This window comes from Diplotaxodon limnothrissa, linkage group LG3, assembly GCF_057381915.1.
Source record: "Diplotaxodon limnothrissa isolate DT_005_m linkage group LG3, D_limnothrissa_male_GT1.1, whole genome shotgun sequence".
NCBI classification, from domain to species: Eukaryota; Metazoa; Chordata; class Actinopteri; order Cichliformes; family Cichlidae; genus Diplotaxodon; species Diplotaxodon limnothrissa.
In genome coordinates, this window is record NC_140598.1 from 60,329,193 (window position 1) to 60,473,371 (window position 144,179).

General features: G+C 40.8%; 2 protein-coding genes, 1 non-coding gene and 3 pseudogenes across 3 annotated transcripts; 3 read left to right on the forward strand and 3 right to left on the reverse strand.

Annotated features, from left to right (window-relative positions):
- Positions 1-1,911: 1,911 nt before the first annotated feature.
- Positions 1,912-1,983, reverse strand: trnaa-cgc (transfer RNA alanine (anticodon CGC)). Its single transcript has one exon. It is a non-coding gene; the product is annotated as a tRNA-Ala (tRNA).
- A 9,691-nt stretch (positions 1,984-11,674) lies between these two features.
- Positions 11,675-66,486, forward strand: sema4f (sema domain, immunoglobulin domain (Ig), transmembrane domain (TM) and short cytoplasmic domain, (semaphorin) 4F). The gene is made up of 15 exons (XM_085351030.1): positions 11,675-12,403; positions 57,284-57,432; positions 57,802-57,861; positions 61,540-61,638; positions 62,019-62,127; positions 62,263-62,382; positions 62,479-62,630; positions 62,708-62,889; positions 63,210-63,351; positions 64,234-64,447; positions 64,695-64,804; positions 64,900-65,051; positions 65,292-65,347; positions 65,469-65,659; positions 65,779-66,486. Exons 1-15 carry the CDS (start codon positions 12,313-12,315, stop codon positions 66,484-66,486), a joined length of 2,535 nt encoding a protein of 844 aa, XP_085207156.1. The 5' UTR covers positions 11,675-12,312.
- Positions 66,487-72,304: 5,818 nt separating this feature from the next.
- On the reverse strand, positions 72,305-72,968 carry LOC146636747 (uncharacterized). The gene is made up of 3 exons (XM_085351031.1): positions 72,864-72,968; positions 72,709-72,762; positions 72,305-72,592 (listed from the first exon to the last, which is right to left on the reverse strand). The coding sequence occupies exons 1-3, from the start codon at positions 72,966-72,968 to the stop codon at positions 72,305-72,307; spliced, it is 447 nt and encodes a 148-aa protein (XP_085207157.1).
- Positions 72,969-92,571: 19,603 nt separating this feature from the next.
- LOC146636748 (single-stranded DNA-binding protein 3 pseudogene) lies at positions 92,572-93,520 on the forward strand (annotated as a pseudogene).
- A 33,238-nt stretch (positions 93,521-126,758) lies between these two features.
- Positions 126,759-141,458, reverse strand: LOC146636749 (uncharacterized; annotated as a pseudogene).
- Positions 141,459-142,571: 1,113 nt separating this feature from the next.
- LOC146636750 (uncharacterized) lies at positions 142,572-143,703 on the forward strand (annotated as a pseudogene).
- Positions 143,704-144,179: the final 476 nt, after the last annotated feature.

Here is a 144,179-nt window from a genome sequence, read left to right on the forward strand (position 1 = left end):
CGTAACGGAATACGTTACAGAATACATTTTGGGGCATGTATTCTGTATTCTGTAATGGAATACATTTTAAAAGTAACCTTCCCAACACTGCAGGGAACCGCAGTAGATGTGCACGGTGTGAGGTCTCGCAGCAACCTATCAAATACGGCGCATTTCTCGGCTTTTAACAAAATGCTATACGTCGCCAGGTGTTTCATCAGATTCGAGGAGTTACCTCCTTTGCACAGTATCACCTTAAAGCACTTGTTGCAGGCTGCTGAGTTTGCATCTTTTGCTGTGAAGTACAGCCGGACTTTGACTGCTTTGCTTTCGGCATTTTTAATCTGTAGCTTTGCTCTAAAAGAAAGCACGTACCTGGGCCCGCCTACTACGCTTGCAAAGGTAAAATGATTGGCTGGAATCCAAAGTGTATGACATCTCAGGAAAATAAAGCACTGAAATGTGCACTGCTTTTCGGTCTGGTTACTACCGTTTATGTCAGAACCGGTGCGATAATGGCACCAGATACCGGTACCCATCCCTACACTTCAGTGCACTTTATGGAGTCTTCACAATTCAATTAAGTGCAGCTCTTGGGGGGGGGGGAACTGTTATTTATCAGTGTGACAGCAGGTAAGTGGAGCTAAATTTGTGGATACAGCCAGTTTTTAAAGGAGAAATCTAATATTAGACCATTAAAGCAGCATGTCAACGTGTCCCAAGATGCCGTTTGTTAGAAAGGTCAAAATCCAGCCCGCTGTAATGCACTAAGATTAATTTTATCACAGCACCGATATTTTATTTTGGTTCCACTGCAATGATAGCTTCTCTGTGCTGAAGAGTAGCCAAGAGGACTCATTTTTAAAAGATACTTCATAACAATTCAGAGACAATGAATAGATTTTGGTCCACACGTACGCACACATCAGGCTGCTTTCCCTTTAGTGTACACGTACAGTAGGAGGAAAGACATTAGCCATGGATGAGACGCTGCACTCTGTATTTTACTCACCATGAGAGACGAGCACTTTTTTCATAAAATGGACTCACATTTCAATAATATATTTTCTAATCTCATGCAGTATTTAAAGAACGTGTGATTTATTTCCTGTGCTCCACTCCACCATGGCTATTTTAAGCGCTCAAACCAACTTTAAACCCTCTTCTCCTCTCCTGTCCTCCTCTGCTCCCCTCTCCTCTCCTGCTAATCAACGAGCAGATGTTTGGGAGGGACAGATGCCACTCTCTTTCTCCTCCCTCCTGTCCTCCTGTCACTCCTCCTCTCCCCCTTTTTAATCCCCTCTGAATTTCTTTCAGTCTTGGCTTGCAAAATCTTTAAAATGAAGGAGCTGTTGTCATGTGAGCAGACACCCAGCTGGATTCATCCCTCCCGCCTTCCCTGCACAAACCTGTTCATCCTTCCTGATGAAATTAATAAAACTTGCTCGTGTGCTGATTATTGAACCGTGTCCTTTGTTTAATAGACATGATGGCATCGTGTTCGCACGCTAAGACGGCATTCTTCATCGAAGCGTTTTCAATTTCCATCAGCCAAGGATCAATTTACTCCTTCTCTTTGTTCCTGCTCCTTGTTCCACCCTCACTCTCTTTGCGCTCTTATTCTCATTTTGCAAATTTGGCATGGACAATAGAGATCAGCAGATAGAGACAGATAACATAATCAGAGAATATGATGAGAGGACTTTGCATGTGACCCATGTTTCACACTCATTTATCACAAATTTCAGATGAAAGGACAGGTAAGTCAATTAAATGCTCATATATTTCAAACAAAAGAGGTTTTATTTAGTTGAGGAGAGCCGCTGCTACTGCTGCTTTGTCATTCACCCCTTCATCAGGAATTATTGCCTATTCTGGTAAACACTTTGTGCCATTTGTTGTTATATAGGCTGACATAGATAAGATAAGAAATGGAGATGCTGGGGATTGAACCCAGGACCTCATACATGCGAAGCACGTGCTCTACCACTGAGCTACATCCCCCTCTGCATGCTATGGTATTGATGTCAGAGTGTGTGAGAGAGAGGCTGGTTTAAACTAAGCAAGCTTCACTAAAACACATTGTGTTTTAAGTCTTTCAGTATTTCAAACTGACATTTCTTGTATTTACAGTCTTCTTGATGGCTCATTACCATGCACACAGTGCACATTACAGCCACCAACAGTAAATCAGAAGAAAAGCCTTAAAACAAGCATGCAAATTCGTGTGGATCTGCAGAGTGCAGATAAGATGTTGACGCACTTGATCACAGCTCTGCCAGTGGTCAAAAATATCACTGGACACGTTTAAGTGTTTGACAGAAGATAGCATTCTGCTTTAAAGTGATATGTTTGGTTCTGTATTTGAGTGTGGAGTCACTGAAAAGGTAATATCTGCAACAATTTTGTAAGTCTTTCCATGTTTTAAAAGTTAAATGAGCACAAAATGCAGTTAGAGTCAATTTTACGGCATCGTGATCAAATATACTATTTGAGTGCAGCGCATGTGCTTCATTTTCCAGCTCACATTTGAAGGCTGTTACAGTTAAATGAATTTGAATGTTACAGTAAATGGAGACTCACTCATCACTCATTCATTCAGCATGAAAAAGCCTATTTAAAGCGAGTAATGACACTTCATTTAAAAATCAGTCATTTGGCCCCAAAAGAATCGCAGATATGAGTGATATGCGACATAAACCTTTAACATGATGTTCAACATATCACACTGAGGATTTATATAACTGCAGACACATAAAGCCAAAGAATTATTTCATCAGCGATCCACACTGCACTATAAACTGTGTAATCAGCCACTGAATCAGCTGAATGAAATAATCTGCTTCCACTACATAATCACCATCTCTCATCCTTTCAGTCCTGGCTGCGGTGTAATTATTTGAATGTGATCTTACACAGTCTGACAGAAATGTAATTTTTCCTGTAAATGAGGTTGAAAAGCTTATAATGCAGTCATCTTACTTTTCAGCATACTTGCAGACGATGGATTTAAGTGAATTGAGCCAAAGAAGAGGTTCTTTTTATTTCCCAGGCAGTTTTTAAGCAAATCTAATTTGGCACAAGAAAGTTGTATAAACTGAAAGTCAGACTCTTTTATCTTTTAAGTTGCCATATTTAGAATAAGTGCATTAACATCGTCATTGGATTCCCCCGCTCAGCCCCTCTTCCCTATTACCTGCAGTATGTAAATTTGCACCAACGGTCAACATTTTTCTACCTCTAACCAAACTTCCTTATATTTCATCAGCTTTCCAAGTGATTGTTCCACCTTGATGTGAAATTTCAGGAACTAATTTCTTACGATGACTCCAACACCATGTGAATGCACTTAAGATTAAGGTGGAAACAGAAATTTTCCACCTATTCCCGAATGTAAACAAGCAGCCATGTGGCAGCTCTGTGTAGCTGTGCATAAGGAGGACGGTAATTAAGTCAAATGCTGCAGCCAGCTACTGCTCATTTTAGCTGCTTTAATGATTTTGTTACCTTACTTAACATTTTACACTGTACCTAGAGCTGAATGCATTAGGAATGTTGTACAGAGTGTGTAATGCGCTGAGTTCTGGGTACAGTATAAAAATAGGCTCAGTACTAAAGCTGGACTCTGTACAGTTTTATAGATCTGACTCCAGCACAGCCAGAGCTTTCCTCAAACAATGAATGCTTTGACACAGAAAGGACTTGAGCAATGCAACTCTGAAATGGGAATATTCCACATCTGCTATGGCCCACATTGCAGCGCAGTTATAAAGCCGACAGAGGCAACCAGAGCCAGTCAAAAGCTGCGGCAATGTTTACTGTAAAGGATTTAAAATCTCTGCGCTATCAGCCACCCACAGCAGTTTATCTTCCGGCACTGGGGACTCCACTTACAAGGGTGCTTCTGCAATAAAAAAAAATCTACTGTGAAATCTACCATAGTGACATAACTTGAATGTCATTCCTCTTTAAAATGCACATTTATTCATACTGTAAAATGTGTAGACATTATAACTGCAGCTAACAATGCCCAGTGCACCCACACCCTCACTCTTTTGGGTTAAGACTACTTTATCGGGCTGGGTGAGAATCAAAACATGTTGTTGAGAACAGCTTAGCGCACAAAGGCTCTGTCTTACCGTTCTAGAGGTCACTTTTTTACCACTAACAAACAATGACCCCAGTACATTCTACAAGTAAACAAATGACAAAAACACAAACTTCACACTCATTTTGTGATGAAATTCTGAAGCAAGGGGTGGTGGTAAGGTTAGCGTTTGATTTTTAAAAAGCTTTGGATACAATTCAAAGCAGTCATGTGGAAGTTGACTACGAACATTAGCAAAAGTAGTTTGTAGAGTACTACAAGAAGTGCAACAGTGGTGCTTGTTATGAAAGTAGCAGAAAATGTAACAACATCAATGGAAAATGGCTGTTTTGTAGCTCATAGTGAATAAGAAGTTATTGTAGTTAATGCTGTTAATAGATTCTTACAACTTGCAAGTAATTCTAGAGACAGATACAGGCATTGCTAAATAATAAAATTATTTATAAAGACATCTGTTGGCTGCTTCACCTGTAGATTAGATGTTTCACAACATGAGCAGCTATAAACACCTACACAAACGTTTGGTTCCTCCTCTGCACCCCCGGATTCAAAATCTTGTATTTCACATTTATACGCTATGGATCACAGAGACTTCTTTCCCCCCCCCCTTTTTTTTACACTAGTCATGTATTAATGTCCCAGCGAGCCAAGGAGCTTCACTTTGTACCAAGCACTTGTTTCTTCAATTGGATCTCAGCGGGGTGGAGGGGTACAATGTCGTCTTCGCCCCGGGCTCTCTTCTAGTCTCTCCTCTCTCCACACAGTTGGAGTGGGTTAACAGGATTAAGGGGACGTGCATCGTGTTGGGTGGAGCGCTGAATATACTGGAAGTGCCTCCATCATGGTATGCAGTGGGACAATGCTCAGAGAAATCATCATGTAGCATATTTAGGTCAGATTCAAAAGAATGTATACATTAAACATACACAATACTCCCTGGGGACAATAAAGTCTTAAGACCGAGTGATAGCAGGCTAGGTAGGTAGCTAGGTAGCTAGCTAGCTAGCTAGATAGATAGATAGATAGACTGAGGCGGTTCTGTCAGGGGCTATTCATCTTTAGATCAGCATAATGCTGTGTACATAAGGGAGTTGATGTTGGGGTAATCTACTTAATCCGACTGGGGGTTGAGTCATCTTCACAGGCTCAATAATTGATAGCACCATCTGCTGTTGAATCAATCTACCACAATATCATATGTATGGAATTAGGTTAGTGCAGTGCAGGGTAATTATACTTTATCTTTCCCATCAGGGAAATGATACTGTATAATTATATTTCAAAATGTTCTTTCATCATACTCTCAGTAAAATGAATGCGCAAAAACAGTTCTTTGGGTTGATTGATGTACCTGTTCCCGAGCAGATCACATGAACTCATAAAGTAGTATAACATGTTACAAATTTTTAATTTCATTTAATTTAATCATTGTTATTTTTTCCCCACAGAACTAAATTTAATGGAGAACGTTATATTTTACAAATAATTAATCTGTTTTTACATAACATTAAGCTAACCATTTATTCATTTTTTTAGCTACTAGTCAGGTATTGCTTGATTGGAAAATAAAAGCTCCAGTTCAGAGCAGAAAGCAATCCCATCCTGCGAATGTTTCAGGTGCTAACGCTTCAAATGCTAAGAAATGGAGGGTTTGAGTTAACTGAAATGATGTGTTTGGATGTTCTATGTTTGTGCAATTTTCTTTTCTGGTCAATTGATCAGGTTTTGTCTATATTTATCTTTATATTAGACTGGCTAAGCTGTGACACCATGAGTGCAGTGGGTAGCTGTTTTAGCACTGTGAACAATTTTCCTGCCAGAGCTCTGTTCTGGAATGACCAGTGATCAGTTTCACAGTGAAGTAATCACTGATCTAAATACTGGTGTTTGATGAATATACATATATCAAAGTTATATTTTTAACTCCATTGCACGAATAAAAACCACAGATTGCTGTAATGCTCTGTCAGTGGTGGAGACAGTGCTAATCAGCATTTAGAATTCTATGCTGTGTTTAATGCACATATCAGTGTACACAGAGGGTTTAATGCTACCTTGCTTAAGTAATGACATATAATGCCTAAACTGTGTCATTAATCAGACAGTAATAACAGCCTCAGTAACGGGACATCGGAACAAGATCATCTCTAAGATGATCTCATATACTGAGCCAGCTGAATTTATTATAGAAAAAAAGTCTGCTTCAAATACAGGCCTGTTACACTCACTTTGGGGAAATAAAGACTCAGGTCACTATTTGAGGAAACATGTCCGTGGGTCACAGTTGACTCAGTGGCTAATGCAGTAGGCATACTGGGCCATCGCTGCCTGATTAGCAACCATTGCGTTCACTGGTTAGACATCTTGGCATTAAATCTAAGACATCAGATGAACAGCTGCATGTTTCATTTACAGAGAGCTTATGGTTATTTCAAGGACGAGGTAAATGATTTTATTTCAGCTCAATGGTTATGCTACCTACATACTGGACACTCACTGAATAGCTGACATTATCCCTTTAATCCTAAGATTTAGGATGGTGTGTGTGTGTGTGTGTATGCGTACTCATTCATGTGTTTGCTGTTGCTAGATTGCGCTTCTGTATTGTCTATAAATAATGAAGAAGTTAGCATTGTTTGAACATCTTCGACCCACAACACAGCGAAGGTTAGCGCACAGTTCTCCCAGCACACACACACACACACACACACACACACACACACACACACACACACACACACACACACACACACACACACACACACAAAACCCCCAAACCTGCTAACATGTGCTAATGCTTCACTGATTAAGACGCTTTTATTAATGCTGAAAACAAGCACATCCACCATGTTTGTGATGGTGCAAGGCAGCTTTGATTTCTCTGCCAAGCATTGTGTTGCAACACCTCAGCTGCAGCCACAGGAGAACCATCTCGACATGTGTTTATGTTTCTCGGAAGCATCATGCATGTTGTGTTTATGACACCCTGGAAAGAAATAAAGGAACGGGGTGAAAGATTGACGCTATAATACGTGAACGCTGAGAGCATTTCACGCAGAAATTTAAGGACACCAGACAGCTGAGAGTTACACCTAATTACATTATATCCAATGTGACATGCATTGATTAATAACAGTTGAAAGCAAGATGAGGTGCGTAATCACTGCATTCTGAGATAAGTCTTCTCTGTATGGAAGCAAATCTCTTCTCGCTCTTCCTGTTGACAAAAATGCACGCAAAACCAATTCCATTGGAAATCTGCTTTGGAAAATGTGTTTTCTGACTCGCAACTGCATATTTTTGATGAGCTCTTATCACTTAATCACTGCAACCAGTTAAGTCGTGTTTGATTTCCTTGTATTATCTCAACCTGACTATTTGCTCAAAGATTGTGAGACGCTGACATTGCTCAAAGTTCGTCAGGTTCGTGCAACCCCTCTGGCTGCTGTGTGCATGACAGAGAAGTTAAGTTTGAGGAGGAAAGTTGGATAAAGGATGGTGAAATCTTTCACCTTGGATTAAGTACAAGGTTTTTCAAGTAGCCACAACAGTTGATGTCGTATCATAGCAAGATTCTGTAAGGCTACGGGTGGACGCACTGGCAATAAAACCTCAGTGAAGATCTGACTACTGTGTTACATCCTCTCAACAGGAAGCATCCGATTGTTTTATGTCTGACCTTTATTTGGAGAGTGATAGTGGTTGATAGCTTGTCACTTTTCTGAGAAATTGTTGCTTAATGCAGAGTTTTAATGAGTTCCAGCTGAATACTACACAATTGTGAGATTCTTCAAGCAAGTGCACTCAGTACTTTACTTTCCTGTGCTTGTAACATAGCTGCAATCTCATCTTCAGATGATTTAGACTCAGAGTGAACAAATCTGCTCTCACATGTGCGCAGCAGCCCTGAACTGTTCTCGCTATTATCCGGTTGAGCACGAAAGAACCAAATGGAGTGTTTCCAGAAGTAGGACCAAAAGCGTGAGAGAGGATAACTTCAGACAATACCCAGGCTTAATTATTCCAACCTTGCCCACAGGTCAGGTGCTAAACTCGCTTCAAGGAAGCACTTCAAGCAAGAGGTAATTTTTGACTACCTTCCAACATTTGGATGGCAGGATCTTTTGCAGAGGACAATTCTGTGCAAAGAAACAAAGTCGGCTTCAGACATTGCTTCAAATGATTTCCAGTTGCAAAAGAGCAGCTGGAAACCTTCCCCTTATTATTTGTAGGTTAAGATTTCACACTTGGCTTCTACGTAACCTGGACAAAAATCCACCCGGTCATGGAGCAGTGTGGTGGAATGAAGCTAATCAAATGCTTTAACTGGACCATTGAACCAAATCTCCAGGCTTACCTGGGCTCAGAACTGCGGTTCAGCCCCACTGCCTAAAATCTTTTCCATCTCCGCCCTCGATAAAAACAGCAGATTCCATTGTTGGGGGATTAGTAGAAAAGGTTTTAAGCTGTTTGTTCCATTTCCTCCTCAGCAGAGGTGAGGCATGGGGGGGTAAATCGGTTGGCAACCAGCCAGCTGCGACACAAACACCAAGTAGTGGATATCACAGAGGGTAAGGATTGACCCCTCGCTCTTCTTGTAATCTTGTTTAGCCAGACATTCTGGGTGAAATACACGCATTCAGCACATTTCTGCAATGATTTTCAATGGTTCAGTTAGACTGATAGCGTGAATGATATATTTATATGGAAGAGACGTGTGTCGGGGCGAATGTGTGCAGATGCAGCGCAAGAAGCGGAAAACGTAATGGGGAGCAGGGATGCTGGGGTGAGGGAGGTATGAGGGGAAAGAAAAAGAGATGGAAAACCAGGATTCACTAAATCTTAATTAGGAAAATGAAAGCTGTTAACTAAACGACTGTTTCTGTGCATGTGGGCCCACTGTTCCTCGGGGCAGAAGCCCCTCGCCTTACTGTGACCCCTCCCTCCCCCTCACACACACACACACACACACACACACACACACACACACACACACACACACACACACACACACACACACACACACACACATGCTGTTAGTGAATTTTAACTGGAACAGAATTAATATCCTTGAGTGCACGCATTACTTACACAGCAATTAGATTGGCCACAGTTTTGCTAGATTTAGTGCATGGATTTCAGACAAAGATATTTTTTTCTTTGTTGTTTTAACCAAGTCACTGCTTCTCTGTCTGCCATGATGTAAAGGGACGAGGACAAGGTCAACATCATATGTGTGTACGCCCAGCCTAAAGCTGACCAAGAATCAGCTCCCTGATTCCCAGCCATATAATTACATTTGCTGGAGGAGATGGCTTGTGTGTCTCTCTCTATCTTTCCTCTGTCTGATTTTCTTTTCTGTCATCCTCTTCCCCATAACAGTCCCTCCAGCTTCCACTATTAGTCACACACACACACACACACACTCCTGCAGACCAGTGACAACCTTTGGCCTGCATAAGCCAGTGTCTAGTTTTGGCTGGCACACATGCAGGAGAAGCGTGCACACTGGGAATGCACATTAACAGACAAGTGACAATGCATAAACAGTCATGCACAGCGACACACACATTAGCCAAAGGAGTGCAGGGTCACGGATTGCAGTGTCCTTACATCAGGACCTGACTATTAATGCGTGGTGACAGATAAGCAGCCATGGCAATCCCTTTAAGGGTCATACTCCTCTCTGGTTGGTGCCTGTGCTTAATTTATGCCAATCTGTACGCCCGGTTTATGCAAATGTTGTGGTTCTGTTTGAACCAGTGCGTGCTGAGTGATATGAAGGACTCAATCAAGCTCACAGTGTCTGTGCAATCTTGCTCTGTCTTTGTGTCTCACCCCATTCTGTTAGCTGATTCTCAGTAAAACGTTATTTTTTCTTAAATCTCTGCTCTATTTCGTTCAGTCCAATCCATATACAAGGCTCTGGGTAATCAGTACTGTATTTTGTTTTTGCATTTGCCTCACCTGTCCAGAAGGGGGCAGCAGCTAATCTCTGGGACATTTGAGTAAGGACAAAGGCAACAATCTCACCACCAGCTGGACTGAATTCAGTCTAAACAGTGACTGACACTAGACGTGGATCTGAACCCCCAAAATGACATTGATAAATATGCCGACCACCCCAAAAGTCAAGGGTGGGCCTTTGTAAAAAAAATAATGCCTTCACCTCCAATGGTCACTGCAACAGTCTCCGATGAAGACATCCATTGTGATGCTGTCCAATGTTTAGTCATTCGAAATTCATTGGCCGCTTAAAGATGGGACACGCACAGTGTGGGCTTAATCAAGCTCGATTAGAGACGGCGCCGCTCACTCCTTAGTTCCATTTGACTTTTTTGAACATCAGCTGCCTCACCTCTGACCCCAGTCCTCCCCCTCCTTCCCCCTCTTCGTCTATCAAATCCTTTAATCCGGGTTCCTGCATGACCCCCTCCCTTTATCCTAAAACCGGGGTACATGTCTGCACTCTGGCCCCGTGAAATCGGTCAGCCAGCATCCCTTGCTAGCCGTGCTGGGAGAAGAAACCCCGAAGAGGAAGCGGGAAAGCGAGCGCACATGGCTGCTGCACACAAAGGAAAAAATGAATGTATATTGAAATGTCAGCACTGAGTGAGCTGACGGGCTGCAGATTAACTATCAGTTAACTATCACGCCTGGCGTAAAAACAACCTATTATTAGGGTGTTTAAAAAGCTTGCAGACCATTAACCTCACATCTGCTATTTAATCATCTTTACTCCAAGCCCCGCCCCTCCCAACATGATGTCAGGATGACTGACAGGCGGATTAAGGAGTCCAGAGCTAAAAAAAAAAAAAAAAAAAAAGCAGAAGACGGAGGAAACCGGTGGAATGCTAAGTGTTTAAAATGTTAAAATATTGTATTAAATAATATAAATATAAAACTTATGCATTCGTAACATTAGCCTGTACTGTTCAAAAACCACTAAAAATGGTTTCCAAGACCACAGCCCACGCTTTTATTACGCATAGTTGGGTAATTCCAGGTAATTCAGTGTAGTGAAATCTTAGGTGACACATTAGTTTACACAAACTACCGCAGTAGTATTGTTTGCTCAGCCTACGTGTTCCTCCAGCCTCGTAAAAGGCTTGAATAACCCGGCCACTAACCCAGGCTCTACAGCCTGTTTTCAGATGATACAGGTTGATCTCATTTCACTTTTGTGTTGCAGGAATCCTCCTGGGATTCTGTGACTATTGTAATGACACGTTTCAAGGTCTTAAAAAACACATCTCACCGAGTGACAAAGCAGCATCTCTATAATAGGATAATAATGTGGCGAAAACACCGTAATTACTCCCTGACCCAACGATGGGTCCATTCCCACGCGCGAAATGACTCCTTATAAAACACACAAAACATGTTCGGTCAGTAGATAAAGTTGACACGCTCGAGCTGTGACTCTTCTGCGAAAAGCAGGGCTACGTACGCGCACCTGTGTGCTGTGACATCACCACCTTTACCTGTAAGGCACTCGCTCTGAGCCTGCTCGGAGGGCGGGGCCGTGCGCGCTCAGCGCTTCAGAGCAGTGCATCCTCAGCCCGTCACAATTCTCCGTATCCCGGTGATCCTCTTTCCTGCGCTCGAGCTCCACCAGTACGGCGCGCTTTTCATTTATTTTAAATATACAGATCGAATATGTTTTTCTCCTCCTCTGATGAATTTACTGAGATAATGTTAAACAGAAAACGGGCGGATTTTTGTTTGTAGCCGCGGGACAGGATCGGCGACACCAGGGCACACGGAGCGGAGAGGAGAGCGATTCTACGGCTTATTATAACCATTGGACGTTATTCGACGGTACTTTGGATTACTTTGGTGCGCACTTTGTGACTGGGGTACACCACAGATAGTACTACAACAGTTTATCCGCTGTTTCCCTTCATGTCGCTTTCATTTAGTGCGTAATAAAAAGCCCTCTTTATTTTCGGTGAGCGGGCGAACACTTTGCGCTTTGTGGACGACGGGAAACCAGAAACCTGTAGCAGAATAAAAGAACAGGACGCCTTTATTTCATTTCCAAACAATCACCTGAACTTATTTTTTATCTCTAGTTTTTCCCCCCCACTGAACTGGACTCAGACAAATCCAGGATCAAGATCAAGATGCACCGCAGCTGAACCCACGAGTCCGGGAGTCCTGGTGGTGAAATCGGACTGGACAGACCTCCAACCTCCTTGGTGCTGGACAGGAACTGAATCAAGATGACTCTCAGCGGTGCGATATTAAGCCTTCTCGCGTTGCTCGTCTTTCTCTCCGCCGGATCATCGGCTGCGACTCTGAGCGCTCGTAGAGGTGAGTTCAACTGCAAGGTGGAGGAAAGCAAAAAAGTCTGGGCACCAAGGTTGGAGCTCACTACTGACAGTCAAAGCTAAAGCGGGCATCAAGGCACGGCTTTTTTCACACTATAAATGTGTCAGTGTGCGAGTAAAAACGGTGCACAGCATCTTTACTGACGATCATGATAACAGATATCAAAACAAGCACACCTGAGGCTCTGGCAGCACATGCAACTTTAGAGGAGTTTGCGTGCCCGTATAGAGCTGAAACAGTGCTCCACAAACGATTAGCGATTTGGCATTTTAAAAGCAAATCAGCCTTTACCACAAGTTCAGGTGTCTTTTGTGTTAACTTCTTCTCTGCGCTGTTGTTGTTTTTTTTCTTTTGTTTTACGCACACAGAGCGATGCCAAAGCTCTGCCTTCTGCCTTTATTGTTGCTTGATAAATGGTGATACTGGGGAAGCAGGCAGGTGCCAGACTTGTTCTGCTCGCAGCCAACAACAAGTGCACGGACTGGGCAGAAACGCCAGGCTGTGTGCTGGTTGATCCAGACACGTATCGGCTTTGAAATTTAAAGGGACAGTTCAGTCAAATGAGCTTTCTGCTGGAGGGATTGCTGCTTGTAGGGAATTTGTCTTTTTCGTTCGCCCTCCTCTGGAGAAGCCAGAGGTCAGAATCAGCGGCTCTGTGAGCTGGTAGTGATTCAGCATCTTCGCTGGGGGGGCCGCTTCAGCAGAGAGGATGAAGACGGGCAAACTCAGTTGGATGATCTGGGATATTACCCTGCTGCACAAGTGTAGTTTAAAAAAATGACTGTAAAGTAGTGGCATTTTTTTCCTTTCTTTTCAACTCTGTATAGTTGGAAATATTTGAATTGCGAGAGCAATAATGCGAGGATAAAAGAGCCAGACAGATTTTGTATAGCTATAAGTCAGAGTGAACACAAGACAAGCCCGGGCTCTCTAACAAGCTCCCTCTTTGTGCTGTGACCGTCAGGGTCAGGAGCACAGACTTGCCAGCCTTTCTGTTCTCTAAAAAGCAACTGACAGTTTAAATGAAAAAAAAAAAAAAAAAAAAAATGAGAGGAGACATCCATCACAACAAAATAAGAAGTCACAAAGAGCCATACTGTGTCCCTCCGGAGGCCGGATTGGTGCATGTGTGTGTGTGCTTATATCTTTTATATCTTTGTCCCTGTTGAATGTTTTCTCTTTGTTTACAGGTAATAAGTGCCTTTGCTATCTTCCTCCACTCCCCTTTTCAATATTTTATGCTTGCTTAAGCTCCTTTCGTACTCTATGTAGCACATGATGGTGTTTACGCGCAGATGCAGTGAGGAGGAAAAGATTTAGAGGTTGCGTCACTCTGCCCATTGACCATTAGCTGCCTGCACTTCAGTCACCTGACTGTGTTAATGGGCTTTAGCCCTGTGCTGCACTGTGCTGCAGCGCTTATTGTGCTTTAACCCTTTGTTTTTCCAGGTGTGATCAGCCCGCATCTAAATCCGTCCTCTTGACACGTCTTTGCTGTCGATCCGGGTTCCTTTGGCGGAATGAATGGAGTGCCTGTAACTTAGCTCCCTGGCTCTGTATTATTATGCAACTGTGGCCTGTGGCCTCACAACAAATCCAGTTGCATAGCTCTGATAGAGAGTGGGGAAGAGTGGGAAACAAGCCGATATGTTGCCCCACAGAGCAATGCGTCTGGTTTTCACAATAAAGCAGTTGTAGTTTAAGAAGTGCATCAATAACTCCAGTGTCTCTTCTGTTTTTTGGGCAGATCAGAAGCTTTGGAGACGAGATGCCAAGTGCAAACACGCAGGGCTTATGTCTTCATTAAAAACAACAACATTGTTTTCGTTCAGAGAGCTGAAGTAGTTCCTGCCCTCTGGGTGTGTGTCTCTGTGCATGCTTCACTGTTTGGATGTGTGTTATGATGACAATGGGGGACTCTTATGTAAGACAGTGCTGTTGTTAAGGAGCAACTTTTCAGGTGATGTGTGTTTGTCTTGAGCTAGATTTGCACGTACAGTAACATTTTAGCATGGCATCCTCATGTCAGATGCTATTCTGCTAATAGACTGCAGATACTGACTATCATTCGAAGCCAGCAGAGAATGAATCTCAGTGATTTTGGAGTCGTGGTGACTTTTCATATGGCGCCATCAGAAGGTCAGACGTTCCAGTATTTCAAGACTGCACTTTATGCGAACAGACAGGCAGACAGTCATGCCTCACATTATCCAACTGTCTTGTGAAAAATGTTCTTTTCTGCCTTCCTCGTTGCAGTTATGATGAATCTGTTTTTATGGCGCTTGTTGGATGTGTTTATCAGCTGGTGCTGTGGTTAATTAGACTGATGTGGGACTGTAGCAGTTCTCTGGGTAGCTGTTGAGGGAAAAGTCATAAAACTGCTCGGCTGAAATTACACGCTAAATAATGAAGTCACTGGGAGAATGTCGGATTTTAATTGAAAGAAATCACAAACAAGGCCGTGTAGGTGGTCATCATTTTCACTTTCACGAACAGATTTCGATTTTTTTTCTCTACACCCACCTTTCCATTGTGTTTATGTGCATATCCGTTGTGTGCGCTCCCCCTCTGCCAGCTCCAGTTGCACTGGTCTAGCGGCACTTTTAATGCTCCTCACATGAATCTCATTAGGGTGTCGGCACACATGGGAAGGTCTCTCTCCCAGTGGTTTGGTGACTGTGTGGATCAGGGTCCGTTTACAGAGTGGGCTAGAAGAGTTTGGTCTAATTTGATGAGCTCGGTTAGTCGGATACTATGCAGGTATATAAGCGTTATGTTGCTAACAAGGCCACCCGGCGTCCACCTACTGTACCACCTGCTTGCCTCCCAAAAACTATACTTTTTCTTTGTTTATTGTAAACAGCAGCTTAACACAATCTCTTTTCAAACACTTTTCACTTCACTTGCCTTTAGTGAGCAAAGATTTACTACTCGATTGTAGTTTTTTTGTTGTTGTTCCTTGGCTGGCGCTGACTTGTATGTGGTAAACATGGTTGGTACCATCATTTAATATTAAGTGTGTTTTTGGTTGGGAGATGGATGAGTGTGTGGTCATTGAAAACTGGTGTGGTCTGTGGACCTGTTGGCAGAAGGTCAGCTTTTCGATGGATCTTGTTGATTAAAGGCTCTCCTTTCATTGTCTTTGCTCCAGTTGAACTAAACCGTGAAAGAGTTTGGATTTGAGAAAGGGGAAAAATGCAGTGCTGTGAAGGAAAGCAAAGGAAAGCAGTGCACTTTGTACCAAAATTCAAAAGGTATAATATTTATATCCTGAATAACTTGTTTTGATTATAGTTGTAAGCCAGAATTTTAAAAATGCAGTTAATTGCCAAGCTCCATGTTGTATTTTACCTTCTGTGTATGTTAATAATTTAAAACAGAACATGTGTTGAAACTCATTTCATCTGACTTGATGTGGCCATTGTGCATTCGTATGACTCACACTGTTACCAGGAAAATGATTCTAAAATTTCTCACTTGGAGGGCTTGGTAGGCTCAAAATTCTTGTTACTGCGGTATATCCATGTTAGAAACATGCCTGGGGATTAGGCCAGGAAGAGAGGAACTACTAAACTAACTGAAGCAGGCTTTGCCTGTGAGGGTACATGTGGACTACAGTAGATTATGTGTTTGTGTTGAGGATGCATTGTTAGTCTCCCACTGGGGAATGTGACGTGGTTTTGCAAAGACAAATCCCATTGTCTGTTTCTCCCTCATTCATTGTCTGCCCTTCATCCCTCTCCTTCGTGGTAGTGAAGCTGATGGGGCCTGATGCAGTTGAGTGGTACCATGGGAGTGGAGAATGGCATCAGAAATGCTTTTAGCGCTTCTCTCAGTTTGGTCTGATAAGCTCTCGCCTCGGCTATAGCTTGAGTGCAGAGGAGGGGAAAGCTGTTGCATTTTAAAGTCTGCCTTCCAGTCTCTCGTTGGCTTCATCAGAAACACCTCCTCCTGACGCAAAGCTGATTTCTTTTTTCGTTTTATGTAGCAATTTGATATTCAAATCTTAAGATCTTCTCTTTTTTCAACACGTTCGCACTCCCAAAGCGTAGCATTTTATGCCAGGTGACAAATCGTCGATATATTACGCTTCCGGGCACCCAACACGTCCCTAGGTTACGAGTAACGTAACGTTTTACTTAGTGTTTTCCAAAGCGATTTAGCATCATTAAAGTGCTGCTTAAGGTTAGGGATAAGGTTAGGGTTAGGGCTGGAATACACGGCTAGAATGTGTATTACCGCAGGAGCGTCATTCTACTGGATTTCATCTATAACCCGGCGCGTAGCATAAGAGCACGGACGGTCACCTTTCGCGTTCCTCAGGAATGCCACGGGACTTGACAAATCTTCATTATATCAAGCTTCAGGAGTCAGAACGGACTGCTTTTTCTCCCCATTTCTCCATAATTTGTTTCTTCCAGTTACTTTTCTTTTTCCTGTTATCTTCTAAATTCTCAAAAGACCTTAAGCTAACGCTAAAGCTAAGACTTAAGCTAACGCTAAAGCTAAGCCTTAAGCTAAGCTAAAGCTAGCTGACTCGCACACCTACATGGATTTTTCTATAAAGTTAGTGTAAAATATTCGTCCAAAAAATGGCAAATCAGTTGAAATGAAACCAAAATTTGCTACACATGAAGGGAAGAAAGGGAGTCAAAGAAGGGAGGAGAAGATGGATAAATTCTCATTGACTGTTAGCCACCTACAGCAAATACTCTCTCACTCCTTCTTGCTGTCGTCACTAAAGTTCATTAGCTTCTCATACGCTCTGACTTATAAAGCGTCCTCTATAAAGCCCAGACATTTCAATTCTGAGAATTACGTTAGCTGCGCTCACGCACTTGTTTGTCAATGGTCAGCCCACACAGTCGCGCCTTGACTGGACTCTGTCAGAGCAAAGGTCAAACCAAGTCAGATGTCAGAAGCCACGCACACACCCACTGTCTCTCTTTCACACACACATGCATAGTTGACACAAGCAGATTTGTAGGATTACCAAGAGGATTTAATGATTGGAATTCTTTTCACTGCCCTAATTCTGCACCCCCTTTTTTCAGTATAGCTGTCCCCGCTCAGTTTGATCGCCATTACCAGGTTAAACTACACGTCACCTGTAGGTTACTGCATAGGCGGATCGGTGGAGTTCTCCATCTTTCATTCCTTCATTCCTACCTTCTGCATTCTTCTCACTCCCTCGCTAATGGAAATCCTGCGAAAAGTGCTGTGTCATAATGTAAAAGCCTGCTTTCTTTTCTTTCTGTCTTTTTTTTTAAGCTGTTGAATATTCTGGAGTTAAAGTCGTGGCGGGTTTAGCAGAGAGAGCATTAGCGTGTATTACCTTCGCAGGGCTTTAGAAGAAGTGACGGCCGCATACAGCTCAAGCATATATCATCAACTCATTGGGATTCACACCCGCTTTCCTTCCTCATCTCCTGCCTCTCTAGCCCTCTGTTGCGTGAAAATCCCATCTGATAGAAAGCAATCCGAAACCAATTATAATGCACTGTGAACAGTTTTCAGCGTTTAAACTGAGAGGGTACAGTTAAGCCGTAGATTAAAAAATTTCTATCGCTTGTTCTTTTGTAAAATCTAGTTAAAAGAAGCCTTTAAAACATTTTCATCAAATCTAGGTGACCCTGTCATGCTTTGTGTTTCCTGTCTGTGAATATTGCTGACTATCATCAGTGGTACAAATCAGAAGGGATTGTTTTGGCCACCGACTCAAGGTGAAGTAAAAGGGAGCGAGAAAGGACAGTTGGATTTTCGTGTAATGAACCGAGGAAAAAATAAGGGCTGAAGAGCATGAAAAACAAAGAGGAGGTGAAGGTGGAAAGAGGTCAGAACATTTAAAGTGGGTCTGAGTAGCTCGTGGAAAAGAGACAGAAACTAATAGATATTGATGAAATGAAGCAAAGACAGAGTAATTGATCTGTCTGATTCGGGACAAACCAACCAGACAGCGAGGACATAACGGGTGTCACAGGATTTGAGGCAAGGTCAGAGGTCGTGCAGGGTGACCTTGCTCAGGTTCAGACACTGCATCCACTTAACCTGTTAGCATCTCTGCGACCACACGCGCTCTGCTGCAGTCGTAATGAGAGGATCCTCAGAGATTTGGCGGCTGTTTACTCAAACTGATTGGAAGTCCTGAACCAACAAAAGTCATTGGTCAACTGATCCATCAGTCCGCCGGCTCGTCTTTCTCTGTTTCGGGGTGTTTCAGGTCAGTGCGTGCTTCCATTAGTGGATGGAATGTGAAGGCACGCTCCATTTATTTGCCTCTCACACACTTTTTGGTAATTGATTCATGATTGGATGAGTGATTGGATAAGCTTCTTATGTGCTGAAGTCAAATGGCCTTATTGTGTGTGTGTGTGTGTGTGTGTGTCTGTGTGTTTGCTGTGTTGTTCTGTGTCAGCACTAAGGCAAAAGGTGGGAGTTTATTAGGATGAGGAAGGAAAGGCACACAGACACATCTCTCTCTTTCTTTCCTCTCATGAGCACAATACTTCACTTCCTTGAGCCTTTTCCTGCTTCCCATACTCACACACGCACGCTCGCGTCATCTCGCCAGGTTTGTTTCGGGGCTTTCGATGCCCGCATGCCACCTGCGACTTTGTTTGCGAAGCCAAAATCAAATAAAACGCCACCATGTTCTTCTCATAGTGTTTGTCAGAAGTTGGGCTAAAAGGTGGACATGTTAAACTCCCCACATCAGCGCTGCAGTGAACAGTCAGCTTTTTCCACTTTTGTGCCTGTTGGCATTTTTTACTCTCGGTGACAGCTGGAAGCTGGAAAAAGCCATCGTGTGCGGACTGCTGAGTTTGAGCACAGAAGAAATGTTTAGTAAATACTGCTTTCTCCTGGCACCGATGCTTCTGCTTGTATTCTGTCAGATTTAAAAAACAATTAAGTAGTTATGGCACAAAGTGACATCCCTCAGATTATTAAGTAGAATATTAATTTGTTAATGGGGCTTTATGTCTGTGTGGGCAGACAAGCTTTTATCATTAATAAGTTACTCCTCTGAAAAATTAATAAATTAGCGAGTGAGTCTCTCACCCTGTGGATGAACTCCAACTCCAACAATCTGGGACAGACTCTGGTGATGTTAGTGCTTGTTCTGCTCTGGTGAAAAACGACACCAATGAACCAGCTCTCCACCTGCTGCAGGTTCTGGTTAGATCAACCCTCCAGTTTGCAGTGGATCTCCAGAGCAGAAAGTCTAACATCGCCAGCTGCTGTCCAAGACGGAAAAGATGGGATCGGATCCCGGCTAAACATGAGCTGGGAAGGGCTGTCAAAATAAGAGTGAGAGGATTGTGCATGTGTAATTCGATCGCAGGATGACTTTGTTCTCTCAGACTAACACAAAAAATAAAATGCTGAACGTGAATTTCTCTCTGTTCTTAACACAGTTAGTACACACTGGTGGCCCACCCATGCAATGTCTATGTGTGGGAGACACTGCAGAGGGAAATATACAGGCCTATATGGGTAGACCCTTTCAGACTTTCCCTTACCTTTTTCACACCTATTGATTTACTATTGTTATAAATGAGATGATAAACATGAACAGGGAACAGAGTTCACAGTTACAGTCCAGTTGCGATTGGTCAGTCCAGGCTGCTTGTGTGGGCTTCTTTCTCATACCACTTTGCAAATGCAAACGCAGGTTGTTGATAGTGAATACAACATTAAGGAAGTGGAACACCTCAGCTCAGTAATCTTTTGCTTTTCAGTAACAGACATCTCCCAAATCCATCTCCCATGCAAACACGGTGATGCAGCAGCATGATATTAGTCTCGCAGCAGAAGTTATGTGATTGTGCGAGCCTCGTGCAGTAGTGTGAACCCAGTTTAAGTCGGATCTGCAGGTACCAGAAATTGGTCTGTAAATTCATGTCTTAAAGGGCAGTTTAGGTCTACTGGGAAGCCAAGCTACATACTCAGTGATAAAGGTCTGACAGTGCGTACTAGTTTAGTATCTAACCTGCTGCTCCTGTTTTCCAGAGGATTGCTTTACAAATATTTACAATGTTCATCATGTGCTTAATTGTTTTATATTCCTTTTATATTCCAAACAGCACAGCGCAGAGCTTAACAGCAGAGCAGGCTTCCATTCCCCTGCTAAGTAATGTCATAAATGTGACTCAAATATTCTCTAAAGTTCCAAATTATAATCACAATCTGTGTGAACAAGCTTTATAGTTGCCACGTGAGAAGAGTAAACAAATACACACAGTCTATTGGGCTCAGGAAGAAGAACCGGAGCAACAGGTTGAACTCGAGACACTTCATTGCAACCAGTTCTCAGATCCTAAGCATGGATGGTATTTTACACGTAATTTACAGTTCAGTGAAGATTAGGAAAAACACTCTTTGGTCTCTCTCTCTCTCTCACACACACCACGGGGCGTTTGGCGGGTCATGCGGAGAAGGTTACTGCTCCTGCTATGATCAAGGTAACACACCAAGTCATAAAGTCAGAGCAGCGACTCCCGTCTGGCACACACACACTCGTAGCCTTCAAAGAGAAGCTGAGTAACAGGCGTTCTAAATAAAAAGTGATAAGGCTGTCTCAGGCTGCTGTGTGTATCTGTGTGTGTGTGTGTGTGTGTGTGTGTGTGTGTAATAAACCGAGATATCTATTTCCTTTCTGTGAGTTAGGCTTGGGCTCCCTTTGGCAGACTAGCAAATTAAAGCACCTCTCTGCACTTCTTCTCTCTCATTCCTTTTGTGCATGTGTTTATATGCATGCGAGTGTGTGTGTGTGTCTTTTGGCAGCCTTGGTTGGCACACAACCATGAGGTCCATTTCATCTGCACACACACTCACTTACTCGCACAAAGATTGCTTGACAGTAAGGGCTACCCTGCTGTGCTACTTTGTGTTCATTGATTGATAGTGCCTTCCGCTGTGGGGAGTTTCTTTGGTATTATTTTATGTATGTGCGTGTGTGTTTGTGTGTGTGTTGGTCAGTTTCGAACAGACGTATCGACGTAGTCTTGCTTCCTCTCTCTGATTTGTTGAGCTCCAGTTTGATTTTCATTCTTTTTATCAGCCCTTCTTCCTCTTTGGTATATTGACCTTCTGTCTCATTTGTTTTTTTTTTATTTTGGTGTGTGTGTGTGAAAGGGAACTCCTGGCAGTTTTCCTTTCTGTTTGCTTCAGCCTGTTTCCTGCCATTTATGTTTCCCAGTGTTGCACTGCTTTCCTTAACAGCACACACACACACACACACACACACACACACACACACACACACACACACACACACACACACACACATCTAAGTTTTTAGCACACACTGATATGAGTGTTATGTAAACATGTATGTCTGATGTCCCTTAAAAAGCCTTAAAAGTCACCAGGATTTGCTAGCAGTTTCAGTGTGTGTGTGTACAAACTGCTCATTAAATCCCCCCTCCCTCCCCAAACCACAGCCTCTCCTCTTTTCCTCCTGCGTCCCATATACCTCCCCCTGCTCTCCCTCCTCTGTTCTCTTTTTTGTGGTTTGTTTTAATTGGAATCTGAGGTGGTAATTACAAGGAAGGCGGTAGAGGAGGAGGAAGAAGGAAGCAGGGTCGGGGAGGGGCGGTTAAGAAAGAGGGACAATGAGGAGTAGGAGGTAAGGAAAGGCTCTGTATGAAAGAGGTGAGACTGGAGACAACGTTCAAGAGAAGTAGTTGTTGAGAATGGAGTGCTCGGTGTACTCTCAGATGACCGGGGGATTGTAAGGAGCTGCTTGTGCTTTAGTTGTCTCGCAGACTCAGGTAGTGTGGGGCCCAGTGCTTACACAGTTACTGCCTTCATATTCACAAGTATCCACCAGAAGGGGCCCTGCTACTCCCCAACACTAAAGATCATAGCACTCAGCTCATTAGACATCCTTAAACACTGATCCACATGTGTACTCATAATGTTTGCACTAAGATTTAACATTAGCTAACTCAGCTAAAGACCTATGTGAACTGAACACAAGCTTGTGAGGTAGGAATGTTCTTAAAAGACCCTACAAAACTCATTGTCACTGGTTTGCCTTTTTGAGCAACTCTCAGTCGTAATATAACAACAAAACTAATTTCTGCTCAATTCAATTTCAATTCAGTGTTATTTATAAAGCGCCAAATCACAACAACAGTCACCTCAAGGAGGTATGTATTATAAGGTAAAGGCGCTATGATATTACAGAGAAAACTCCAACAATCAGACGACCCCCTACGAACAAGCATTTGGCAACAGTGGGAACGAAAAACTCCCTTTTAACATGAAGAAACCTCCAGCAGAGCCAGGGAGGGGCCACCATCTGCCGTGAGTGGTTGGGGTGTGGGGGTAGGGACAGAGGACAAACTAATGATTAATTGTAGAGTGACGTGTAAACACATAGAGCGTGAAAAGAGGTGAATGAAGATAAACACTCAGTGCATGATGGGAAGTCCCCAGCAGCCTAGGTCTATTGCAGTGTAACTAATGGAGAGTGTTGCTGCAGTATTTTGGATCAACTGAAGGTTTTTCTGGGAATTTTTTTGGACATCCTGATAATAATAAGTTATAATAGTTGAACCTAGAAGTAGCAAATGTATTAACTTATTTTTCAGCTTCACTCTGAGACAGGATGTTTTTAATTTTAGAGATACTGTGAAAATGCGGGTAACAACTCCAAGATTCCTCACAGTTTCACTGGAGGCCTAGATTAGGCCATCCAGAGTAAGCATCTGGTTCAACACCGTGTTTCTAAGAGTTTTAGGGCCGCGCACAATAACCTCAGTTTTATCAGTCTTCAGTGATGCACAAGGCTCGAGGCGCTTCTAAACAGTAAACTTTTGAGCATGTAATTCACTACCAACGTCTGACGCACATCCCCAATCAGGATGGCACCAAACACAGTAAACCTAAGCAACAAAGCTGCGCTTCAGTAGAAGGTTAGCAGTTTCCAGCTAAAGCACGCTGATTAAAAAGGGTGTGCTCAGCGTTTGTAGAAGCATTGGTTTTATTTCAAATTACTTAATAACCGTCAGCCAAGAGAACATGATGAGGTCTGGCAGGAAGTGGTGTGCGCCCTCTAAGCTGAGCTCAGGCATCAGGTGTAGCCAATCAGCGATCAAGCCCAGGCCACACTGGAGAGAAAGGGTTGTCGAGGAGCATAACAGTGATGCAGATAAATGAGTGAGGATAGTTTGGTCTTTTTCCAAGACTGTTATGTTATGCATATTCTTGGTATCTCATTGAATCAGCTGATCGTTGAATCAGCTGGGTTACAATCTTCACATCTCATCCAGTCTTACTCAGTTTAGATTTGGTCCACTTTAGGATGCGCTCCTATATTATATTACGGTCAAATATTTTTTTTCGAAAAAACATTTTTAGTGTAAATATTCAAAAGAGAATTCATGCGATTTTTATTTCATGTCGAACGGAGCGTCTGACCATGCGCCTCGTGGAGAAGAGCTGACAGCTAAAAGAGCTCCTTCGCATCTGGGTGCAGATCTATTTCGGGGAACAATCCAACCACTCGTGGCTAAAGCTCTGCATCCACATCTCTGTGGAGAAGCAGGAGCCATTGCTCCACAAAAAGCCCTAATGAAGATGTAAAGTCCTCTTTGTCATATGTTCACATGTCAGGGCAGCTACTGCAGCCAGTTCACAGTGAAACAAGATATTGGCAACATTTACAGACTAGTGTAAACAGGCAAGCCAAAAAAATCCCATTGGAGCACTAAGGTTTTTCTGTGTGACTGTAGCAGTATGTGTACACACACATGTAACCACTATAACACACATCTCTCTGAGGCCCTCGTGCTATTAAAATCAAGTTCTCACAACTGTTTTGTCCTGTTTCTTTGTCTTTCCATTTTCTCAAAGCACACTCTGGCTTCTTTATTTCTTGGAGCTTTAAGCGTGTCGCCCATGTTTCCCTTTGCTGGATTCATGAAAAACTTTTGTTTAACCACGTGTGTGAGCCCCTCCCTCCCTCTCTCTCTTTGTATGTGTTTTTCTTGGTGCAAGGTAGAAATGCTGAAGGCCTCAGCATTTTGCTTTCCTGCAGGGAGTAACCTGCGTTAAATGACATACAGTAGCTGCCCCTCCTCTCCTGCTGTCTGGGACACACACACACACACTCACATTGCACACAACATTGTTGAAAGCCAGCCGTGCTATAAGGATACATTAATGCTGATCCACATTATCATAATTGAGGTGTCTGCTGAGCCTGTTTGTGTAGTTTGTGTGTGTGGTGGGGTCCGGGGGGAATATAGAAAGAGAGAGGGTCTTTAGTGCCAGACAGACACCATACTTTCATCTTTTAGCTTAACATTACAATAGACGACAGGCTCTTCCAAAAAATGAATGTGTGTGTGAGTAATATCACTCATGCTGGAAAAGCCTCATATAAGCCATATCACACTGATCTAGAAAGCATGCTGGCATTGTTGAGCACTGCATAGGGGCATATAAACATAGGTGATGGCATCACAGTAAGCGCACTTTATCCGGGCCTTTGTTTTGATGAAGTGAGCACAGATTAAAACTCAGATAGTCCCCACACAAAGACAGTAACGCCATTGTTTGCTCAAAATGTTCAATATTTAACCTGCTTTAAGTTTTAATGTAGTGAATCTGTTGAGACAGCACCACACAACCTCCATTATGAAACAGCGGACTACCGACCTGATCATGATTTAAAGTTTTAATTAAAAGTTTTCGATGACATCACACCTCGGCGTGTGCAGTCAGATGGCGGCACGACATCGCAGCGGCCTCCGTCTCGGCAGATCTCATCAGCTTAAGTGCTTTTATGTAACGGCTTCCTTGCCCACGTGGAACAGAATAGAAATGAGAGCGAGAGAACTGATTAGATTAATGACATTGCTGCTCGATGTGGCGCAGAGACCTAACAAATGCATGCACGTGAAAGCTGCTAGCACAATTACAAAAAAATGGCCAAAATAAAGAAAATTGAATTTGATAATCTGTTAGATGGACTTGCCAACCTTGATGTCATCTGCAGGTTTGTTGAGTCGTTATTTGAAGCAAGACCTTTTGGCCGTTACCTCCATCCATCCATCCATCCATCCATCCATCCATCCGTCCGTCCATCCATCCATCCGTCCGTCCATCCATCCAGCCGTCCGTCCGTCCGTCCGTCCGTCCGTCCGTCCGATTGAAACCATCGACTGTTTCCGTGGTCATAAATTAAGGGAAAAATATAGAGAAGCAGAGAATTTTTCCATTGTTTTCCATACAAGCAGACTTGTTATTGCAGTTGGAGGAGTTGCCCCCTGCTGGCTTCTAGTGCATGAAGTCCACAATGTTTCTAACTTTGGTTTTGACTTTGGTGTGTCTGCCTGGATTATTAGGTGGCCAAACTAAACATTTTAAGACCTCACATTGAACTTTGGAAGGGATAATGCTCTGCTCTTTTATATAACTCGATTATGTCATTGACAAGGAGGGCAATCAAGAAATTAAAAGTATAACCTGCTTTTTCTGCACCAGTTTAAATATTTTCTTATGCCTCTGTAATTACCTTTTAGTAGATGAACGAGTAGAGGACAGCTTTATCTTCTTGTTCACTGTTTACTGACCTCACATACTGAGACCTTTGTCGTCTTTACGCAAGCACAACGTAAAGGTAAACGAATGCAGGGGAAATCTGTTAATGAGACTGTCTGTGTGCTAATGTGTGAGGACTGGTTAGTGCACTAATAGGGAATTTAAAGCAAACACTGTAACCATAGACTCAGAGGTGAAGTGGACTTATCCCACCAAACATATGGGTCAGGTCAAAGCCTTTATGTGTATGTGTGTGTGTTTGTGCTTAAGAGGGAATTTAGGGCTAATAAGCTTGTGGTTTGGTATCTAAGGTGAATCACTTTGATAATTAATTGCAAGGCTTAAGTGTTTTCGTGCTTATGTTGATTACATTATGCAGCTCCTAGTTGCTTTGTGCAAGATTGGCAGGATGTTAAGGCACTACTTACGATTATCTCATCACACCCATGTGTGTCCTGTTGTCATGGAAGAACACAGAAGGCTTTGTTTTGGCAGGACCGGCAGTGCTTATACGCTGAGTCTATGGTAGAACAGGTGACCTATTTACACATATGTGGCCGGAGCTGCTAAAATCAGACGTTATAAGAGTATTTGTGTTATTTGCCTCATGATTTCAGTGTCCAGTGAGTGATTAACGCCATTAATGGCTTATTCACAAACCCAGGAAACCATTACGTACCTACCTGTGTCAACAGTCTTCTCGGTACTAAATAATGACTGCGCCATGCACTGTACTGTGCTGCGTAACAGGATTTTGCAAGCTCCATAACATCCCATTACTTTGCACAGATACCAGCAGTGCAGCAGTGTTGCACATGCTACGCTTCGACAGATAGAAAGGATTTGTGAATGTAGAAGCCAAGTTAGCAGAGATCAGTCTTTGCCTGTGAAGAAAATCATGTGGATATAATAATAAAACTAGAGGAATATTATGGAGAAACTATGATTTTTGTAATGAGCTCATGAGTTGTTTTATGGGCTTACTGCTCTTAAATAGTTACAGTTCATTACAAAGTAAAGAATTACATGCAAATTACACGCACTCAGACTCGGATAAATCTTTGTGGGGGACTTTGTCAGTGTGAGACACAGAAAAACTCTAGTTCAAATTCCAAGTAACACTCTGGGAAACTCGTACATTCATGCACAACACGCTTTCCCATCATTTGGATGTAGTAATTCAATTTTTCCCAAGTTTGCATTTTTTTTTGTCCATATGGGTGCATGTTTGTTGTGTCAAGTAAATGCATCGTCAGCTGACTTCACGCCAGCTCATGAGTCACCTGTATTGCACAAACACCCTTACAAAATACACACATACTTTCAGCTTTGGTTTTAACAGCTGAACATGAAGAGCAGGGCATGAAAAGAGTAGGAGGAGTCCCATTTAATAAGCATAATAAATGTCACTTACAGTTCTATTTATAGTGAGAAGAGTTAAAGATGTGAACTAACATGGCAAGTGAAGGTTGACCGAGGACGTGTCAGGCCAGTTAGTAGCTTAGCAGGCATGTTTTGTACGTGGACATGGATATAATTGTTTTCAGCATAAGAATTGGAGCAAGACAAAACTACTCTTTTAAAGTAGATCACTTTAAAGCGTTAGGAAAATGAGTCCAGCTCCTTTCCCTTTAAGTGCTGGTTCTGTTTGTGTAGTATACACGTTCTAAGTCACGTTGAACACCATGGGCGTGTTTAGCTTTGTCAGCTGGACTGGTTTGCATTATGAACGAGTTGGGAATTTGCATGTCATCATTGTTGTGTTTCAAACAGAGCTGCCCTCTGAGATGCCGGGAAAGACGGCATATTCTTTTAACTATAAGATATTTATAGCTTCAGATGTTAAAGTTAGGTTGCTTTTTAAAGCTAAACTCTGTGCCTTTGCAGCAATAATAGGTAACAGAAAATGCTGCTTACTGTCAGGTTTTGTGCATCTAAACTGTACTTGTAATGTAAAAATGACCCAGTGGCATAAAGTGTCTGTTATACAAAGGACTGGAATCATGATGCAAAGAAACAATTATTTCTTTCTATTGTTACTGTTCACTTTAGTACGACAAATTTGCAACAAGAGCAGAAAATGTGTATTTTTCTCTGCAGCAAGTTGTTTTTTTTTAACAGGCTTATTTGCATTGTCAGCCAGAAAGACAGAATCTGCCTGACAAGTGAATTGACACCACAGTTCAACCACAACAGCCAGAAACATTCAGACAATGTAATGTTGCTATATTTTATCAAGAAACAAGTCAGAGGTTTCAGCTGTGTGAGCTCACTTTCGACATGCCTGAATTGGTTGGTGAAGTGGGTATTTGTGTATATGCCTGCATAAGAATCATACTTGCTCTATATTAAATATAGAGAATTTGTTGCATGCTACTGTGCAATGAGCTAAGAGCCCTAAGAATGGACACCTGAATGCATTTAACCCTGACCTTTTTCTGTATATGTGGTATGCATCATGCATTTTCCCCCTCTGAATCGACACAATAATCAATGCTCATGTGTTTTTTGTATATATCTTTTGTCTTTCTGCTTCTTCTTATCGGTGCATACGTGTGTATGGATGTGGGCTAGCTCATTGCTTGTACCTAAGCCAGCTGACTCATTGCAGACCGTTCAGTGCTCCATTGCTGGACTTTAAGCCATCAAACACTGATAAACATGTCAAAAATTTGCACAGCTAATGTTATGAAAATAAATAAGAGAGGAACACAGCCACACACATGCTTCATGTCAGACGCATGCAACTAACACACATCCTTATTAGAGCATAAGGCCCAGAATATTTATAGGTGTCAAAACAATGTCATCAATTTCCACTTTTTAAAAATACAGTTTGGTATCCTCCTTTTTTTTTATTTGCACACATGCACATGCTGATTAGCAGGTTCCAGGGCAGCTAAAAGCCATTACACAGACAAAGATTTCCTTGTTAGGTCAAACACACAAACACACACTCACACACATACAGAGCGATCGTAGCATTTGCCAGGAATGAGCTAAGGTTCATTAATCTTGCTTGTCCTGGAGCAAACTGACCAAATGTAACCTCTCTCTCTCTTTCACACACACACATGGAGAATATTCATGTATTTACACTTGCAAACATGCTGCTTATGCAGTTTATGTAGACTTGCATGTGCACAAACACACACGTGCACACAAGCTGACAGACAGTCGCACCACTTTGAAGACCTTTTTTAAATTTTTTTTTTCACATTGTTTCCTTCTTCCCTTTGTGTAAAGCTCCTCCCTCCAGGTGTGCACATACAGGTGCAACCACACGAATGCATGCCTGCATGTGCGGTAAATGAATTGACCGAGACTGGGTGGTGCAGCTCCATTGTTTGTTTGTTTTTTGTTCTTTTAGGTCACACACAATCTGTGAATGTTGTTGTCTTATGTAGTGTTTGCACTGCTCAAACAGAAGTCCCCAAAAAACTCCAAATCAAACCTTACAAGTGATTGTTTTGGCGGTAAACAAGGATTTGACAGTGTGAAGCCGCTGCAGTGAAAAAAGCGGATTTGAGGCCTTTTGGTGATTATGAAAGCAGGGGGTGTATACGGTTAAAATAGATCCATCTTGTTGTCACTGCTGTTCAAAAATCTTTTCTTTGAACTGCAAACCAATATTCTGCTGTACTTTTAAAATCGGTTGGTGTTACATTACTACTGAGGTTTTAATATTTCAGTGATGCTTAAAACAACATTATGCAACTGTTTTCTTTTTCAAATAACAGCATCAAAATAATTTAAACGTCCAAGAATATCTTTCTGAATGTCTTTTCTGGGAAAAACGTGTACATGTTACAGCTCTGTTATATATATAAAATTAGGTAATAATGCATCTCAGTATAAGGCTATTATCATGAAATAGAAATAATAACATTAGCATATGAAATCGAAGAGGACCAAGTGACCAAGCAATAGGCTAGACTGAGTAAATCTTACTAGCTTTTAGCTGTTGGTTAGAGCTTTGCAAAACAGATGCTTGGTTAACCCTCATAGCGTTGGACAACCTAATGATATGATCTGACTTGTTTTGTCTGCTAATATTAAACTTGCTTGATTTTGGTCTATAGCAGCAAAGCTGGCAGCCTGCTATTTGTTATCACAAACCAACTGAATCTATTTTGACAGAAGATTAGAAGCTAACCTTCTAGCTTGCGGCCTAGCTAGACGAGGTCATTCAGCTATGAAGATGGCTAGCTTTACTTAGCCAAATCTGCTTTGCTTAACTGCTATTAATGCTTACAACAATACATACAGTACAAAAATGTCTTCTACCATACGTAGCATTAGATTTGTATTGTAAAAATGTGTATTTCATTACATTTTCTGACCTTGAATCAATATCTTACATTTTCATTATATAGGCCTAAATACAGTGTAAATTAGTTGGACACAACATGCTCGTTGTTAAAATTGCTCGTTTTGTTTGAGATGTTGATATTCAAATGCGATATTGCACTTGTTGCATGGGGAATTGCACTGGTGCCGTAATCCAGGCAGTATGTAATGTCTCATTATCCTATCCTTACAATTTATGGCTTCAGAGGACCATAAGTTCACCACATGTTGCAGTTCCTTTGAATTTTGTTTTTGGCAGAGGAATTACCTGTGGGTTAGTTTAATCTGTAATAATGAACAATTCAATAACTAGATTTTGATATGGGCTCAAAATAAGCAGCAGTATTGTATTCTGTGCATTGGAATACACAACAAGGATTAAAGGAATCCTTATGGAAGAATTAGAACTATATCATCCAGGAGTGTGGGCATGGTGTAAAAAGGATGAAGTGAGGTGTTTCTAGGATTAGTGTCCTGTATGAGAGAGGATAAAAAGGGAGAAAAAACTGGAGAGAGGACAGACGGGCAGGAAATGAAAGTAAGAACGAGAGAAAGGGAGGATAGTATTTTTTAAGTAAAATTTGGATCAAGTCAGTGGAATAGATGATCCCTCTATCTCTGGGCACAACCAGAGATAGAGGGATCAGAGTGAGAGAAAAAATAGGAGGAGAGATAGCGAAGCTACAAGGAAATTTTCTCATCACTGGGAGAAAATGAAAGTGGATGGAAGGAGAGGAGAAAGATGAGAAAGAAGGGCAGGAAGTCAAGACGAGCTGTCATGTCCTGTAGACTGATGGCAGCCTGAGAGGAGGAGAGATAAAAGGAGGAGTTTTTTCCTTTCCCTGTCTGTCTCTCTATATCACACTGTGTAACCCGCTCTGTCTCTCCCTTTGGGTTTAATCAGGCGGACAGTTGGTCCGAGCCGATCCGGGGGGGAGATTTATCATCACCGGGCATTAATCTGTGTGACAGGGGCTTATTAGATGAGAGCGACCACCCCTGCTGGCTTACACAGTGGATGGAGCCGGCCCTGACAGAGTGAGGTGGCCGAGGGGAAAGTCACACTGTGGGGAAGCCAAAAAAACCCCCTCCCCCCAAAGAGACGGTGATTTAACCTTAAGAAAGCGGGGAGGGATTTATTTTGGTTTGCTCTGATGAGAGGAACTGCTGTCTCTGTTTGGAAGGTCAGCATCAGTTATATGTGCACTGGAAGCTGGTGCTGTCCAATTCCATTTTTACTGCCGTGTGTGTGCGTGCATGAATGACACAGAAACACACACGTAGTGCATGCTCTGTATGTGGATTGTACCAAACACATATTGTTGTGTGTGTGTTTGTTTGCACACACTGTCCTTGTACACGAATGACTGATCTTTAGTGCTGATTACATAATGACACAGCAGCTCTCCAGAGTGTGTGTTTTCTGAGCAGCACAGGGTCTCCTCAGGCAAAAGCAAAAGTTATGAGACTTATCCTTTCAATACTTTATACAGTCCTGGCAGCTTCTTCATCTTTTTTACCGACCTGCAATTTAGTGAGTCTCTTTAACTCATCTGGAGTTTTAGTGGTAGGGTTTTTGTCATTTGGGCAAAAAGCAGCTGAAAAGAACATGTGTGGTGATACTACACTGTGCTGACTCACAGTCCTTTGAGCTAACAAAGAGGTGCAGACTCATCAGACCAAAGACAAGATTAGCAGATCATTAATATACTTTAATAGATTTTGAAGGAGCTTATTTAATATTTTGAGGATTTAACTGTGTCTGCTTCAAGTACACAACATTGTTTCCAAAAGAAATGCCACTAAATAAAAAAAAAAAGATTGCACACGGTTTGTACTTGAACCGTTTGAGAGTGTCAAAGCTATTTTGATAAATAATAGTTGCTTTGCACCAATAACACTGAGCCTCATGAGCATTAGGTACTGTTTTATTTAAAAAAGTCACATCAATTGCAAGCGGGCAGAATTAGAGTATAAGCAGAGCCTTTTTACCCTCTGAGGTCAAAGTCATCATATGTGCTAAGCCTAACCTTAATCCTACCCAGCACTTTGGGACAGCAGCACCAACCATTGCTTGCAAATAAAGTAAAACAAGTACCTGAATCCCAAATATCTATTCACACTGAAGCCAACATTTTTAAATTTTGTGTTGTTGTGTTGTAAATGTAAATGTCCAAAGTTATAACAAATCTTAAATGTCCAAATCCGAGCATCTGAGTAGAGGTCATTGAGGTGAATGGCTTAAAAAAATAGGTCCTGCAATATGTTTTATGGTGGGCTGTTAGGAGGAAGCACAGTGAGGATGTTGGCACTGTAAAAGCAGCATTCCAGGAAAAGGCTCAAGCGAATGCACCTACCGTCTCCAGCTGCCTGTACATTGCGACTGTATCCAGAAAATATCTGTCTCCTTCTTTCTCTTCCTTCCTCATCTTGTTTCTTGGCACTACGAAAAGCTGGCATGTTGTGGCTGATGATTGACCCCCCCCCCCCAACCTGACCCAATTTTAGTCTTTCACAGCATACGTGCACGCGGATACACGCGCATGCTTTAGTGGAGTTGTAGAACAGGTCCTGCATATTTGTGTGACTGGCAGGAAAGAGTGTGGGGGCGGATAGTACCTGGGGATATGGGTTCTCCATAATAGCCTGAAGCCAAGTGTACAGTGCAGCATATATGTACGTGTTCTCTTTGTGATCATGCTTGTGTCTATGTTTCTTTTGTGTTTGTTTTGACTATAAAATGGTCTAAAAATGGTTTAAAAAAGTGTGATTTTAAAAATACATATTTTCATTGTAAACTCTCGCATTCGTAGCTTGTTTATACTACATTTTTTCTTTTACACACTCACGCTCTCTTTGCCCGGTAGATTTTGACTGTATATTTGTGTAACCTGCTAGCGGTTCGCATCTTCTTACAACACAAAACACTTCCTGCTTCCTGTTTCCAGTCGGTGAAATGTACTTTGGATCCAGTTAATTTCAAGAGAAGCTAAGAGAGTAATCAGACCTGTTTTCTAGTCATTGTCCATGGTCCATTGTCGTCTTCCTCTAAAGTAATTACCAAAGATTTAAAAAATACCAGCCTGAATTTAGTTTCACCTTTTTTTTGCATTATTTCCATCATATGCTACTCCTCCTTTAACAAATTGTCAGTCACACAGTGTGGTAGCTGCAGTCATCACCTCACTTTGGTTTTGGTTTGGTTATTTTTGTTGAGCAGACTTTCACAGGATTCATGGTACAGTGAACCATTATCTTAAACTTCTGCTTTCTGGCTCATTTCTGTAGCACGAGCATACCTGGTCTTTAGCTGTAGTTCCACTTCCTGTTGCACATGGAACTGACTACCTCCCGCAGACCTTGTTGTGTTCCTTTGTTTGCATTTGTGACTCCTCCTTGAAGCATGACCAGAAGAGTGGAGTTCATAAAACACAGCCATTTACATAGACACGGTTTGCATAAACCAATCCAAGAGCTTTTCCTGCACTACCCGACACAGTGTGCGTCTCTATTGTATTGGAGATGGTGTCAGGAAGGAAAGCCCCGCCTCTTTATTTCCCCTTGTCGCCCAGAGTGACGATGACATCACAGAGAACGCTGAAGCTGCATACAGGGCATCGTGGGAAATGACTTTTAGACCCCTGGTCAACAAGACTCACGCAGGCGCACACGCAAACACGTCCTCGTGTTGTATGGATGCATGAAGAGGAAGAAAGAGAATGAGATACATGGAATCAGGTTAAGGGGCTGGACTCATGGGACTCCCATCTCCAGAGTTGGTGATATCGTACCCATGTCAGCAATTTGTCACTGCATGCATGTGTGTGTGTATGAGAGGGGGTGAGGGGATAGATAAATGGATGAAGGCAACCCTACTGACATGATTAATGTCTACACACAGTTTTCAAGTGTCTATTGTTGTTAGTTAGTGTGTGTGATGCAGCCAATCAGTATGTGTCAGGATTACAGTAACATTTATTGAAGTCCATTAAAGTAAAACCCATCTTTGTAGCATCAGCAGTGTATGTAATAGAAGCAAACTACTGCTTGTACGGCTCCATGATAAATGTACAATGAGAAAATTGTGCATGAAAAAAGCTCATATTGTCTGCAGCAGCAGAGCATTGTCCGCAGGACCTCCTGGCCTTCTTCCTCCCCGAAGAAACCACAGCAAATAAGAAAATAAGAAGAAATACAGAAATGAAATAGCTTACGTATTTGATTTATGTAATTCAGCTAACTGTGTACGTGTTCTATATCAGTAAGTCTCTGCAGCATGTTGCTGTCACTTAGGGCTGTGCTTGTTTTACATGTCCAGTTATCATTTTACCATTTTACTCAAAACACTGTGTGTGTGTCTGTCTGGAAATAGGCGAAGTACAGGTAACATCAGAGTGATGTGACACCAACGTTACTGTGAGGATGATCAGTCTGAAACCACAGACTGGCGACATTATGGCTTTCTGTATCTCAGACGGTAGATCAGGCCATCTACTAATTGGAAGGTCGGTGGTTCAATCCCTTGCTGCTCCAATCTGCATCTCAAATATCCTCGGGCAAGATACTAAACCCAAGTTGCTCTCCGATCCATCCATTGGAGTATGAACGTACGTGAATGTTAGATAAAAAGGACTTAGGCAGAAAAATTGGAAATTGTATAAATCGCTTTTAGTGCTCAAATAGAGTAGAAAAGTGCTGTATAAGAACCAGTCCGTTTACCAAATTGACCCCAAACCCAACAGCGCTCTTAAAGTCGGCATTGTTCGTGAATGAATCCAACCTGAATCTGGCAGCGATGCAGTAGCAGTTCTGTCGCTGCAGGAAGCTTAGAAATAGACCAGCACATAAGACCTGCTAAAACAAAACCCATTTTTCCACTGGCTGGCTTTTGTAAGGCCTTCAGACCTTACAAAAGCCAGCTGTTCGTAAGTGGGTTTTATGACCTTTGGACTGCTTTCCGCTGGTCTTCCGGCTAAGTGTCTCCTAAGTATGTACGTTCATATTTAATGTGCAGTGTGCTGCAATCTTCTGATTTATACCTACAGCGCGAAAACAAACTCAAGCGCAGATAAATTGTCATAATTTATTTCATAATGTAATATGCTTTAAATTGGATTCTGTTTGCTTCTTCCTTACAAAATGAAATGCTAAAGGCAATTTTGTGAAGATGTGGCATAAAAATGCCAAATAATACACAGCCCTAAATTGAGCAAATATTTTATTTGCTGAAACTATTTAACAACGTAAAAATACATAAAGATACACAAGTAGGAATTTTGATTTAATCAGAGAGAGCGCAGCGGGTTAGTGTTTAGTTCAAACAGCTCGTAAGCTGGAGACAGAAGAGAAACTTTTCTAAAGTACGTGTTCACTTACAAACTTCATAAAACATTCACAGACCTTAAAACATGCATCCAGTGCTGCTGGGAATTCTCTGTTTGTTAATAAATTGTGCGAAATGTGTGCAGTTCTTTCGTTTTTATCAGTGTGATAAGCACAAGTATTTTGGGGAAGTGCATTTTTAGATGCTTTATATATAATTGAAAAAGCCAAGTGTGCGAAAGAAGATATGAGCTCATACGCAGGGTCTGAGTGTGGGGGAGGGAAATAGCCAAGAGGTAAATCGCTCTTTATGGATAAAGCTTCAGAGGTAAAACCCGCCATCCATATAATGATCGCTGTGTGTGTGTTTGTGTGTGTGCATGTGTGTGTGTGAACACACTATATAAATGCAACCTTTTTGCATCTTTCTCAGATCCTCTTAACAGCTGATGGTTTCTAAATGTCACGCCATCATTTTCTTGACCCTGCAGGCAACTATATCGTCTCTTTAGCTTCGCCATCAGTATCAGGTGGGGGGATAAAACAGACGCAGCCCTGAGAGTGTATCTGTGCCATTCCCCAGTGCTCAAAGTCACATTTTTAGCGTGAACTTATAAACATTTATCCAAGCGCTTCGGCAAAGGAAGTGGCAGTAAATGAAGAACCCCTGGCTCTCTCTGTGCACCCATAGGTGGGAGTGGAAGATATTGATTTCTGGTCAAGCATTAATCATGTGAGTGGCAGAAAGAGAGAGACAGTATCTTCCTGTTTATTCACAGAATCACCGGCCTCTACAGTTTTTACTAATACCCTTATTTTCATTCAGAATCAATACAAATGAGATATCGTGTGTTCATTTGGTGGTGAAGCAAAGTTTCACACCGCAATATGCAAGTGCACGCAGCTGCGTGAATTTGGTGAATTTCACATCCTATGACTGCATTAACTACAAAGCACAGCTCACAGCTATTTGTAGTTAATAGTAACACTGTTTCTAAAAAGTCTTCCAAATTTCTTTTCTGCATCTCCTCTGTAAGAAACACGTAGCATAAAAATAGATAGAGGTTGAGATGTTCTAGCAGCGCAGCTCGGTAGAATTGTTCAGGTAGACCCTACGTGTCTGGTAAATGTCCACATCTTGAGTTTTACTACAGGAAGAAACTTAATGCAAAGGAAAAGAAACTTGTTCACACGAACGGTTTGTTTTCTCCTTCTGCCTCACAGCCTGAAGTGCCTGTGAGATCCTGCCTTCCTTATTTCAGGCTGGAGGCTATTTCAAGTTGACATCTAATAAAAATGAGTGAAAAGGTTTGGAAGGAGGACACTGACAGTTACAACTCACACTGCACTGCATCTTTTTGCAAAGAGGAAGAGAGTATACGTGAACTGCACCTCTGTGTTAGTGGCTTTTCGCCTGCAGGGAAATATAAATCCCGACCTAAACTTGATGTTCACTGCACGGAAACGGCACATGTAACTCAGTCCATCGCTCGCTTCCTGTAAGTGTCAGAAGCCGTCGTAGCAGCATTTTGTAAATGTTGCCTTTTTGTTAATTAAAATAAATGTGGAGGCTAAAAGCATTCATCCGCACACAGGAATCAGACCCTGAACGCCCCGCAGCCACGCTTGAGCCGGCTGAACTGCATCTCACCCCTCGTCCTGCTTCATTTCAAAAGTTTTAAATAAACAATCTTCCATGATTTCTGCCCCGCTCCACCGCCCCTTTGTTTAAATACTCTAACTGCCACTAACACGGAGACCTGAACTCAGAAAAACACAAAACTTTGTGTTTAATGCTTCGTTGGAAGTCAGCGATGGGTGCACGCAGAATGTGTGCGTTTTAACCCGTGTTACACAGCCTGCTTGTGTTTATATATGTGTAGTCATAGACACTGCAGTGAATCAGCACAGGAGCTTCAGTCATGCGGATGTAATAGGTATCATTTATTTAGCACAGCTTCTGTGTGTGAGTTTGTGCATGTGTGTGTTATATACGGTATAAGGGTAAGCTGGTTTCTCATTCGTCTAAGATTACTGGCACGATAATGAGTCCCATTTTCATTACTGTGTCAAACCATCTTCTTGAACCAGAAAACACACACACACACTCACACACAGACAAGGTACTGAACGTGTGAACAAGTGCTGATTGCACATGTCAAATCACTGTGCTTTGGACTTTGGAGTCCTATGTCGGGCTATTATTTGAAGTTTTTATTTAGGCCTTGTGTTAGACTTCCTATTTTTATTCACTGTGCAGTTAGATTCATGCAAAAAAACTGAGACAAGCTGAGAAAATGGGTGAACACTGGCAGCATGTGAGAAGCTGCCCAATTCCTTGCTGGCTGATGAGTCCTCTCCCCATCAAAAGTATGATTTGTTGCTCTTAAAAGCATAAAAAAGCATGAAAATTATGTGTTTATTGAAAAAAAGCAATTGCGATGTCAGCCACAAACAGTTAAATATTTGTTTTTGAGAAGGTTGTTTAGTTTTCCGCCAATGTGACAGGCCTGCACGTCAGCCTGCTCACGGAGAGAGCGGTGACTGTGTGGTTTGTGTGACACGATATCTAGAAATAGAGGTTTATCTGATGCACGTACATACAACAAACAAACTACCGATATGTATAAAGTTTTTCTCTCGCACACACACGCACTCACTCGTGCCCTTATAGATCCAATATTTTTGTCTGTAGCTTTTTATTGATGTGACCTAATTTCATTAAAGTGCCCCCAGAAGCCAGGAAGCTGATAGGTTAGGTGTCGCCGAGTGTTTTTGTCATATCAAATTCAGGTGTGGTCAGTTACGCTCCAACTACAGCACAAGAACTCCAGCTGCTCTCGTTTTCATATCGATGCCGTAAACAGGAAATGTCTTAATATACTCGACTTTCTAGAAATATCGAAACATTATCGGCATTTATGTGATCGGCATGCTTGAAATGAACTTAGCAATTCCTTCGTGGTGCAACAGGAGCAGCGTGTATCTGAAGAAAATCTGCTTAAAATTTATTGCACTTTGTGACGGACGAATTTATCAGTGAATATAACCTGACAGTTATCAGACAGCATCAGATGCAGATAGATGATCTGAAGCACGGCAGGCCTCTTCATGTTGCTATGCCGATGCAGATCGTGGCAGACAGTCACTGAATATTGTAAAGTCTGCTGCATAGATAGATATTTGAGGTTGTACTGATCTTTTGTTCACTTAAAAATAATAAAAAATCACATGCCTTGATCTCTTTAAACTCATGCTTTATTTATGCATGATTGTGTGTCTATGAGGAGTGGCTCTTAAGTTATTCAAGTCAATAACAGATCCGGGGTAGACAATGATTTGGGGGCAGGGAATTCACAGTGCAGCCTTCATTCCCATGCAATATTTGATTCCCTCACACACTTAAAGCCGTGTTTGTCTTGCCTTTGTCTCTGACCCATGCGGGATGAGTTTTTAATTTATGTTTGTACTTTAGCCGAGGGATTATATCACAGGCATCTAAGTTTTAATAACCTCGGCGATCATAAAACTACATTGAAAATTAAACACGCTGATTAAATTCCTGGAAACGATGACAATTTTATCTAGCAACACATTTTTCACCCGAGCTACACGACACAACTTACAATGGTTCGTTTACAGTTCGTCACCAGGCATATTATAGCTGTCACCTGTGACATCCATCATCTGGGTGGTAGCTGTGGTAATTATTTCCCCAGATAACTAAAGGCAGTTTAGATTGTTTGTTGTTGGTGTCGTTTTTGTCTTTCCCAGATAGATAAATCTTCCAGAAAATCCCGATAGCAGCAGCAGAGATGCAATGTTTGCCGCATCATCTGCTCTTTCAGAGAGTTTCCTACAGCAGAGCGAGCGATATCTGCTCTGCAGACACGCAGAGGACCTCAACATCCAGTTCACAAGAACACTTAACCCAGTGACCTTTACTGCTATATATTACCTTAGACAGCAGCACTGGCGGTACAAGTAGTACTCAGGAAATACATCTGCTTTAGTTTCCTCACACCATGTGTTGTGTCTTTCCTCCTGCAGCTTCCATCTCTCTCTATATGCGCTTTCTTATTTCTCTCAACTTCACAAGATAATATGACAAACAAAGAAAGAAAAAAAAGATGTGTCTGCAAAGCAACACAACACAAATACACAAAATCCAAGTTTTTATTGATATTCAAATCATGTTATCATCCAGAACTAAGTGGGAAAGAGTAAAGTGTTTAGTGGGTGCACAGTAACATCAGCAGAAAACGCAGTGATCAAAATGCGATCAGCTATACTCATCAAGCAGTGGAAATGAAAAACAAAATCATGCCTTTAGTTCAGGTCTTTGATCACTGTTTGAGGAAGTATGATATTCAACTTTAAATGTAGACGTTTTCTTTGTCAGTTTAAGTGATGGTTTCTGTGGATCGCAGTAATTAGGACGGAAACATGCTGAACTTCACTGAATAGTGACTTTTCCTGGATAACTGTGATCAGCGACAGTTGTGGCACTCAAAGCTTTACAGACATTACATGCAGCATTTTCTAATGATTGTTTACCGTAAAGCCTGCAACGCTTTTTAAATGAACATTGATCATTTTCAATTTCCCACATGTAACGGGAGCACACACGGGAAAGAAACGCTTAAGGAGTCGTTTACGTTCGGGGTCGTTCTCCTGCCTGGAGTTGGTGATGAGAAGGTGGACTATTCTAATCTCCGTGAGGGTAAACGCGTAGCTGAAGCCAGCCAGTAGCTTTGTGTACTGTAAATAATGTCACGTCATGTGTAGGCGGTTTGATCAAAAATGTAAAAACAGCAATTTGCTGTTTGTGGTGGGTTATGTGCCAAACTACTGGGGCTATATCTTGATGCAGTGGGATTGTTGAGACTATCCATCATTGGGAACTTGCCAAGAAACCAGTGGAGATGGCAGGAAACTCGTGACGTTCTCTGTTTTAGTATAAAGTAACAAGGTGAGTATCACAAATGGAAGGATTTGGGTGTTTTTCCTCCGTGTCTCATTTATTGTCTTCTTAAAGTGCAATGTGCTATATACCTAAACATTGTTGCTGAATAAGCACATAACCCGTGGGGTCGAGCAGTGGCCTCAGCACGGTAATCTGCACCCCAGAAACTTTTTCAGGAATACTTTTCAGAGAGTCATGAGCCTGTGGGGTGAAGCTCCACCCCACAACCACACTCTGATGCGTCAGAACCACATTTGTGATTGACTGCCTGTTTATTGTATGACTTTTATTGGGTTGCTACCAAAATTTATATAGGAGCAATCGAAGGTATTTACAGGTGGCTTGTTTGTATTTGCTCATCATGCCCACTTTATCTCCCAATTGCTTACATTTTCTCCCTCTCTTCCACTCTCTTCTCTCGCTGCCCCCTTTCTAGTTCCCTCTACTTAGTACCTTTATTTATTCACATTCCCCTGTGTCTCTTCCCCTCGTTTCCCTCTCGCTTTCTGTTTTTCTCCCCCTTGTGGAGTACCTGCTGTGATTCGGTGGTATGCTAAATAGCTTCTAAAACTGCTCACACACAAGCTGCGATGGAGCGAGGCAGTGAACTGCTAGCAAATGCAATTTTGAAGGAGCATCAAAACAAACTGGGATCCAGCTGACCTTGACAATGCAGCCAAGTACGGAGGGAAGGATGGGTTGAAGGGAAATAGGGAGCGAAAGAAGAAGGCAGGGAAGCAGGAATCTGTATTTCCAGCAGGAAACATTTAATTCTCCCTCTCTGTTTTGGGAATCTCTGTATGTTTTTGTTGTGTGAGACTGGTTTCTGTGCAGTTCCAAGGCTGTTAACCCCCCTATCACTGCACACACACTCACATACTACCGATACTGAATCTCAAGTGTTATCAGTTGTGCTGCTAAAAATATGTGAGAGAATCAGACAGTAAAGAGCAAGGGGTCATAGGTCACAAAGGGTGTCATGTTTATGTCACTGTCTGGTGAGAACTGCCAGAGTGGAACCTTGAATACAAATACACTGACAGCCACATGGTGAGGTGTGTGTGCTTGTATGTTTTAACGCGTGTGGTTTATTCAGTGAGTGAAGTTAAAGCTCGGGCTTTATAGTTGAGAAAGAGACAATTTGGGTAATGAGAGACAGAGAGGCATAGAGAGTCACTTGTGTCTTGGCAACAATGTGTCCATTGTTCTTTAAACTGAAAAGGAGAGGAGTGGAGAAGCGAGGTGAGGGAGCTGCTGAGAGCATCCTCCTCATGATGAGCTGCTCTGGGAGCGCCAGCAAAGTCTCAGATCTATGAAGAGCACTAACTACTGTACCTGGAGAAAGGCCAAGGTCGGACAAAGAGAGGAAATGAGAGAAAGATTGATGGCGGCGGTTAGAAAATATTTCACGATAGACCTTTGAGGGTTATTGAGTTTGCATTTTATTCAAGCTAAAACACAGATCATGAACCTTTAATGCACTGAGTGCTTTATGCATTTTGGCATTGACACAATGTCCCTAACAAACACTCTCGTAGCCTCAGGGTTAGTCACTTCTTAGTGGTTAAATGTCGGTCGCTTTGATCCGTGGTCTGTGTCAGGGGCCAAACTCAGTTCGACACACTGTCCACTTTGTTCTGTGCCAAGAATAGACCGAACCCAGACATCATGAACAAAATGGATGCTTTGGAGGCACCGTCGGGTCAATGTATGTCATTTTCAATCTTTTAGGTTTTAAAGAAAGGGTTACTTTAATTATATATCGCAGTAGCTTAACAAAGTAGGTTTTTGGGCAGACAGTGAAGGAACAGCTGCAGAAGTGACACGTGGTTCATCTTTGTCAGGGAGAAACAGATGCAGGTGATGTGTCTTTCAGTCACATGATTCCTATAATACTGTACATGCACGTTTGCTGTTGCTTTTGCAATGACCCGTCACGTTATTGTCCCCCCAAAAACACTTCCGTTGTGTTTTGCGAGGTCGTTTTTTGTGAACCTTTGCTACATTTTTAGTTTTCATTGTGTTTTATTCAACTTCTGCTGTGTTTTGTGTGCTTTTGCAACATTTTGCTGGTGTTTTCTTAAATTGACCTCTCAGGGCCACCGTAATAATCCACTTCATTCAACCCTCAAACTGATCCTCAAACTAGAGGGTGCAGGCTCCTTGCTGGTGCATATAATATATGGATTTGACTTAAAAGAATAAAACAAACAAAAAAACTGAAAGATTTAAAAAAACATTTAGTTTACATTAAAAGAAAATTGGACTTTGCTTCATTTTATTTGGCTTCTCACATTAGAGAGAAGAAGAAGTATCAGCACTCTAATCTTTTCATATTTCTCATAACCGCAAAGCTGCCACCTAAAAAAATATTTGTCTGGAAAAGATGGTTCATGCTGGGTTTATAAAGTTGGTTTCATGTGATGCAAATGTTCATGGAAACAGATGTTGGTGTGATTAAAGGGTTAGGCTGTGGTATCTAGGATGTGGGGTCACCTGTGGGTGTGTATGTGTTGCAGTGGCTTTCGCAAATGGCTCAGTGGAAGTTTTTTTTTTTTTTTTTTTTACCTTTTCTGGTTTCCACTAATGTTAATGAGGACGACTGGTGTGTTTGTCTGTGTTTTTACTGCCATTTAATCACTCCATGCCTGCTTTTCATGGCTCTCCCTGTGTGTTAAACTGCTAGGCTCAGCAGTCACAAGTCTCTTTATAATTAGCCTTTGTCATTATCATTGCTGTTATGGTAGAAACCGCTCTTCCCGGTCGCTCCTGATAACTCCTAACCCCCAGTGTTTTGCCTGACTTTAATTTTTTTTTAACTCTTTCTGAGACAAAATGTGATAGAGGAGCAGCATGTAGAATTTTGTGACTCCTACCAGATATGTTGCAGACTGCAATCAGTTTGATGCAATCAGACCTTTCTCTTTCCTCAATGAGAACCTAAGCTAGCGGCGAAAAACACAAAATCCCCTTCATAGAACCAGTGTTTGATTCGTCCGTTGTGGATTACTGTTGAAATATGACAATGCAACATAGTTAACATAGTGGATAAGTGCCTGCTGCCTCTGTACATATGAATGTCTGACACTAGATTTTCCTAAATTTGATCACTGGACTGTCCTTGAACAATGATGACGTCATTATTGAAGATATGGAAGAAAAAGAAGCTGGGAGAGTGGCTGCAGTGCGAATAATGATGGATATTAGTTGTGATGAGAGACTGAAAAGCTGAGTCCTAAACTTCTGTCCTCTCAGCCAACCAGGCCAACAAGCAACTAACTGATCTATCTATTATTGATTACCTCTGTCTCCCTTCCCTCTTAGTCTCTATTACTATCTGGTCCACTAATGGACATGCTGCTGGCTTGCTGCTAAAAGCTGTTTTCAGACCATAAAAATGAAAGGCCATACTGCCCTTTCCCCTCTTTTTTTCATGCTATTGTCCATTTTTGATCAATCTGTCATCTTTTTACAAACCAGGAAGTGAAAATGGGAGAATCACATGTCACCCGAGCATATGGGAGAGGAAATTTGCTATAAAACACACAGAGAGTGTATGTAGCTGACGTTAACATTGCCATTATCAGCAGTGGACAGGAAACTGCCTGTTAATTATTTACTACAGTCTCCACAGTTAGCACTCATACTCTTACTCACTGCTCATTATTGTTCAGCAGTCTTTGAAGAAAAACCCCTGTCCTATATTTTACAATAAGCAGTCATTTTCACCTACTCTTTGTGGTGAGGTTCACATTTACCCATAAGCCTTAGTTTTTCTATTTTAAACAAGGTGTTCTTTTAGTGGTTTGGGTTTTTCAGAGTATTAGTATCAGTTTCCAGACGTCAGATCACCACGTGGAAAGCAGTTGCTTTCATCATTAAATGGGTCATCTTTAAACATGTCAGCCAGCGGCAAGCAGCAGATTAGAAGCATTTCAGTAGATACGGTCAGTGTGTGCATGTGTGGGCTTGTGGTTTTACTTTCTATAGGCCTGCCAGTTGAGCCTCACTCAAAGTATGACATGTGGCTTGAGGCTGCAAAGGTGACCCGCGTGTGTCACTGACCAGCTGCTGCCTCAGAAACTTGGGAGTGTGTATGTGAGTGTGCCATCGTATGCTGATGTTCGCTGCAGCTGTGTGGTTTGTGCAGCTTTAATGAGAAATGTGTGGGGTCTCTGTGGGGTTGTGGTGGTGTGCAGGGCGGGTAAAGCTAGCTAAGATTTAAAGCAGAAAGAACTACAAGAGAAATGCAAGCAGGTCACAGATTTTCCAGTAGCACAGACACACACATGCGCAGAAAACTTGCACGATGAAGCGTACAAATCAGCCTGTATCAACTGGTGTCTGTGTGTGTGTGTGCATAAATGTGTGTATATCTTTGTCTGCCACAATATATACTAGAATCCAGCAAAATGCATCAGGTGGTTTCTGTTTGTGTGCATGGACACGTAAAGATCTGATTGTTTAATCTCACAGTATTTGGCTTGTGTCCACGTAATTCTCAGGAGAAGAGGAGTTTGATGCAGCAGCGGCATTTACCGTTTAACGCATCTTTGAAGGTTTGAGCAAATGAGACACTAAATACATAATTGATGTCTGTATATAAATGTTGCTTTTGTTCTAAGTCATTACACAAGAGGTTAAGCTGATAGCGATACAGCGTCTTGCATTTGAGCGCAGCAAGTAACGCATTCGAAGTCAGAAGGAGGAAAAACAGCATGACACGAGCACTGTCGCGCAGACCTTTACAAATTCTTTAGATGAAGCAGTTTGTGAAGGAAACTCTGAACTGCTCCTGATTTGCATGTAATTATGTGACTTCACAAGTACATGTTGTCTCAGTTTAAGGGGTTGACGAGCCAAAAAGGATCCAGAGCAACTGTTCTAGTGTGACAGATATTTTGGCTGCTCCTGCTCTGTTTTGGCTTTGGAGAGTCTCTAACTGTTTAGTCTGAGTTCGCCGGCCAGAGATAAACACAGTGAGGCAGGTGAGCTTGTCTTTGTGTGAAGGATGTTACTGCGTCATGCGGTAACACAAGTTTCCAGCCACGTTTCTTTCTGAATTTAATGATTGTGGGGGTTGATATTAAATACAAGACCAGACTTTTTTGTTACCCCTCAGCTGTAAAAGGCTGACGGGGTATTAGTGTCTCCCCCCTGGATGGGCGGCATAGATGCTTAAGTTTACAAATGCGATAACTCGAAAACCAGTCGAGAAAGGATTTTGAAATTCATACTAATTCATACAAATAGGTCTATCTATTAAAAAGTCTCGGATGAGTTTGAATCTTAGTTATGTTGACCTCAAAGTCAAGGTCAGTGGTCAAGTTTTCGAAAAATCTTGTGAATGCAAGAAGAGTAGGAAGAAGAATGAGGATTTTCAAACTGATACCACAGGTGTGTCAGGAGGCTGAGAGGTCGTGGATTTCTTTTATTTTCACGAGCCCTATCAGGGTCATTCTTTCACCTTTCCATAGGCAGGCAGTTTATTTTAGGCCTTTTATTTTTATGTAATAAATGATCAGTGATATTAAGAGATTCTTAAGTTATGTAATGAGGCAGTACAGTCTTACTGTAAGATAAAAATAGCAGGGTTGTGTTGACTCAGTGACTCATTCATACAGGCTCTCACTCTTTCTTGCACATACACATACATATACACATATACACTGGGCTGTATGTACACACATCTCGTGTGAGAGCTGATGAATGCTGCCGGCATGCAACTTCTAAACCAACACACGCACGCACACACACATGCTAATCCTACAGGGCATGGGTGAATTTAGGGCAAGCCTGATTAGTAGTGCTACTGCTTATCACCCAGAGCCAGAGAGAGAGAGACAGGGGGAGAGAAGCGAGAGAGAGAGAGGGTGGGGGTGGGAGAGAAAGTGGGAAAACTGGGGAAAAGGTAGTGGGAGGCTGGAAACAGGGAGAAGGAGGGGAGAGAATCATCAAAGTATAAACACACAAATGCGCACAGCATCCCACCCCAAGAGGAACAGTGGAACAATAAAAAAAAATCCCCAAAGAAGCAGAAGAGGAGCAGAGCATGAAGTGATGAAGTGGATGATCAGTCACTGTCACCTTGGACCTCCTCTGCTTCACCTTCACCCGTACTCCTCCTTCTCCCCGTGTCTCTCACTAATTTTCTGCTCTTGTCATTCCTTCATACTGCATGTTCTCATTTCTCGTTTCCCAGCCTTTCCTTTGCTTGACATGGACCTTGGGAGTTTTAGTGAGAACCCGAAAGGTGAGGCCGATGCTGTGCGTCAGGGTCATTTCACATTTTTTGATGTCTTCACTTATGAGCTTAGGCCAGATAACGGAACTACATGACCTAAATGAACTAAAAGGTAGGCACATTGATAAAAGAATAAAGTTTTCACATTAGCGAGGGAAATATTATCTGTGTTTATCCCAAGTCTGAGTTTAAAGGTGCAATATATAAGATCTAACACTGTGGTTTTATCAGAAGCTTTTAATTCTTGTCTGTATCCCATAAAAGACTCATTTATTTGAAAGTCAAAAGTTTGGAACAAACTGAAATTGTTTTTCTAAGCTCAATTTTTTGACTGGATTGTTAAATCATGTCTGGACGGAATCGTTAGCGAATCGTTTATTAATCCTTAGTAGACAAGTCCTGACACTATAACAAGGAAGAGCTTGAATCCTGTGAGTCTCCCTGCTATTTATTAACATTTATAGCTTCAGGTTAGATTATTGCAATAAACCTTAACTGTTTAATTACAATTATATTTCTAATTTTCTCATTTGTAACTAAAGAGGATAAGCCTAAACAGCTTCGGTTGATATTCACCAGAATGAGTTACCTACATCGTTGCGGTAGGGGAGTGCAGGCTCGTTTTCTGTAGCACGCAGGTCGATAAACTCACACACAATTTAAAAAAAGAACACATCAGCGTGACCTCAAGTAGGAGTAAAATGTTTGCAGCCGCTCCTAAAACGGTTACACACGCCGTGTCACCGTTAAAGGCCCCAAGATTTTGTGGGTTTCTCAGTATGCGCTTTATTAATTCAGCTCAGTCACGCAAACCTCGACACTTCGCTCTGATCGGAACTGCGTTTTTCATTTAGTTGTTTCATTTCGGGGGCAAAATTGGTCTTTTTATTTTAATATAGCAGCTGTTAAATGTCTTACGAGCTGTTACATTTGACTTGATGAAATTCACAGACGCGCAGGCAGCCCACTGCTGCGTCTCTATCATGTCTAACTCAAAGGAAAACAGGCGGCTAGAAAAAGACCTCTGCAGCTTGTTTGAGCTATTGTCACTCTTTATATTAGTTTATCTGTTAAATAATCGGTGTATTTTACTATATAGACTCAAACTTGTATGTATATGAAATAGATTGGCGTTTCTCATTGTTACTCTTACAGGTGGTAAAGACTTGATCTAATGTGCGCGGTAAGCGTGTCTCTTTGGATTTTGTCTGATCACGTGTAAAAGTACCAAACCGCAGCTGCAAGCACTTCAGTGAAATTAACTTTTCAGTGAAATCAACAATTGCGTCCATACATAAAACATGCCGCACACTTGTTAGGTTTTAGCCTTTTTAGCTTTGGGCTGAATCGGTAGTGACTGCTGCTTATAAGAGCTGAATGATGAGCTCTTTCTCTGGATATTTTGGGCACGCTGACTTCGTGCCCTTGTGCGACCATTTAACATCTGAAACAAGGCAGAAATTCACAGCGAATACAGAGGAGTACAAGAGGAGGATTGTCTGTCTGCCTTTGACTCGAAGCCTTTTGATCTCTGTCACACATTTCCAACAAATTCGACTGTGATGTTTCATCATCAGAGACGAACGTGGGGTCTCGAAGATGCGGGCCGGCCTTTTCCTCTTTACACGTTTACGTTTTCATTTTAAATTCCGAAGCACTCCGCGTTGAGCTGTCCGCCTCCATCACTTTAACGTGCGCCTCTTTGAAACAGGATACGGCTGAATAGCCGACTGCTGTCATCAGTCAAAACAAGGACAATGAGCTGCTGAGGAACAATAACAAGGGGTTAACCAAACATCACACACACATGCACAATCGAAGTAGATGCTTCTTATTGTGAAATATATTTGAAATGCTTCAAAGTGGAATTATTTAGCCTTTATTTTATATCAGCAAAGTGAATTCATGCTACAGTAACAACTAGAAGAATAACAGATTCATAACTACATTTTCAGTGGTTACCCAAAAACAGGAACTGCTCAACAGCCGAATCTGATAGAAGCTGCTTGAGAACCCATTGTGCCACAAATGAAGCTTTTAAAAGCTTTTCGCCCCACAGGTTTTAGTTCTGCTAGGATTGGGCGATTTGCTTCATAGTCCAATTGTTCCATCATCCCTGCTGTGGCATCACTGATCCCCTGGCGCAGGCGGGTCAGCAGAGGAGGCTAGTGGAGAGCGCTACCCGCTAACCTCTATAATGCACAACGTGTGGCCTAAACACAGGAAAAAAGTTAATTAATGACAGTAAAACACAGCAACAAGCAATTTATTTTTCATTTTCAGCATTAAAAAACATTTGCATTCAATAGTGAAGCCTTCGATCTTTGGTAATTAGTTGATTAATTAGTTGTGTTAATTCATAACACTTGCACTCTTCGCTGATTCACCTTGTACCTCTAGTCAGAAATAGATTCCTGTTTTCTCTACATCTAACAATGATGCCAGTTCCCCGCACACGTATGCACATTAATTTAAAGTGCAGAGAAGCCCGGTCATGAATGCAGTGTTGGTTATACATGGACATCAGATGCATAATATAAGCTTAATAATATTTCTATTAATAAAAAGCATCAATGGAGAACTGAGCTAAAATTGCCGCAACTGGGGAACTGTCACTTATCACTTTGACTGGGGTTAATCCCCAACAAGGGAATTCTATTGTCTCAATCCTAACATCTACTATCCAGATTGTATTTACAAAATCTGCACGTTTGCATCAGGGAGATGCAAAACAGTGCTTTAGTCCAACAACATGACTGGGTTGATGTTTATGGATTTAGCTCTTACAGCGTAGACGATGACCTTGTATGGGGGTCGGGTCTTCGGAGTTACAATTCAGGATTCCTCTCTCGTGATTTCTTTGACAGAAGCAAGCAGAGAGATTTGTAAAACAGTTGTTTAGGTGTGCGCTGGTGAAAAGCTCATCAGCTCGACCTGCTTGACCTGCTTGTACTGCATCAAACCTGGCAACACTGAGCTTAACCATATTATTTCTGTCACTCAAACAGTTAGGATTTATGGCTGCGTGTAACAGACATGATGGTTGTCTGCTTTTGGATGACACTGGCTGCCTGCTATCATTCAACATAATGCACACTGAAGTGCTAGCATGGAGCAGGGGAGCTGGCTGATGCGCGCGCTGCCCAATGGGACAATCTGCCAAAATCTGGTCTGTCCTTTTTAACCTTTGAAGTGCGTCTGCCCCTGACTGCTGCAGAACAATTCAGAGGAAACAGCAGCTGGAAAATTGGAAAATGGCATTGAGTGGATGATAGTGCTATAAATGTGTGTTTCTGCAGAGTGTGGGATTGTGTTGTTCGTGCAGCTGTGTCCTGTCTCACCGCAGGGGCCGACTCCACGTGAGTGTGTGTGTTGAGAGACTGTGGGGGCAGGAGCCTGTGTGTGTACGCCTCTCTGCATCTCTTCTCTCCATCCCGTCAGTTTTGATTGACAGTTGAACAAGGGAGGTGTATAATTTATCACTTCCTGGTTGGTCCAGTCCCACAATGCCCTGCAGTCAAGGTTGGTCCCCCAGAGCAAAAGCCAGTTTATTAAACTCTTAATGGATACCCCCATCTCACACACACACACACACACACACACACACACACACACACACACACACACACACACACACACACACACACACACACACACACACACTCTCTGTGTCGGCCTCCCTCCCTGGCTGTCTCTCTGTCATGTTTAATGTATAATGAATGAATGATTCATGGCAGGGGACAGAATTTTGTATTTTAGGGTGTGATTTTTTTGCCAGCATGTTTAAGGTCACCAGGTTTTCTAGATGCATCATATGAATCTTTTTTTTTAACGTGCATTTCCCGATTCCTCGACGAAACCTGCATCTTCTGTGTGGTTTCAGTAACATTCGACTTATCTCAGCATTTAAAAATGAGCCTTAGTGGTTGCGACTTTTATATTTGTATACATGTATTTATCCACACAGGAGAATAAAGGCCTTTATTCTAAGAAATAATCAGATCTCTGTGTGTGACTGCGCTTGTGGCGGGGAAAGAAAAATGATTATCACGATATAATCAGCAGGTCCCTGTGCACTGTTAAGACATAAATTACCTTAGTGAGCCTCACTCAGTCCTGCCTTTGTGCCCTTGACAGAGGGTACTTATTTGCACTTTTGTGGTTTGGAACCTTAATTAAACCATTCTTGAACAGTTTTGTATATAATGTAACGGTGCAGACATGGATCTTTTTTTCTTTTAAAAAAAAGGTGGAAAATTAGTTGCAACACACCGAGTAAGTGATTATTCACCAGCGCACTTGGAAAACAAATCAACTTTGTGTAGCTCTTTTCTAGTCTTAGACGACTCAAAGCTTTATCTGTCTGACAGCTCCACCTGCGGCCACCAGGTACACGGAGAGTAAGGACAGCTTTGAACTGGAAACCGTCTTGCTGTGAGGCAACGATGCTGACCTCTGCACCGCTGTGCTGCTGCAGATGTACAGGGCGGACACAAATCAAACAGAATGTCAGAACGCTTTAGCTGCTTTTCACTTAACTAAAAGAAAACAATCTAACAGGAAAATCTATATTTTTACCAAATTTGCTCGACAGAAGCTGTTAATCTTTTACTGCTGCTGGCAAATTCATCTAAGTTTACAGAAATTTATTAATTTTTTTACTGTAGCTCTATTACTGAGAATACAGGATTATTCTACACTCTTTTGGTCCTTTTTGTGCTTTACAACCAACCTGTAACTTTGCCATTTATTTCAGTCTCACAGAAGGTTCATGCTATTTGAAGCCCGGGCAGTTCTGACAGAGTATCTGCTCAGCACCAGACACGAGTTAAAGTGCCAGATGTGTTCCTCAGGAGGTCATGACGGGCAAAACAGAGCTAAAAAAAAAGAAATTGCTTGAAAATGCATTAATGTAGCAATGTGCCCACGCTGTGAAGAAGCTGTACAGTGGTTAAACACAGGCCTCATTCTAATAACCCTCTAGTGTGCTAATCTACTTTATTCTACAGCACAACACATGGATTTGAAAGATTAAACACACAAAATCCTGACCTCCTGTTGTTTGTTGCAACATGTGTCCTTTTCCAATGACACACAGGAAGTGGGATGCGGTAGGTTGTGCGCTGCAGTCTCCTGCCGTCAAAGAGGAGGCATTTACCCTAACCTGCGCAGCATCCTCTTTCCCCTCTGTGACACACGTCAAACCAAATGTATTCATAAAACCCTTGAAAAAAAATGTCGATGCCATCGTAAAGATAAAAGACGAATATGGGATGAAAAAGAAGAAACTGCACAGTATTTCGTTGCGCCTCTTCTGCTGTGTGTTTCTGGATGGATTGGTTTGAAGGTGTGTGTGTGAGAAGGGCAGATGGCGTAGCTCTAGGAATCATCTCCCTACATTAGGGTGCACAGCAGGTGGTGGACCCACGTGCATGAGTCTCCCAGTTCACAAGGACATTTCTCCAGACTTTGCCTTCGGCCTCTGTCACAAACACTCATGTCTGCTTCGCTCTGTGTGTGGGTCTCTCTGTGTGTATGTATCAGTCGAGCAGGAGGAAGTAGGCAGCGCAGGGAGTTTAAAGAATTGGGGTCTTTTGGTGCTATGAAGCTGCAGGGTGACAAAAACGTGGATGATGACAGAGCAGATAAAGAGAAGTGACAAATATAAAAAAGGAGACAAAGTGAGAACGAGAGGGAGAGGTCTCTAATGCTTTATTGCCTCCTGTCTCGTCTTTCATTTGAAGCCAGCTTTGACTGACAGATTGAGGAGCGGAGCTGTTTATTTCAGTAGCTCGGGGTGTAAAAGCAAAAAGAAGGACGCCACACTCCAAAAGAAAAAACTTTTAATCAAGGGCAACACTTCACACATAAACACACATGTGTGCTTGTGCGTGTGCGTGTCTCCTTTTATTATATTGATCTCACTCTCCTTCTTAATATTGGCTGCTTTTCAGGAAGTGCTAACCCTCCACTAGCAAATCAGTGCCGCTCTCGCTTGTTGACTGCCTGGAGGCTTTTTTAGCCGAACAGATGGCTTCTTAGTGAATGAGAAATGACATTCATGTGAAATGTTACAGGAAACAGACACAGACTGACTGGATGAGGGAGTCTGGATTCAAGGCGGGGGGACGTGAAAATGTCTGTGATTCAGTTACAAGCAGATGTCAGCATGTTGGGGTCTTTTTTTTTCCATGCCACACAGACGGACACCCAGATGAGCTCTAAGTGGAAAACCGTGTCAGCGCCGAGCGCCATTTATAAAAGTGACTTGACGTAGTCCCACCCACTATAACAAGAAAGAAAATGATTGTTCTCGTTTTAATCATTTAGTCGACAGCTGCCAAATTGGCCGTCGTGTTCCTTCAAACTCCATTTGTGGTCCTCGCAGGATTTTCCTCCAGGAATGCTTTCTTCTACGTAATTTGTGGAGTATATCACCAATTTGAAATTACCTCTAAATAGAAAAGAAACAAATCTTTGTGTACTTTAGATTGTTTGCATTGCCTGTTCTGTATTTTTCTAACATCTGCCAGTGTCACCTGCCCTCCCTGCATAATAGTAGAGGCTGTGCGCTATTATTCTCTCCTCTCTATCGTTCTAATTTCTAAGTAAGAAATGCACAAAGGAATGCTGCTTGTTCTCTTATGGTGGCGTTCGTAGATTTGAAGCACGTTCGTGACCATTTTGATGGTGAGGTGGCTTTTCACTGAAGGGGAAGTAATGCAGTATTTCTGAGAAGCATGCATGCAGACGCAGTTATCTCTTGTTTGGTTTCATTATCAGAAGTGATGCTGCTTTCAGTCTTATCTGGTCTGCGGTGTACACATTTATTTATAGACCAGGTAAAGTTAGTTAACTTTAGATGTTGACATACATACACAGGAAGGGATCACTTCCTGTATTGCAGCCACAGAAGTTGTTCTGAAGAAAGCTTTTTAAATTAGAATTCAGATGCTACTGTGAACCATCGTAATTCGCTGGAACTTTAATATAATACAGTTGCAATATTCACTATCTATACTATACGTTCCATAAATGCTGCTCTCTTTACTTCCATTGTGGGAGCTTTTGAGGGTTTGTATAGTGCATGAATTGTATAAAATTGCAGGCAATGAACAGGCAGTGTAAACATAAATGGCAAACAATGTAAACATAGTAAACTGTGAGGGATTTCAGAGAGATTGTAGCAGGCTGTTCTGTGTCAGTTAGCTGACTTTTCTGTGCTTGAGCTGCTGCTACTCTATGTTTTAGTGCCATCTTATCTTGCAGTCAGGGCTCAAACATCAGGTATTGTATTATTGTATTGTCACACCACATTTAACTCACTGATTCAGCATATTTACAGAAAGGCTACAGGTGTTGTGTTCAGTGCCGTTCACAAGGAAACTTCAAGATGTGGACTGGGCAGTCCAGAGGCTTTCCAATCATTTTTCTGAGCCTAAGACCACTGAATATTCAAGTTATTCACATGATTTTTTAAAGAAATAGATGTGTGCTTAGCTGGAGATTCGACATTTGAAAACAAACTTTTCATTTAAACCAGACATAAATGATGGTCATTTAAGTTTAACTCTTAATATAAGAAAAAGAAGTGCAAATTCAACAAAACATCTAATTTTTTACATGATAAATGTGTAAGATGACAGAAGAAGTTCTGGTAACTCATGTCCGATACCGATACCGATATCATGAATTTGGATATCTGCCGATACCGATATGAATCCGATATAGTGTGTTTTTTAATCAATAAAACTGTTTTTTAATATCTTGCTGCATTTTGTATAAGTTCATACTCAAGTTTAAATAAACAACAGCACTAAAGCTATTCTGTTATACCTGTGTGTAAAAAGTACACTGCGCCCAAAATATTTCATAGTTCAGCAACACTGATCAATCTAATAAACTTAAACCTGCTCCATCCTTCCTATTCTGGTATTTTAAAGAGTACTTAGCAGAAATATTAAGCAACCTAACTAATAGGGTTGCAAACTACCAGCAAAAAAAAATAAAAAATAGGGAACCACCCTCCACCCTCCACTTTGTGATGCTTAATCGATGCAATCAACTTTAATTTGATGCAGTGTGAAAAAAAAATGCACAGAAATTAATTATTTTTTCAAGAATAATTAAATAGATTCAACATCTTTCTTCAACAGAATTGCAGAATTCACAGATGGTACTTTCCCAAAGGAAAAAGTACTATAGCTTACTAGGGTATATTAGACTTAACAGTTACTATATACAGTAATGGACTTCTATATATTTTACATCAAATTAAAACTTTGGCTGTCAGATAATTATTTATTAAAAGCTAGACATTTTAAATGAGAATAAGAAAGAAAAGTATGTCTTTGTGCCCCCTTTTCCCTGTTAATGCCCTATCGGCCCCCGTGGCTAAACTTTGCTAGATCCGCCCCTGCACAGTTACCAGCGTCAGCTACGTAGAAAAAGATCCTGGAGTAGAAAGTAATATTAAATAAATTCTAACAACAGCTGATCAAGCTTAAACATGCTGCTGTTGTTCAGCCGCTGGTTTCCTCTTTCTGGTGCAAAGTGTGCCAAAAACAAACAAGAGACACGGACTCGCGACAGAAAAGCCGATCAGCTGATCATTAAGCAGTTTCATGAAGTAGCAGCAGGAGAGAGAGAGAGAGAGGCACTTGCTCCATATATCGGTTGTTAAGCTTAAGGCGGGAATGCTTTACAAACATTCAGAGAGGAACTTACACACTTGCTTTACTTCTCTCTGGGATAACTTCCTCGGAGATGAAATGCTGGTTTGGTAGCGAGACTACAAATACACACAGCCGCTGTATCACGTGACCACACTGCTCCGACGTGCTACGGTTATGAGACGAGTTTGTGAGGTGCTTTTTTGATATTTAATGGATCGGATTACATTTTTTATTTCTCGCCGATATCCGATCCAGTAATTTAGGTCAGTATCGGACCGATACGTAATATCGGATCGGTCCATCTCTAGTAACAACTATGAAAATACAGTTAACAGTTCAAAAACTCCTTGCACTCCTTCATGTTTTCCAAAGCATTCTAACGGGCTGAATTGCAGTCTTTGCAGGGCCGATTATGGCCCCCAGGCTTTATGTTGGACACCTTTTCTTTAGATTTTAGGTGCTAGGTGTTGAGTTTGACAGTAAATGTGTGTATATAGGTGATAAATACAGTTTCTCATATTATAAAGCCACGTCTGCCCTGTGAACAAACATGGGAGTTGGTTCTGTTGTTAGTCATTAGTCATGATTCATTAATTGTTTAATTGTGCAAGTGCAGTGAGTAATGCACATTATCTGGTTTGCTCTTGTTAGTTTGTTTGAGGTTAAATTAACACCACATGCTGCACTCATTAGCATTTATCTGTCATCTGATTTGTCATCTGTGGTGCAATGGCGCTTCTTTATTTTGTGTTCCTGTGTCTTTGATAGGGACGTCGAAACCAATCGCCGGCCCCGCCTTCTTTGGAGGCGAAGCCGTGTCTGGCTTTCTTCGTGAGGCTAAAAAAGGGTGACATTGGAGGACTTTAAAAAAACTGCTAAATCACACAAACACACACAATCGCTCACCAGTACTCAAAAGAAGTTCAGCACACAGCTGTGCTCTTTCCTCTCAGCAGCTGGGACATCAGTACGCACACACGCACAAACACACGCACAAACACACACACACACACACACACACACACACGCTTTGTCCTAGAGCTGAAAGAGTGGGAGGGAGAGTGACTGAGTGAGAGAGCAAACAAGAGCTGGAACACAATTTAAAAGCTTCGGGGATTTGATTCATTTGATAGTTTTTAGATTAAGGAGAGAATTATGGCTGATATTACACACCATGTATTATGTAGAAGATGAATCAGTTATGTATTATACATTATGATTATGCATAATTTAGTTTGTTGTATTTCCTCCTCTGCAGTGGATTTGCGTTTGAACGAGGACGGCGTTTAAAAAGGAGGCAAACAGAAGGTTGTTTCCAGAGAGCTGCAAGGAAGGACGGAAGAGTTGGAAGATGCCTTTGTTGTAAACAGTATATCACTGCAGAGAGAGAAGGGCAGAAAAATGGCGGTAAACATCGAGTGAAAAGAACGATGAAAAAGTCTCAGAGAGATTAGGAATTAATCTGCTGCTCTGATTGTGTAAGAGGACAGTGTGAAACACGGGTTACGCTCATCTCTCCCTTCCTATTCTCATCCCTCCATCCCTTTATCTCTTTAGAACTTCTTGCTGGGAATATGGTGTTTGCTTAATCTCATCCTGTCAACCATTTGTTTCCACAGTTACATGGGTCAAGGAGGCAGCGAACAGATGTATTTTTTTTCCAAGCCCTGTTTTCTGAGTGTGTCTTTCCAAATTCATTTAGATCCTGTTATTGACATATATCACCCCCTCTCACCCCCTCTGTCTGACAGACACCATCCTGGGTTCGGAGACTTTCGGCGATGTGGCAAACTTCAGCACCTTCTTGCTGGACCGCTCATCGGGCATGCTGTTCCTGGGTGCCAGGGATGCCATACTGGCTGTAGACACCAAGAAGCTCAATGAAAAAAAACCATTAAAGGTAGGCACAGTGCCAGTGTGTGAGTAACCAGGCAGCAGCATTAAACCACTGAATACAGGGTGTATCAAAAAGAATCAGGATATATACGTCCCCCGTCGCATACGTCCATATAATAGTCAAACTTGTCCCATACTTGTGTTAGCGTGTCTGGAGTCACTGCAGTTACTGTTGTTATGCTACCTACCAGCAAACAAGTGAAACTCTTTCTAACAGTGCGTGTTTTGATCGACAGCGGTGTACAGCTGTGGATTTAAAGCATTAAATGTATTTTGTGTTGTATTTGGTGCTCTCTGCCAAAGCCTGTATTATCTTTGTGTATAAGAAAACTGACAGACTTACTACGTCTGTGTATCTTCTTTCTTCCTGCAGATTATTTGGGACGTCTCAGACGACAAGAGGAAGTCATGTGAGGGAAAGGGAAAGACAGAGGTGAGAACAGTGCATGTGTGCTGCTTGTGTGTTGTTTTTGTGTAGTTCAGCCAAACTGGTGTTAATGCAAAATTGTAGTACTGTCTTAAATCTTGCTATTCTGAAATGTGGCTTTGACTTCCATTGTTGCTGTTTGAAACCCAAGAACAGACTGGAAAACACAGCCAGCACTGAAACTTGTACTTCCTGCAGGAACTCAGCTCAGTCGTACCCAGATAAAATCTAATGAACCATTTGAATGTCCATGAACTACGCTGATCGTTTCTAATATTAATTGAGTTGCTATGTAAATGAGAATATCTGGCTTAACTGTTTTACAAAGATTGCTGGATAAACATAAACACAGTGGACTAGAAGGTATTAATAATAAGCTATGACGAATCCCAGCCTTTGCAACTGAGGAGACAATGCATTTATCAGATATACCAATAATATGTATAGGAGTCCATTCATACTCCACCCATATATACATGAATGGTGCACATGACTAAGCGCATGGTCCTCGATTGAAGCTGTAAAGATTTTGATGCATGCAACAAAGTCTAGGTCTTCATTAAGAGAAACCAATGTAGACAAAGAGGAGGTTAGTGCTTATATATATGTATATATATATATATATATATATATATATATATATATATATATATATATATATATATATATATATATATATATATATATATATCACCAAAGACTTAGATGTCACATGTCTCTGCTTTTATTTTGTGCTGTGCCGTACATTTGTGTGTCTTTGTGTGTGCTTTACAAACCTGTGCTGTTGGGCATTGGATGGGAAGTTCTGGGATTTATGCCAATGCCCCAGTAGGGGTGTGTGTGTCTGTGTGTGTGTGTGCTCGCGTGCATGTGTGTATATAAAGAGAGAGAGCGATAGAGATGAAAACCCAGAATGAAGTGGATGTGGACTCACAGATGTCCAGTAACTGACTACGGAAACTGATCAACTAGAGCGCACTATCCACTCCACTGTACATGTCAGCATGTTACTCTGCTCTGACCAAACTGCTCACAGAAACACACACTTGATCTACATTTCTTGTACCTGACTGATTTATTGGTTTAAACAAAAAGTAACAGACTGAACCAGATCTTTTGCTGGCATAGTGGAGTGTGCGGCCTGTGAAAAACACAAAAGATGTCCTTAAATGACTGGATAATGCTCCAAATTGAATCAGAGCAGAAGAAAATCTCTCAAATCAAAGATAAACAAAGCCAGTGGAAGGTCAGCGGTTCAAAAGAGAAGGAAGTGCAATTAGTTTTGACCTGCTTTTTCGTAAACATCATCAGCACAGTTTGCTGTTCTCTACTGTAAGGAGGTGATAGACTGATAAAGCCAGGAAAGGGTTGTTTTTTTCTACAAAGGCATTGATTACAAGAATATACGTGAGTCAGATGGTTTAAAAAAGTGGGGGAGGGGGCGCAGGAGGGGAGTCGAACCAATAGAGAAAGAGGAAGTGCAGGGGAGAATAAATGAAGATTGCAGAGACAAGACAATAGACTCAACAAGAGAGTACCTGCCCGTGTGTGTGTGTGTGTGTGAATCATGTGAAAACTGCAGACTCAGAGACAAATAAGGACACGTTAGTAATAGCTTACTCCTATCAGCAGGACATTACTAACTACAGGATTACAGGAAAAGACGTGGATATATGATAAAAGATCTGACTTGAGTTTAATTCTGTCATCGCATTCATCATAAGGTGTAAGAAAACGTCAAAGCTTTAGTAAGTAGTGGGTGTGCATGTATACAGTCATCATACTTTACTAGTTATTGCTTCACTGATACTAAAATCTTAAATGCTTCTTGGGATTTTTTGGTTTGTAAGTTTGAATCTTTTCCGGTGTAACCCCCAACACCCCAACATGTCACAACACATGGCTTCCTCTTCCTGAGCCAAGTTCTGCTGAAGGTTCTTTCCTGTGAAAAGGACGTTTTTCCTTCCTGCTGTTGCCGAGTCCTTACTCATAATTAGTTGTCTGTCATTCAGCTGAAAGACACTAAAACTGCACTAATGTGTCATCTTCAGGTTCAGAGGGAGTTTTTTTCTCCTCACTGTCACCAAGTTCTTGCTCAAAGTGGATCGTTGGAGATTCGGTTACTGTTTATAACCCTATAATATAGAGTGGCTTAAGATGACTATTGTTTCAATCTGGTGCTATATAATTCAAATTAAATCAAATTAAGCTGAGGCTTTGAGGGAAAGACGAAAACAACCCCTGTCAATCAATATTTACTTAATTTACTTCAGGTACTACAGTAGCATCACTGGATATGCTGCACTGTCAAAACTGTTGTGGAAGTGCTTGCAAGGAGAAAGTCTGCAGAAGAGAAGCAGTGAGAAAAGTGCTGGACAGAAAGAGATAATGGAGGGTGAGCGCGGAGCATGAGGTCAGGAAAAAAAAGTTGGACCATGTCCTCTCACACACATACATCAGTAATTACCAGGAGATTGCTTTGAGCAGGTAAATGTCAGCAAGCATGAAAAGCTTTTAGATGTTTAGGTGGCAGGACTTTTTATTTCTGCGTTGCGCACCAAAGTCATTAAAGTTTTTACTATGAAAGATGTATAATTGGAGGCCATTTTAATCAAGAGTACAAAAGAATTCAATAAAATCAAACAGAATAGAATAGAGCCATTCGAGCCACCCCCATGCCAGATTGTGAATGAAGCTTATTAGTATGAATGGGGTTAATTTGGGGCCAATGAAATAGCTAATCCCAGGCTGATCCCTTTGTTACCAGCCTGAGCTCCACTTCTGTCTTTCTCTTGTTCTCTCGCTCTCTTTTTTGGCTCTCTGTCCAACTCACGTGGAGCTGTACCAGCATGGAGGGCTGGTTTGAGTGACACGATCTGTGCATCAGAGAGGATCAGGTCTCTGGGGAGGTGAATCAGGCCTGGAGCTCATCCAGGATGGCACACACACACACACACACACACACACACACACACACAGAGCTTAGTAGAAATTGCTTACGTCATGGTTTCTTGGTAACTGGCATGGGACAGTGAGGGTGTTTTTCCATAACAGCTTCTGATGTGTGACAATAAGGAAAGAAAAATAAAGTGTGCTCAAATATATGTGTAATCTGGTGTCATGCATGAAAGTGGATGATCTCAAGTTTCATGCCTGTGTGTGTGTGTGTGTGTGTGTGTGTGTGTGTGTGTGTGTGTGTGTGTGTGTGTGTGTGTGTGAGGCCTCGGCTGATAGCAGTGGGAATCTCAGGTGTCACCTCCAGCAGCGAGGCATCTCCAATTTCCTGTTTTGTTGTTCAAAACGGAACTCTTTACCCTTTAAACTCTTTAAAACGGCTCATGAAGAAAACACCTTTTTGTCTCAAAATTCAAAACATTTTTGAAAATCATTAATCATTTGGTGTTCAGCAACAAGAAGAATAAAAAAAGGCAGAAAGTTAATGTTTATAACGAAACTTATTTATATATCAGTGTAGACCAAGACTATTTTATCATATAACATACCTATTGCCCTTTTTCACTCAGTGAAATCATTCTTAATCCAATGTGAATTTAACTCTTATTAAACATGTGTAATTATGAACATATTTGCTGTATGTCCTGATTGTTAAACCGAGCTTAAAATGGATACAGTATCTTGCCTTCTATGTTGCCTTTATTTTTTACTGTTTGTCTCCCCCTGCAGGGCGACTGCAGGAACTACATCCGACTGTTGGAGTTCCTGGGAGATGGTCGCATCTATGTGTGCGGCACCTATGCTTTCGACCCTCAGTGTGCCTTCTTGGTGAGTGCGTCCATGCGCTTGTAGTTTAGCGACTGATGCATGATGATGACCTCTGACCCCGCTCAAACAGACAGACATACAGACAGGCGAGCCACAATATGGTTACATAATGGGTTTGAGTTTGCACATGCAGCATTAATGAGTGCAGATGGATCTCCCACACTTGTACCCATAATGCGTTTATACACCACCTGCAGTGAGGTCTAAAGACTTTTCCAGGCTTCAGCAACACCTTCTCACAGTAACTATTTTTAGGAGTTCATAATGAATGAATTATGAATGAAGCAGTGTAAGTTGCCAATAAGCAATCTGTACGAGATCAGACAGAAAAGCCTGTAATTAATTAGGAAATATAAGTCCTTTGTTTCTCTTCTCTGCAGAATGCCACTACATTTACTCTGGAAGAAGTTGATGGAGTGGTGAGGATGGAGTCAGGGAAGGGAAAGTGTCCTTTTGAGCCTAGTCAGCATTACACAGCTATTATGGCAGGTAAGTACCACTGTGTGTGATTGACTGATTAAGTTTCCTGGTCAAAATGAAAATTTTAAAAAAGAGTTTTTAAGCTCTCTTGATATCTTTATATAAAATAAACGTTGTCCTTTCTCTCATTTTTTTGCCTTTTAGATGGTCTCCTTTACACAGCAGCTACCAGCAACTTCCTGGGAACACTCTTCGACATCTCCCGGGCAACGGGCCCTGAGCAGGAGCGCATCCGAACTGAACGATCCATCAACTGGCTCAGCGGTAAGAGACACATTTGCCCACAGTCACACATGCTGACCCCACACTTTCCCACAAGGATAATTAGAACTGTGTGTCTGCGGGTGTTTTTTCTCTCAGACCCAGAATTTGTCAGCTCAGCTTTCATAGAGCAGTCCGCAGGAAACCCGACAGGAGACGATGACAAAATCTACTTCTTCTTTAACGAGGTGGCCAAAGAATATGACTTCTACACCAAAGTCAAAGTACCCAGGGTGGCCCGGGTCTGCAAGGTAACCCACTGTCTTGACTGAATCATTGATCCCTATATATGATTGAATCCCTGTTAAGATTAACTCTGTCTGTTCAGTCTGATGTGGGAGGGATGAAGACTCTGCAGCGACGTTGGACCACCTTTCTCAAGGCTCAGCTGGTATGCGAGGACAAGCCCAGCGGCCAGCGCTATAACGTCCTAACTGATGTTTTCACCATGCAACATATTCCAGGCGACCCCAGCAGCACACACTTCTATGGACTGTTCACCTCCCAGTGGTAAGCCAAAGAGTAACCAAGAGGCCAGAGCAGAGCCTTGGTCATACGAGATATTGTAACACTAGAAATGTAGTTTCTTGCTGTTGTCTTCTGTTGTAGACAAATATAGATGATCTATCAGTGGATATGGTGCAATACAGGCTCATTCACAGTTTTCAATTGCATGATATAAAAAGTATAAATAAGCATGAAGCTGTTTACTTGCTGTAGCTTCATGCTTATTTTCCAAAAAAAAGATGTGATTTTACTCTTTTTAAAAAATGAGCTTTTTCCTTCCATACTTAGCATCATGCTAAACATTTATTTTCCCTTCCTCACAGGGAGCAAGTAGACCTGTCGGCCGTGTGTGTTTTCAGCCTGTCTGACATCAGCAAAGTGTTGGATGGTCCATTTAAAGAGCTGAAGAAAAGCTGCGACAACTGGATCAATCATGAGCCGATCCCCTCACCGCGGCCTGGCCAGGTATTAAACTGCACTTTCACATTTTTGATGATTTACACTGCTTTTCTGAATCTAAATATGGCAGCCCGCAAACATCACGGATGATTTATTGTTGTTGTAGAAGATTTTACAATCTAAATAATGCTTGGTTTACACTGAACATCCTCTTTAAAGTTCAGAAAGGAGGAGACATTATGTGAATTTCTCTAGTGGATGTTTAGGAATCATTTCTTTGATCCAAGGCGTAACTTGTTTGGTCCAATATTTTTTTATCCTGCCAAAAATACTTGATCTGTTTGGCATTTAAAACTGAGGTTAAATGAGGTTTGTTCTCTTTTATTAGCAACGTGTCCTTCTGGATATGATCCAAAGATACTCTTTTACTCTGACCTTTTCCCAAAAGGTCAGCGTAAAAACACAGTTTCTTTAATCTGTGAGAAGTTAGTGAATATGTTTGGTGTACATATATTTATTTTAACAGTTATATTTAACAGGGTGGCACACATGTTCAAAAGTACAGCCATCTGTTTATCTTAATTTTAGCCATCTATTCAAGTACAGGCTGATTTTCAATCCTCTGTTCAGATTTTAGTTCCACAAATCTTCATCCAGTGCATTTATAATGTGAACTCTGATGAGGCGGATGTATAGACTTTATAACATTTGGTTTTGCAAGAGTTCTCAGCTGTATATATTAAAAAATAATAGATGAAAATAAATTCCAGGTTAAATTTATACCTTAGTTATTTCTAAAAACATGATATCTTCACATTTTAAAGGAGGCACATATGAAATATTGTGAAGCCCTCTGGAAGTTCAAACTTTAAATGTACCATGCATGCATTTTATTTGACTTTACTACCATAAATTACTAAGACACACCCTTTCCTTTCTTTATAATAGTGTTTAAACAGTGCATTAAAGGCTGAGGGCTTTGAGTCCTCGCTAAAACTTCCTGACAAGGTGCTGACATTTGTGAGAGACCACCCTCTGATGGAGAACAGTGTGACTGCAGCATCCCTGCTGGTTCGAAAGGGAATCAGTTACACCAAACTGGCTGTAAATCTGAAGGACGGCAGCGAGGAGCGGAGGGCAGCAGTGCTGTATCTAGGAACAGGTGAGAGATCAGACAATAGAGACGACAGGAGGATATAGAAATTGTAGTGCGTTTAAAATTGTAGTTAATGTAGGCAGCTCCCTAAAGCTGAACTAAGATACAGATAAAGATAATGGTCCTTAGAAATTAAATACTGAAGTCAATGCAAAATTGATAAAAACCTAAACTTTCACAAGTTGTATTAGAAGTTGTGACACGAATGTGAAATAATTAAATAAATAAAAATAAATAAAAAAATGTGTTGCAGACCGTGGGGAGCTCCACCAGGTGGCAGTAGTGGGCCAGAATGTCACCTTACTGCAGGAGACTCCTCTGTTCACATCACAGGAACCTGTTAACAATATATTACTGCACAAGGTAGAGCGCACGTGCGTGTACATACACATACTATAAGCACAGCCGTGCTTCGTTCCATTTCTCAGCGATTCTGCAACTGTTCTCCGTGTTTGCAGGGCCACGCTCTGGTGGGCAGCCCTCTGTCTCTGGCTCGTGTCCAAGCTGAAGGCTGCGCTCTGTATCGCAGCTGTGAGGTGTGCGCCAGAGCCAGAGGACTGGGCTGTGTGTGGAGCACAAAGGAGGAAGCCTGCAAGCAAACAACAGAAGAGTGAGTACTACAGGAATATCACAATGAATTGGAAATTTTCCAGAAAAATGGAAATGAAAGGCAGGCAGCAGCTGTATAAGGTTATAAAATACCACAGTGACCCATTTTTATTCCAGCAATACTTTCGTGTACCAATGTTTTCCTAAGGAAAAAAAAATGGAAATGTAATACAGAAAATTGAGCTATATGTAAGAAGCGTTTATAACATATAATATGTTACAATTTTGCCCTTGTGTGCAGGCCCGGTCCCGGTGATGTGGTAGACGCTGCCTTAAAAAAGTGTAATGTAGCAGAAGGTAAGTTTATACTTTCATTTAAGATAACGTGATCGTCGCTGTCCAGTGTGATTGTGAGTGAAAATGCCTCTGCTGTTGTTAATCAGCTATTCGCCGTCTCCGTTCTCGCCCTCCGCTCTAGGTCGCTGCAATCCGTCGCCCCAAGTGCTGCAAGTGTTCCGGGGCCTGCGCCTCTTGTTGTCGTGCGTCCAGCTGTCCCCTCGGCCCTGTAGCTGGGAGTATCCTCCCCACAGACACACCAGGCAGCACAACTCTGACCTGGAGGTGGTTGTCACTGACGACAATCTGGGAAACTATGTCTGCACGTGCCAGGTATGAAGCTACGAGGCAGGCCTGTGTTTGCTTTCCTTTTGTCATTTTTTGTTGTTTTTGCTTTTTTTTTTTTTTGAAAATAAGGACTTTTTTTTGTCTGTGCTATTTCTCTCATCTAGGAGGGGGGGCCGGCAGTCAGAGACCCCACCCCTTGCCGCAGAGCAGCCTATTACCTGACACTAGAAGCTCCCAGTGTCGAAAAAGTATCAACATCCGAAGGTCGTCATATCCTGGCCTTGTACATATTTGCCATCTTACTAGTTTTAAGTTTTGTCGCCGTCCTTATCTTCTTTGTGAAACGGCGGTGTGGGATTGCCCGCAACCTGCCAGATAATTCGTTGTCATCGGGAAAGGGGCGGGACTTGCTGGGTTCCTCGGCCACTCCTCAATCTCCCAGCAGCTCCAGCCTTTTCTCGGATGGATTCCGGATGGCGGAAAAACGAAACGGGACGGCGACTTCGACCACAACAACCACGCTCCTTAGCAACCATGGAAACGGTGGGCACAGTTACAGCGACACTCTGATAAGCAGCAACTCCAGCAACGGCCATGGGAATTCTCTGTACGCCAACTGCAACACGAGCGGCAGCGGGAGGAGGCTTGGCCCTGAATTTCTATCACCAGATATGCTGGACAGAAGGACGGGGGAGCGGGAGAGAGTGAGGTCTGAGGGGGGAGAGAGAGAGTCAGGGGAGGGGGAAGAGGTGGAGGAGGGTCTGAGGGATGGGTTGGGGGAAGGAATGAAAAGACTAGAAGAGGAGATCTCCAGCTTTACCATGTTTAAATCACCAGCACCGCTGGCTAGGTGTGAAGAAAGTTCGATATGAAAATGTTCGATACCATTTTGCATCCTCCAAAAAACCTGAAAACTACTGGAATCAGTGCAAAGTGGCTACTGCCAAATGCCTTTGAATACGAGCTGTGACGTGAGAGAGACTTCAGAGATTTATGAGAAATATAACTTTATGTCCAAGCATGTGAGAGAGACCTGTTATGCACAGAGAGAGCTGCAGGACAGAAATCATATGACAGTGTTGGTATAGACTTCTTATAATGAGTAACTCAGGATGAGAGCTGTTGCCGATGTACATATAAATGTAAATATGAGCAGTGTGAACAGGTGATAATGGACTTGAAACTGAGCGATTACATAATTCTAATATTACAAAGAATCAAAGATGAAACGTCTACATCTGTAGACATGGAAAAGCCATATTGTCTTTCTCCTTAACCCCTGTTGTTGTTTGCTCTCATTTGCTTCTCCTGGAAAGGAAAAGTGCACTTCTCTCTCACCGCCTGTCTCTCTTTCTCTTGCTGTCTGTGCTTCTCTTTCTCACACACACCACTTGAATCTCAAAACTCGATGGGTTCAAAGGCACCAAAGGACTGCTGAGCCATAGACTGCCCGGTCAGACCTGGGCCTCAAACAGAGAAACGTCACTGACAGAGATTTAGAACCATAAATTCACTGAGGAGCCTTCACATGGACTGCAGTGACTGTGACGGGGCTGTCCCTTTCTGCTCTGCCGAAGATGTGCAGAGGCTGATAGGTTCAAGGTCCGTCAGACTTGTGTCACTGTGGAAAAGTGTAGTTGCAGCGAAGACGCGAGAAACTGAATGCTGCTTTCTGTCACTGCTCAGATTCACCATCACTGAGACAGAAGTCGTTCAAAGGATATGAAATTCATTTCAGTCTCTAGGAATGGACCTTATAGACTCAAAGACACCATCACCTCATGTTGTGAGTGTGGATTTTAACATAAAGTGTATTGTTTTGTCACGTTGTTTTGTAATAAAACATTTAAAAAGTTATTATCCTGTTGCCGTACTGTCTGCTAAAAGCATGGATGTGGGGACATGTAACAAATAGTGACGTGTCCTTCTTTTGAATGCACAAAGCAGCTTCTGTGCCTCATGTCTGTGTAACTGTCTTCACCGTAGTGTGTATGTGGTCCTGTTTGTGTCTATGACTGAGTGTGGGTACCTTGGTACATGAAATACATGGATTATATTACACCGTTGCAAATGCATCCTTTCATTTTTCAGTTCTTTAACTATACAGTGATGAGCTGTAAAGTTAATCAATTTCCCACGTGTCTGCTGTAGAGCTTTGACTTCCAATAATTCATCATTCATACAATAATGTTTTGTTTTGTTTTTTGCTCACATGCTAAGGTAATGGGTTGCATTTATTTATATAGCGCTTTTCAAGGCACCCAAAGCGCTGTATAATTTCACTATTCATTCACTCTCACATTCACACACTGGTGGAGGCAAGCTTCAGTCAGTCTTCCCTGAGACTGAATGTGTCCTTGGGTGAAGTGTCTTGCCCAAGGACCCCTGAGCCACGGTCGCCCCAAGGTTTCAATATGCTGTACAAACAGTACAGAAATAGAGCTCAGAAATCCAAAGAATCCAAGACACATGAGAACAAGATCATAGACAACAAGAGACAACTCGACAAAGTGCAATGGGTGACTGAGACAATATATTACATAAAAAGGTGACTATAGAGACACAGTTGAAAAACTTAATAATAAAGAACCTAAGAATCATCCTGATGATCTTTAATAATAAAAAACTGACAGGACCAAAAAACACAAAACACTGGGTCAGCAATCCAGGACCATGACAGCATTGTCAAGCTAAAAGTACTGCCCAACTGACTGATTTGATTCAGCACCAACATATAGTTGTTACTTGACATGAAGCCTATCTGCTCAGGAAAGAGAGCCTGGGCTGTGCATACTCTGCTGATGATCTGACTACTGAGAGTGAAGTGTCTGGAAGGAGTCACTACAGGAAACTAGTGAAAGTGTAAATAAAGACGCAGCACTCTACTCCTCATTCTCCCTGACAATATTAGCCTTACTTTCCTTCACGTAATTCTCAATGTTTTCCATAAATGTGTCAATTCAAGGAAAACCATCAGGTAAAATTTTCGCAGATTTCTTCAGTCACGTCCTGGTGAATCAGCAGGCAGCTGATCAGTAGTGTTTTTGTTCCTCTCTCTCTCCCCCTCTCTCGCCTGGGTGGAACTCGTTGCAGGTTCACGTCCTCGGCCCACGCACCTGTGAAGAGGAAACACCTGTGCCTCATTATCGCTGTCAACGTTTAAACCAGAGGATGGCAGCTACTCATCGCTGGATCGTCGTGTGACTCAAAATATAGTTGATAGCTCTTGCTGGTTCTGTGCCTTTGTGCTAATGTGTATCCTCTACATAGATTTCCTGGATCTGTCACTGTGTTTCCTGAGAAGATTCTTATTGTGAGTGATTGGAGATTGGCTGGCAGCGAGCAGTGTGTGACCGAAGAGGAGAGAGTGTTTTTTCCTGTCTTCCCCTCTCTGGATTTGCCAGAGCCCTTGCCCCTGTCACCGCTGCTGTTTGACTGAGGAAGAATAAAGTAGTCGTGGTAAGCCAATCACACGATCACTTTAAGATGACAAAGCAACAAGGTGATAGATACCAGTTTTTAAATTGTGTTGATAGGCCACGTAAAACCAGAGTCATGATAAACAATAGATACGGTGTTTTTTCCTTAATAGTTTCGTCATGTTTACTGTCTAAGGACAGCGCTAGCAAGCACTCTGCTTATGACCAAAAAACAAAAAAAATAGTCCGTTCGTTTTGGTGGAAAAATGCACCATGTCAACCAATCAAAAAATGATATGGCAACATGATATCTGGTTGTTTAGGAAAAGGGGCAAGTTTTGGAAGTGACGGCGAAAGAAAGAAATACAGCAGAAAAAGAGAGAGTGAGTTTTGAGGTGTGAGAGATTTGTGAGGTTTAGCGTGTTTGTAGTGTGTAGTTGGTCTTGTGTAGTTAATGTGTTGTGGATAGTTTTGTGTTGTGTGTCAGAACAATGAGGGGACTGCTGTCTCCAGGTAGAATCAGGAGTGATACACCTGCTGCTGTCAGACCTGCAGGTATCAGGCTGTGATGTTCTCCTTTATAATGGACAGAAATTATTTCTTTGGAGTGGCACAAATAATTTGTGAGGCATCTTCTTGAATGCAGAACAGCTGATTGTTCTGTAAATAGTTTGAAAGGGTTATTTAAAAACTCAAGGTAAAAGGTAAATGGATGCAAATAACTTTGTTTCCTAAATTTGTGCATATGATTTTAAACTCATCCCCAAGTGGAGGAGTTCAAGTATCTCGGGGTCTTGTTCGCGAGTGATGGGAGAAGAGAGCCGGAGATCGACAGACGGATTGGGGCTGCAGCCGCAGTGATGCGGACGCTGCACCGGTCCGTCGTGGTGAAGAGGGAGCTGAGTGTAAAAGCGAAGCTCTCAATTTACCGGTCGATCTACGTCCCTACCCTCACCTATGGCCACGAGCTGTGGGTAGTGACCGAAAGAACGAGATCGCGGATACAAGCGGCGGAAATGAGCTTCCTCCGAAGGGTGGCTGGCCTCTCCCTTAGAGTTAGGGTGAGAAGTTCGGCCATTCTGGAGGGGCTCAGAGTAGAGCTACTGCTGCTCCTCCACATCGAAAGGAGCCAGTTGAGGTGGTTCAGGTATCTGACAAGGATGCCTCCTGAGCGAAGTTTTCCGGGCATGTCCCACCGGGACACGCTGGAGAGTCTCTTGGCTGGCCTGGGAACGCCTTGGAGTTCCCCCGATAAGCTGGAGGAGGTGGCTGGGGACAGGGAGGTCTAGGCTTCTCCGCTTGGGCTGCTGCCCCTGCGACCCGGCCCCGAATAAGCGGAGCAAAATGGATGGATGGATGGTGGGACTTCAAGAGAACTGTATATAAACGAATGCCCAAACGAACAAAACGGCTCTGAGAGCCGGGTCTTTGAAGTGACAAAGCAGCACGTACAAACTTCAAAACATGTACAAAAGACAACAGAAGTGCTCCAGGATGCTGGGCGCAGTGTTGAGCTTTTGTTACCTAGTGGCTACACAAGCCAAGAAGTACCAACAACCGGATTTGGTGTGTGGTAGTAACAGGTAAATGAACTTTTTTTTTTAAAATTATTTGAACATATATGCGTGCTTGTGTGTAAATACACAAACAATACACATATGCTTTCAATTGTGTAATTTAAGTGATCTAGTAGCTCTGTTTTGGAAGTTCAGTTAACGGGGGAAATGTGCTTTGGAGTTTGTACGTGCTTTGTCTCTAGGGGCCACCGCATATATTTATATATAAACATATATAAATAAAACCACTTTTTTTTTTACATTAGTAATTCCTTTTGTGCATAATTTTATATTATTGTTAATAATAAATTAATTAAAGCAACAAAACAACCTGAAGAGGCGGTTGGGAGCCGAAAGAGCCGGCTCTCTAAAAAGAGCCAGAAATCCCATCACTACTAAGAATCACCCTGAAGATCATTAATAATAAACAACTGAAGGGACCAAAAAACATGATCTGACTACTGAGAGTGAGGTGTAAGGAAGGAGTCAATACAGGAAACTAAGGTGTAAGATGCAGCATGATGCTTATGAAAGTACATTATGGACAAACATTGAATGCGTTTCTCCAGTTACCATCATGCACCAGTAATCAGGCTTTCTTAACAAGGGTGTCTGTGCCAGTGGTTATGTGGTTAACCCAATTCAATGCAAAAATACGAATGCTGTAGCACTATACAAATAAATGAAAAAACAAAACATGTTGAATTCTCCCAATTCTTTTAATCTTTGGGCTGAAGGAAGGACAGTACTCGGTGTATAAATGCTCAATCAACAATCATTTATTTTCATACAATTCAACACTTAAGAGCATTTAGAACGTCCGGACGGGAGAGATGCCTGCAGAGGGTTCACAGCATGTCTCGAAATGGCGACGAGTTTCACAGCCGCTTCTGACGACCCCCACCTAGTCATAAAAGCTACATCTTCACACGTTTTTCTAATTCTTAGCAAGACTGGCTCCTGACCTTGGCTCCCTGTCTTTCTGCTCTAAGGAAGGTGGGGGTGTGGAATGTGGTTTATCTCTTCTGCCCTAGACACAGAGTCTCCTGCTCACAACCTTCTTTTTATGATTCAACAATAAAGCATGTCAAGAAAACAGTGTAAGACATTCACAGCCGATCAAGGATACAGAGTGATGCACACTTTATCTAATGAACTACAAAATGATTATGTTCTTTTAACCCAAGAGTATAATGAGAACTAAACTACATACACAGCACACCATCTAAACTAGAGGATAATATATGTCCTACAGCTGTTATCATAATTCAACTACCTTGACTACGGGCATAAAATAACATATGTTTTACTACTGGTCTCAACAAACAAAAGGTCAAACATTCGCAATACTACTACTACTAACAATAATAATAATAATAGTTATTATTATAGTATTCAATTATAAATACCATCATCAATTAAACAGCAGAAACTTTCTGGTGAGGGCATACTTGCATTTCACAAGAATGTGACCAGGTAATTAATCATTATGTTGCTGAGGAAAAGAAACAATAGTAGTAGTAGGTAAATGTCTTTAATGTATGGCAGTTTGCAGTTTATTATATATATATATATATATATATATATATATATATATATATATATATATATATATATATATATATATATATATATATATATATATAAATAAAAAATGGAAACTAACCAGAGATACAACAGATTGTTAAAGAAAAATGAAATGACTGGCATGGAAGTTACAATTCATCTCGGTGTTCCTCAATGCATTTAATGCGTTTGTTCAGCTCTCCCAGTTCCTTTTCAGTTTCCTCCATTTTCTCACCCAAGTTCTTATTCTTCCTGTCAATTTCAACCTTAATCACCGCCACTAAATTCTTATAGCTCTCCATAAGTGTGACTTCTTCATAAAAACCATCAGGTGAATCTTTCGTAGATCTCTTCATCACTTCGATAAACGGATCCATAAGCTTCAAGTATTCACTCAACAGTTCGGAATTGAAGTTCACCTCTTCCTCACGCTGAGCCTGATGGAAATTTAACAGTTTCATATTACAGGAAGGCAGTTTACTATGTTGTAACGTTATATTTGGTCATATATATCCATGAGTTTCTTATTGCAGTTCTCTGAACATGCACTGACCTTCAGTTTGTCCAGATGTTGTTTCATGTTCTGATAGTTTTCTTTGAATTGTGTCTGAAATCAATCATATACAAGTGGTTACACTAAAAAATACAACAGCAACTTTGTTTGTGGTGACTCGCAAAATTACTGAAGGTTAAGAAAAAACAATTTACCAGCTGGTCCTTGTCTATCCAAGCACTTGAAAGGGAAACCAGAGACAGCAGCGTGAACATGAGGAACAAGCCTTTGGTGGTGCTGCAAACAGTCACTGATGCCATCACTCTTCTGAGAAACTCTGTCTCTAAGCCAAAGACGTACAGTGTTAAGAGTTGAATTGAAGGTTTACAAACTACAGATGAACATCTTCATTATCCAGTGGAGTTATCATTTTAAATTTTAAAAAGTGCAACTTTAAAGATTTACAAAGAATCACAATTGAAAAACTCAAATTACAACTCAATCTAAAACGTTTAATTTCTTTATAAGAAAATGTGAAGTCTGTATAAACCATGTTATAGTGAGTTACTTACCTGTGATGAAGCTGATGAATGAAGAAACAAAGATACGGCTCATCACACAGTTCTTTTATACATGCTTGTGGTGACACCTCCCATTTTGCGCGTGTGTGTGTGTTGTGTGTGGGCATGCGGTTGGGTGTGCTGCAGTGTGGTCTGCGTGCAGAGCCATTAACAGTTAGCTTCCTCAGACTTTCAGTTTTGTTTCTGTCAATAGAAAATTGTACTTAGTAGTCAGTATAATCTTTTAATAATATAAGTTTTGAAGATATGCGTAGCCTATTTTAGAGTTTAGAAATGTGTTAGAATGTAGAATTATTGTAGAGACACTGACACTGTCCTCGATGTAATAAAGACCTGAGTATGTCAGGAATTTAGGAGTAGATTTCTAGGAGACCCTCCCCCAGTTTGAACTGTGAAAGTGAGACAAAGAGAGGTTAATGTTGCGTGGGAATTCCTCAGGGCATGCCTGGGTGGGAGTCTCAAAGTTTGTAACTAAAATAACTTTGGTTTGGAAGGGAGATTGAATTTTATGACCTTCGGGAAGGCACGTACATAGAGATATACGCACATAGTGCTTTAACTGTTACGCACGCACATCCACACGCACACTCACACATACACACAGGTACGCGCATACACTCACTCATGTGCTCGTGCACATAGACACAGACACAGAGTTTGCAGCACACCGTGGGGGTTTTATGATGGGGTCGCTCCTACAAAACTGTGTTTCACAGACAAAGGAGTGAAGATTTTTCAGAGGGACAGCAGACTGTTGTTTTAATTCACTGTGACCCGTTATCAAGCAGGGAAGGAGCAGTGCCTGCTAGATAAGAGCTTAACAAGCAGTTTCACTTCGTACCAGGTAGAGGAGCCTCTCCTGGCACACACACACACACACACACACACACACACACACACACTCCAATGTAATAAACGAACGCACCTACTGTTGTATATAAATAAAGACCAAGGGGGACACACGAAGGCTGTCTTAGGCTTGTCATCCTTGGCTACCTGTACCTGATAGTAACCTGATAGTAAGTTCTTAGATTTAATTTACAGTAATCTATGCATAGCCTTTTTGAGCCATTCTTCTTCCTTACCAATACAATTGATGAGGCAAAAAGACTTTGTGACTCTTGAACGATACCTGCATCAAGTAGTTCTCTTAGATGTTGTTTTACAGCCTCCCTGTCAGTTGGTTGTATGGGCCTTAGCCACTCTTTGAAGTGCTTTTCATTGTTCAATTTGATTTGGTGTTCTACAGCTGTGGTGTGGCCATGTGATATGTCATCGAGAACAAAAATTTCGGGGATGGATCTCATCTTTTCCAGAATACGGTCTGGGATGGGAGAATCATCAAGATTGGATGCGTGGTTGTCGCTGTTTGGTTCATTTCCAGCCGCACAAGCTGGAGCAACTGTTGGGAACTGGATTCCCTCCCCGGTCCTTTGATTCTGACCTGGTACAAGAAAAACGACTCAAGACAGAACGCTTATTCCATCAATTCTTGATACACCGTGTACGCGGGAGATGTGCATAGCACGAAAGCCATCTGCAGATCAGAAGGGCAGTCCCTGGATCTGCTACATTTATACTGCTTTCAGACTTCCTCAGTCAGCATCTGCCTATCCTATGTGGTTAGTACTTTGTGTTGTTTGCCCCATTATTCATGCACAGTTTCAATCAGAACACCTCCCTATACGGTTATCTGTCTCAACTTTATTTTCTATTTCCCTGCACATGCCCTCACTTACTATCTGTGTGGGTGACCTTTACATGAACTCTCCATGCACCTTAAGCTTCACTGTCTAGTTCTGCTTTGCAATCTACGCTGGGTTATATCTTTGTCTATACTTATTCAGATGTGTTAGATGTGTTAGACAGCCGTTAGTGCTGTTTGTTCTGTACCATTTCCTTTAAATGCTATTTTCTCTGTCTGACTATTTTTCTCCTGCAGCTACACAGAAGCCTGCCCTTACAAGAAGGCCTGACCTTAAGATGACACTCTCATACTCTAATGCAGCAAAATATTGCTGTTAATCTATATAATGCAGCAAGCTAATACATCACATTCGTCTTTGGCTCTCAGCGAAGGCGGTTGCACTTTTTCTCCTCTCCTCCTCTCCCTTAGCTTCCCTGCTTAGCCTCTTATGTCCTTGTCTAGTCTCGTGGTTTTTTTTGTATTACTTTTCCCTGGAACACTCTCTCACAGTCTGTTCTCTACAACCTAAAAGAGGAATTATGGATTTGGATTTGATCAACTGGTCTCTGAATGCAATTGACACCCCTTCTCAACGAGAAGTCTGGGCTGCTGATCGGAGCTGGCTTGGCCCTGACTTATCGAAGAATTAAGGAAGCAGAACCGGCTGTTCAAGTTTGGATAACATCATAGAAAGCTCACGGCTCTCCAACGGGAGATTGAGAGACCAGTGTTGGACTGTTAGAACAGCTTTGAAATTCATATGAGTTGTTTGCACTAAAGTAAAAACTATCATCACTTCATGCGGAGACCCTTTCGGCGCCAGCTGCGGCCTCAAGGCTGGAGCTGAACAAAACACCCTGATAGCGACTGTATTCAGACTGTTCCCCCCATTCCATGCAAGGCCACCTGGGTTGGCTGGAAGACTGTTTACTTAGCCTGGTGGGGCGAAGGACACTGTCTCAGCTGAACTCTGGACACACACACACACACACACACACACACACTGATATGCACACACTGATCCCCCCCCCTCCCTTTCCAAACGCCTTCCATGCTTGTGCCCTACCGGGGAAGATGGCAGTCGACTGGACCAGCGCAGACATGCTGCAGGAACGGATGCGCTGTCTACACCGGCTCTCTCTTACCCTTTACCCGCCCCTGTTGCTTGTCTTGTGTTTCTATGGTGTATTGATAGTCATGTGCTTTTTGTGCTGAGGTGTTTTTTTCTGTTATCAAACTGTTCTCCCACTAGGAGCTCAGTCTGAGTGGAGTTTTTTTGTTGTTTTTTTCCTATCAGCCTACCTTTCTGACATGTCTCCCCAATGTGATGTTTGTGTAAAGTTGGTCAGAAGGTTCCTTTGTAAGTGCGCATGCGCCATTAGCGTGCTGCCTGCTGTAACCCTAATTTCCTTCGGGATGAATAAAATATTCTGATTCTGATTCTGATTCAAGCTATATAAGAATTCCACAAAACAATGCTGCTTTGACTGCAACGTAACAGCATGGTCACTAACATTGTGTACAATGACAGGTACTTGCTGGCAGGAACGTGTAATAAAGCCAACTCGAGAAGCAATCCACCAGGTAACCTTTATTGCTCATGCGACTCAAGGACAAAACAGTGGAAATCAATGCAAACATGGCTTCTCTCGATACTTATCTTTTATCAAGATGGATGTCAGTGTAAGCTGTTTCTATCACATTTAACCTGAGACCGAGTGTCAATGGAAAATTGTACTTAGTAGTCAGTATAATCTTTTAGTGATATAAGTTCGCATATGGTAGAATACTGCATGTAGTTATTTGTATTAGGAAATATTTAACCATGTATGCTTAGAGGCATATAATCAATTGTGTAGTGACAGGATGTGTGATCTCTAGCAGGCTGCAAAAGGCTTGGTGTGCACTCCAGGAATGCACCCCCACATCCTGGGAGCATGAGAGAGGTCGTACCTTGTTTTATTGTTTTACGGTAGGATTAACGTAGCTGTGTCTGTTTTAGTTTAAGTGCTTCTTTACATATAGATGAACTGCTAGACTTCCTCACCATGTCATCTAGGGTGAACAGGGCCGTGCAGAGAGGTTTAAAGGGGCGGGTGCTCAAAGTTAAAAAGGGGCACATTGAACCATGCTGAATAACAACAACACACATTCATCAAGAATCTAATATGGGAAGGGCAGGGCTGTGTTGATCTGAGACTGTAGACATTAAAAAGTCCACAGGAGAGGTGGTAGCTGATTAAACAAGTGTCATGAGATAATAACAAAATGCAAAGATTGGTGACAGCGCTTGGAACCATAAGGCAACGAAAAACTGTGACATAAACTCGGCTCTGCCTGTGAATCACTCTTTGCTTCTCTTCTTCCTTCCATCCCATCATTTCATATATCACTCTCCACTTGCTGTCTATGTGAGAACAAGGCACAACTTGCTATTGCAATAAACTATAATTTAATTATCCACACCTAACAACTCTTGCACTTAATCTAAATGATGACAGAAAAATGTTATAGCCCTGCCTTTAGTAGCCTCACACAGCTCCTGCTGTTTCCTCCTCATGTCCTTACCAGGCTTGTCTGGACAATGTTATATCATGAGTAATATTTTTTTTAAAAATCCATCTAAATAAAACACACACATGCACGCACACACAGTGACATTTTAGACCTTCTTCAGAATACTGTATATACTATGGGCATCACGGTGCTGATCCAGAATCCTTACATTATTATTTATTACTAGAGCTACAATAATAAAGCAATGAGGAGGGGGAAGTAATAAATATGAAATAATGTATTTATGATGATTTCATTTGTTTCACTATCCACTCTGTGCAGGGCAAAGCTTATTACATTTTTAAACTGTAGAGATACAATAATTTTACTGCTGTAAAATCCAAATTTTGTCTTATTTAAAATATAAATCTGATATAATCTGCTTCTTAATGTATGTTCTTTAAAATACAGCGCGTTTTTTAATATATTATAATTATAATAATTATTATGTGGACATGCATATTAGATCGTTTTTTAGTGAAATATAATCCCTCCGGAAAGGCAGGAAAAGCCCGGAAACTTACTTTAAAACTAAATATGTTCTGAATACTTTAAAACTAAATATGTTCCCTAAAACGGTGACAGAGCTACAGACCCATGACAGCCTTACACAGGTAGCCAGCAGCTGTGACCAGCACTACTTGTGCAGTTAATAAAAGGACAGGTAATGTTTGTCGCGCTGTTGCACACACAGCACGCTCGTTTGTTTCAGTTCGTCAGTTGCCACAAGACAACTTACCAACGTGTACGTAATAAGCTGATACTCCTGTGTGCTACACACTACAGTGTACGCTGTACACCTACTTACTAGTTTTGTCGCATCAGTCTGTGTCTCTGAGTTAACTTGTGTTTCTCCTACAGCTCCGGACCGGAAAAAATGCGCGTGCTCTTTGTGAGCTCGTTCCCGGCTCGTAACCAGCGCGTTCTGCCGTCAAGGGCGATCATTGGTTAATAGTGATCATGTGACTGATGCAAGCCAGATCCTTTTATTTAGCAAAACTGTGATTAATAGTTAAATATTATTGTTGAGGGGCACAGACAGGACTCCGCACGCACGCACACACACATAAAAAATAAAAATAAAAAAATGTTTTTTTAAAAAGTTGCCTCAACAAAAGGGCACTTTGGGCACCCATCAGGAAAGGGGCGGGTGCTCAAGCCCCTCTAGCCCCCCCCTCTGCACGTGCCTGAGGGTGAACCATCTAGGGTGAGACTACCCTCTTCCTGACCAAGGATGTTTCCTTTTGTGCTTTTATGTTATATGACCCTTTGATCAGCAGGACACACACACACACACATACACCCACTGAAGTATAAATAAAGACCGGGGCAGTTTCTTAGCGCGAGTCTCTCAGTCTGGAGACTGCCCTTGCTAGCAAGAAGTTCTGTGTGTTTCTCTTCTCTGAGTCTTTACTGAAGAAGTGTTTTAGAATATTTTCCTTAACACCGAGCTTTGTGCAATTTGTGTGTAATGAAAAAAAGTGTTTTTTTTATAGCTTTTTTTTCGAACCACGAAATTGTTTAAACAGGTGTCGTGCCAAGGTAGGTATCCCCGACAGAATTTGTTTCCCCTGCGTTGGGAGCACACGCTGGGCTCTCCAAATCACGGACAAACAGGACAAAGATTCTTTACTTTTTAGTTCACAAACAATTCCTATAACGACTAACAACTGAAATTTCAGGTCACTACCTGGTTTACGCCATGTTGCAAGTTTTGTGAGGTGAATTTGTGATATTTAATGTATCGGATTACAATTTTTTTTCTCCCCGATATCCGATCCAATAATTTAGGTCTGGATCGGACCGATACTGCATAGTGGATCGGTCCATCCCTAGTAGCAGCTGTCTATAAACCCGTAAAAGCACATTTGTCCCTATTAGCAACAGAATTTTACTGTTAAAGTGACATTCAGGAACAAAAAGGATTAAAACGACTAGTTGTTCTTTGCCTGAAATGTTCTCGGGAAATGTAATAAGAGTCAGAACATAGCCCAAGTATGGCACGTTTTTCCCTCCTGCTCCTTCAATTTCAAGAAGGGCATGTATTGCTCCTGGGTGTCCCACGACAAGCGCTGCCACTAGTTTAAAGCAAACAGGATTGCGGCCTGTTGTCCAGCAAAAACAGCTTGTTTCTTTTTCAATTTCTTGCATGCTTTCCCTCAGACAAGTGTGGGATTGGCGTCATTTGTACAACCCACTGCAATACAATTGTCTTCACCACACTTAAAGCAAAACCATGCCCGGAGAGTGTCAGGGTCTTTAGCAGCAGCGCTTGGGTTCCTGGTGTTAACAGCTAAAGAAATTTTGGGCTCATATTTTTCAGGTTTGGTTGAATGTCTTTGGTTTTGGACAAGCATTTGGACTTGTTTGATCAACTCAGCTATTTGACTTTCAAGCTCGGCAGTTTCATTTGGTTTTAGTTTCACAGGTTAGGGTTTGGTGCTTACAGGAGGTTCAGTACTTGGGGTGGTGCTCCTTGGCCTTGGTTTCACAGTTTCACTGTCAGTTGAAGTAGGAGTCGTAAGTGGTGCTTGTAAGGGGTGGGTGAGTTGGCTCATTACGAATAATATGTTCAACCACTACTTTCTGAATATGCGAAGCGTTGTAAATGCCCTGGTCTATATGCACTGAACTAGCAAAAGTATCAGTATGTGGCCTGAATGCACTTGTGGGCTTTACAGGTTCACTTTAATCAATATTGGGAATGTTGTCAGCTGTCGTATTAATGTTATGTTCAACAAGTGATCATGTCTCAGTGTGGGGTGTAGGGCTGGCCTGAAACTCACCTTGAAAAATGCTAAGGAAGCCACTACCCCATAGACTCAGAACTGATAACTTCCCCTAAGGCAGAAGGGTCTATCTTTAAGATAGCCTGTTCAGACTCGTACACTATAAGTGTTCTGCCTTCGGGCTGACGTGGCTCATCTGGGACCCTGGCGACTTTAGAGATTGTACCATTCACCTCGGAAAAATTTGTTATATCGTCACCAATACAGTGTCTTTCAATGCCTGTAACAAACAGGCTTTTCTGGCTGTCAGCTTGAAAGTGCTCACAGAGGTCAAGTTCCATTTTCGAAAATAAAAGTGTTGTCGTATGAGTTGGAGATAAAAACCAATCTCCTGGCTGGCTCGCCACTAGTCACCCTTTTTAACTGAGTAGTCAGAAATAATCCAATCCACAGTAATCTGTCATCTAAAGTAAAAAAAAAAAAAACCCAATCATTTAAAATCTACTCTTGTTAGGTTCAATTAGGCTCATAAGGAGACTGGCAGAGAAAACTCAGCTTAGAGGAAAAAAAGGTGAATTAAGACTATTAAAATTTGGAACATTTCATTTGCTCCAAAAAACATAGACATGAACCAAAACATTTAAACCCCTCCAAACATTTAGTTCACCCGAATAATTCGACCTTCAAAATGTTCAATACTGTCCCTTTAAGTGTCCATAAATGGACCAGGTACGCTGTCCATTTCACTTAATATTTTGTATTTGGTAAGTATCAACGTTATTTGGATTGTCTTTAGTTCACGGTTGTTCCCTCTGATGAATCAATTTTTTGTTAACTGGTATATATTAACTCTGTGGCTTCACACGTTAGAGCGCTGAAACTTCTACGACAGACAGATGCAATGGAAAACAATAATAACCTGGCACTGAGCAGGGACTTCCTGTGAGCAGTGCTACGGTGCTCAAAAAAGTAACATTTAAAATAAAATAAAAATAAAATACAATTGGTAATAAAATAATCCTGGGCTACAGAAATACACGAAATGTATGGAAAGAGTTAATACAGGAAACTAGAAAAAGTGTAAATATAGATAGTGTTAAATATCAACACTTCACCGAGTTCTTTTGATTCCTCATAGGCATCCGATGAAAGACTAAACACTGCTCAGTAGAGCATTTCACATTTTTATTCTCTTACACAATACTTCTAGAAGGGAGATGCATTCTGTGTGACATGTTGCAGAGAATCTCAACATGTCACACAGTTTTATTACAGGGTGTCCCATTCTAGTCTAAACAACAGTGTTACACAAGCATTCAGTAGTCACGTTGCATAGCGTACTCATAGGTTATTATCTATTAGCTGCAACACATCTTTTCTCAGCTCCAGTGAAGCTGCAACCTTGCCCTACTTCTCCTCTGACCGTTTCCGGTTATCTCTACTTTTTGCAGCCAAGTGTGGGCGAGAGACTCCTGCAAACTTATTTCTAAGAGAGTGACACGCTGTAAGAGCCTTTATTATTCAGGGCCGTGTCCACTTAATTACTACACTAAATAACTTTATAATAATAATGGATTGCATTTATTTACCTCTTTTTGAGACCCTCAAAGCGCTTTACAATTCCACTATTCATTCACACACTGGTGGAGGTAAGCTACAGTTGTAGCCACAGCTGCCCTGGGGCATGGCCGCAAGCGAGGCTGCCATATCGCGCCATCAGCCCCTCTGGCCATCACCAGTAGGCGGTAGGTGAAGTGTGTTGCCCAAGGCACTTCACCAACCGCCTACTGGTAACCTTCCGGTTACAAGATGAGCTTCCCAACCCCCTGAACCACAGTCGCCCACACTTATTATAACACTTATTAAGAAAAAGCAAAGCATTATTGAGGCACTTAAGCACAACAAATGCTTATGAATGTACATCATGGACAAACATTGAAAGCATTTCTCCAGTTACCTTCAAACACCAGTTATCGGGCTTTCTTAACAAAGTTGTCTGTGCCAGTGACACACAGATGTGGTTAACCCAAAATATGAATGCTGCAAATCACCATACAAATAAATGAATGAATAAATAAAAAAATGATCAAAACATTCACAATAATAATAAAAAACTTTATTAAATAATCAACTTTATGGTGAGAGCATATTTGCATTTCAAAAGAATGTGAGCAGGTCATTAATCTGTCATCATGTTGCTGAAGAAAAGAAACAATAACAGTAGTAGGTAAATGTCTTTATTGTGTGGCAGTTTGCAGGTTACACAAAAATTTTTTCCAATCCTATATTTAAGTAATGGTAGTAAAAGAAGCAACTACTGGAATTGTATTCTTAAAAGTTGTCATCAACACTTATAAGCCTGTGGACAATGGTAGCTCAAATCTTTTTTTTTATTTTTTATATCAGACTGTAAAGAAGAAGGAAAGCTCTAAAAAAAGTTGAACTGAAGTTTTTTTTTTTTTTTCTTCCAACTTTGTTTTATTGATTTCAACAATGACATACAAAGTTAGCAACAGCTAAGTCAATCTTGATTTCAGAACAGTGGTATGTCCATTATACCCTCCAACCCCCCAACCCCAATTCTCCCCCTACCAGGTCCACACTAGACAAAACACCGCAGAGAACCAGTCTCTGCCCACACACACAAAAAAAAACAAAAAACATCTCAGGACCCATACACATAACAAGTATAACCCCCAAAAAACAACAACAACCACAACCCCCCCCCCCCCCCCCCCGCCCCGCAACCAAACAAACAAACAAAAACAAACAAAGCAAAAACAGAGAAAACAAAAGCAGAGAAAGGACCAAACAAAACAAAAGGAAAAACAAATAGATAAGGTATAAATAAGATTCAAAAAAAGACAAAACAAACAAAAACCCCCCCCAAAAAAAAAAAAAACATTATAATGTAGCTTCGCTCAGTTCACTTCAGACTCAGGAAGTAAAGTAATGGTGTCCACCAGCAAGAGAAATGATTTCCAGATTTTGTTAAATTCCCTAATAGAACCTTTTAGAGAGAATCTAAGTTTTTCCAACTTTAAGTTAAAGAGTACATCTCTCACCCAATGATCATGAGTTGGGGGGTGGGGAAGCTTCCACTTCAACAGAATAAGCCTCCGGGCCAGTAAAGTGGTAAAGGCTAGGGCCTGTTTGAGGGGACCAGATAAGTTCAAGTCGGGAGGAATGCCAAAAATTGCGGAGAGTGGGTTAGGAAGGACAGTCTGGCCATATGCTTGGCTAAATGTGTCGAATATATTCCTCCAAAATGCACTCAGTTTCGAACAAGACCAAAACATGTGGACATGGTTGGCAAGCGATAGTCCGCATCTGCTACAGGCATCACTGATGGTTGGATAGATTTTAGATAATTTTGCGTTTGTATAGTGTACTTTATAGACCACCTTGCACTGAATCAAAGCATGACGAGCACAAATTGAGGACGAGTGAATCAATTTCAAAGCACAATCCCACTGCTGTTCTGGCAGTGTTGCCTGAAGCTCTTCCTCCCATCTCAGCTTAATATGAGAAATGGATTTGGGGACCAAAGCATCTAGTATTTTATACAAGGCTGATATCAGTCTGTTTTGATGAGGGTTCGTCTGCAAGATGATATCCAGATTTGTTTCTGGAGGCCGATTGGGAAAGTGAGGGAACTGTGTTTTTACAAAACTTCTAGCCTGAAGATAACGAAAAAAGTTGGAATTAGGCAGGTTGTATTTAGACGATAGGTCAGCAAAAGATAGAAAGGTGTCCTGACTGTACAAGTCCTTAACAGTCCTAAGTCCGTTATCTTTCCAACTGCTAAAGGCCGCATCAGTGTTTGAAGGTGCAAAATTACAATTTTTTGATAAAGGCGTTAGCAAAGACGGTCCAAGTAGCCCGAAGTATTTTCTGAACTGTCGCCAAATAGTTACCATTTCCTTAGCTATTGGATTATCCCCAACAAAGGTTGGAGAAAAAGGGAGTGGTGAGCTGAGTATTGATGATAATGAGTAACAGCTAGATGCAGTTTCCATTTGTACCCAGGCTGGTGCAGGGGGGTCGTTATGAACCCAATGTAAAAGTTTTTGTATGTTAGCTGCCCAATAGTAGTGTCTAAAATTGGGCAGACCAAGACCACCGTCACTTTTAGAGGACTGAAGAATAGACTTGCGAATTCTAGCTTGTTTCCCTCCCCATATGAAATGTGACAGAATCTTTTCTAACTTGTCAAAAAATGCCTTGGTAAGAAGAATTGGGACATGTTGAAAAAGATACAAGAATTTTGGGAGGACACTCATCTTTATCAGGTTAACTCTCCCTGCCACTGACAATGGTAGAGAAGTCCAATGGTCACAATCTTTCCCAACATTTTCTAGTAGGGATAGAAAATTCTCCCTCATCATTTTAGCCCTCTCCTGTACTCACTCTACACCTACGACTGCACAGCCACTAACAACTCCAACATCATTGTGAAGTTTGCGGACGACACAACAGTGGTGGGTCTTATCACCAACAGTGATGAGACGGCTTACAGGGAGGAGGTCAGCGCCCTGACCCACTGGTGTCAAGACAACCATCTCACCCTCAACATCGCAAAGACAAAGGAGTTGATAGTGGACTTCCGGAGGTGCAGAGAAGTACACACCCCCATCACCATCAGCGGCGCTGCTGTGGAGAGAGTGAGCAGCTTCCGGTTCCTTGGCGTACACCTGGATGAGGATCTTACGTGGTCAGTACACACAAACAAAACAGTGAAGAAGGCGCAGCAGCGCCTCTTCTTTCTCAGGAGACTGAAAAGATTCGGCATGAGCCCCCGCATCCTCAGGACCTTCTATCACTGTGCCATTGAGAGCATCCTCACTGGATGCATCACCACCTGGTATGGCAACAGCACCGCCTACAGCTGCAAAGCTCTCCAGCGAGTAGTGCGGTGCTCTGAACGAATAATTGGAGGTGAGCTTCCCTCCCTCCAAGACATCTACAGGAAGCGCTGCCTGAGGAAAGCGGGGAGGATCATCAAGGACTCCAGTCACCCCAGCCATAAACTGTTCAGACTACTTCCATCAGGAAGGAGGTTCTGCAGCATCCGGTCCCGTACCAGCAGACTGAGAGACAGCTTCTTCCACCAGGCCATCAGACTGCTGAACACGTCATAGACACCTCAGCTTCACTACTGGAACTTTAACATTATGCACTCCATACTGTACAGTAATACCACTGTTTTGCACATGTCTCAACTCTGTATATTTTATTTTATTTATATTATATATTCTATTCATTGTTTACTCTATTTAATTTGTAAAATATGTGTACACACACACACACACACACACACACACACACACACACACACACACACACACACACACACACACGTAGAAAAATATTTAGTTTACACATCCAGAAATGCATATACTATTATATATTGTACATATATTTATTAGTTTCAGATGTAGCCATTCTTGTATTTTGCTTGTTTACATTATTGTATTTTGCACAACTCTGTTGCTTGTGAAGCTCGCACACAAGAATTTCACTCACATGTGCTGTACCAATGTACCTGCACATGTGATGTGACAATAAAAGGGATTTGATTTGATTTGATTTGTATAGAAGAGGAAATAAAAAACCCCAAATATCTAAATCCGGTTTCTGTCCACTTAAAAGGCACTATTGAGTGGGGAAGAGCTCTGGCCAGGGAATTGAGGGGTTGCAACTCGCTTTTTTGATAATTGACCTTATATCCTGACAGTGTACCATATTGGTCCAGTATGCCAAAAAGCCCCGGGAATGAGTTTAGAGGGTCAGAAATGTACAGGAGCAAGTCATCTGAAGTTGAACTGAAGTTAAGCAAAGCTGTACTATATAACATGGAAACTAACCACAGATACAATAGATGCATTATTTAAAAAAAAAAAAAATGAAATGACTGACATGGAATTTACAACTCAGCTTGCTTTTCCTCAAGGACTTTAATATTGTTTTTCAGTTCTCCCAGTTTCATTTCACTTTCCTGTATTTTCTCACCCAACTTCATATTCTCCGTGTCAATGTTAGTCTTACTTTCTTTCATGTTATTCTTAATGTTCTCCATAAATATGTCAACTTGAGGAAACCCATCAGGTAAAACTTTTGCAGATCTCTTCATCAATGCAACTCACCTTCCATAATGCTCAAGTATTCACTCAACAGTTCAGAATTGAAGTTCACTCGTTCCTAAGCCTCAGCCTGATGGGATAAAATTTGTTTCATATTACATGAAAGCAGTTTACTATGTCATAAAGTTATATAGGTTTATATAATCTATCATATTAGAGCAGGGCTCAAGACTAACTTTTTGCCATGATTGCACTGGTGCGCTGTCTTTGTGTGGAATCTGTTTTCCTGCTCTCATTTACTGTTTGGTGGTGGTTGAAATAGTTTTGTGAATAACCTGAGATTCTGGCGTTTCTGGCAAAATAAATTTATATTTTAAAAGTCGCATCAGGATTTAATGAATTGATATCATTTTATTCAAGCTACTCACCTCTCTTTATCCACCTGCACTTTCAAATGTACACACGAAGGATTACAGAAATATCTGGACCGCGGCCAATCAGATGTCCCGCCCCTGACTATCTCTGATTGGTTTAGACCACAATAGGGGCATAATGTGTGTCTGTTGTTGACCACACGGAGACTTTCAGAGTTGCAGAGACTCGCACTCTAGAGCCCTGCAGAGTGTTAATAACTGAATTGAAGGTTTAAAAAATGCAGCTGAATGTTTTCATTATCCAGTGGAGTTATCATTTTAAATTTTAAAAAGTGCAACTTTAAAGATTCACAAAGAATCCCAGTTGAAACAACTCAATTTGAAACGTTTTAATTTTTATATAAGAAAATGTGAAGTCTTTGTATAAACCATTCAATAGTGATTTATTTACCTGTGATGTCAAAAGATGCTGATGAATCAATAAATGAAGATATGGCACATCACAAAGTTCTTTTATACACGCTTGTGGTTACACCTCGGTTTTTTGCACAGCACTTTGTGGGGGTGTGTGTGTGTATATGTGTGTATGCGTGCGGTTGAGTGTGCTGCAGTGTGGTCTACGTGCAGAGACATTAGCACTTAGCTTCCTCAGACTTTCATTTTTGTTTCACAGATATTTGCTTGTTTCACATAAAAATGCCAAGATGACAACCAGAGAAAAAAAAATGCACTATTTAAATATTTCAAATGTGCACAAACAATTCTGTTCACCCTTTACATAATATGTAAATAGGTTTGCATGACTGCTGGGAATGATGCATAAAAGAAAAAGTTGATGAATGTGTAATGCATGAGATGCAGAAATTTTCAGAAACCCTTTTCTGTTTATTAAAAAAAATTGAAGTTTGTCCATACTTTATAAAGTAAAAAAGCCTGACATTGACAGTGTAAAAAGTGGGTTAACGGGTATTACACATACTGTGCATGGCATTCTTTCATTTCATGAGTGCAAACAATGCATGTTGGTTCTGGTGGCCGGCCGCGTGGCTAATGGCGGTGGCGCAGCAGTCATGAACGTGAGCCGAGGCTCACAGAAGGCTTGGCAAGCATCCGGTGTGCAACACCCCACCACACGCTGGCCTCTGGTGGACAAAAGCCAGGATTAAAAAGGAGAAAACCCAGCTTCTGTTGATGTCCACGAGTTCTAGACTTCAGGCTGTCAATACCAGCAAAGGATTTTTCAGTTTTAATTTGTCCAATTACTTTTGAGCACCTGAAATTAAGTCAAATTAATTGGGTGTTTGTGTTAAAAAGTGCTTTTATTCCTCACAATTGTTTTTTGTTCAACCCAATTAAAGCTGAAAGTCTGCACTTCAACTGCATCTGAGTTGTTTCGCTTAAAATTCACTTTGGTAACGTGCAGAACCAAAATTTGAAAAAAGCTATGTCCAAATATTTATGGCCCCAATTGCAGTCAATAAAATCCTCCCTGAGGTTTCTCTTCAGGCATAATGATTTCAAATTACATGGTTTTATAACAACATTGAGATTCCTGTAGCTCCTGTAGATCATTGTAAATGAAAAAACAGTGCCAAAACAGCAGTCTGTCAAGTACTGCTGTGTGACAACTGAGTTGGGACCCAAATGAAGACCTCCAAAGAATTCAAAACATATGAGAACAAGATGACACATGACAACAAGAGACAACTCGACTAAGTGCAATGGGCGATTGAGACAATATATTAACATAGAAATGTGACTGTGGGGACACTGTGGGGATGAATAGAAAAGTGTTTTACCAGCATAATATAATCTGCAGTATAATCATTGTTTTAACAATGTAACAGATAGCTTTAAGATGGCCTTAAGATGTTTATGATGATGTTAACTTTGTATTTCAGGTGCAGTTATAATTATTTTATACATATTGCATATCTGTGCTTATTTGAGTTGATGTTCAGGTTCATTAATGGTTTTGAGCTTCATCTAGTGAGAGTGTCTAGGTGATACATGCTGAGGGAAAACTAGAACATAGAAGGAATTGCAATACATGCTTACAAAACACTTATATCAGTTTATTTTATTATCTTTTATATGTTCATATTCTTGTATTAAGCTTTTAGTAGGGGTTCTTGATTAAAACATTTATTTAGCAGATGACATATACATAGTCTCAGTGAGCCTCTGGTCTGGTAAAAGGTCAGAAGTGCGAGAGGTGACATCGAGGCTGAGTGAGGTCGTGACACACACACTTTAAATTAGATTTATTTAGAGGAGAGGTTAGTTATGTCTGGCTGTAACTGCAAAATTGTCTCGGTAAAAGAGGAACCGTTTCTTGGTGTCTCGGCAAGAAAGAGGAATAGGATAAGAACTGAAAGGTACACAGGAAGTGCCAGCCATGAAAATAGACGATGATGTTCTGTGTAAAAGGTCATTGTGGTGTTGATTTGACGTATGTATAAAATGTATCTGTGACGCATGAAGGGGCGTCAGTAAACAAACCCTGATGTTATAAAATAATTGTTTGTGCTTTAGTAAGTCGAAGATCAATTGCTGTTTCCAGTGAATCTTCCCACGTGTGAATTAAAATCTTCGTTTGACTTCACCCGGCCGGACCAGTGTGGTTATTTTTCGATCACCTCTTGTACCCTTTCTCAATTTTTGAATCTTAACAACACCTAGTGGACACAGATGAACTAAAGAAGATGTGGGGAAAGTAAAACTTAATACCAGGCACAAGAAGTGAGACAAACAGGAAGTAACAAGTAAAAAACAAGTCTGAAAACAGGAAAGAGAGCAAGGGCTCTTCATGCTCTGCTGATGATCTGGCTACTGAGAGTAAAGTGCATGAAAGGACTCAATACAGGAAACTAGTAAAGGTGTAAATAAAGATGCAGCATGATGCTTGCGAAAGTACATCATGGACAAAAATTGAAAGCATTTCTCCAGTTACCATCAAACACCAGTTATCAGACTTTCTTAACAAAGGTGTCTGTGCCAGTGACACACAGATGGTTAAATATGAATGCTGCAAAGCACCATAACATAATGATAACAATACTACTACTACTACTAATAATAATAAGCTTTCTGGTGAGGGCATAGTTGCATTTCATAAGAATGTGAGAAAAGAAACAATAACAGTAGTAGGAAAATGTCTTTATTGTGTGACAGTTTGCAGTTTATGTGAGTTTATGTTTATGTTTTCACTTCTATATTTAAGCAACAGCAGAAAAAGAAGTAACTACTGGAAATGTATTCTTAAAAGTTGTCATCAGCACATATAAGCCTGTGCACAATGGTAGCTGATAGTGAAATCCTTTTCTTTCTTTCTTTCTTTTTTCTTTTTTAATATCAGACAGTAAAGAAGAAGGGCAGCTCTAAAAAAAAAGTTAAACTGAAGTTAAGCAAAGCTGTACTATATGAAATGGAAACTAACCACAGATATAAAAGATGCATTGTTAGAGAAAGATCAAATGACTGACATGGGATTTACAATTCAGCTTGCTTTTCCTCGAACACTTCAATAATTCTTTTCAGTTGTCCCAGTTTCATTTCACTTTCCTCTATTTCCTCACCCAACTCCTCATTCTCCCTGTCAATGTTAGCCTTACTTTCCTTGACGAAATTCTTAATGTACTCCATAAATGTGTTAAGTAGAGGAAAGTCATCAGATTTCTTCATCAGTGCAATCAATGGGTCCATAATGCGCAAGTATTCGCTCATCAGTTCGGAACCGGAGTCCACTTCCTCACGCCCAGCCTGATGGAATCAAATTGTAGTTTCATATTACATTAAGGTAGTTTTTTTTATGTTGTAACGTTATATTTGGTCAAATATATCCACAAGTTTCTAATTGCAGTTCTCTGAACATGTACTGACCTTCACTCTGTCCATTTGTTGTTTTATCTTCTGATAGCTTTCTTTCAGTTGTTTCTGAAAATCATATACAGCATATACAAGTGGTTGAACTTCAAAACATTTAAATTACTCCAGCAACTTTGTTTGTGGTGACTCACAAAATCAAGAAAAAAACAATTTACCAGCTGGTCCTTGTCTATCAGGGAACTTGAAAAGCAAACCAGAGACAGCAGCGTGAACACAAGGAACAAGCCTTTGCTGGTGCTGCAAACAGTCACTGCCGCCATCGCTGTTCTGAGTAACTCTGTCTCTAAGTGTAAGTTGTACAGTGTTAAGAGTTGAATTGAAGGTTTACAAAACTGCAGCTGAACATCTTCATTATCCAGTGGAGTTACCATTTTAAATTTTAAAAAGTGCAACTTTAAGGATTCACAAAAAATCAAAACTGAAACAACTGAATTTGAAACATTTTTAATTTCTATATAAGAAAATGTGAAGTCTGTATAAACCAAGTTATAGTGAGTTACTTACCTGTGATGTCAAAAGAAGCCGATGAATGAAGAAACGAAGATATGGCTCATCACAAAATTCTTTTATACATCCTTGTGATTACACCTCCCATTTTGCGCAACACACTGTGTGTGTGTGTGTTGTATGTGCTCGCGTGCATGTGTGGTTGGGGGTGCTGCATTGTGGTCTGTGTGCTGAAGCAATAGCACTTCCTGTCCATAAACCTTTAAAAGCACATTTGTCCCTATCAACAGCAGAATTTTACTGTTAAAGTCACATTCAGGAGCAACAAGAGTCAAAATGACTAGTTGTTGTTCTTTGCCTGAAATGTTCTTGGGAAATGTAATGTGAATCTGAACGTAGCCCAAGTTTGGCACATTTTGCCCACCAGATCCTTCAATTTCAAGAAGGGCATGTATCGATGGGATGGGAAAGGTGCATTTTGTGAAAAGACTCAGAAATGATTGTAACTTGTGAGCCTGTGTCCATTATGGATTTGCAGGGCATCCCATCAACAAGTACTTGGTCTTATGAGACCTAGAGGCAAAGATTGAGATTTAGGCTTTCTATGCAGTGAATGGGTATGTGATTTGCATTTCAGGATCACAACTTAATGTCTTGGGACCGAGGGAATCAGGTTTCAGCTCCTGGGTGTCCCATGACAGGAGCTGCCATTAGTTTAAATAAAACACGATTGTGGCCTGTCGTGCAAAAAAATCAGCCTGTTTCTTTTTCAGCTCTGCATTCTTTACTTGGACAAGTGTGGGATTAGCAGCTCACTGCAATACGATTGTCTTCCCACACTTAAAGTAAAACCATGCCCTGAATGTGCCAGGGCGTTTAGTAGCAGCCCTTGGGCGCCTGGTGTTAACAGCTAAAGAATTTTTGGGGTGCATGTTTCTCATGTTTGGTTGTCAGCTATTTGACTTTCAAGCTTGGCAATTTAATTTGGTTTTAGCTTCAGAGATTTGGGTTCAGTACTTACAGGAGGCTCAGTACTTGGGGTGGTGCTCCTTGGCCTTTGTGTTAACTGTTCAACTTCCTTTGAGAACTCTTTGACTTTTTGTTCGAGTTTCACTGTCAGGAGTCGCAAGTGGTACTTGGTCAAAAGTGCACATACTAAAAACTGAGTGTGGATGCGCAGAAGCTTTTGTTGCACCTAAATGTTTTTGCATGCGGTCTAACTTGGCTGAACGCTGATCTTTCCTTTCCTTTCCACCCTTATTTCCTGATCTGGAAATAAGGGTGGAAGAAATCTTTTTTTGATTCGAGCTGGAGACTTATTATCATGCTTTGGTCCCAGAACCAATGGATTGTCTTTGGTTTACGGTTCTTTCCTCTAGTGCATCAGTCTTTTGTTAAGCGGTGTCAGGCCTGACCCAAAAGAAAGGTAGCAACATAAAGTGTCCTTAGATTCCAAGAAAGAAACATACATCCCTTAAAAAAAGTAAATAAAATAAAATACATAAATAAATAAATAATTGGAAATCGTTGTCTCCCACCAAGCACCAAAGAAGCAGGGGGCCCAAGGTAGTATGTTGTATGCCACCTGCCTTTTTCCAGTCTTTCATGTCGCCTCGCTTTGCTGGAGGCCCAAGAGGTCCACCCATCCGGATGGCCAGCCAGCCACCCGGCGGAGGACCAGGTCCTCATCCCATGCTGCCCAACATGGACCCCACACGGCCACAAGGTCATCCTAACTTGGGGCCAATGCAGAGAATGAGTGGCCCTCGAGGAATGGGGCCTATGGGGCCTGGCCCTCAGAACTTTGGTGGTGGGATGAGGCCTCCACACAACACCATGGGTCTTGGCATGCCAGGAGTGAACATGGGCCCAGGAACGGGTCGGCCATGGCCCAATCCCAACAATGCCAACTCTATGCCTTACTCATCACCCTCTCCTGGTGCATACGGGGGGGCATCTGGAGGTGGAGGGCCTCCTGGCACTCCCATCATGCCCAGCCCCGCAGACTCAAACAACTCTGGTGACAATTTATACACCATGATCAACACTGGACCTGGCAACCGAAATAATTTCCCTATGGGCCCAGGCTCTGATGGACCCCTGGGAGCCATGGCTGGGATGGAACCACACCACATGAATGGATCACTAGGTTCTGGTGATATGGATGGAATGAACAAGAATTCCCCAAACAATTTAAGTGGCATTACCAATCCTCCCGGGACCCCGAGGGATGACGGGGAGCTGAGTGGAAACTTCCTCCACTCCTTTCAGAGCGAGAACTACTCTTCAACCATGACGATAAGTGTGTGACCCCCTCCCCCTCTTCACCCTACCCGATTTGCCATCATTCCGAGGATCTGAAGTCACTGTAGGACGTGGCCAAACACATCAGCACCAAATCAGGGACAGGCGCCATTTTGGTTCCACACTAACGCCAGAATGCTGATTGGGGGACAAAAACAAAACAAAAAAATCTAAATGGCTGGCAAACTACTGCTCCTTGCTCAAAATGAAGGACAATTACACCATTTATCACAACCCCTGTGTGAGAAAACCAGCTACTGAAATGCATAAATGACACGTTTTATGTTCTTTGCAGAACCTCCTGACCCCGCTCAGTCCTCTCAGCCTCTTTAATCCTAGTGCGAAGAGAAAAAGGTTGGAAGTTTACCTCTTGTACTTTTTAATGATTGCTTTGTGGTGCAAGATGTGCAGGAAATATCTGCTTTTGTCACTTAAAACACTGGAGAGTTTGCATACGCATTGTGAGCTTGGAAAGTCTCTGTCTTGTCATTTTACTTTTCGCCATGCATACGGTGTCACAGAAATGGGTTGACACAGAACTGAGGATTTGTCTTTTACTCTGTGGCCACCTTTCTGAATAATGTATTACTCTGCCCAATGCCCACCTTTCTATTTAAAGAGTCTTAAAAATGGAAACGATGTGAAAGAATATGGCTTTTATTGTGACAGCCTTTTGCAGCGGTGTTGTTACAGTGTCACATTGATCCAGATTGATCAGTCTCTCAAGCCCTTTTCAGACATGGGATTTTTAACATTGCCGCCTTCATCAGTCCCTCAAAGCGATGGCATTCTGTTAGGCTTTGGTCACTTTTACATCAGTGTTCCTCGCAGCTTTATTCAGACGTAACCATGACAGTTGCAAAGAGAGCCACGGTATGTGAGATATTCACCATATGTGCAAAAGAATTGTCGCATTCGTGGCAGTGAGCATTAGGCATCTAGTGAAGTGTAGCCACACTGTTGAACGTTTAACTCGATGTGACATTTTTACCAAGATCAGGGTCTGTGTGAGTGAGTGTGTGTGTGCGTGCATGTGCGCGAGTGTGTGCATTCTGCCACAGCTGCCCCTGCCTTTTGAACACAGACTCTCTCTTCTGCATGGGGAATATGCACTGCATTAGAGAGCGACGTTTTCACCTTACTGAAAATGAAAAATAGCTTCCGATGAGACAAAACGTCACGTCATATTTTATTGCTGTTTGGGGCAATCTCTACATCAAAGATGGATGAGAGATATGGGCAGTCATAATCCTGTGCATCGGTTAATGCATTCAGACATGTGCCAAGTTGAAAGTGCTAGGTCGGACCTAGTTCGAGATTTCCGTCGCAATCTTTGCAGAAAAGTGACCGGGGCGAAGCCGACGCGTTCGCGGGTGCTTAATGGAAAAGGACTGCATGTCTGAAAGGGGCTTTGTTGTTGACAGTTTGCTACTCTGCCACTCTTGGCTGTTTAAACAGCTGGACTGCTGCCGCGTGCTGTCAAGGGAAGCCAGACTTTGGCACAAAAAGTGAGTGCATGAGTGCTGAGAATCTGTGTACAACATACTACCTAGTGCTGCTCTTCTCTATGTGGACACCTGCTTTAAGATGTGGTGTATATCTCTTTACCTGCCTGTGCTTAACACTCTGTGCGCTTCATCGTCATAGCCTTCTGTGTTACTTCCTATTTGGTTGATGGATATATGGATGAGTTGCCCATTTTAATCTCTCACACATACTGGTTAATACTTCCTTCCTGTATCACTGGTCGTCCCTTTGGTCCTGCCCGTCTCTTGCCCATCCGCATATTTTTTTATATTTTGATACAAACTTTGACTACATATATTGCCCAGTTATTCAGTTAGTCAAAGCTTTCTAAACAGATTCTAGTAGGCACCATTATAAACTTAGCCACAGTCTTGTAAATGTGATGAGAATTTTTGTTTCATTTTTTTCCCTGTGAACATTATGCATTATACACATCTGTCCTATGTTGCCTTTATTTGCTGATATTTTTTTTTATTTCAAATTGAGGAAAGATTGCTTGTTAATATAATTTTACAATAACTTAAAAAAAAAGAAAAAAAAAAAAAAAAGAAAGACCAGCCAGGATATTCTTCACAGAATACATGAACTCTGTGCCTCAACAGGACGGAAACTTCTACGACAGCTTGTTGCTCGGTGTAGACAGATGCGCCTGAGCTGGGACTTCCTGTCAGCAGTGTTATGGTGCATTCATGGTACATGGGTAAACTCAATACTCAAAAAAGTAACACTTAAAATAAAATTAAAATAAAATACAATTGGCCATAAAATAACCCTGGGCTACACAAATACATGAAATCTATGGAAAGAGTTAATATAGGAAACTAGAAAAACTAGGAAAGTAGATGTAAAAATAGACGGAGCATGATGCTAATGAAAGTACATCACAGACAAAAACTGAAAGCGTTTCCCCAGTTACCGTCAAACACCAGTTATCAGGCTTTCTTAACAAAGGTGTCTCTGCCAGTGACACGCAGATGTGGTTAACCCAATTCAATGCAAAAATATGAATGCTGCACCGTACAAATAAATGAATAAATGATCAAAACATTCTCAATTCAATTCAATTCAATGCAATTTTATTTATATAGCGCCAAATCACAACAAAAGTCGCCTCAAGGCGCTTCATAGATACAGAGAAAAGCCCAACAATCATATGACCCCCTATGAGCCAGCACTTTGGCGACAGTGGGAGGGAAAAACTCCCTTTTAACAGGAAGAAACCTCCAGCAGAACCAGGCTCAGGGAGGGGCGGGGCCATCTGCTGCGACCGGTTGGGGTGAGAGAAGGAAGACAGGATAAAGACATGCTGTGGAAGAGAGACAGAGGTTAATAACAGATATGATTCAATGCAGAGAGGTCTGTTAATACATAGTGAGTGAGAAAGGTGACTGGAAAGGAAAAACTCAATGCATCATGGGAATCCCCCGGCAGCCTACGTCTATTGCAGCATAACTAAGGGAGGATTCAGGGTCACCTGGTCCAGCCCTAACTATATGCTTTAGCAAAAAGGAAAGTTTTAAGCCTAATCTTGAAAGTAGAGATAGTGTCTGTCTCCTGAATCCAAACTGGAAGCTGGTTCCACAGAAGAGGGGCCTGAAAACTGAAGGCTCTGCCTCCCATTCTACTTTTAAATACTCTAGGAACAACAAGTAGGCCTGCAGAGTGAGAGCGAAGTGCTCTAATAGGGTGATATGGTACTACAAGGTCATTAAGATAAGATGGGGCCTGATTATTTAAGACCTTGCACGTGAGGAGCAAAAATGACTCCAAGGTTCCTCACAGCGTTACTGGAGGCCAAGGTAATGCCATCCAGAGTAAGAATCTGGTTAGATACCATATTTCTAAGCTTTTCAGGGCCGAGTACAATAACCTCAGTTTTATCTGAATTAAGAAGCAGAAAGTTAGCGGCCATCCAGGTCTTTATGTCTTTAAGACATTCCTGCAGTTTAACTAATTGGTGTGTGTTATCTGGCTTCATAGATAGATAGAGCTGGGTGTCATCTGCATAGCAGTGAAAATGTATGCTATGTCTTCTAATGATGCTGCCTAGGGGAAGCATGTATAATGTAAACAGAATTGGTCCTAGCACTGAACCCTGTGGAACTCCATAATTAACCTCAGTGTATGAAGAGGACTCTCCATTTACATGTACAAATTGGAGTCTATTAGATAGATATGATACAAACCACTGCAGTGCAGTACCTGTAATACCTACAGCATGTTCTAATCGCTCTAATAGGATATTATGGTCAACAGTATCGAATGCTGCGCTAAGGTCTAGCAGGACAAGCACAGAGATGAGTCCACTGTCAGAGGCCATAAGAAGATCATTTGTAACCTTCACTAAAGCTGTTTCTGTGCTGTGATGAGCTCTGAAACCTGACTGAAACTCTTCAAAGAAGCCATTCCTCTGCAGATGATCTGTTAGCTGTTTGACAACTACTCTTTCAAGGAGTTTTGATAAGGAAGGAAGGTTGGAGATTGGCCTATAATTAGCTAAGGCTGCTGGGTCTAGAGATGCTTTTTGAGTAAAGGTTTAACTACAGCTAGCTTGAAGGCCTGTGGTACATAGCCGATTATTAGAGATAGGTTGATCATATTTAAGATCGAAGAATTAATTAATGGCAGGACTTCTTTGAGCAGTTTTGTAGGAATGGGGTCTAAAAGACACGTTGATGGTTTGGAGGAAGTAATTATTGAAGTTAACTCAGAAAGATCAATTGGAGAAAAAGAGTCTAACTTAACATCAATGGTACTAAGAGTAGCTGTAGATAATATTACATCTGTGGGATGATTATTGGTAATTTTTTCTCTAATGATAAAAATTTTGTTTGTGAAGAAGTTCATGAAGTCATTACTAGTTAACGTTAAAGGGATGGTTGGCTCAAAAGAGCTCTGACTGTTTGTCAGCCTGGCTACAGAGCTGAAGAGAAACCTGGGGTTGTTCTTATTTTCTTCAATCAGTGATGAATAGTAAGATGTTCTGGCTTTGCAGAGGGCTTTCTTATAAAGCAGCAAACTATTTCTCCAGGCTAAATGATGATCCTCTAAATTTGTGACACGCCATTTCCTCTCCAGCTTACGAGTCACAACAACAACAACGTTAACAACGTTAACAACAACAACAACAATAAAGATTATGATAATAAACTTTATTAAATAAGACATTTTCTGTTGAAGGCATAGTTGTAGTTCACACGAATGTGAGCAGGTCATTAATCTGTCATCATGTTACTGAAGAAAAGAAACAGTAACAGTAGTAGTGAAACTAAAGTTAAGCAAAGCTGTACTATATGAAATGAAAACTAACCACAGATACAATAGATGCATTATTTAAGAAAATTGAAATGACTGACATGGAATTTACAATTCAGCTTGCTTTTCCTTGAGGACTTCAATAGTTTTTTTCAGTTGTCCCAGTTTCATTTCACTTTCCTCTATTTTCTCACCCAACCCCTTATTCTCCCTGTCAGTGTTAGCTTTAAATTCCTTCACTTAATTCTTATAGCACCATAAGTGGGATTAATTCATGAAAACCAGGTTGATGTTCTCCAGAAATGTGTTAACTAGAGGAAAACCATCAGGTAAAGCTTTCACAGATTTCTTCATCAGTGCGATCAATGGGTCCATAAGGCTCAAGTATTCACTCAACTGTTCGGAACCAAAGTTCACTCGTTCCTCATGCTCAGCCTGATGGGATCAAATTTAACAGTTTCATATTACATGAAGACAGTTCACTATGTTATAACATTATATTTGGTCACATATATCCACAGTTTGAAATGTTTTAATATCTATAAAAGTAAATGTGAAGTATTTGTAAAAACCATGTTATAGTGAGTTATTTACCAGTGATGTCAAAAGAAGCTGATGAATGAAGAAATGAAGATATCACAAAGTTCTTTTATGCATGCTTGTGGTTACAGCTCAGTTTTTTGCACAACTGTTTGTGTGTGTGTGTGTGTGTGTGTGTGTGTGTGTGTGTGTGTGTGTGTGTGTGTGTGTGTGTGTGTGTGTGTGTGTGTGTGTGTGCATGCGTGTGCGCACGTGTGGTTGGGTATGCTGCAGTGTGGTCTGTGTGCAGAGGCATTAGCACTTACCTCCTCAGGCTTTCATTTTTGTTTCGCAGATATTTGCCTGTTTCACATGAAAATGCCAAGGTGACAACCAGAGGGGGAAAAAAGTAAATAAGACATACAACAAATAAACGTACTGTTTAAACATTTTAAATGTGCACAAACAATTCTGCTCACCTTTTACATAATTTGTCAATAGGTTGGATGACAGCTGCGAATGATGCATAAAAGAAAAATAAAGTTTTTGTATGTCAACATCAGTCAGGCACAGGGTTTGATGAGGGGAGAAAACTAGTATGCTGATCATTCAGAGTCTTGCAAAGACTTGAGTGATGGGCAGGTCTTCTACAGCAACACAAGGGAAGACACCAGCCTCCCCCACAGCCACGCCACAGACCAGGCTGCGACACAATGAGAAACTGTACTTATTGCTGGTTTCACTTTCCTGTAAACAAACCACATTTATGGAAAAAAGATTCACAAAGGTGATGATTTATGGCCTTGGCAACTCCCATTGTGTGAGTGCTTCTTTCTCCAGTTCTAGTATAACTATGAGAAAATGGTCTGACTATAGATGTGTACTCTGTAAGTCAACAGCAAAACTGAGTTGGTCTGTACATGCCTTACAAGGGTGTAACACAGCATGGAAGCCTACAGGCATTCATGGACCAAGAATAACTAGTGTCGTGGAAAATTTAACAATAACCTGCAACACACCCAGCGAGCTTAATTTGAAGTGGGTTTAATAAACACATTGCAATGTGGAGAGAGCATCCCAGTGAAACACCAGGACCATCTCCGGATTGTGGCCACCGCCCTTACATCTTATATACAGAGACACAGACAAAGAACATTCCACAAACTCTCACATGTTGGCCCCTTTCACGGGGGGCTATACCTCCTCCCTCACGGAGAGAATTATGACCTTGTTTTCTGCTTGGCCGTCACATAAGGATTTACATCCCTGATAAGGAGAAGGAGTCCCACTATCTGTTCAATGTCACCCATTACAATGGCCTCATTGTGTTAACTTTCCACATGCGTGTAAACTAGTGACAGGAGTGCTCTTACTATAGTAAAGTGAGAAAGTGATATTACTATAACTAATGTGATATGATTAAATATGTGAGAAAAGAAATCTGCCACTACATTCCACCCTTTGTGATACCACAATTAAGAATTAAAAATAATTAATTAAGAATCACATAAAAACACATGGAGATTTCTTTTCGAACTACTGAACATCAGCACCATTGTGTACTCAAAGAATTCACAATGTCCATCTTCCCTAAAGTCAGAAGGAAGCAACAAATTCACATTTTATGGTCACCTTCTCTCCATCTGAGTCTCCACCCTTTGTTCGAAGGATGGCAGTTATATCATAAAAGAAAACACAATATGAGATCATATAAGAAATGAAACAGTGTTCGTTTTTCATCTGCAAAGAAAACTTCAACCTCGGTTACATCAAGCTGCTCTTTCATAAGAACCCGTTGTTAAGATAAGGAAGTTTTTAGGTGTGTGATATATTTTCCCACTTTATCATTAAATCTCCCAATTTATTAACTGTTTCTGTAAAAGACCCTCTTCCCCAGTGTTATTAGGGATTGAGGCACACATGCCTCACCAAACATCACACACTCCTTTATGCCATTTGCTTTGCCCTGTCCAGATGTTTGCCATCAAGGACAGTGAATATGTCTGAACCTGTAGGTAAATTAATACCACAAACATATACTAACACTGATGTTAGTGCTTCTCGAGTTTTAAAGTAAAACCCAAAAGTAGCCATGAATTTCCACACAGCCAACATATATCAAACACTTCTGAGCTACATTTTACAACAGAATTATAGCTCTTTCCTCTCTGTCTATGCAGTGTACTGTACTCTTTACTACTGTAGGGCCATCAGCCAGTTTAAAAGGTGTAAACCCTCTCCAAGGCATTTACAATTATCTTTACTGTGCCCACATCAGTGATTGGGGAAACCAAAACAACCACATTTAATTCTCAAAGAACAACTTCCTTCTTTAGGTGCTTCCAGCATGTTTGAGGTCTGTCAAAATCCCTCAATGAAATGTGATGAACCCCAAATCCTATCTCTACGGTGTCAAATGTGTCAAAATTGAGTACACATGTCAAAAGAACTCACAACTGTTGTTACTATGTTTACTCAGACAATGAGGGCCTAATGCACTTACACATCAGGAACTGACATGCTAGATAATCAATCTACCTACCCTACAAAATGTGCACAAGTTGCTGTAAAACTTGCATGCTATAATTACTCCAATCACTTTTACTCATGCTCAGGACTCTAACAGAGTTTGTGATGTTCGGAGAGTCATGTAAATGCATATCATTTATAAAATGATTATTAACGTCACCCCAACGACCTCCTTAACTTAAAAACATACTAAGCTTTCCAGGGAAACTGATTGGCTGTTTAAGTAGGTGTGATCTGCATTCATTCGCTGATCCCTCTTGAGTGGCACAGAGCCTGCTCTGCAGTCGTTGAGTTGGAGCTTGGCACGCCCTTGTTGGAGGAGGGCGCTCTTTTCACCCCTCACCCTCTCGTTCCAACGCAGCTTTATGGTTATTGCTGTGGTTCTGGAATCTTCTCATGATGACTAGTAGGGCCCCAAACCGCACGACCTTTGACCTCAACCACTGCCTGGGCTGTCAGCTCTGCTATGAATGGTCCCTGCTTCTCGCTGGGTCTCTGAAGACTTCTGATCAGCACCCAGTCTCAGTCAGGAGATTCCACCCTTGGGACAATTTCTTCCAGCAATACTCTGGCTGCTGCACCTGTATTTTTTGCTAGGAGGAAAAACTTCTATTTGGAAAGCATGTCAACCATCATCAAACCACACTCTTTAGTTCAGTGAACTTCACTTATAGGCCATCAAAGCCTCATCTGAACATGGATGCACCACTTGCATAGGTGTAATACCCGTAAATGAACTGTTAATCACACGAATCACTGCAAAAACCATAGAACAAAAACACTCATGGAAAACATAAAAAACATTGTCTCATGTTAAACCTAGAATCCCTCCTTTTGACACATGGTCTCTCCCATGATTCAACTCATCAGAACTAGGAGAATAACAAAAAGGAAAAGGTTAGTTACACAAATTCTCAGACAACATCATGGCTTCTCCTCCGGAGTAATTTCGCTTCAGCCCTGTAAACCCTGTGTTAAAGACTAAAATCAGCATGAATGTCATGGTAAGTGGGTCTAACTCTTGGCTCTGCCTGGAGCCTGCATCCACACCACAATTACCTAGAAACCAAAATCGGTGAGTAAATATGAACTTCACACTTACAAACAACTGTAGGTTATAAGCGTAATAAGGCATCCAACACCACAGACAAAAGTGTGCCATATGCAGTTTATTTCCCCAAATCATTAAAACACTACTGTTACCATAATTTGCCCAAACCATGGATCATCCCATGTGTTTAATTAAAACTACTGTAACCAGTAACTTATCTTAAGTAATGTCACTCACTTGTTTTCACACTTTGAGCTCAACACCTTAAAATGAATAATGATATGATAATGAGCCCCACACTAAGATGTTCTGTAATCACTGCACAACCGTCTTCATTTCACTCTTGTCTGCCTGTGTGATGCCAGAACCGTTAGAGAGGGAAAAAAAAACATTAGCCAGCGGTTTGTCCTGGCAGGTCGGGCCTGGATCAACAGATTCCAGAGGTGTTGCTGTAAATCATGTGGTCAACCCTCCTTGTCTGTGAAAGGAGTGATACTGATTTTAACACAGTATGTGTTTCACATTGAATACACATTTTCCTCCTGCAGCATTTATCATTTGCCAACAATACAGTGTGTTACTGTAACCAACAAGCAGCCAGGAAAACACAGTTTTCTCCACACAAAATCAGTAACACAGAAAAGTGCTATCTAAAGGGTTAGGTCTGCAAGGCCCGCCCACACTCATGTGGACCTCCAGTCTCCCCTCCTCTGGTCTCTGTCATCCTCCTGCTCCTGCAAAAACAAGCAAACAAAAACACATACATCCACTCTTTTTTCACTGTTTAGGGTTTATTAGGCATTAGCAGTGACTAATCCTGAAATAGTTACCGTCTTCTCAATTTCAAGTCAGTCACACTTAGTCCACATCATCAGTCCAGCCACAGTCCAATCACATGCATTCATCCAGTCACATGCAATCGTACCAATCATTGCTGATAGTGGAAAACCGCGCATGAATTTAAATATCCACTGACAGCAATATTACATCATTCCAAAAATAAAAACAATTCTTGTTGCTTTTGAAATGGATTGAATCGCTACAATCCTTTTAAACACAGGACTTACCATCTGATATGGTCAGCGTCCTAGGTAGGTGAATTTCCTCAGAAGCCCGTTGTAATCTAGAGAAGCTCACCTTATATTTGCTCTCAACTAAAGTATTTTATAGCGCTTTTACTTCCAATCTTGCAGGCCTGCTTTTAAATCATCAACACACAAAATCTCACCCCCAGAGGGATGATACCTGGCAGGTTTTTTTTTTCTCCCTAAGTGCACTGTTACAAAAAAAAACAAAAAACATATTAGGCCTTGTTCAGGACATGTCTAAATATATATATATAAAAAAATAAACCTGTGTTTCTCTTACAAAAGAAAACAACCCTAACCTAACTGTCAAAATCAGCCTGCTACTAAAACAAAAAAACAACAACCCTCAAATCATTTTATTTTTACCTTTGTTGCGATCCTACGGACTTTTCTCAACCTCCACAAGACAGCCGGCCACAGTTTTCCAACCCAATTTTCATGTGTTCTCACATTAACAACAACAGCCTTCATTTTTCCTCCATGCTCTCTTCTCCCCACTTCTCACAGCTTTTGTATCTCTCATGCATCTGCAGCAGTTCACGGTTGTGGTGTGTCAGGGGCCCAGTGGGCCGTTCTTCTTCAGCTTTGCCTTTTGTCTTTCAATCTTTTCAGTCTCTGTCTTTGCCATTTCAACTCCTAGTATGGCAAATGTGAAACTCAGACAGTCTTCTCAAGTCCGTTCACACATAGTGATGTCGCAGGTGAACCTCCCAGCTTGTGATCAGGAGTGCATGCTTCCATGGTATTTATACATGCTGCTGAACCCTTTAAGGTTTAGGGTTTAGGGCAGTGTTCGAAGCTTGTTCCTCAGGTTAAGATGTACATGGAGTGAAGCTGTGTAATATTCAGCCAAAACATGGGCTGGGTGTGGTTCCAATTATGTTAAGCTATCATTTTGCTCCGGCCGCTGAGCTTGTGGAGGACGTTGATCCAATTCCGTAGCCACCTGACCTGATTTAGATGCTGTGATGGGACTTCAAGAAAAGTGAATATAAATGAATGTCCCAAAAACCCAGCAAATTGCGGCATTGTTGTAAAAATTATGCCAATGTCACTTTTTACCTGGTTCAAATTCAAAGTACACATTAAGTCAAGTAGACTCAAAATGCCTGGATGTGCTCTTGCTCTGCTTCTATCAAGAGTGCATCAGTAGTGAGTTCTGTGTACTTGGTGCAGCCAAGTATCCTAAAATGCATTCTGTCTGGAACAAAATAAGACATTACTTATTTGCAAAAGTCCTCCAAGGTTTTTGGACGTCTCCATTCCCGCTGGTTTAACAGACAGTTGTCAGCTGACCAGGGCGCTGAGGCTTGCCAGCGAGAACGCCTGACTTGCACATCGCTTTCAAAATCAGTCATGGCCATTGATCACCAACCATTGATCGAAGATTGATCAATGGCCATGAGTACCATTCACAGAGATTTGGGGACTGGCTGCAATCACAGCATCATTTACGCGAAAAGGGAAAGACTATCTGAATTGAGTAGGAGACCTAAGGGTACATCTTTCATCATCTTACAATGCTGTGATTGTAGCCATTCGCTAACTCTCTGTGACTGGTACTCAGGGCCACTATTGACACGCAGATGTGGTTAGCCCAATTCAATGCAAAAATATGAATGCTGCAAATTACCATAAAAAATAAATGAATAAATAAATGATGAACACATTCACAACAAGAATAATAATAATAATAATAATAATAATAATAATAATAATAATAATAATAATAATAATAATAATAATAATATCATTTATATGATAAACATCAGCATAAACTTTCTGGTGAAGGCATACTTGCATTTCACAAGAATGTGAGCAGGTTATTAATCTGTCATCTTATTGCTGAAGAATAGAAACAATAACAGTAGTAGGTAAATGTCTTTATTGTGTGGCAGTTTGCAGTTTACATAAACATTGTTTCCACTTCTATATTTAAGTAATGGCAGAAAAACAAGTACCAACTGGAAATGTATTCTTAAAAGTTGCCATCAGCACATATGAGCCTGCGCACAATGGTAGCTGATAGTGAAAATTTTTTTTTTTTTATATCAGACAGTAAAGAAGAATGACAGCTCTAAAAAAAGTTCAACTGAAGTTAAGAGAAGCTGTACTATATGAAATAGAAACTAACCACAGATACAAAAGATGCATTATTAGAGAAAGATCAAATGACTGACATGGAATTTACAATTCAGCTTGCTTTTCCTCGAGGACTTCAATAATTCTTTTCAGTTGTCCCAGTTTCATTTCACTTTCCTCTATTTTCTCACCCAACTCCTCATTCTCCCTGTCAATGTTAGCCTTACTTTCCTTGACGGAATTCTTAATGTTCTCCATAAATGTATCAACTCGAGGAAAACCATCAGGTAAAACTTTTGCAGATTTCTTCATCAGTGCGATCAACGGGTCCATAAGGCTCAAGTATTCACTCAACAGTTCAGAACCGTAGTTCACTCTTTCCACACGCTCAGCCTGATGGGATAAAATGTAATAGTTTCATATTACAGGAATGCAGTTTACTATGTTGTAACGTTATACTGGTCACATATATCCACAAGTTTCTCATAGCGGTTCTCTGAACATGCACTGACCTTCAGGCTGTCCATTTGTTGTTTTATGTTCTGATAGTTTACTTTCAATTGTTTCTGAAAATCCAGCATATACAGTTATTAAAAGAATTTAAATTACACCAGCAACTTTGTTTGTGGTGACTCGCAAAATTACTGAAGCATAAGAAAAAACAATTTACCAGCTGGTCCTTGTCTATCAGTGCACTTGAAAGGCAAACCAGAGACAGCAGGGTGAACATGAGGAACAAGCCTTTGGTGGTGCTGCAAACAGTCACTGATGCCATTGCTGTTCTTAGTAACTCTGTCTCTAAGTCAAAGTTGTACAGCGTTAAAATTTGAATGGAAGGTTTACAAACTGCAGCTGACTGTCTTCATTATCCAGTGGAGTTATCATTCAAAAAAGTGCAACTTTAAGGATTCACAAAGAATCACAACTGAAAAACTCAAATTACTAATCAATCTGAAACATTTTAATTTCTATATTAAAAAAAATGTGAAGTCTGTATAAACCATGTTACAGTGATTTACTTACCTGTGATGTGAAAAGAAGCTGATGAATGAAGAAATGAAAATACAGCACATCACAAAGTTCTTTTATACATGCTTGTGGTTACACCTCCCATTTTGCAACTGTTTGTGTGTGTGTGTGTGTGTGTGTGTGTGTGTGTGTGTGTTGAGTGTGTCACTGTCAGTGTAAAAAGTGGCATAATGGGTATCACACATCCTGTGTGTTGCATTCTTTCATTTCATGAGAAACTTTACTTATTGCTTGTTTCATTTTCCTGTAAACAAACTATTTACAAGAAAACAAGATTCACAAAGGTGAGGATTTATGGCCTTGGCAACTCTCATTGTGTGAGTGCTTGTTTCTTTTGCTCTCCTCCACTCGTTTCCATCTGGTGTGAGTGTGGCTGTGAATGACAGGTGTAGCAGCCCTTGGCATCAAGAACAATAGAAGAGTCTCTAACGGGTGCAGCCATTTATTTCCTCACCAAACACGGCTCATTCTCTGGACATCGTTGAGCACCGTGAAAACTATAAAATAAGAAAAAATTGATGCCTGTACAGTCCCCTTGAACCTTAGCAATAAGCAATATCAACAAATGCGCTTCAATTCGATCAGGTATATTAAAACAAAACAAAACAAGTAATTCTGAGATTTACAGTCACTGCTTAAATAAAACTAAATAAAGGCTGTTTAAAAGGCATCAATGTGTTTCACAGTTCAGCTGGATAAAATATAACATCAGATCACATTGCATCACATACCTCAGTCCACTTGCCAAGGGTGCAAACTCCCGTGAACACGTAAACATTCGTCCCGTTTCTCATGGGGCGCTGCTAGCTTGCGCGACACACATGTCTAAGTTAAAAAATAGCACATGGATGCATGTAACATAAATACAGAACGAGAAAGTTTTCACGTATCTCATGATACAAATGCAGTAACATACCTTATGTTAGAAACAAACTTAACACTGAAATTGATTAAAATATTATTGCAACTTACATGGACTTTATACAGCTTATTCCTGTGCATGACAGACTGCTCTATACAGTTTACTGAGTGCATCCGTCATTAATGCTACTGTGCACAAAGCTCCCCCGTAATGATAATTTATGGTACAGACCAGCGGTTCATTACAGCAGGTTTGGCTGCATTTGAGGTCCTGTTTCTGTTCCTGATAGGTTCCCAACATCCCTGCCTTTGATCAGATCATTACCCTCTGTGTATTTACCCATATGGAAAAGAAATAGTAAAAACTTATAAAAGACTTGCATAAGATGTGGCCTACTTCATATAGTGAATCATATAAGGCTTTTTATGATTTACTCATGAAAGTGGCCACTTTCTCATTACTTTCATATATTGTTTTTGTAAGTATCCAAAACAAACAAGTTTCATTTATATAATTTTTCAAGGGATCTTATATCTGTTTTCACTGTTGTATGCTTTTCATACAAGTTTCACACAAGACAGATACAAACTTTATGACTGTTTCTACAGTCAGACTGACACATTGCCACAGCGTACAGATAATCATACAGACTATTTCCACAGCTAGTAGCAAATCAAGGTCTTCACTCCAGTTAAATGATTCCTACACCTGTTCCTCTCCTGTCCTCTGTCTTAGAAAACCCTCGGTGTTCCAGCTGTTACCTCCTCACTGTCTCCTCTTGATTCATACCTTGGAAAAGGAAAATTCTACCTCAGATTCCCTCACCTGTTCAACTTGATACCTGAAAGGAATTTTCCCAACCACTCACCACTTCACTGATTAATCCTCTACCTTTGCTCATAGGGACACATTTGATAAACTGACTCATTTAGTTTTGTTAATAAAAACTGTAAATCTGTACTTAGCCTTAGCCTGTGTGCTTTTGGGGCTCCAGTTCTAGTGTAATTCTGGTAAAATGGCCTGACTAAAGATGTGTACTCTGTAAGTCAACAGCAAAACTGAGTTGGTCTGTCCATGCCTTACAAGGTTGTAACATAGCATGCAAGCCTACATGCATTCATGGACCAAGACTAGCGTAAAAACTGCACCTCTAACTGAGTGCTTGTATTGAAGTAGTCAGATAAACAAAGATCACAGAATACTGACTGAGATCACAAGAGGGCGCCAAACCATAAGAAACAAACAAACATTAGACACATTCAACTTACACACGATGATGTTTGAAGTTTGTCATATATCCAAAAGCCAAGATTTTTATTATCTTTAACTTTCTTAATACAAGATGCAGAACAGTGAAAATTTGACACTAATGGTGTGAGTGCCTCTGGGTGTGAGGAACAATGTAAACTTTACTAAACTAAAGCATTATTTATTTTTAGTAGTTGTAGTTATCAGCACTATACTAGTTTAATAATCATTAACGCCTGACTTGCACATTGCTTTCAAAATCAGTCATACTCATTGATCAACAACCATTGATCAAAGACCACTGATCAATGGAGGAAATGGTTACAAATGTAGACACTCAAGACAATCAAAGTCAAACAAAATCATGAAAGATGGCCATCAAAATAAGGACGGGGCAAATCCAATGTTTAAATACTAACAAAAATAATAATGATAATAATAATTTCTTGTATTGGAAAGTTCCTTTCAATAAACCCAAGGACACTTAACAATAGAATAAAATACATGATGGAACAATGACAACAAAGAAAAATAAAAAAACAAAAGCTGGGAGCAGAGCAGCTAAAAGCTCTGCTTCACATGTTGGTGAGGTGGAAAGAAGGCACAGCAAGCTGGATAGAAGAAGAGGATCGAAGTTAGTGGGCAGAAGAGATAGTGCTTAACAGGTCAGAAAGGTAAGGAGGAGCGAGGTTATGAAAGGTCTTGAAGGTGAGCAGAAGAAGTTTGTACACTATCGGGAAATTCACAGGGAGCCAGTGAAGTTCCTGAAGAACAGGGGTGATGTGCTGATGGGAGGTGGTTCTGGTAATAATGCGGGCAGCAGAATTTTGAACCAGTTGAAGCTTATGGAGGGATTTTTGGGGGAGACCATGCAAGAGAGAAGTACAATAGTCAATACAAGAGGTAACGAGACTATGGACATGAATGGACGTAGATGGGGTAGAAAGAGAAGGATGTAATCGGTTAATGTTGCGTAGAGGGAAATAGGCAGAACGGGTGAGATTATTGATCTGAGATTTTATAGGATAGTGAACTGTCTAGGATGACACCAAGGCTCTTAACCTGAGGTAAAGGGAAAACTGTGGAGTTATGGATGGTGAGTGAGAAATGATTTGCCTTCAGTAGGTAGGATTTAGTGCCACTAAGGATGATTTCAGTTTTATCCTAATTAAGCTTCAGAAAATTAGAGGTGAACCAGCATTTTAATTGAGGTAGGTATTCTGTAAGAGAAAAAGGTGCGAGGGAGGAATATAGATATAAGAGATATAACTAGGTGTCATCGGCAAAATAGTTGACAAGACAAGACAAGAAACTCACAGTAAACAGGAAAGCACGACTATGGTTAGTGTTAAAATGAAAACGTTGAAAAACCCACTGTGCTTATAAAAAAATAAAACAAAACAGATTAAAGGAATGTGAACCGTTCTATTAAGAATTCAAGGTAAATAATGGCATGGCATGTGCTAAACGTAGTGTAAATAGGCAAATGATAAAAAAACAAAAAAACTAAACAAAAAAAAGATTTGGTTAAAATGCTGTTTTAAAACTCAATGTCAACTAGTTTCAATCGGTTGAGAACGCAACCTTTTGTCAATCCGGTGAAATTCAAAATATACATCATGTGGCTAACAATTACAATGGCACAATTTTCTGTTTGTCACAATGTGACAGCTCAAACACTCACTATGTGTTAATAGACCTCTCTGCATAAAATCATACTTGTTATTAATGTCTGTCGCTCTTCCACAGCCGGTCTTTTATCCTGTCTTCCTTCTCTCTCCTGAACCAGTTGCAGCAGATGGCCCCGCCCCTCCCTGAGCCTGGTTCTGCTTGAGGTTTCTTCCTGTTAAAAGGGAGTTTTTCCTTATCACTGTCGCCAAAGTGCTTGCTCATAGGAGGTCATATGGTCTACCTTACAATATAAAGCACCTTGAGGCGACAGTTTTTGTGATTTGGTGCTATATAAATAAAATTGAATTGAATTGAACTTATTTTGTTTTTTATCATAAATGAAGTTTGTGTTTTACTGTAAAACAAAAGTGAATATTGCCATTTCTAGAAATCAGAGGCACACAGACACACCCACAGACAAGCCAAGTCACGCACAGGTAAGCTGTGTCATGGGGGAGGGGACACTGAAGAATATAAAGCATTTTGTGGTGTGAGCCCTTCATATTATCATTCATCAGTTCTCCTGTAGCAAGTTAAAAAAACCCAAACTGGAACACTGTACTATAAGAGGATATTGCAGGTATTTTTATACAATTTTCACTCAAATTAAAACTTGCAATTTTCTTACTTAAATGTTTAAATTTACTTCATGCTCTGTTTTCTTCAGAAGAGTGATGACAACTGTGAATTTATCCAGAAGCAAAGGAGTGACTGGTGTCACAACCATCAGGGGTTTATTCATCATTTTCACCCTGTTGGTTCTGGTCAACCTTTCAAGTTCACTGATAAAGAAGGACCAACTGGTAAAATGATTGTGATATATATATATATATATATATATATATATATATATATATATATATATATATACACACACACCAGTTGTAGTTTTACTTTTACCAGTTTGCCTTTGGCACACATGTTTCACATGGCTGCTTGAGGACATTCTCTATCTGGATTTGGAGGAAGAACTGAAAGAAAACATTCAGAAATTACAACAAGCAGCAGTGACAAGGAAGGTGAGTCTGTCTCTGTCCATGTTGTTAGCGTGAATGAGTAATGTGAAATATCTATCACTGCTAATATAAATATTTATAAATTTATTAAACAACCAAAGCCGAAAAAAGAATATAAAAGTATTTTTACACATTTGTTTTACTGTATTTTCTCCTCCAGGATAATCTCAAATTAGACATATTCTATATTCCACTATTCTATGATGATTATATGCGCTTACTGGACATTTTCTATGAATTTCTAAATACAACAAGTGAACATTATTCACCACTGCTAGATTTAATTGATGACGTGAAAACATTCCTGAAAGCCACCAAGAAGTACATAGACAAATACCTTGAGATGACAGCTGGAGAAATCAAGGACTATGAAGAAAAACTAAATGTTGTGATGGAGCGGCTTACACACGTAGAGAAACATAAAGATGAATTGTAACACATTAGTCTGCATATGTCTCTAATACTCTTTGTATTGTGTTTGTAAAACTTCTCTTTTATACCATGCAGTTTCAGTTTGATGTTTTTCCCTTATGAGTCCCAGTGATATTTTAAATTGCTGAGTAAATCTAACTGTAAACTTACGTTTGACCTGAAAAAATAACTTTTCAAATTTCTCTTTTTCATTATTTTCATTAAAAAAAAGTTGTAATGCAAGTACAAGCCACTGATCATGGGGATTTTGCATGTGAAGTAATTGACAATTATTAATGATTTATATGAAGAAACACTTTAATGTGAATAAAAACTTAATAAAACTGTTATCATTGCCTTTTTTTCTTTTTTTTTTGCAATTTTTATTTTTAAAATTCAGAAGAAAGTACAAGAACTGTGGCTGATTGGTATCCAGTGTTTTCTCACTGCCAAAAATCTAAATTCTGTAACCAAACAGCTCTTACACTGTTTTTGGTTAACTAGATTATACACACTATATTTTATATATCCTTTCTTTCCTTGCCATTCTGAAATAAAAGGGCCAGGCTATGTTTTCTGGTTATACCTCAATAATGTGATGAGGATACAATGAGCTATCTGGTCAAGTTCCCTTCAATGCTGCTGAACTAAAAGCACAGGAATATTCTAGTCCAAATCTGTGATTTATTTGGAAACATCAACCACCAAACACGTATATTTTGTTTGTCAAGTAAAATTAGTAATACTGATGATTTGTTATAAATGCCTATTTTTACAAACTGTGAAATTCACAAGGAAGGATGACTGTGGCTCGCTGATGAAATTGGCCATGTGTAACCCTATAATACATACAATCAATATCAAAGGATGACATATTTTAGAAACAATGAAACAAATGGATGTAAAAAGCACACTGCAAATAAAGGTCTGAAAGGGTCTGAATTGTACTTCTTATACTTTTGTTTTTAGTGTTTGCATCAAATTATGAACACTGTTACCAGGTTATAAGTATATTGCTTCATGCTTATGTTGCTCAATATATGTAATGTCGATTTTAGTGTTGAGATATACTATTGATTATATGAGAATGATGTGATGAATACTAAACGAAAACCAAAAAGTTTAATCATTGGAGAACTGGAATATGAAGCATATGAAGTGATGCTGGCTCTAACATTGGATTACGTTCGCTTTCCGTTCATTTGTATATTCTGTTTTAATGTCTAAAAACACAGTTCTTTGTCTTTATAAGTAGCTCATGTGTTAAACAAACCCAGTCTCAGGGCAGTTTGTAAAATAATCCCAGGAAAGCCATCTAGATTTTCCTGTTCATGTACACAAACGGTCGATAGTTTTTTCTTGAAATGATGCTGAGTTACATGCTTAACCACATTCTTATCCTTTTTCTGCCACGCTTCTGTCGTGGCTGTTGTTAAAGGTGACGTATGTGGAATATCCTTTGACTGTTTAAAAGTCAGAACTGATGGGCCTTAATTTCCATAAAGTGGATCATATTACATGAAAGTGAAAGAGCACTTAAAGTATCTGTAACGTGTGAGTCCATTGTGTTTTCAGTCTACACCTGTATAGTGCAACAGCTCTTTCTCCTTTCACCAGCCAGGTAAGATCAGCCAAAACTATACCATAAGATGGTTTATAGTTAATATGTTTTATACAATATATAATAATAACATAACAACAGGAAGCATACATTTAATTCTTCATTTATTCATTTCATTTATTTTCTGTCATTTTCTCTCCAGAAGTTTTTATTTCACCAGTGATGGCAGCAGCAGGCGTCTCCAAAAGCAGAGGACTGACTGGTGTCAGAAACACCAAAGCTGTAATCATCTTATTGCTGCTGTCCCTGGTCTATGTGTCAAATTCACAGACAACTGAGGAATATTTGAATGTAACACTATAAGTCACTATAAACTTATCAAAGTCTGGATGTTTTTTCTTCACTTACAGTTGTTAATATGCAGTTCTTTAGCAACTGATGCATTCTACTTTTGCAAATTACAGAAAATCAAGGCAGTCTCAAGAGAAGCTGATGAAAAACTACAGTATCTTCAATTTACCCAGGAACTAATGAAGACATCATCATTTTCAGAGCATTTTCCACCACTGGTGGATTTAGTAAATAACTTGATTCACTTCCTTGAGAAATCCAAGATCCTGTTCAAAAGAAAGGAAGATGACTTGTTAAAAATGGGTGAAAAAGAAAGTGAAAAAAAAGATGGAGATCCTAAAACTCAATGGAATGAACTATAAATGTTTCTAACTTCTTTAAAATAAATGATAGATATGATTTAGAGTTTGGCATCATTGTTATTACTATTTTGATTAAAGAGCTGGATGAGGCATTTATTTGTTTTGTTTTTACTGTTCCTGAACTGGGAATTGTTTTCTTTCCTGAACCTCATTATTTCAATGTTCTTAAAGATCTAAAACTATTATCGAACACATAGAAAACTTTATGTTTTGTAAGTTTATGTTGTTCTCTTAACACAGGGATGCTGTCAGCAATACTGGCATCACATGTTGACAGGGTGCATTCATTAATATTTGAGTAAAAGACAAATATGATTCCCATGTTTTGCAAATAGTTGAAGCTATTTTGTCTTTACTTTGGATTTTTGTGATGTCTTTGTCCCAGACATTATGGAGGGTACTGGCATGGGTTTGCCTACACTCTTGAAAATAGTTTTCTTCATCATTCTACCCTCAAGTTTATAAAACTCATCGTTGGATCTCATCATTAGACATGAAAAGATTGGTTGTTTAAGAAATATGCTATCTATACTGTTCACATTGGAATAGTATAATATGCAAAATGCTATATTGGTACTCCAGGTATTATTATAACCAAACTTGGAAAAAGTACCTGTGTACCAAGTGTGTGTGGCATTCATAGCTCTTAATAATTTATATTCACATATTGTTATCTTACTGTGTTCTCTTTCATTTTGTATCTTCTGTTGGTTATTATGGATCTTCAATATTGTAATGATGGCTAGCCCTAAATTATTTTTAGATCATAGTAATCGCTCTGTGTAGTAGACTTTTCTTTTCTTTTCTTTTCTTTTACTATGCCTACTGCTTTCAGAAACATGGTGAAGAGATAGTAATATAATTAAAAAAAATCCTAAACTTGTCAAATCTGCTTTTTGTACATATTATTGCTATGACTGGGCAATTGTTTTTATGTGTATTAGTTATACATGAGTGTGTATTTGTAATATACTATCCACGAACCAATATATTCCTAAATAGAAAGGTGTTTGTTTCAAATGGTGATGTAATTTGATAAAGGTCTTTAATGTGGATGAAACTGTTTGCTTTAAAAGTAAAAGTGAGGAAAATTATCAGGTGTTGGTCATAAAACTCCTCTGTGTAGTTACTTTAAAATAACTTAATTCACAATATAAACCTGACTGAACCAGATGAACTCATAAAAGTTTAATTTTTTAGTTAAATAAACCCTATAAAATAAGAAAATATAAATAGTAACTTTAGTATTACTTATTAAACACTACTAAAAAGTAATTAAGTAATTTACAATCCATTTATGATACTTATTATGCATTTCCAACCTAGGTTACGGGAAAGGCTTCAACTAGAAAAACCTGTTTTTATATGATGTTATTTCACAACAGTAACCGTTGGGCTTCTATCAACAGGACTAGACAAACACAACTTTGACAAAAACAATAGTGAAAGCGCTTTTCACAAGCGTGAGATATAGTGTGAGCTAGAGTGACACCGTATATAAAGCCTTTGTAGCATTATGTTTTCATTCTTCACCCGTACGGTACAACAGCTCTTCTTCACTCAGCAGGTAAGTGTAGTAATCGTAATCATGCACAGTTATATGATTTATATTGAATTCATTTACAGATTAAATTTATATCAACCTGGAAAGCATGATCACTTAAAAAAATGGAAAGCTGGTGAATAAAAGCTGGTGAATATATCTAAAATCTCTCTCTCTCTATATATATATAGCTTGTTCCACTTCTAAGAGCAATGGCAGCAGCAGTCTTTTCCAGAATCAGGGGACCAACTATAGCCACCAAAGGCTTATTTCTCATCTTCTCTCTGCTGTGTCTTGCTTCAGTCGCAAGTTCCCAAGCTTCCGAGGAACAACGGGTGAATTCAGTCTTCCTGAATTCCCTTTTTTGATACAACAATTACACACTTCTGTGTACATATACAGTCTAAGTCATCATAAGCTCATTAACTGTCATTTTTTCATTATTTGCAATGGTTTGTATAGATACTTGAGGCGATCAAGCAAGGAATAAAAGACACAAACAGATGGAAGGTGGGTCATTCCGTCTCCAAGTTGGCTTTGTAGAGTGTTTGGGCAGAAGATAAGAATTAACTCTTTAAATATACCTTAATAAATGCATATTACACTGGACTATCTATACTGCAAGTCTTGCAAGCACAGTAAATGCAGAGTATACAATGCAGAATAATATAGTAAATTTTAATGTGCTATCTTTTTTCCCCAATAGGCAGAAGACAAATATAGAAAGGAAACAATCACAATACTATTGGATCTCTCAAGTTCACTGACCCACAAGGGCCAACTGGTATATTTAATATTTCCTTAACCTTTGTTAATTAGTTTCATATAAATGATCCCTTTCTGTGTAAGAATGCCCTTCCTTTGGTGTGGTTTTAAATGTTCAGCAACTGTCAAACTCACTGTGCTCTGTTTTTTTGGGGAAAAATTTCAGGAACTATTCCAGGAAACCCTACAAAGAGCTGTAAATTTTGAAGAAAGGCTGAAGGTGGGTCAGATAGTCTCCAAGTTATTCACATGTTGACCGAGAAAGTCTTTAATTCATAAAACTAGTAACTAAAAAACTCCAGTAACATCAGGATACATTTAGTAATCTGATACACACCAAAGAAAATTCAAACTCATGTAAGTGTAGAAAACAGCAGTTATATAATTTGTGCTAAAATGTTTATTTTCTCATTCAGGCAAGAAGTACAAAGATTTTCCAAATGGTAACAAGAGAAATTGATGAACTGTTAGAGAACTACACACGTCAAGTGAAACTGGAGATGTTATTAGAAGAGTCCCCGCCAATTCAGGAAATGAATGAAATCAATTTGCGCCTTGTAAAGAATGGGAAAATTTGCATGGACAAGAAGAAGACTTTGCTAGATGAATCAAGAACAGTAAAAATACTCGGTGGGGTGATCACCATCTTTCATTTACTTTGGCAAAATGTTGTAGTAAACACAGAATTTCTTTGGTTTTACGACAATGATTCTTTAATTTAAACATTATACATTTGTATGCAATTTAAATAAATGTATTATGTGAAGATGCTTTGTGGTGCTTCCTTTGCCAAGCCCTGAAGGGAAAAAGAATCAGATCTGATGCATGTAGAAACTGTCATAACCTCCTGCTCTCTACAATAAAGATGATGACAGTCTTTCTTTGGTTCATAAGTTCTGATTATGTCCTTCAGGTCAAGCATAGATGTGATTAATATGATGGAATCATGAATCCATTTTTAGATATTTGAACTCCGAAAGCTTAAGGGAAAATGACATATTTCTTCATTTTATTTTATCTATTCATTTACTCACTTTCCTGCTATTTTACCTCTGTCCAACCCAACAGTGGATAATGGGTGTTACTAGTAGAAATCAGCCCATAGATATGGGCTAGTTTGTTCTGAAGATTGTTAACGTCCATTCGGATGGAGGGTTCAAGAACCATGAAACCAGCTCAGTGTCCTCTAGGCTGTTACACCCAAGCAGGCAGCCCAGAGTTTGTGGCCAAAGGTTGTTGTAAATGAAAGACTTTGTACCACTGAACGGAGGGTGTGTGTCATGCTGAGCAATATAACACTGATGTGTGTTACAGGGAGGTCTTTAGTTCTTTAGTGTGAACCTGCAGCTTTTTGCCTTTCATCTTCTATGCTGATAGCACACTGTTTATATTGTCCTAAAATTAGACACTATACCACCATCACCATCATCATCAACTTGAAATTCTACTACTCTTTATGTAAGCTAACGCTGACCATGAAACCACAGCCATTGCACCAGTCACACATTGTTTTTTGCTTTAAGTAAACCAAACCAACCTGTTTATTCTGTAATAACCTGCAGAGCATTTTCATGCAACCTTTAAATAACACAGTTAGTCTATCTCAGTTTGTTTTGCAGCAGGTTTCACAACATGAAAAAACACAATGTCACATGCACTTGTACTTTGTTACTTCACGCCTCTGCCGATCACTGACAATCTGTTGGTCATATGTATTACTGTGAAAATAAAAAACAGCCCTCTGGTGGTGCTGAAAACAAACAAACAAGAATAAAACCCATAATTTAGCATATAAAGGCCACGTAAAACCAGAGTAATGATAAACAATATATGCGCAGCGTTTTTTCCTCAATAGTTTCGTCACGTTTATTGTCTAAGGACAGCGCTAGCAAGCACTCTCTGCTTATGACGTTTAGTGTGTTTAGAGTGTGTAGTTAATGAGTTGCCTTGTGTAGTTAGTGTGTAGTGCTGTGGATAGTTTTGTGTGTCAGAACAATGAGGCGACTGCTATCTCCAGGTAGAATCAGGAGTGATACACCTGCTGCTGTCAGACCTGCAGGTATCAGGCTGTGATGTTCTCCTTTATAGTGGACAGAAATTATTTTTTTGGAGTGGCACAAATAATTTGTGTGGCATCTTATTGAATGCAGAACAGCTGATTGTTATATAAGTTTGAAATGGTTATTTTAAAAAAATCAAGGTCAAAGGTAAACGGATGCAAATGACTTTGTTGTTTGCAAAACTCGTGCATAGGATTTTAAAAATGACAATTTATATTTGCATTTAAAGTTATGAAATATGATTCATTAAACATGTTTGTGGTTGTTACAGTAAAAAAATGTAACTTTTTCTACTCTGACTTTATGTTTTTTGTCTGATTTTAGATCAATTGTGTTAAAACAGTATGTTAAAATGAAAACATAACTGACAGCATGGTGGGAGTTTCTAAAATTGACGGAGTCTTCATTAATCCCATGCAAACGTACACCTATCTGGAACAACCCTGACATATTACAAAACAATAATATGATAAACTTTTCAGATTGGAGTGATAAAGGAATCAAATATTTAGAACATATACTAGAAGGAACAGAATTTATTTCATTTGACGGACTAGTTACACAATATGGGATCAACAAGAAAAGATTTTTAGAATATCAACAAATTAAATCCATAGTAAAAAAGAAATTTAAACTGGGTCAAGTTGAACTACAAACACCACCAAGTGTGGTTCAATTTCTTACTCTTAAAACCCCTAAATTACTATCCAAAATATACAGAATGCTTTCTAAAACAGATGAATCAATATCACTTCCTATTGCAAAATGGGAAGCGGATTTATCAGTTAACTTAGACCTAAACTTCTGGTCTCAGACTTGCTTAAAAACCTTTCATCTAATCAGAAATCCCAGTCTTCAATTAATTCAATACAAAATATTACATAGAGTGCACTATACAGGTCATCGGATGTTCAAGATGGGCTTTACGTCTACCAACAACTGCTCACACTGCCAAACCAATTCACCGGACAATTATATCCACGCTCTTTGGTTCTGTCCACCAGTTCAGAAGTTTTGGCGCGAGATATGTGAAGACTTATCGAAGTGTCTGAAATGTAACATTCCAACTTCCCCCTTAGTGTGTTTGTTGGGCAACTTAGATAATGTCACCTCAGAAAAGAATATCGCCCATATGGTTTTCACTGCCCTATGCATAGCCAAGAAAACAGTCCTCATGAACTGGAAAAATAAAAATAATCTTAATTCTAACCAATATAGAAATTATCTATTAGATTACATTAGTCTTGATACAGCCTCTGCCACCACATCAGATCAATTGCTCTGGGCTCCTTTGATCAGCTCCATCACCTAGTGGGGGTGGGGGGTCATAGTTTGGTCCCGCCTTCACTGTTGTGATTGGTGTGGGGGTAGGGACAGGCTTAGGGCGTCGGGGGGTTCCCCGGAGGCATCTTCCTTGGGGGGCTCAACCCGGGGGTAGCGGTCATGTCCAATTAGGGGCTCTGTTGGCTCTCAGGTGACTGTTTCCTCGTGGCTGCGTGCAGCGGGGCTAGGGGAGGGTCTGTGCTGACGGACGTGGGTTACTGACCTGGTAGCCTGGCTGCCCCTGGGTTGGTCCGAGATGGGCGTGAGGTTCTGGGGGCGCTCCGTCTCTGGGCTGGGGCCCTGGCCGGGCCTCGGGGGCTTGGGTCCTGGTTGGTGTGTTGCCGGGGTTGTGGGCGGGTGGGTGCATGGGGGCCCAGCCCTGGCGCAGGGTGCCGCCGGTGCGTTGAGCCAACTGGGGGACTCTTCAACTGGTGAGGGAGGTTGTCACATCTTGCAGGAGCTTTCCTCTCTTCAGGAACTCTCTCTGCAGGAGGGGGAGATACAGGAGAGGTGGAGGAAGATCTCAGCCTGGGCGTTTATTGTCTTATGTAGTCTGGAAGATGAGTGGATGGTGGGGTGGGTGGACTGTCCTGGGCTCTGTGGGGCCGGGAGGCGCTGCTGCACTGGGCCCCGGTCTGGATGGGCCTGGGCCCCCTTTCCCTGGTGGGTCGCGGAGTATGGGGGTGCCTACTGGGGTCAGCGGGGGAGCTGGCCCCAGGGAGGGGTCACTTGCCCCTCCCTTCCTTCCCTCCCCATCTCCAGCTGCCTCCCTCTTCCCGCTCCACCACAACCACCCACACATGCAGGGCCTTGGAGTAGGGGTGTGTCACCAGGGTGCAGAGGAGGCTACCCCCCCCCCCCCCCCCCCCCCCGTCCCCTTCTGGCTGCCTCTGCCTCAATTTTATCTCACAACTTAGACATTCACATTACTCACACTCTCATTACACATACATATGGGATCTTGGGGGTGGGCACGATACACGGATTCCAAAAGACCATCAGGGTGTACACCTCACCCCTGGCATCGTTGCCCACCTCTCAATTTTAAATACACGTAGACATTGAGGGCCAGCAGGAGGGACCTTGCGCTTACCTGCTGCTCTCTGGCAGGTAGCTCCATGCCCTCCTGGGTTTTAAATGCACCTTAGAACACACATGCATCAACACGACAATGAGCGGGTGGAGGGAGGTTTGGAGTCTTCTCTCACCCCCATTCTCTGCAGCCTGCTGGAGCGGGGGGGCTAGGAGGAGGAGTTGGCCATCCGACTGGGGTCTGGAGTGTGGGGCCTCCCTGCTGCTACGGAGTCAGGGCGGTCTGCCTCTCCCCACCGCAGGGAAAAGGGTAACACCACCTGGGTCTGGGTGCAGTTCCCCCCTCCAGGGGCAAGGGTACCTAGACCTGGTTTGTAGAGTACGCTTGGGGAGTGTGATCGTGTGTACAGCGTCTCTTTATGTCTGTCTCCACGTTGGTTGAGTGTGGAGTAAGTGCATATCAGAGCATGAGGGTGGGAATGGATGTTTGTATCTGTGTGTGCATGTATGTCTGTGTCTATATGTCAGGTTGGGTGTCAGGCGCCACCTCTCTGGGGACATCTTAGGCCCTCCAAGGTTTGGAGGCCTATCTCCACCCACCACCACTTCCCCTGCCAGTGGCGGACTCCCTCAGGTGTCAGTGCGTTGGTGGTTCTTTGTGTCTGGGGATGGGCGTCCAGGTACACACCGGCTCACTCCTTGGTGGCCGCTTATCGGGGCCTGGAGCCTGGGGCTCGCTCGGGCCACTTCGGAGGTGGGGTGCCCCCGGCCTCTCGGCCTGGGGCTCGGTCACTCAGGCACAGCTAGCTGCCGGCGGAGCTCACGGGCGCGTCACTGCAACCCCCCCTGGCTTCTGCTCCGCGGCTGCTGAGTGAGCCCTCATCTGGGACTCTCCTCAGCTCTTTCTGGGACAGTGGCGCGGCTGCCCCTCTGTTGGTCTTCCTTGGTCTCTTGTGTTCTGGGGGCCTCTGGATGTCTGGAGCTTTGATCTCCTCCATACCTGCTTCATGCCCTGGAGGACGGGGCAGTGGCCCCCCCACACCCTCTAGCAGATCATTACATGAAGGAACCTTTTAAAAAAACAAGCGCGTCCATGCTCACAGGTGTACACACGGGGGATCACACCCACAAACTACACCCTTTTTGGCTCCTACCTCAAAGCACACTGTGCGCTGTCGATCTTATGTGCTGCACAATAATGTTTAATATTTAGTATTTACTGTCATATTCCCATATATCATTGTGATTTTGTTTATTCTATTACTCTTGTTCTCTTCTGCTTGTTTTCTTTTTTCTTTCTCAACAGGTGATCCAGGTGATCGATAGATGCATTTTTTTTCTTCTTTTTTTTTCTTTTTTCTGCCCATTCTGTTGGTTTTTGTCTTTTGCCCTTCTCCCCCGTCCCTCTTCTCAGCTGTTTCTCTTTCCCTCTTTCTTTCTCCCCTTCTTTCCCCCAGTCAAGTCTGTCCCGTATTCAGTAAGTGAAAATAAAATAAACAATAAAAGGTGAATCAAATGGACCATTACGGCAAGGCTGGGATGGTCAATTTGGTAAAGTAAATCTGTTGGGCATCTTTCTTTGCCTTTAGACAATAATTCTGATGGCACATTGACTACTTTGTCATACCTGCCGGTATAACAGCCACCCCGTATGGTTTTTCAAGCTTTGTTTGATCATGTACTCACATCACTCACATTAACTGTCAAAACCACTTTGTTTTTTTTTTTTTACCTGAACAACAGTTTCACTTTCCTATCAATGCAATCTCAAAGAACATCATAGTTCCATCTATGTAGTACACATAGGGGAATAAGCACTTAGTTGAAGCTGAGAAATGGGAGTTTCAAAGTCCTTTCACAAATAAATGATATACGTTACATAGGTCAACAAATGAAAACAGAAACACAAGTTCAATTTATTGTTTGTCTTACAATTTTCTGAAGCTCATCATTTACTCCTGTCATTTATATTTTTTGAGTTCTCTATTCTTGCAGCAAATCCAGCTTCTTGTCTAAGTAAGCTCTGTTTTTTTTGAACATGTGAAATGCAATGTCAACTATTTCCTGCAGTGGTGGAAAATTATATGATGATATCATTGCTTCTTCCAATTGAGGAATAAGTTCCTTCATTTTTTCATTGTATTGTTTTGAGAGGGTTGTCATTTTGTACTTGGATTCTTCCTAAAGGAGAAAAATGAAACTTTTCACATATAGTATTTCTACTCATATTATAGACTTTCTGAGAATAAACTGGAGACTGACTGACCCACCTTCAGTCTCTCTTCCTGTTCTATCGCTGTTTGAAGGGTTTCCTTGCATATTTCCTGAAAGGAAAGGAACAGAACATAGTGAGTGTGTTACAGAATGTAAACAGTAGCATATAAAAATCAAACAGGAAGGTCATATTTATGTTACAATACATATTTTTTAAATATTATGAAATTAGTCCATTTTAATTTACCAGATTTTCCTTGTTATCCAGTGAACTTGCGAGATCAAATATTTTTGTGATTGCAGCTGTTCAATACACGCCATCTTCCTATTGGAAAAAAATAGTACAATTAAATTTACTACACAATACTGAGTAGTGTAGTAAGTACAGGGAAACACTATACTTGTATAACTTTTGTACAATCTGACATTACTGTGTTGGTGTCATTGCTACATATATGTGTCCAGGACCAACATTGCAACTGACCAATGGCATTGTCTGAGCATTCAGTTAACAGTAGCCAAGAAGGTAATGCTAAGGGTAAAGGTAGGTAAAAATAAAAATGATCACAAGCAAATCCCACAAATAACCAGTGATGGGAATAATGGCGTTACAAGTAACGGCGTTACTAACGGCGTTACTTTTTTCAGTAACGAGTAATCTAATTACTATTCCTATCGTTACAATGCCGTTACAGTTACTAACAACAAAACGCGGTCCGTTACTATTTTTCAACAAACAGATGGTTGAAGCTGTGTTCAGCTTACCGCATCTTATATCAGTTGCACGGAAGTAGCTGTAAGTAATCTGGACGCTACAGCTTTAAGCAGCTGCGCGCGCTCCCGCGGACAGTAATCACGATCACTGTCTAGCACAACACCTTGAGCTAAGGGGGCAAAACAATGGCATGAGCGCTGCTGTTTGACTGAGGAAGAATAAAGTAGTCGTGGTAAGCCAATCACACGGCCACTTAAAGACAAAGCAACAAGGTGATAGATACCAGTTTTTAAATTGTGTTGCTAGGCCACGTAAAACCAGAGTCATGATAAACAATAAATACGCGGCGTTTTTTCCTCAATAGTTTCCTCACTTTTACTGTCTAAGAACAGCGTTAGCAAGCACTCTCTGCTTATGACTAAAAACAAACAAACAAACAAACAAAAACAGGGCAGGTTTTAGGAGTGACGGCGAGAGAGAGAGAGACAGCAGAAAAAGAGAGAGCGAGTTTTGAGATGTAAGAGATTTGTGACGTTTCGTGTGTTTGGAGTGTGTAGTTAATGTGTTGTCTTGTTTAGTTAGTGTGTATTGTTGTGGATAGTTTTGTGTTGTGTGTCAGGACAATGAGGTGACTGCTGTCTCCAGGCAGAAACAGGAGTGATACACCTGCTGCTGTCAGACCTGCAGGTATCAGGCTGTGATGTTCTCCTTTATACTGGACAGAAATATTTGGAGTGGCACAAATAATTTGTGAGGCATCTTATTGAATGCAGAACACCTGATGGTTCGGTAAATAGTTTGAAATGGTTACTTTAAAAAAAAAGGGTAAAAGGTAAATGGCTGCAAATAACTTTGTTGTTTGCAAAACTTGTGCATATGACTTTAAAAATGACAATTTATATTTGCATTTAAAGTTATGAAATATGATTCATTAAACATGTTTGCGGTTATTACAGTAAAAAATATAACCTTTTCTACTCAGATTTTATGTTTTTTTGTTTGATTTTAGATCAACTGTGTTAATACAGTCTGTCAAAATGAAAACATAACTGTAAATTCAGACACGTGACGTTGTGCTGAAAAGAATGATACCAAACAAGGCAAATAAAGTTTTTAAAGGTGAAATGTGGAGGAAACATCAAAAGTAGTTAAAAATGGCCAATTATACCCTGGACCCCAGAGGGTTAAATGTTTTTTTTTTTAAAGTAACGCAATAGTTACTTTTCAAGTAATTAATTACTTTTAGAATCTTGTAACTCAGTTACTAACTTAGTTAAGTTTTTGAAGAAGTAACCAGTAACTATAATTATTTACTTTTTCAAAGTAACTTGCCCAACACTGGCTGCAGTGTGGTCTGTGTGGAGAGACACTTAGCTTCCTCATGCTTTCATTTTTTCACATGAAAATGCTGAGATAACAACCAAAGAGAAAAAAGTGTTAACCCCCCCCTCAACAAAAAACCCCACACATTTAAATATTTCAAATGCGCACAAACAATTCTGTTCACCTTTTACATAATATGTAAACTGGTTGGGATGACAGCTGGTAATGATGCATAAAAGAAAAAGTTGTTGAAAATATATTGAAGTAAAAAGTATTTTACTTCAATAAACTGTTATCTGTTTATTGTTAAATCTGTTATCACTGATTAGTTTTGCTCAGGACGGTGTCAAAATGTTCGCTCAGTGTGGGATAATCAGATATCAGCCTTTAACACACCCTTTTGGCACACTGACTACTTTGTCATACCTGCCGGTATAACAGCCACCCCGTACGGTTTTTCAAGCTTTGTTTGATCATGTACTCACATCACTCACATTAACTGTCAAAACCACTTTGTTTTTGTTTTTTTACCTGAACAACAGTTTCACTTTCCTATCAATGCAATCTCAAAGAACATCATAGTTCCATCTATGTAGTACACATAGGGGAATAAGCACTTAGTTGAAGCTGAGAAATGTGAGTTTCAAAGTGTACCTGAACGCCTACACTACATCAAAAAACCCACCATTTAAAGTTATATAGTTCGATTTAACTATGACGAAAAATTTTGAATTTTGGATAAACATTGTTTACATTTCACAAATTCTGTAAAGTTTGAACAAAGTGTATCTGTGCATTCACTAAAAGTTAACAGCATATCAACAGACTTTGTACCACTCGCTTCAAGAGTAAATCAGATATTAGGTTGCAAAACTATTTCTGTGACTACCAAGCACACTTAAAACAACTAACACTCAAAGAGCACACACACACACACACACACACACACACACACACACACACACACACACACACACACACACACACATATTCCATCTGAAATATATTGATCTATCTCAATACAAATGACATTGCAAAAATGTAAAAGACAACACATGTAAATTAATGATGGCCTTATGGCCAATAATTAATAAATGCATTCAATATCTTACCCCTTAATGTAAAATGATACTGGTCCTACCAAATATGTGAAGAGCTGCTGTGTTGTACAGGTGATGAATCAAAACAAAATGAGATGTACATGCTGCAAATGCTTTATGTACTTTTGTATACTCTGGCCTTTTTGCTTTCATTTCTAGTGACTGTCAGGTCCACTTCATGGGGACCATCAGTACACTATGAAAAAGCTCCAACAACTTTCTACTTCAAACTCTTCCTGTCTTCACCTTTGTTACAAAATTAACAGGGCACATTTTATAAGATTTTAGCATAGCACATTAATTAAAAATGAATTATGCATCATATTAAACTATGATAGCTAACTGTTAGGAAATAAAAATGTTTGCTTATTGTCAGTAAAATCATATTTATTTATCAGCAGTAACTACAAAAAGCAGGTCATAAACTTACTGTTTAGTGTTTATTGAGTTTATTGTTTGTCTCTTCAGGAGTTGGACTCTGCTGCTGTCTTGCTTTGAGTTTTGTCTCCCCTTGTGAATATGCTGACTATTTACATCTGTGTCCTATTCTCAAAGCTGTGTCCACTAGTGATGGTAAATTCGATTCTTTTGACTGAATCGAGTTTCAATGAGTCACTCATCAAAGTGAATCGGGCTTTTTGAGTCAGTTGCCCAGAGAGTGCAAAAAATGTAAATTTTCACTCAAACTTAATTTGTTTCTGTTTTCATGTATATCCTACTGCTAAGATGAGTGATGCTTGACCTGGTGTGTTGCCTGAGCCAAAACTGCAATTAATACTAACTTTGAAAACTGTGATTATGATGGTGCCAGTTTGTCTATAATACTAGCCATACCCCTCAATGGAGAATTTCTCCATCAGCTGAATACACCACCACAGGCGAATTGCTGGCATGTCCTCCTTAAGAAAAATATAATATAACGTTTATCAAGGTTGGAGACTGACACAGGTATTTTGGTGGTACTTTATGAAAAAGTTTACCTCTGTGAAAGATAGTAGAGATGAGGTGCAGATGCAGAGAGCATACTGTAAAGTAAAATAAGCCTTTAACATGTTTAAATGTTATATTGAAGTAATGGCAGGAAAAGGAAAATTCTCACCATCAGCATAAAGATGCCACAGCAATTTCCATTGAACTGCTGAGGAAAGAACTGTAAAAAGAAAAATGTGTCCTTAAATGAAGAGAGCTGACATGCACCTGCTAGTTTTTTTTATTGAATTATTATGTACCTGATGAGCTTTCAAACTTTTGCATTGAAAACATACCTCAAGGTCTCTTCCTGTTTTCTCCATCCAGGATCCAGAGTCAATAGGCTGCTACTCTTCTGGCATTGTAGAGAATAAACATAACACAAAATCAAATGTTTGCCATTAACAAATAAATTCAAGAAGTAGGGATGCAACAATACGTTTTTCAAACCGATACGATACAGATCCTTGGATCTGAGTATTTACCGATACCAAGTACCACTGCTGATACTTCTACCACACAAAAATGGAATAAATTTGAAGGCAGATTTTATTTTTTTGTGTGTGTTTGTTACAAATAATAATGGTGAATAAGATTTTTTAAAATATATATATTAATAGAAATTAACCAAAACTTCTAAATTTGGGTGAAAAATAAACATTTTCTGTTAAACTTTTACCGATTTTCCAGATTTCAAGTATCTGTTCATGTGACAAAAGATTAACAAAAGATATGGATACGATTTCATTTGAACCATATGGGCCCAGATACCAGTATTGGTGCTTCCCTATCATGAAGTAGCCTAAGAACGAGGCTCCCTCCTGAACCTTTAAGCCTGAGAACGAGGCTGCTTTTAGATGATCTTGCCAAAGAACGCACTTGGCCATTGAACAAGACCAGAAAAACTTGTAATTTCTTTAGTGTGAACCTAAATATGACTCGGTAGAGATCATCTCCAAAACCATCAGGGCGAAGTGTCCAGAAAGAGTATCTGTCTCTCAGCTACCAATATAGCCTGAAATGGACATGTTATCATCATCCATGAAAAGACGACATGACAACCTCCGTTATTTTCTATCAGATGAAAAAACACAGAGCGAGAAAGACCAAGGGCACTCACACAGAGCAGATAATGGTCAGCTTCACCTGTCTGCCTGCTCCAAGCTGGAAAAAGCAGGATGTGGACCTAAAGTTTTCCTACAGGTATTGGTACAAATTAGTAAAAATACACACACAGGAGAAAAATCAACAAAAAACGTACCGGCAAGCAACGAAGCAAGTTGACTTGTGGATCCTTCCAGGTGGCCACGATGTAGAGATCAGCAATGTGAACATCTTTTCCCTAAAGGAAAAACACACACACACACACACACACACACACACACACACACACACACACACACACACACACACACACACAAAACCCCCAAATCAATACACAACAACTATTCATGGCTTGAACCAAAGAAAAAATGTACCAGTACAACAGATTACATGTCTTTGTGCAGCTTCTCCCTCAATCTTTAGACAAGCATTCCCAATCTGAAAGAAACAGCAAAAAGCAATAGAGTACGGTTTCAGTTACTATTCTTAAAATCTTGCATTACGTGATATTTTCTAAAGTGATATTAGCTAAAGTAACTTACACTAGATTCCATGGATTGTTCCAAACCCAGGCTCCAGAAGTCTTCCCGAGTCAGGCAGATATTGTCTTCCTTCACTAGGAGTTCTCCTGGAGATCGGTTTTGGTCCAAAACATATTCGAGCTAAATGAAAAGAGCACATCATGTGAATTTGCTTCAAAATATTATAGAAAATAATAAAGAAAAAGAATGAAAGGGTAAATACTAAATAAGGCTGGAATTACTCTTATGCTTCAGCAATTCTAAAACCATCAACGACTTTGACTTAGATTTACAGTTTTTTACAGACGCTAGGACACATTTCTCAATACTTAGGTCACGTTTGCAAAACTCCTCACACAGTGAGCACAACAGAAGTCTATGTGGGCTAAACTGAGGACCAGTTATCATTGTTTTGGCACAAAATGCATCCAATGACTACATCTCTCAAATTTCATGAATCATCTTCTCACTCAGACACAACAACTGCCAAAAATCTTTGTACGGACAGGACATTTTGCATGTGCATACATACTGTTTTCAAAACTGTTAAACTTATGGCCAAAACAATAACACAATGCAAAACTTAAAAAGACAGCAAAATGCAACAGCAATATTTTATTGAAACATATTTTAAATCTAAAAATGCAGTTTAACCAGCCACAGCTGATTCTCATTGTAGATGAACATCTACACAGGTGTTACTCCTTCAATTTTTCAACTCCTTCAATTCTGGCATGCCAGAAGATTCTTTCCTAGGTGTATTGCCCTAGATGACATAAGATGTGATGTGGATGAGAACCTGTGGCCAAATGGAGAAGACCGAGTAGATTAGCATTACTATTGTATGTGTATCAGTGGATGGTGTGTATACAAATTCTTGTACTTTGGGATTACTTAGTGCAAAAAAATAAAAATACATAAACAAATATTAACGAATTCTGCATGATGTCTGATTCATTCCAGTAACATATATTGAAATTATAAACAGAGATGTGTCCTTGTTTTACACAAGAAAACACTGTGTAATGCTACACGTTGTTAGTGTTTTTTAGGTCATTGTTTTGTGGGTGACAAAGTGTGTTTGTCGGCTGTCAACCTTTGCTAGTGTTCTGGAAGAATGAGTTTATTTGAGACCTGAATGAAGTGTTTTGGTAGTTGTAGTGCATTTTGAATGTGAAATGAACTGCTTTGCCAAGCTAACGGTCAGTTAGGAGGATTGTGTGAAGTGTTTTGCAAAAGTGACCTAAGTATTGGGAAATGTGTCCTAGCGTCTGTAAAAAACTGTAACGTGACTGCACAGAAATGCGCCTTACCAGACTGGACTGAAGAGGTTCCAAGTCTTTCTGCCACTTTGCTCCGGGACTGGCATACTGATGATCAATCTGGCATTCAGGAGTCCCACATGAGTGGTCCAGGAGAAACTTCCTCTCAGTTGGTGGATCTGATAATATGCAAATATGTGGCATGACATACAAACTTTAATCCATTTTTAACATTAAATCAAAATGTAATTGCGACTACTTATTGCATGTCATACTCTTACTTTTTGATCTGTGGTAGTTCCTAAGCCTGGACACGTTTACCTTCTGGCAAGTTGCTCCCTTCACAATAGTGGCCACCCCCTTTGGCATGATGCTGGCCACAGTGTACGGTCCTTGGTGTTGGCTCAATAATGCATCTCCAGTGCGTCCTCTCTTTGGATCACCTGACAAAAGAACATCATCACCTCCTTGAACAACACACTGTCTTACCTGCTTCCTTTTCCGTGTTCCAAAGGTCTTCTTCTGGGTGTCCTGTGCCCTCTCAATGTTGCGAAGAACCTACAAAAAAATTACACAAAAATCAGAGTGAAAAAAAAAAAATTATTATTCACCAAGTGGAAGAGCAGGAAATAGGGACTGTGGCGGGTGGAGTGCTGATCCCACAAAATCTCTCCATTATTTCACTTTCCCTTGCACTTTTTTTTTTAAATTTAAGTTTAAAAACACATTCTTAAAACGATGCAACACTGTAAAGTATCTTAAAAGGAATACAATATGTCAAAACAGGAATACCTGCTTTGCAGTGTTGATGCCATACACCACAGCAGCAAGGTGTACGTCCCAGTCATCATGGTTCTGGTTAACGTACTTTCTGAGAGCACGCTTAATGTTCTGGTTGGTCCTCTCATCCTTTGAGTTTTATTGTAGAATAGATAAATCAGCATGACTGATTTCACATGAGTGACTCAAGGTTAGTTATCCAAATGCTTACCTGCCCGTTGCTCTGGGGGTGATACGCACTGGAGAAAGCATGTTTAATATTCAGCGTGCTGAAAATGCTGTTGTTAAGCTGCAGTGACATGAGCAAACTTGGCCTAAATACATCATATCATATCATATCATATCATATCATATCATATCATATCAAGGCATGAATAACACTTTCACAAGTTTTACCTGGTTCACAAACTGCTTTCCTTGGTCAGTGATGATTTTCCTGACCATGCCAAACGTGTATAACTTAGAGGTCATGATTGCAGAGACCTTAGCTGCAGTCTTGGACTTAAGAGGTTCTGCAATCACCCAATTAGTAAACAGATCGGTCATTGTCAGGACATGTCGGTTCCCTAGACGTGTTTCCGGGAGTGGTCCATGTAATCCATGCCCAGCACCTTCCAAGGTTCTTTTACCTGCAGGTCACAGAACTTATCAAATTAAAATTTAAAGCTACCCTGCAGCACAAAAGCTTATTAGCATGAAAATGAAATTGGTGAACAGGCCTTAAGATGTACCTTGATGGGATGTAATGCTGGTGCCACAGTCTTGATTGGGTCATTCATCGGGCAGCGATGACATCATCTGACCTGAAAGATGTATCCCAAAAAATATTTCAAGGATACTGTAAAACCAGTTGATGTAAATTGATAACAATAAAACACACACACACACACACACACACACACACACACACACACACACACACACACACACACACACACACACACACACAGAAACTAATGCTGAAATGTAAGTGTGCAAGTAAAGACAAGGTTCTTTATTTTGTTAACTGAAATAAGGCCATACCCATTCACCGATGTCCTGGTTCAATGTTGGCCAGTAATAGCCAGCAACAACCCTGTTTCAGGTACCTCTAACACCATTGTGGTTCCCGGTACCAGGGTTATTGTGGCAATCCATCAGAACTGACTTCTTCTCCTCCTCTGACATGACTACCAAGCGCATGCACTGCATACTGGGGCCAGTGTAGAAGAGTCTGTTGTCTGTTACAAGATGAAAATGTAAAAAGCTGAAAGAGTTGCTGACTAAAGTAAAATAAAATGTCTGAAAGATATTAATAAAGTTTGGGATAATGCACCAGTATGGTACATTTACCTTCAATTGAAATTAACTTTTAAAACTATATATAGGGTATATATGACAGAGTTGTATCTTTTTGTTTTATTTATATATATAGCTAGATAGAGAGAGAAAGAGAGAGAGAGAGAGAGAGAGAGAGAGAGAGTTTTAAAAAATAAAAAATAAAAGTAAAAAAATAAATAAATAAAAAAAATAAATAAAGGATCAACATTAATTTTCATAGTTACCCTTCAGTTTGTAATTACGTGCCATTCTTCATATTTTACGGCGCAGTTCTTCAGTCGGGGGAAGCTCTCCATTGAGGATAAAGGTATGAATTTGCTTGTATACATCTATTGTTTAAATGTCCCGGGCAGTCGAAAAGGAGGCAGAGCTGTCGACAAATGCTAGAAGCTAACTGAGTGCTAACCGTATCATTCAAATATATTAAGGTCGTGTCCAAATTCATGGGCTGCATCCTCCTGAGGCCGCATTTGTAGATCGATTACATCACAGTAACGTGACGAAGGCTGTCCAAATTCGTAGACTCCTCCGAATGCAGCCGACAAATGCGTCCTCCTTTTCCCCGAATTTGAAGGATGGGTCGGGTGTGTCCTTCGTGGCCTACCATATCCCAGAATTCATAGCGCGGCCCAGCCAAACTCCAGTTTCCAACAATGGCAGCCGCTACTGTTTTTAAATTACTCTTACTAATCTTTCTGGGTCACAAAATAAACTTTTAACATATTTTCAGGCGAGAAAGTAGCTGTGTAAACATCAAATATCTGCTCGGTTTATCAAGATATCGCATATTTGCAAAAGTGCTTCGACGTTTTCGGAGATGTCTGCTACCCACCAGCTCGATAGCAAGCCGAGAGCTCGAGGGTCACTGAAGCCGCCGAGAACGGCACAACTTCCAGCACATCATTTTCGGGTTTGGTGATGATTTATGGCATTGGCAACTCCCATTGTGTGAGTGCTTGTTTCTTTTACTCTCCTCCACTCTTTGCTATCTAATGTGAGTGTGGCTGTAAATACAGATTATTTCCACAGCTAGTAGCAAATCAAGGTCTTCACTCCAGTGAAATGATTCCTGCACTTGTTCCTCTCTTGTCCTCTGTCTTAGAAAACCCTCGGTGTTCCAGCTGTTACCTCCTTGCTGTCTCCTCTTGATTCATACCTTGGAAAGGAAAATTCTACCTCAGATTCCCTCACCTGTTCAGCTTGAACCTGAAATGAATTCTCCCGACAAATCACCACTTCACTGATTAATCCTCTACCTTTGCACACAGGGACACATTTGATCAACTGACTCATTTAGTTTTGTTAATAAAAACTGTAAATCTGTTCTTAGCCTTAGCCTGTGTGCTTTTGGGACTCCAGTTCTAGTATAACTATGAGAAAATGGCCTGACTATATATGTGTACTCTGTAAGTCAGCAGCAAAACTGAGTTGGTCTGTCCATGCCTTACAATGTTGTAACACAGCATGGAAGCCTACAGGCATTCATGGACCAAGACTACTAGAGTAAAAACTGCACCTCTAACTGAGCACTTGTATTGAAGTAGTCAGATAAACAAAGATCACAGAATACTGACTGAGATCACAAGAGGGCGCCAAACCATAAGAAACTAACAAACACTGGACACATTTGACCTACACACAATGATGTTTGAAGTTTGTCATATATCCAAAAGTCAAGGGTTTTATAATTATTAACTTTCTTAATACAGGATGCAGGACAGCGAAAATTTTACATTAATGCTGCCAGTGCCTCTGGGTGTGAGGAACAATGTAAACTTTACTAAACTAAAGCATTATTTATTTTTAGTAGTTGTAGTTATCAGTACTACAGGGAGTGCAGAATTATTAGGCAAATGAGTATTTTGTCCACATCATCCTCTTCATGCATGTTGTCTTACTCCAAGCTGTATAGGCTCGAAAGCCTACTACCAATTAAGCATATTAGGTGATGTGCATCTCTGTAATGAGAAGGGGTGTGGTCTAATGACATCAACACCCTATATCAGGTGGTGCATAATTATTAGGCAACGTCCTTTCCTTTGGCAAAATGGGTCAAAAGAAGGACTTGACAGGCTCAGAAAAGTCAAAAATAGTGAGATATCTTGCAGAGGGATGCAGCAGTCTCAAAATTGCAAAGCTTCTGAAGCGTGATCATCGAACAATCAAGCGTTTCATTCAAAACAGTCAACAGGGTCGCAAGAAGCGTGTGGAAAAACCAAGGCGCAAAATAACTGCCCATGAACTGAGAAAAGTCAAGCGTGCAGCTGCCAAGATGCCACTTGCCACCAGTTTGACCATATTTCAGAGCTGCAACATCACTGGAGTGCCCAAAAGCACAAGGTGTGCAATACTCAGAGACATGGCCAAGGTAAGAAAGGCTGAAAGACGACCACCACTGAACAAGACACACAAGCTGAAACGTCAAGACTGGGCCAAGAAATATCTCGAGACTGGTTTTTCTAAGGTTTTATGGACTGAAGAAATGAGAGTGAGTCTTGATGGGCCAGATGGATGGGCCCGTGGCTGGATTGGTAAAGGGCAGAGAGCTCCAGTCCGACTCAGACGCCAGCAAGGTGGAGGTGGAGTACTGGTTTGGGCTGGTATCATCAAAGATGAGCTTGTGGGGCCTTTTCGGGTTGAGGATGGAGTCAAGCTCAACTCCCAGTCCTACTGCCAGTTTCTGGAAGACACCTTCTTCAAGCAGTGGTACAGGAAGAAGTCTGCATCCTTCAAGAAAAACATGATTTTCATGCAGGACAGTGCTCCATCACACGCGTCCAAGTACTCCACAGCGTGGCTGGCAAGAAAGGGTATAAAAGAAGAAAAACTAATGACATGGCCTCCTTGTTCACCTGATCTGAACCCCATTGAGAACCTGTGGTCCATCATCAAATGTGAGATTTACAAGGAGGGAAAACAGTACACCTCTCTGAACAGTGTCTGGGAGGCTGTGGTTGCTGCTGCACGCAATGTTGATGGTGAACAGATCAAAACACTGACAGAATCCATGGATGGCAGGCTTTTCAGTGTCCTTGCAAAGAAAGGTGGCTATGTTGGTCGCTGATTTGTTTTTGTTTTGTTTTTGAATGTCAGAAATGTATATTTGTGAATGTGGAGATGTTATATTGGTTTCACTGGTAAAAATAAAAAAAATTGAAATGGGTATATATTTGTTTTTTGTTAAGTTGCTTAATAATTATGCACAGTAATAGTCAGGTGACACACAGATATCCCCCTAAAATAGCTAAAACTAAAAACAAACTAAAAACTACTTCCAAAAACATTCAGCTTTGATATTAATGAGTTTTTTGGGTTCATTGAGAACATGGTTGTTGTTCAATAATAAAATTATTCCTCAAAAATACAACTTGCCTAATAATTCTGCACTCCCTGTATACTAGTTTAATAATTATTAACCACAGCTTGGACAACATTAAAGTATCGTGAAGTTGAGTAGACTCAACAATAAAATTCAATACTGTATCTCCTACTTCTAAATGAACATAAGAGATAACTTAACTTAAAATAAGATGGTTTATTAACATAAATTGTGAAAAGGAATGGACCTACATGTGTAACCCTCATCAGCTCTGAGACCCTTTTTACAGACAGTATTCCTACCATATTTACAGGCTGCATATGCAGAAATTGTAAAAATGTGTACATATCAAAACATGATAAAAATCTTCTGATTGTGTAAGGGTTTAAAATGAGGTAAATGAAAGTCCTCATACCAACTGTCAAGCACAATGGTGGAGGGGTGATGATGATTGATAGAGTTGACCAATGTTCTGCATAACTCAGTTACTTTTTTGAAGAAGTAACTATATAATTAATTGCCCAACATTGGTCATTATGTACTGTATTTTACAGACAGAGAGTTACAGGAATCTCTCACAGACCACAGACTCATAATACAAGTCAGAGCTTTATTAAAAAAAAAAAAAAAATAGAAAGTTGTGTTTTCAAAATTGGAGTTCAAGTTATTTTTACTTCCAATAGTGTTAACATACAACACAGGTCATGAACAATATATATATATATTTTTTATTGTAAGTGGGCTAAAGCAGTTAATTAAAAGTAGTCTAACATAAATATAAATGCTGGAATTTGATTATTTTAATAAACCATGTAACTTGGATGGATTCGATGCTGCTGTGACCACAGTTCACACGTCTGCTGTTGCTCACAGTGGACCAAGGGATCGCTCAGGGAGTTTGTGTGTTCGCTCAGACACATGAAAAATTAGAGGGAACATTGGGCCTATGACATTCAGTACCCAGTTATTAAAATGTTAAGTGTAAATCATCCCCAGCCCACAATAGCAGCTGAATTTACTACGATTTCAGATCTTTTTACACGTCAATAAGAAACTACCGATGTGTAAAACAGGCTGACAACACAATGACGTAAACCACACTGCTGCAACTGTGCAGCTCTCAGGTTTGATCTATTGTTTCTCTCTGTTTTTATGACATTTTTCACTGTGGATTACAACAACATCAACATTAGAAAATGAAATACATTTATAGTAGGTGATCATTAATCACTATTATTGGCACTATTAAAGGGCTCCAAAAATCAAACTTTGCTTAGGGCACCACGGAGGGCCAACCCTTTTTACACTTCAACAATTGTACACAAAATACAATCATCCATCCTTCTATCTATTTATGTTCTTCCGCTTATATGATTCAGCATCACAGGGAAGCTGGATCCCAGTTGTTTTTCACAGAGGGCCAAGCAGTGGAGGGAGCTGCCGACCTCCCAGCAATACATGTAAAAGCTTTATTTTACACTGACTCTGGTCATCTTTATCTATCATAAAAATGTTCTTCATGATCTGAAACATGTAAGTGTGGCAAATATGCAAATAGCTAAGAAATCAGGATGGGCTAAATCGTTTCTTACTGCACTTCTGTTAGGCGACTGAATAAAAACACAAAGTCAGCAGTCTGGCTATGAATGTCTTTAATGTTTCCCAGATCAGAATCACAGCATACAGTGTATAATAACTTCTAAAGTAAACAGAAATATCATCACCTCATTTATTTATATAATTTTACTTTACTTTTTTTAATAATCATCTTTTTTTTATTCCATTATTTAACATTTTTCTTCATCTCAAGTCTCGAGTTTCTGAGTTCAACAAAGAAAGTAGAAAGAAGACAACAGGTGCAGATTTGCAATGGACACCAAGCTGAGGGTTTCTCTGTGGGTGTCACTGTCTCTGTGCACGTTTGACACTGTGGACGTGACACAGGATCATCCAATCATGAAGTTTTGCTTTGCTGACAGTTTTTGAGTGTTGGAATAAAATAAATCCAGCAGTTATACCACAGAAAGGACAAAGTGTGGCTCTAACAGCTGTTGAACACACACAGACTGTGATGTTCTCCACACGTCACCCATCGCTCTGCACTTTTCCAGCATCCAACTGTTTTTCTGCTACATAACATCACTGCAGGAGAAAAACAACGGACAGACAGACAGACAGACAGCACAGTGTGACACGAGCAGGTCAGACCACCTGTGTGATCTCATGAGTCTGTGAGGATATGAGGCATCTTATGGTATCAAAGCCCTGGAGTCTGTCAAACATGGCTACATGTAAACACTGCTACATGTTAGGTGAGCTAACATTTAACTGACTGCACTTTTTTCAGTCTCAGTTTAGGTCATTTATGTCCTTACTGCGAATCACTGAAAGGCAAAGCTGGCTTTTATCGCTCTGATGTTACGCACATCATGCAGCACAGATTCATCTCTGATCACAAGACTCATATTTCAAAATAAAAGCGAGCTAAGGCTTGAAAAGAGGACGACGATTTTATGACAATCACAGAGAAAAGAGCAACGAAAGGATTTAAAACTTGATGAAAATGTTTTTTCTCACTGAAAACTAGCAAATGCTAATAAACAGCATGACTGGCCCTCTGCTGTGAGGGGGCTTCAGTGGAGATGACTTCTGCTACAGCGACCTTCCTGCTACAGGATGGTCACATGATAACGATCAACGTTATGACAAAAATAAAATAAATGTTGAAAAAACAAAGACAAAACTGATCGGTGGTAAGGATGAACTCATTTGAAACCTCAAGCTAACGGCCATTTTTTTCTTCTCATTACAAACTGCACCTGTTGTCTTTTGTCATCACAAAATAAGCATATCATTCATTCACTCCAAAAAAAAAAAAACAAAACAAAACAAAATAAACAAGAAACTTAATATTTACAAATATTTTGTCTGTTTTTTTTCTTACACTTAAAAATGTACAGTTCTGATCTTCCAGATGTTTCGTCTCCATCCGTCTCCCAGTTTGGTATTTTCTTCTCTGTCCAGTGACCTCAGAGTGAGCGCTGAATGTGCCACAATGGCGCCCTCTAGTGTTAGCTTATAAAACAGACAAGGAGAAAGAACAGAGCCGAATGAAAGGACTCGTTTGTGTTCTCTCCTCTGCTGTAGCTGTGTGGTGCTGAGGTTAACTACACAACCCCTCGCCGCCTCCTTATACACAGGAGTGAGTACAAAAGGGTTCGTACGGACGCATCAGCCGGCCGTCCTTCTGCTCGACACTGTTAGCTGAAAGATGATCGGATCATCCTCTGTCCTGTATTTAAGGCTGAGAGTCTTTGTCCAGTCTCTTTTCCACAGCTACTGTCCACAGCACTGATCCACCTGCAGCACAGCCCCAGTCAGTTGTTTTATGATTTACATTGTGCACGTTTCCCTTCCAGTGAGCTTACAAAACCTCTGACAGGAGAAGTCAGGCATGTGTTTCCCCCACCTCCCCTTTTAGGCAGTAATAAAATAGAAAACAAACAATCAAACAGGCTAAAGCTAGAGCACAAGCAAAGACAGCACCGGTGACTAAGTTCTCCCATACTGGACGTACGCTACCACGTGGGCTCAAACAGCAGCACATCAGCTCAGTTTACATACTGTTGACATCTTCATCAGAGGATCAGCAGGGAGCGCTGCTGAGCTGCAGTCGTCTCCACCAGAGTGACGGAGCAGGAATCACAAACAGCACAAACCCACCGTGTTGTTTCCACCCTGTTCAGGAGATCTGAGCCCCCATCCCTTTTTGTCATGTTGCAGCTCTGCACTGCAGGCCCTGAACGCCTCCCGGTTACCCTCAGTGTGCTTAGAGTTTAATTTACAACCGACGAGCTCACAGATCATCTGCAGGCAGGTGAACGAACCCTTAATGTGAGGATAATAGCAGAGCTGACCTGAGGTCAGAAATGGTCAGGAACGGTGTCGACACAGTGAAGTCAGGTGTTTGGGAATTTGTCTGATTATCAGTTTGGGGGGGGGTCGGTGTTAAATAACAAAGGTGGTGTAGGATGGAGAGAGGAGGAGGGAGGGAGCAGTGATGATATGGAGGAAGGTGATTGGTTAAGCAGCAGGAAGGAGCTCATGCTGGAGTCTGAGTTTTTACTGTTGGCCTTTTTCTGCTTTTTGTTTATTGTTGTCTGACGCGGGCCCGCCTACGCTTGAGTGATGCAGATGTGATATCACACTCACACAGCGACAGCACACACACACACACACACACACACACACACACACACACACACACACACACACACACACACACACACACACACACACACACACAGGGGTCAGACAGGAGCAGCATCAGTCTCTGCTCTGTTTTGTTAATAACGTAGAAAAATAATTTTGTACAGTCAAGCTACATCGACGGACGCTTTACCTCACGTACCCTAAAATGAAAAAGTAGTGACAGTAAGATGAAGGCTGCACATGACACCATGACTGAGTTCACAGCTGTTGCTTTGATTCTAACGTTTAAGACTTTTGGCATCGACTCCGTTTTAATAAATGAGTGCTGGGAGGCGTCGTTTGACTTCAGGAGCTCCTGCGATGCTCTTACTCTGCGGGAGAAAACCAAAAACCAAAAGTAGCAAACATGGAGCGATATGACTCGTTTAGATTTTGGGAAACGTGCATCGACAGGTACAGTGTCCTTTTCCCCGCGTCTTTAAAGCTGCCAACTCTGCCTCAGCTTTCATACGAACAGATGAAGTTGAAGATCTTGAAGAAGTTTTGTGGCTTTCAACATTTGAAACTGCAAGAAACTCCATTCCGGGTTTCTCTGAGGCGTGGATTTTCATCATCAGAGTTCATCCTTTAACCTATAACAATTAAAATATTCTCAAGTATGATCAACGGTTAATTACAGCACCGGCCGGAGTACCGGGAGCAGTTTGGAAGAACAAAAAGACGCGGAGACTGTTCTAAATTGTCATCCAAAACTAACTCAAAGTTTATTCTTTGTGCAGCAGTTTTTATAGGCAGACAACAAGTTTCAGTTCAGACCCTGCCCACTGGGTGGGGTGGTGTCCTTCGACAGTTGGAATCCTTTGTTCAGCAAGGGCAATAAAGATGCACTCACAAGGCCTATAAATCTTATACAGAGGTCTCCTACATCCGTGAGTTCTGACACAACCCAGATGGTCTTCACATAAACATCTTCTGCAAGGGAGTGATAAGTAAAAGAGTGATTTGTTGGTGTTTTCCCTCCAACCTTAGTATCTACTTTCACACCATAAAATCTTCAGTTGACACAGCAAGAGGAGATGAGGTTAAAACAAAGGGCATTGCAGAAACAGGGTCCTTTGTATAATATCATCAAAAACAATACTCAGTAAATGCTACCATGGTATCAAAATATCACAACAGAAACACTATCACTTGGCTTGATATCATCCTCCACTTCTGTCTCAGTATTTGATGCAACATTGTTTTCCAATAAATTGATTTGCTTTGGACAAACAGCAGGATTTTGTTCTCTTTGATTTATCCAGTTCTGAATTTCATTTAAAAACACATTTGTGTATTTCATGATACTTGAAAAGCATTCCTCTTGTTTTATTACTTCCTCTGGCACCAAAGACAACACCTCAACATGTGAACTTGAAGCCTTTTCGCACAGTGCCTTTAAATCCACCAAATACTGCTTAATTTGAGAAAGATTTTCATTGTGTTGCATGAGCGCTTTCATTTTTTGTATTAGTCCTTTCATTTTATTAACATATATTTTGCATTCATTTTGTGATTTTTCGATTTTATTCAACAATGCCTTTCCAGTCATTTTTCTTTCTCTCTTTCCCCCCAAATCATTAGAGGAACAATCATCATCACCTGTTTGACTCATGATTTTCCCGTTTGTTTGTTCGATTTTTTATTTATTTATTTATTTATTTTAATCTTCAGTGATCATCCATTAAAACATATATCCACTGGAAGCCACAATAGACTTTGACCATAAAATCCTTTCAACGTAACGGCACTTTAATTGTCCATTTGAACATCATCCAAGCAGCATAATTAATAAGACGCAGCGCAGTCATCAATCCAAGAGCGCAGCCAAAAACATTGCACATTTAACCAACATTCATTCCATTCAGTGTCTCCTCTTAAAACATCTCAGCGCTAATGCAATGTCGCTTCCTTTTCCACAACCAGACATGCACAGGTATTCTTACCTGCGCTCCTCAGAATTGCGTCAGGTGTGTCGGTGCTGCTGGGCTCACTCATTCAGATGCGCTGCACTTACTTGGCGTCTTTCAGGTTCCTTGATCTGATTTCTTTGATCCTGCTTTTGGCTGACTTCTCCAGAATGCCGTTTTTTGTTGACTAAAGATGTAGCGACTTCCACAGTCGCTAGAGGCCGGGGATGGAGCCTGCCTATTTGCCTGACGCGCTGTCAACTTTACGCAATAATGCGAGAGGTGGAACTGTTTGCTTGTTTATTAAAGTGCTTTGAGAGTTTACAGAGTAATGTCATCGGCTCCTGATTCAGACTCTTAATGGGGACATTTCATTTTCCAGCAGGAAGCTTTTTGTTATAGCCTTTAGATCAGGGGTCGGCAACCTGCGGCTCCGGAGCCTCATGCGGCTCTTTAGTCCTTATAGTGCGGCTCTGCGTGGTTTGGGAAAATAAATTAGTATTTAGCTGAAGTGTATTTTATTTATGCCAGTTCTTTTTTTTACTTGTAGTTCTAAATTGGAAGCTTATTGTGATTTTGCAATATACAAATAAAATTATATTTTGTTATTTTTTCATCGCTCAAAATAAGCATCACACTCGCGGAAGCCGGTGTACCCGGCGAAACGCCGTGCATTTATCGAGCCTTTCAACCCCAGATAGGCCAATTATGGCTCTTTGGGTCTTAAAGGTTGTTGACCCCTGCTTTAGATGAACAGTTTTTTAATTAAATACATACTCTTTAATAAATGTTCTCTTTTATAAAAAGTAGGATAATTAAAAAAAACTTTTATTATACCTCTATTAGAAAAAAAACTGTCTTGTTTTCTGTCGTCTGTTATGTAATATTAGGGATGTTTGTGACAATTAATTTCTTTATCGGCTGGACTAACCAATAGTCCACAACTAGGAAACACTGAAATTTTAAGTTAAGTTTGAAAACAGTTTAAAAAAAAACACCCCATTCCAAAACGTCTTGTGACAATCTCATTGGAGTGATGATGTCATAGAACGTCATAAGTCCTTTGATGTTTTTCCTTAAATAGGGGTGAGAAACAGCAAGATTTAGTTCGTTTCAGCAGCATCTGTGTTTGCAGCATACAAAACGTTCACCACAGAAACATTTGGAAAGCTCTTCAAAGTCATCGTATAGAAACTCCAACATGTTTCCAAGAAAAAAACAACCAATTCAAAAAGATTACGCCGCCTCTCCTTCCTGGCGTGGCCAGCCAATTTCCCCAAATGGCGTCTCATCCTTCCAAAGGGCATTAGAGGAGAGTAGGAAGGAAAACTACCTTCTCCAGAAAAAAATGCAACAAATTGAAGAAGAAAAACATCAACTGGAGGACAAGTGTAGACGAATGGAAGCCCAAAATAAAGAGCTGGAAGAAAGACAACAGCGCCAGCCGGACATAAACATTATTAATGAGGGCTGGGGAATCAAGTTTGCTCAGGCCCGAGAGCAGATTGTGCACCTCAATAAAGAAAACAGGCAAAAGCGCGCAGAACTAAAAGAAATGACCAACCAGCTCCAAGACAAGAAAACGATGACTGATAAGATACAACGGGATCTCCAACACATGGACCGAAAAAATCGGCTCCTCCAAAGACAGCTCCATGAAGCTGTGGAAGAAAAGAATAAATTCCTCCAACAGAAGGAAGAGCAGGACAAAAAGCAACAAGACATGCAGCACAAACTGAAGAGCATGCAGGAAAAATACCGCATGCTGAAAGAAAGCCTGGATGAAACACTGCGCCAAAATAAAGACCTTCTTCAACAGAAAGAGCAACAACAAAAAAGACTGAAAGAAGGAAAACGCATCGTCCAGGACTTTGAGTCTAAAAATCTAAAACTGCAAGAGTTTTGTAATCAGCTGAAGGACAAAGCAACTAAAGTGGAAGAAGAAAGGGACAAACTGGAGAAACGGTGCTCACAGATGCAGAAAAGGATCGATCAGATAGCGAGAAACAACTCCGAGCTCGTTAAGGGGCGTTTGGTGGAATTCAATAACTTGAAGAGTGAACACACTCAAATGCAGTCACAAAAACAACAAGAAGACAAAATACATGAAGACAAAAATCAAGAAATCAAGAAAAGAAAGAAGCAGTTAAAAGACAAGCACAAAGAGGTCCAACAGAGAAATGCAGACATGCACAAGGACAAGCTGATACAGGAGGAAACATCCAAACAACTCAAAGACAAGCTTGAAGAACAACAAGCAGCATTGGAAGAGGTGGAACAAAGATGTGAGAAACTTGAAGAAAAACCACTTGCAGAAACCATCGACGAGCTGAGAAATCTCATCCTGGAGAAAAAAGCGCTCGTGGAAAAGTGCATGAAAAAAAAGAAAAAAATGGTTCCACTTGTTCCAGAGGAGAGACGCTACTGCTTCCTCACCTGATGTAGCCTCGTCTTGCTCCACCTCTGTTAACCCCCCCCCAGCCAGTCCCGGCAGTTGACTGTCCCCTCCTGAGCCTGGTTCTGCCGGAGGTTTCTGCCCGTTTAAAGGCAGTTTTTCCTCCCCACTGTCGCCAAGTGCTTGCTCAGAGGGGATTGTTGGGGTTTTCTCTCCTCTGCCTTTTTTCTTCTTTTACTTGTTTAACTTCTTTCATTATTACTTCATTTTACCTTGTTTCTTCATTTACTTGTTTAACTTCTTTCATTATTACTTCATTTTACCTTGTTTCTTCATTTACTTGTTTAACTTCTTTCATTATTACTTCATTTTACCTTGTTTCTTCATTTACTTGTTTAACTTCTTTCATTATTA

Excerpts from the sequence above, each read along its gene's own strand:
- sema4f (XM_085351030.1), top strand. The coding sequence starts at position 12,313 with ATGACTCTCAGCGGTGCGATATTAAGCCTTCTCGCGTTGCTCGTCTTT. Across the intron at positions 61,639-62,018 it reads ACCCTCAGTGTGCCTTCTTG|AATGCCACTACATTTACTCT; the intron begins GTGAGTGCGTCC and ends TCTTCTCTGCAG. Across the intron at positions 65,348-65,468 it reads AAAGTGTAATGTAGCAGAAG|GTCGCTGCAATCCGTCGCCC; the intron begins GTAAGTTTATAC and ends CCTCCGCTCTAG.
- LOC146636747 (XM_085351031.1), bottom strand. The coding sequence starts at position 72,968 with ATGGCATCAGTGACTGTTTGCAGCACCACCAAAGGCTTGTTCCTCATG. Across the intron at positions 72,763-72,863 it reads GGATAGACAAGGACCAGCTG|ACACAATTCAAAGAAAACTA; the intron begins GTAAATTGTTTT and ends GATTGATTTCAG. Across the intron at positions 72,593-72,708 it reads AACATCTGGACAAACTGAAG|GCTCAGCGTGAGGAAGAGGT; the intron begins GTCAGTGCATGT and ends AATTTCCATCAG.